Raw genomic sequence first — 144,179 nt, 5'->3', positions numbered from 1 at the left:
GTAGTCACGTAAAGTGTGCCTTTTAATATAATTAGTAAGATCTATGTTAGAAATATTTATTGGAAACTTCTGGAATGGCTAGGACAGGGGTAGGCAACCTTGGCTCATTTATGACTCGTGGACTTCAACTCCCAGAATTCCTGAGCCAGCCATGCTGAGGGGAAAGGGAGAAGTTTCCAAGCTGAGCCATGCTGGCTCAGGAATTCTGGGAGTTGAAGTCCACGAGTCATAAAAGAGCCGAGGTTGCCTACCCCTGCCCTAGAAGATGAAAAACTGATAGCTAAGGAACAGGAATGGTTCAGAGGGGGTCACTCTATACAGGTAGCCCTCGACTGACAATCACAATTGAGCCCAACATTTATGTTGCTAAGGGAAACAGTTGTTAAGAGAATTTTGCCCCATTTTATGACCTTTCTTGCTACAGTTGTTAATCACTGAATCACTGCAGTGGTTAAGTTAGGAACACAGTTGTTAAGTGGCTTCCCCCATTGATTTCTGCTTGTCAGAAGGTCGTAAAAGGTGATCATATGATCCCGGGACCCTGCAACCATCATAAATACAAACCAGTTTGCCAAAAATCCAAATTTTGATCACATGACCGTGGGGATGCTACAATGGTTGTGAATGTGAAAACGAGTCATAAGTCACTTTTTTGTAACTTTGAATGGTCACTAAATGAACTGTTGTAAATTGAGGACTATCTGTACTAGATTGGGATTCGATATCATTTTGCTCAGGCTCCTATAAATCAGTTCCACTCGTTCTTCTTGGAAGTCTCAAGTAGGCCTTTGATCAATTGCCAGGGGGAAAGTTTGACATAACCCTTGAATCTTCTGCAATAGATGGCTTCTTACCCTTTGTATATGAATTGCAATACCAAACTAAGGGGGAGATGAAGTGCCGTGGGTCATCATTTAGATGTAAACAACAAGGAAGATAAGCAATGGTATATCCTGGCTTTATTAATTTTTTTTTAATTTAATTATTACCTTAATGCAATCATGGAATATTAAAATAAAGAAGAGCATTATCCTCCAAAGTTGGCAAATAGATCAATAGCTGTACTTTTACATGCAGATAACATATCAATGTTATCACCAACACTTACTTGGATAAGAAGAACCATGGGGCGATTATCTGTTTTCTGCAAGGATCATTGACAGCAAATCAATTATGAGTTAACTAATGTCATGCACTTTGGAAGGGTTTATAAAAAATGCTTTGGTGACATAATGGGAATCTAATCAGACAGGCTTTCTTAAAAAAATTGGGATCAGTGAAATGACTATACTATACAAATTTCATTGGATGCCCTGAGAAGCTCAGCAACAATTATTTCCTAGAATTTATCCCGATTCCAATGCATTTGTACATGGCCAAATAGTGGCCAGCTTCCATACAGGGCTCTGCTAAATCCAGTTATCAATTACATCAATGTTTTTCAACCTTAACAGTTTTAAGATGTGTGGACTCCAACTCCCAGAATTCACCAGGGCATCAACCACCAGAATTCCTCAATCAAAATGTCTTTTATGTAGTTCTACTTTTGGAGGCAGGTCTGTTGATGGTTGAGATAAGGGCATGGCTAAACATTTTCCAATACTGGGTAAAAATTAACCTTCCACCCAGTGGTGTTCAAATATGTGAACAACCGGTTCTCTGTGTGGATGCTGCTTCCAGAAATCCATTCTGGGCCTGGGAAACACAAAATTAGCTACTGGTTCTGCCGAAGTGGTGCGGACTGGCTGAATCCCACCACTGCTTCTACCCAAAGTTTAACATCTCTTATCTCGCTAGTCTGATTTCAGTCCAGCTAGAAACATCAAATGGGAGACATGAATTCAGAAAATGGGCTTTGCACCAAAGGCACTGCTGATTACAAATACAGTGTGAGACAAAAACAGATAATGGCAATTTTGAGTCCAAGGATCTTAGCTATAGAATAGCAAACCAAACATAGGAAAGTGTCAGCTGGAATACAATTGGAACACAGTACGTTCCACTTAAAAGCAGTCTGGTATCTTAACCAGCTTATAGTTAATAAACCACATGGGGCCTTTACTCTTCTGAGCTTTGGCACCTGGTTGTCAACTACATTTGAGTGCAAGTTTTAGAAAAATGCCCATGCTAAAAGGATTTGTCACTCTCAGTCATGGAACACTGAATCGCTGGTCCATATGTTTCTGTGCTGTAGAGATAAAGCCTGCAAGCTCTTAACATCCGTTAAGCCATTCCCTGGATGACCATATGTAAATCTCCTTTTGGTAGGCCAAGCTCTCAAGAGAACCCAAGCCATTGCTAAGTTTGCATTTGCAGCCTGCTAAATGCATGCTTTATTAATAGCAAATTAATTTGGGGTTAATTTTAGGTTGTATAATGTAGAGCGGGTATTGTGTAGCATTTCCTTTTGCTCCTTTCCTCTTATTCTACTGTATGTTGTTCATGTCTTTCTGATCATTTTCTTATTTTACCATATGTTATTGTATTGTTTTAATTCTGATACATTTGGTGTGCTTATGACCTGTAATAATGCCAAATGGTTATCAGTGTGTGCACTGTCATAATAAACAGAAACTTCACTATTGTATAATTTAGTGCACTGAACATATAGTGCTGTGGTGGTGAACCTATGGCAGGGGGGCCACAGGTGGCACGCAGAGCCCTCTCTGTGGGAACGCACGCCATCGCCCCAGTCCTAGGCCTTCATCTGGGTTTTATAAAACCTTTTCGCTTTAGGCCTCCGACACCGTGTGCAAAAAAAAAAGATTCAATCAATCAATTTCAACTTCTCGTGGGGAAAAAAAAGATCTCGCAAAGTTGGAATTGATTGATTGAACTTTTTAGTCCCAGCCAGTCTGCTGTTACCACTGCGGCCATGCCCACCCAATAGGCCACACCCACCCAATGGGCCACACCCACCCAATGGGTCACACCCACCCGGCACCCGACAATACATAAGTGGGTTTTGAGTTGCAGTTTGGGCACTCGTCTCTAAAAGGTTTGCCATCACTGATATAGTGAATGTCCTGGTAGAACTACAAATCCTGTATGTACTTGATAAATATTTTTCTGATTTGTAATTCCATTCACAATCTAGATGCTGCTGCCATAATTGGTTTGTATATTTATGATTTAACCTAACTGTGCTATTCCTAGATCCAATAACAACAATAACAACAATAATTTTAAAAGCTGTTAAGAGGAGCTATGACACTGCCCATCCAGAATTAGTCCCTAGATGGCTAGTTGGTTAGTTGGTTAGTCACATATAATAATGCATTTTCTATTTCAATTATAGCAATCTATAAATTTGTGTTAATATTTGCAATCTAGCATATAACATTTCAGGAAAACCATGGTGTCTATTTTTGGAAATATAAAGGCATCAAGGTTTTATTCATTGTATTTTTTTTAAAAAAATAGGCACTGGCAGGGCTTTTTTTGTCATAGAATGCCCAGAATGGAGTTCTGGCACCTTTTTGGGATGGAACCTTGTAGGGTAGGCAAGGCGGGTTGTATGACATATGTGAGTTCCGGCACCAGTGCAAAAAAAGCACTGGGCACTGGTATATTTTTTTATTTATTCGTCCATTTGTTCAGTTATTCATTCATTCATTCACTCACTCACTCATTCATTCAGTCAGTCACTTATTGAATTTCTATTGCCATCCAACTCAAACAAATAACTCTGAGCAGCTATAATATAATATAAGTCAATTTATGACAGAGAAGACAAAGGTTCAACTAAACTCAGCATTTTGAGATGAAAAACATGCTCCTCAATCTTGTTTCTGTACTTGGTGTATAAAATTAGACATTTTTAAATTTTGTTGGGGTTTAGAAAAGAACAAGGAAACATAAAGATTTGCCATACTACTGTTAGAATGCTTAAACATGCTACAGCGAAGAGAATCAAACTCATGCTCTTTTCAGCTATTGGAACAAATATATAATTGTAAAAAGTAATAAGCTAATAATAATGGTAAATGTTTGAAGATGGCATCAGCTCTTTACACCTATGGTCACTTGGGTGAATGGTGGAGATAGATGAGAAGCAGGAACATTAATTATCATTTCTGTATCTGTTTCTTACCTGTACTAAATAAATCTCTGTGCTTAAAAGGATAAAAGGAAGATTCCTCCTTCCTTCTCTCCTTGTCAACATGCCTTAGGTAGGCTTGTCTGTCCTAGTCTATTTCTTAATAAATCTACATTTCAAATATCAGGACCATCTGTTAGCATTCAGTGATAGCTGGGCTAATACCAACTTCTGCATACAACACAACTATATTATGAGTCTATTCTTTCCAATTTAATTAGCATTCCTTCCTTTTATTCAGGAAATGAGCTGTCATAGTCTATGGAAGCCAAAAATTAGAAAATACTTGGTAACAGATTCCTGAACGCTTAGACCTTTAAACCTTTGTTAATCTAGAAAGGTACAGCCAGGCTCCTAATTTTCAATATTCTTTCAATACTCTGCATATGATCTGGAGCACATACTCTGACAAGGACTCTTGCTGAATTCAAATCCCCAATGAGTAGTAGTAGTAGTAGTAGTAGTAGTAGTAGTAGTAGTAGCAGCAGCAGCTATTGTAGTAACACTATTTATGAGTTTTCATGCTTTCATAAACTTTTAGCCTCATAAAAAAGCAGGATTAAACTAAAGTTGTTGTGATGTCACATTTAATGAATCATATTTTAAAAAGCCCCTTCATGGATTACTGCCTTGTCGTGGCGAAGGGGCTTGCATAATTCAATGAAGCTATGAGCTATGCCGTGCAGGGCCACCCAAGACAGACAGGTCATAGCAGAGAGTTCTGACAAAATGTGATCCACAGGAGAAGGAAATGGCAACCCACTCCAGTATGCCATGAAAACCCTATGGACAGTACCAAAAGGCAAAACGATATGATGCTGGAAGATGAGCCCCTCAGGTCAGAAGGTGTCCAATATGCTACTGGGGAAGACCAGAGGGCTAGTACTAGTAGCACCAGAAAGAATGAAGCGACTGGGCCAAAGCCGAAAGGACGCTCAGCTGTGGATGTGTCTGGTGGTGAAAGGAAAGTCCGATGCTGTAAAGATTTTTTCTCCATAGGAACCTGGAATGTAAGATCCATGAATCAAGGAAAGCTGGATGTAGTCAAACAAGAGATGACAAGAATGAACATCGACATCTTAGGAATCAGTGAACTAAAATGGACAGGAATGGGTGAATTTAATTCAGATGACCATCAGGTATACTACTGCGGGCAAGAATCCCTCAGAAGAAATGGAGTAGACTTCATAGTCAATAAAAGAGTAGGAAAAGCAATACTGGGATACAATCCCCAAAATGACAGAATGATCTCAGTTCGAATCCAAGGCAAACCATTCAATATCACAGTAGTCCAAGTCTATGCCCCAACCACCGGTGCTGAAGAAGATGAAATTTACTGGTTCTATGAAGCCCTACAGCACCTTATAGAACTAACACCAAAAAATGATGTCCTTATCATCGTGGGGGATTGGAATGCTAAAGTAGGAAGCCAAAAGATAACTGGAATAACAGGCAAGTTTGGCCTTGGAGTACAAAATGAAGCAGGGCACAGGCTGATAGAATTTTGTCAAGAGAATACGATGGTCATAGCAAACACTCTTTTCCAACAACCCAAGAGACGGCTCGACACATGGACATCACCAGACAGTCAACACAGAAATCAGATTGACTATGTGCTCTGCAGCCAAAGATAGAGAAGACTGAAGAAGCTCTATACAGTCAGTAAAAACAAGACCAGGAGCTGACTGTGGCTCTGACCATGAGCTTCTCATTGCAAAGTTTAGGCTTAAACTGAAGAAAGTAGGGAAAAGCACTAGGCCAGTCAGGTATGAATTAAATCATATCCCTGTTGAATATACAGTAGAGGTGACAAATAAATTTAAGGAATTACATCTGATAGACAGAGTGCCTGAAGAACTATGGACAGAGGTTTGCAACATTGTACAACAGGTAGCAACCAAAACCATCCCAAAGAAAAAGAAATGCAAGAAAGCAAAATGGCTGTCTGAGGAAGCTTTGCAAATAGCTGAGAAAAGGAGGGAAGTGAAAGGCAAGGGAGAAAAAGAAAGATATGCCCAATTGAATGCAGAATTCCAGAGAATAGCTAGAAGAGATAAGAATGCCTTCTTAAATGAACAATGCAAAGAAATAGAAGAAAACAATAGAATAAAGAGGACCAGAGATCTCTTCAGGAAACTTGGAGAGATGAAGGGAATGTTTCATGCAAAAATGGGCAAGATAAAGGACTAAAATGGCAGGGACCTAACAGAGGCAGAATCGATTAAGAAGAAGTGGAAAAATTACACAGAACTATACAAGAATGAGCTCAACGTCCCTGATAACCACAATGAGGTGATCACTGACCTCGAGCCAGACATCCTAGATTGGGAAGTGAAGTGGGCCTTAGAAAAGCTGAGCAACAACAAAGCTAGTGGAGGTGACAGTATTCCAGCTGAGCTATTCAAAATCTTAAAAGACAATGCAGTAAAAGTGCTACACTCAATTTGCCAGCAAATTTGGAAAACTCAACAGTGGCCACAGGATTGGAAAAGATCAGTTTACATTCCGATTCCAAAGAAAGGCAGTGCCAAAGAATGTTCAAACTATCACACCATTGCACTCATTTCTCATGCTAGTAAAGTTATGTTTAAAATCCTACAAGCTAGACTCCAGCAGTATGTGGATCGAGAACTACCAGAAGTACAGGCAGGATTTCGAACAGGCAGGGGAACTAGAGATCAAATTGCCAACATACGCTGGATCATGGGAGTTCCAGAAAAACATCTACTTCTGCTTCATTGACTGTGCCAAAGCCTTTGATTGTGTGGATCAGAACAAACTGTGGCAAGTTCTTAAAGAGATGGGAGTACCAGACCATCTTATTTGTCTCTTGAGAAACCTATATGCAGATCAAGAAGCAACAGTGAGAACTGGACATGGAACCCCTGATTGGTTCAAAATTGGGAAAGGAGTCCGGCAAGGCTGTATGCTGTCGCCCTGCCTATTTAACTTATATGCAAAGCACATCATGAGAAAGGCAGGGCTAGATGAATCAAAAGTTAGAATTAAGATTGCCGGGAGAAATATCAACAACCTAAGATATGCAGATGATACCACTCTAATGGCAGAAAGTGAAGAAGAACTAAAGAGCCTCTTGTTGCGGGTGAAGGAGAGTGCAAAAGTTGGCTTGAAACTTAACATTAAGAAAACCAAGATCATGGCATCCGGCCCTCTCAATTTCCGGCAAATAGATGGGGAAGAAATGGAGGTAGTGAAAGATTTTATTTTCCTGGGCTCCAAGATCACTGCAGATGGGGACTGTAGCCAAGAAATTAAAAGACGCTTGCTCCTCGGGAGGAAAGCCATGGCAAATCTAGACAGCACACTAAAAAGCAGAGACATCACCCTGTCAACAAAAGTGCGTATAGTCAAGGCTATGGTCTTCCCAGTTGCAATGTATGGTAGTGAAAGTTGGACCATAAGAAAGGCTGAGTGCCAAAGAATTGAGGCCTTTGAACTATGGTGCTGGAGAAGACTCCTGCGAGTCTCTTGGACTGCAAGGCGATCAGACCGGTCAGTCCTAGTGGAGATCAACCCTGACTGCTCTTTAGAAGGCCAGATCCTGAAGTTGAAACTCAAATACTTTGGCCACCTAATGAGAAGGAAGGACTCACTGGAGAAGAGCCTTATGCTGGGAAAGGTTGAGGGCAAGAGAAGAAGGGGACAACAGAGAATGAGGTGGCTGGGTGGAGTCACTGAAGCAGTAGGCATGAGCTTAAATGGACTCCAGAAGATGGTAGAGGACAGGAAGGCCTGGAGGAATGTTGTCCATAGGGTCGCGATGGGTCGGACACGACTTCACAGCTAACAACAACAACATTTTAAAAAGGTTTCTCATTTTATGAAATAATTTAAAAAATGAATAAATGACCAATATGCTAGCCAGCTTTCAGCAGATGAATTATATTGAATTCTGTATTCATCAAGCAAACCTATTTCTAAGTGTCCCACCACCAACAGACCAGCAAGATGAAATAAGTCATGAATAGTGTTTATTGTTCTTCCTAGGTTTGGGTTTTGTTTCTAGTAAAACAGTAACACAACAATTCCTCTATTGTGCGTAATGAAAGGAAATAAATCTTGAGCTGTTTTGATCTAATATGGACTAGTACAGAAAGCTAGAGGAATTTAAGATATAAGAATCCTTTAGCCCTGTACAAAATGCATCCTATTAAATCCCCCTTTGACAGAAAATTCAGTTTTCTTGGCTTCAAAAACCTATGGGAATGGGAGAAAAATGTGGGATAGAATCAACCTAGTTTCCACCATCCAATGTTGGAGGATACCACCCAACACTAGAATGAGAACTATAATATTGGTTTGTACCCTTGGATGCTTTTTGCACTCAGAATTTTATACAGAAAGGGACTGACTGAACCACCTAGGTGTAACAGATGCTTTAGCCTAAAGGCTTCATCATTGATTTGAACATCAGTTTTGTCACCAAATGTCTGACACATAATCAGTGTGGGAGAAGAATCACTTAAATAATGAGTGAAGAGCTGAGTACTATAGAAGACCACCAGGTTCATCATGAAATGTGGAGTGTGATTATTACTAGCTTCAGATTTTCACTTAACAAAACATGAGACACAAAATTTGTGACTGAATAATAATACAAAGGGAGGCTTAGGCTTAGGCTTAGGGAGGGAAGAGAAGGAATTTCCAGGTGAGGGAATGAAGGACCAACCATATAAATCCTAAAATCTCAAATGATTTCAAATGCACCTGTTACAATGAGGTTATCCACATGAACCAAGGGATTCATTATTTACTGAATCTCAGTATTAGAAAATGTTGAACAAACTAATAGCTGAACAAACTAATTGGAAGTAAATTCCATTGGAATATGATCCAACTTCCAAATGGCATGTTTTAAGAACACAGGATTTTTTTTATGGTGAAATATAATGGCCAACATATCATAATAAATACATAATAATAATAGGTCTATATTGATTATCAAATGTCTGGAAACAATTGGAAAAATGTTTATAGAAAAATAATGAAGCAGACGAATACAGAATTGGTGGTTGGAAATGAAAACTATGGGCTTGTCAACATTAGAAGGGGCATCTTCCAGGGTTACCCATTATCACCCTTATTATTTGTCATTGCTAGGATACACTTTCAATGATTTTGAAGAAAACAAATCTTGACTATCAAACAGCAAAAAATGCTAATGAAATCTCATATTTGCTTTACAGGGATGATCTGAAACTTTATGGAAAACCAGACATTGAAATCCAATAATAGACAAACACTGTAAGAATTTTTAGCACAGATGTAGCAATGGAATTTGACCTAGAGAAATGTGCCATTGTAATAATAAATCTGGGTGGAATCATGAACAGTTGGATAAAAATCAAGCAGGAATAAATTAAAAATGTAAAGAGTACATCCAAAGACTGAGAAAACTGAATGGCTGAAACATCATGAAAACCATCAATATCTGGGCTATACCAGTGATACGATATATTACTGGAATTATTAACTGGACACAAGCTGAAATGGACAATTTGGACTGAAAGGGGGAAAAATGATCACCATTCAGTGTACATTACACCCCAATAGTGAAATTGATAGATTATACCTGCCTGAAGAAATGGAGGCAGAGATTTACTTCAAGTCAAATTGTTGAAAAAGAAAAAAACTTGCATTGTCTGATTATGTAAAAGCCAATCAAGAGCAAGTATTAATGCAAATTAAAAATTAGAACTTACTGAATGTATAGAAAACAATACATGAAGATCAAAATAACATAATTAAAATCATGAACAGAATGCTGCAAATAAAAGCATTATATGATCAATTTTTATAAAAGGTGAAGGGAAAGTGGATGAAGACAAATATCTAGCAATGGGTTACAACTGGAACACTAATAAATGAAGCTCAAAGATTTGATTTTGGCTGCTCAAAAGCAAGCTATCTGAACTAATGCAATCAAGGCCAAAACTGAGTAATCATCACATGATTCAAAATACAGATTGTGCAAAGAAGCAGAAGAAAAAGTAAGATCATAGACTCAGCTTGTGCAGGAAGATTTCACTAACTGACTATGAACAATGATAAAACACAGTCACCGAAATGATTAACTGAAACACCTTAAAAATATCATGTACCAATAATGAAAAATTGATGGGAACTTAGAGCTCCCATCCCCCTTTGGGATTTCCAAATGCAAACAGATAAAGTCTTGGTGCATAACACACCAGATTTAACTTTGGTTGAAAAGAAAAAAAGTATAGTTAATGCATGTGGCAACACTAGGGGGGTAGTGGAATTCAAATCAAAGAATTTGAGAAGATCACATAGTATCAAGATCTGAAAATCGAAGTTGAAAGATTTATGGCATAAATTGGACATGGTGGTTCCAATTGTTATTGGACAAAAAGTCTTGGAATGGCACTTAGAAAACCTGCCCATCGTCAGAATTACCATATGTTAATACAAAAGGCCACATGGCTTGGATCCACATATATACTATGCCAGTGCACTACAACAACTTAAAACTCATTCATTTATATATTATAATAATCAGCAACAAAAGCTTAAGCATTAATTATGACGTTATTTGAAGCTGTGGAGCTCAAAAGTGTCTATATTCAAATCAATATGAATTGGACTGTATTGTAAAAGTACAACACTAATCATGTTTAATGAAAAGAATGTTTGTTGAAGTCAAGAATGCATACTTAGGATCATAGGTTGAAGTATAAAATGAAGGAAATGTCAGAATCCATTTATATCATATTCATAAATGGAATGTTTCAAACATTATTCCATGGATTCTGCCATCTCCCGAAGAGAAGAGAATGGATGTGTATTGAACCGGTATTAGGCATTTCAAAGGAAAGGAGAAGCCTTTTGAAGCAGTATAAATCAGTTTAAATTTTCTTTCCATTATATGCCCTTATCTTCCAGAAAAAGTCAATATAAGCAAGGAAATTCTAATGGAAATTTAAAATGGAAAGAAAAGAATGGCATTATTCAAGAACATTTCTGCCATTACAAATCCTTAAAAGGAGCTTATATATACAAAGTCATATAAAGAAATACAGTCTGTCCAATATATAAGGGTTTATTATACCTCTTAAAGAAGCACAGAAGCCAAGGAAAGGAAGAAAAATCCTTCCATCATTATCCCTTTAATATATTTCTACTTTCTCTTTTAGTTATGACAGAGGGCAAGTAAATTAAAATGCATTTTAGGCCATCTAACATGAAATAAAATATGAAGCAATAAAAGTCTCTGTTATATTAAACTCATAAAACATAATGACCACGCGTAGCAGGGCAAGTCCATTTCGAGATGTCCTACTATGGCAAATTAGATGCATTTATCGGCTGTTTCTGTAAGTTGCAGTGCAACTAAACCAAAATGAGTCTTTCAGATGTTGCTGAAATATAACTCACAACAAACACAGCTAGCATGGCCATAAAAGATAAGGATCCTGGGAATAGTGGTTAAAAAAGTTTTTCAGAAATAGTAGTTCAAAGACATCTGCAGAGAAACCAGAGATGAGAAACATTTTCCACATCTCTGCACTAACGTGTGGCAGTTGCAGCTGCCTAGCAGCAGCCTAACACATTAGTCACGTGGAATGAATAAATTTCATCTCTGTATCTCTGTGTAATAAAAAAGATATCTACAACAGTTAAAAGCAGCACTTGTGAGAGGAGAAAAATGAGGGACTTAGGTGAAGAATTTTGGCACAGCATGCCAGATTTTGTACATTTTCAATAACTTCCGACAAAACTTTCTGAAAAGCGGACATAAAATAAAAAGAAGAACATATTTACAAATGAGTATGAATGGGAAAGTATTCTTAAGTGGCATATTATGCAGTGAGCAAACACTGACACTTATAATCCACTGAAGCACTGAACACCAACGTTCAGACAATATTGATATATCATAGAATCAGTGGAAGTCTATGCTCCACATTGTAATTTTACTGTGAGTTCTATTAAGCAATATTTTCTATTAGCTTTTTAAAAGATCCTACTATATAAATCACTATATTATGCATTACGGTTTTTGAATAACACAATATGGCATACTATCTGTGTTGCACTAACAGTACAAGTGTAACTGACCATCCATATATTTATTTCACCATTACTAGGGGCTGATTATGCATGTTGCAAGAAAAAACAATGACCAGAATAGATAAAAAATGGCAACTTAATATGCTTTTGGACCATGTATACTGCAGAGATTTAGAGTATGGCTCAGTGAATGCTGTTACTGTTAAAAACCTATTTGTTTCTTGCTAGCTCTTCCTAAAAGATAAATGTCTTGATTTCCCTAAGGAAATATTATTCATAAATACAAAGATCAGATTTTGAAAACTTCCAAAAATTTCGTTTGAAGCAACAAGACTTAATGAGTTGAGTAAATGGTACATCTACTGAAGTACAGCACCAATATACATAACAAAAATTCGAAGAATTAAAGGAAAATTGAAAACATCCAGAGCAACATCTTTCAGACAATATTGTGCAATCCATAACCTTTTCCTCTCAAGGTAGGTAAGCTTAGATTGCAGCTAACTGGGGAAAAATATCTAACATGTTTTTCTTTTCATAATTATATATTTGATCTGCACAGTTATTCCTTCTTTTCAAAATAGCCTTATCATATACAAATAAGTAAATCCTGTTGATTTCAATGAAGGCTACCAGGTATAGATGTCCAGAATTTTACCATCAGCACCTTTCTGAAATTGCTCTTCTAATTTTTCCAGATGGATCATCCTTTCCCTTTCTCATCAGTATTGTCCTCCCTGTCTTAACACATGCACGAGAGGGTTATTAAACTTTGAAGTAAGTGCTACCTCTTATCTCCAGCCCCTTGCATTATTTCACATGCACACAAAAGTTCCTGTGAATATTTCTTTAATGCATAGCACAGAACCTGGCTAAAAACACATGGCTTTCCACACATCAACTAGGATCAGCAGAGTTCAGTTCTTCCTAGAGAATAATTCATACATCGCGTAGTCCCAGGATGCTCAGAGGTTAAAAAACAGTAGCACAAATAAAAGGCATAGTTTTTACCTGGTGACTGCCTACAAATTAAGCACAGCATTTTTAGTTCCACGGCTTCAAGGATATGACACTTAACAGGTCAAAGTGCTATTTATAATCAACAAGGGAAAAGCTGGCCATAAAACAAGAACTTCCATGTTGATCTAGGATTCAGTCCCGGCGGGAAAAGAAAAAGAGGCAATAAAATAAGAAATTCCACTTTGATCTAGGGTTTAATCCCAAGGGGTTTCATTGGCCATAAATGGAATGTCAGCTGTGTCAGGGAGTTGCCTGTGTCACATTCCCAGGAATCTGCTAGAGGCTGTTAATGACATCGGTGCTAATCTGAAAAAAAGTATCTACAACACCTTGTACAGGGACCTCACCTCAACCCAACCCTTAAGTCTGAAGTATTGGAATAAAGCTGTCTTATACAATAAAATATAAGGTGGAATTGGAAAAACCTGCTTTTTCTCCGGCCCCCACCATCCTGATTATCTTCAGTGACAAGAGGAAAAGCTTTCTTCATTTAATAGGGACCTTACGGTTACTTTACTACATAGACATATTTTGTCAGCAGTGCATGCAAAACAGGTATCTGGCAACCGCTTACTTAAAAAACAACAACAACAACAACAACGTACAAGAGCAGGTTTTATACAACACTGTGCCGGGATACCAATTCCACTCAGATCAAAAGAAAGAGAAAGACAAATCAGTATGGAAACTAACCTTACAGACATGCTCCAGCTTTCCTTGTTTGCTTTAGCTGGTGAAAGTATCAGTCCGTGCATTTGCGGTGTGCTTCATCCTGGAATCTGACGGGCCCGTTTCTAGCAGACAGATTGTAATTTGGAGTGTTGGAGGGGGGTTTTTTGGTTTTTTGGGTTGGTTTTTTTGGTTGGGACGTTTTGCCATTTACCTCATTTCGTAATTTTGAAAAAATCAATTCAAAAGGTCCACTCCATCCCTGACTGCTCCAGATGCTATATTTTTTATCCTCCAAATAGTTGAGAGGGTGATTCGGCAAGCCAGTCTGAGAACGCATTGAGAGGAGAGAAGAAAAGGAGGAAAAAGATCAGGAAGGGCTGGGAATCAAATGTGCAGGGTTTGTTTCCCCCCCCCCCGTTTGGTTTTTTTGTTTTTTAAAGGAAAAATCTGCTCACCATGCACACAGTCTGACAAGGAAGAACCAGGCCAGGTTAACTAAGGAAGGAGCTATAAGGGAATTTTCACAAGAAGGTTGCGGTAGCCCGGTGATGCCCCCCCCCCACCCTGCAATCCTTGCTTTTTCTTCCTCCTGGGAAAATGAGCTCATTGTAAGCATCCGAGCCCCAGCCCCTCAGCCATTGCAGTGACACTGCAGCTAGGCAGCAGCCTCTAGGCACGTCATCGGAGGAGCTCACTTCGAAAAAGTCAGCCCTCCCTTTTGGGAGCAAAACGCCACTTTGAAGGAGGGCATTGCGCACCGAGCAACAAGCTCTGGGCAACCAGGCAGTTCAGTTCGCTGGGTGGTTTGCTGAGAGAAAAGAAAGAAAAAGGCAGGATTATTCTTCTCAAGCATCCTGGGCAGGGTGTGAATTCTTGCTTTCACTCTGGGCGTTGCCAAGGCTACCAAGATCTCTCTTCCCCCCTCCCTCTTCCCTGCTGCCAAGCAGATATGCAGGCTGGAAGGATGCTGATACTGAGAGAGCTCCACAGCTCCTTTGGCACTTGCCTCAGCCCAGGAGGGATGACAGGCCTGTTGGGGGAGAAATCCTCAGGCCGAGCCCATCTGGGACCCCGGGCTATTAAAAGACTGACCTTATTCAATAAAAACAAAAGAAAAGTCAGGGTTAAATTTTGTTTGGCTTCGCTCACAAAGGGAAATTTGCTTGCCAAAACAAGAAAAAGAATGGGTTGTGGCTTCAGGCACCAGCCTAGAAACCAGGAGACTGTGAGTTCAGGTCTTGCCTTAGCCATGAAAGCTGGCTGGGCGGCGTTGGGCTGGTCACTCTGTCTCTTATCAGCCCAACCCACTTTACAGGGTTGTTGTGGGGAAAGTAGGAGGAGAAAGGAGTATTAGGTCTGTTTGCCCCCTTGAATTATTAAGGTGGGATTAAAAAAAAATTAAAAAGGAAAAGTCAACCATTTGCTTGCCCAAAGGGGAGGGGGGAGAAAGAAAAAGAACAAATTAGCAGCTGGTTGTTTTTTTTGCAAAGCTCAGGGCTTTTTTTCCTCATAGAACGCTCAGAACGGAGTTCCGGCACCTTTTTTGGATGAAACCTTGTAGGGTAGGCAAGGCGGGTTGTATGACATGTGTGAGTTCCAGCACCTTTTTCTTTTACAAAAAAAGCACTGGCAAAGCTTAAAACTGTGGAATAAAAGAAAATACCAATGATCCCTCCCCCCCCCCCCCAATGCAGGGATTCCGTACTTTGTCTGAGAAATCATTATTATCATTATTACCTCTGGTGTAAATTAACTCTGAGAGAAACAGGACATGAGCAAAATGTGGCAGGGTAGAATGTAACATTAGATTCTAAGATATTCCATTCTGTTTCTGTTTCTCTTTCCCTCCCCACATATTTCTAGACATATTTAATTATCAGAATACCACAACGTCTCTCCCCAAAATTGTACTGCTGAAAAAAATGTGATTTCCATTCTTTCTGCTGTCAGTGATTGTGTCATTTGGATTATATAAGGACTTGGCAGAACAGGAAGTTTATATTCAGTAACACATAGGTAAAAAAATCGCTTATTCTATTGGCTCAAGAAGCACAGGTCAAACAATTCCAAATAGGCAGCATGAAAATCAGACCACCACAGAAGAGTAAGCAAGCAGAATAAATCTTGTAACTACTGGTTCTTCCACCAGTTTGAAGGCATCAAGTAAAAGTACAATCACCAGGCAATCAAGCACCCAAATAGTAATAATAATAATAATAATAACTTTATTGTCACTTTGAATGTACACCAATCGGCATACATCAAAATGAAATTTCGTTGCATACAGCTCTCAAAGGGTCACCACCTCCGATATATACTCCTTGTTCGGGGCCCGCTCAAATTTCACATTCTCCATTTTAGTCTCTAGGGAGTGAACGATGGCACACAGGACAGATGGAAATGGGGCTCCATGTGGATTAGCCCTCAAATTCGCTTGTATTCTGACAACCTCGCCTTCTTTCCTTTTTCTGATCCTGACTCTTCCACCTTTTCCTTAAAGAGGCCTTGCTTCTTTTCGCCCCTGGAGCACGCTGCCACCGCCACCAACTCCTCCAAAAGCCTCTCTCTCTTCCTCTGGGCCTGCCAACAGCCTCATCCAGATCATTCAAGAAATATTAGGGTTTACAAGAATGGCCTGATTACTAAAGAAACAAATTGTGTGTTTACTTAATTGCTAGATGGCTAAGACTCTCTCACAATCCACTATTGCTGATCAGTTCTGGGCTGGTGCCTGTTAGGTCTATAGATGTGCAAAATGCTCCGAGATAGAATATGTGATTTTCTCTCTGAATGTTCCATTTTTCTTCTACCATGTGCTGGTCCAGACTTCGGGAATCCAGCAAACCATTTCTTGTAGAAAATCCATTTCTAGAAAAAGATCATGTTAGAATGTAGAATTATGAATTTGGTACACAACTCATTCTTCCCACAGAACCCAGCCCTGCAGTCTGCACTATGACACACTCAGATTGCTAACACTTCTAACATTGGCACTGTCGTTTTTTCAGGATTGGTGGTCCACAACTGACCAAGTCTTTCCCGATTCTTCCGGGGAGTTACTGAAAATGCCAAAAGAGAATAATGGTATGGTCCTCTGTTCTTTAAGTTTATCCTCACAGTGATAACCCTGTGACATTGGGTTGGGTTTGAAAATGTTAATTGGCTGAATGTCACTTAGTACATTTACACTTTCAGGGGCACTCCATTCCCTTAACCAGCAAACTAACTATGTGTCCTCTTTGAAAAAGGGACATACTTGTAGTAATAATATAATGCAAATAATTACTATGGATAAACACAGATGTGTATGGCTCATTCAACACCTCCTGTATTCCCCAGTTCCCCACCCTCAATGCTGTTTGCTGTCCATACGAATCTGCTAAAATAACATATCCAGAGATTTGGTCTTTGATAACATTAGTATGTAGATGGCACCCAACGTTCTGGAGATAAAACTGCAATTTTCTGGAGTTGTTGTTGGATGTTGCAATGGACCCGATGAGAGTGAATAAATAAGACTTTCAAGCAAGATGGAAATTGTCAGTGGTGGATTTCCTATTCAGTCAATATTTACTGTAACTCAGTTTCAGTAGGTCATGTGCCTATTCAGGAAGCAGGCCTGCAAACTTTATATTGTTTTAATTACGTTTTGGTACATTCCCATTTAGACTATTGCAATAGGTTATATATAGGTCTAGGGACGCGGTGGCTCAGTGGGTTAGGACGCTGAGCTTGTCGATCAGAAGGTCGGCAGTTTGGCGGGTCAAATCCCGAGTGCCGCGTAGCAGAGTGAGCGCCTGTTACTCGTCCCAGCTTCTGCCAACCTAGCAGTTCGAAAGCACGTAAAAATGCAAGTAGAAAAATAGGGACCACTACGGTGGGAAGGTAACAGCGTTCCGTGCGCCTTTGGCGTCTAGTCATGCCAGCCACATGACCACGGAGACGTCCTCGGACAAGTGCTGGCTCTTCGGCTTTGAAACGGAGATGAGCACCGGACCCTAGAGTCGGAAACGACTAGCATGCATGTGCGGGGGAACCTTTACCTTTACCTTTATATATAGGTCTGCATTTAATGAACTAGAAATAGCAACTGGTCAAAATTATTTGCTTGGATTGGCTGACTCATTCACATTATTCAATAATATATTCATATATTCATATTATGCCAATGATTTATTAATGCATGGGACTGCTCTATTTTGAGCCCTTAGTTAAAAGTATTGGTTTTGCTCCTGAAAACTCTGAAAGCTTGAGAATCTTGAAAAATCACCTTTCCCCATTAATATCTACCTAATCTTTAAATTATTTCTAGAAATGCTGTTGTTCCTAGCTAGCAATTAATTATAAAACAAATTCTCCAGAGAGGATCAATATTCACTGAGTTTATAACTTTTCAGAAGGAGTCTAATATGTTTTTATTAGCTAATGTCTTTTCAACTATTATTTTATTCCATGGATTTCATACCCAGCATCTCTTCCAAGAGCACAAGATCACTTCCATGGAGATCCCTCTTTCTGGTAATCCCACATTATTACTCCCAGGGCTTTTTTTCTCATAGAACGCTCAGAACGGAGTTCCGGCACCTTTTTTGGATGGAACCTTGTAGGTTAGGCAATGCCGGTTCTATGACGTGTGTGTGTTCCGGCACCTTTTTTTTTTTAACAAAAAAAGCACTGATTACTCCTATGAAAAATGGTTTGAGAGTGACTGACCAAAATTCACCCAGTTAATTTTCACAGCTAAAGGTACACTTGGATCTGGATCTCCCCAATCCTAGGTGCTTTCTAAGCTTGTTTTTTTTTTCTTGCAGACATTTCATTACCCCAACTAAGTAATAGTAAGTAAGTGCTAGTAAGGAGTGGGTTTGCTCTCAGATAATCAAATCACTGCAAGAAAACAACCAAGCTCAGAAAGCACCAGGGACCCCTCATTACAACTCTGAGCCAGAAATATTCTCCTTTATTTGTCCCCAGTCCTAGTCCAATACCATAACTACTGGACCACAACATCTCCTGAAAACAAGTTTTCCTTGTTCTAACAGTTAAACCTGAGTTTTCACTGGGTAATTTTTTTTTAAAAAAAGCAGCTAAATGACTGCTTGGAAGTTGACCAGAAGGAAACTGCATTTTAAATATATTCGTAAATTGTTATCTTGTGTTTTAATAGTACACTTTATTTTGTGCTATGTAAACTTCCCAAAATCTATGATGGTTAGTCATATCAATATAATGATGATGATGATGACAGAAATAATATCACAATAATATACACCTTAGTTTGGGGATATTGTCCAGGTGTGACAGTAAATATAGACCTTATATTTAAGACCCTACAACAGACATGTCAAACACAAGGCCCGGGGCCCAGATCCAGCCCGCGAAGTGGTTTCATGCGGCCCGTGAAGCCATCCTGGAAATAGTGAGGGAACGGCCCCCACTGCCTTGGCCCTGGCCCAGAGACCCTCCTCCTGCCAGAGACCCTCAGATCTGTCCCACTCCTGCCCAGGCCCCCATAGGCACCCTTGATGCGAACGATGCAGAGCTGGCCACGCCCAGCCAGTAGGCCACACCCACTCTAGCCATGCCCACCCAGTAGGCCACGCCCACCCTGGCCATACCCACCCGGCCCCTTGAGGGCAACCGCAATGCTGATGCGGCCCTCAATGAAATTGAGTTTGACACCCCTGCCCTACAAGATCTTATAAGACATCGAATAGAACGCTTAATTGTATAAGGTTAAGAAAAATAGAAGTGTTGAGATTTAGCTGTGCTTATGGAGATTTGATAGGAAGCAGTATCGTTTATTAACTTTAGTTGAGATGACAGCTGTGGCTCCTTCTTAGAAGACATATTCTGCCTGTCTGTTATGTGTGGCACTCTCTATAAAAACTGTTTCAACTGATTCAGAATACGTTTGCTGAAAAGGCCAGTTTTAAAGATCATAATGGAAGACCAGTGATGGTTCCTAAATCAATTCAAGGCACATTTCAAAGAGTTTGGCTTTCACTTTCAATCAAGTCCTAAACAGACTGGGATCAGTTTTGAAAACAAATATTTTCCTCAGTTATAGTGGGAGTCCTGGGCCCTTCTGTGGAATGATCTGAATCTATTGAGCAAGAAAAAAAATATGGATAAATGCTACTTCGTTTGGACCACTTTTACTCTGCTAACTTTGGCAAGCATATGTAATGGTGAAGGATTCTTGGTGGCCCCTCAATTTGAAGCTGGAGTGCTTCAAATAGAGAAGAACTGAGAAGGGAACAAAGGAAAACAAAGCTCGCTGCAAAATTCTGACACAGAATGTTCGAAAGAGAGACATTCTGTTTCAGAATGTTGAAGCATTCTGACTTTAAAACTATGTAGAGCCTGTATAGATTCAACTGGCATTATCACTATTATCACTGAAGCCAGGCCAAGTGAAGCTAAGCTCATTTATCTTCTCTGAGCTACTTGCAATTAGCACTATTCTTTTTTTTTCTCTTTCTCTTCTGTTGTTGTTGTTAGCTGCGAAGTCGTGTCCAACCCATCGCGACCCTATGGACAACGTTCCTCCAGGCCTTCCTGTCCTCTACCATCTTCTGGAGACCATTTAAGCTCATGCCTACTGCTTCAGTGACTCCATCCAGCCACCTCATTCTCTGTCGTCCCCTTCTTCTATTGCCCTCAATCTTTCCCAGCATTAGGCTCTTCTCCAGTGAGTCTTTCCTTCTCATTAGGTGGCCAAAGTATTTCAGTTTTAGCTTCAGGATCTGGCCTTCTAAAGAGCAGTCAGGGTTGATCTCCTCTAGGACTGACCGGTTTGATCGCCTTGCAGTCCAAGGGACTCGCAGGAGTCTTCTCCAGCACCACAGTTCAAAGGCCTCAATTCTTTGGCGCTCGGCCTTTCTTATGGTCCAGCTTTCACTGCCATACATTGCAACTGGGAAGACCATAGCCTTGACTATACGCACTTTTGTTGGCAGGGTGATGTCTCTGCTTTTTAGTGTGCTGTCTAGATTTGCCATGGCTTTCCTCCCAAGGAGCAAGCGTCTTTTAATTCCTTGGCTACAGTCCCCATCTGCAGTGATCTTGGAGCCCAGGAAAATAAAATCTGTCACTACCTCCATTTCTTCCCATCTATTTGCCAGGAATTGAGAGGGCTGGATGCCATCTCTTCTCTTCCTGCTATTTCTACTGGATTATTTTGTATTACGCATTTTAGGGATATTTTGTGTATTTGTTCTCCCAAAGATGTCTATAGATAGTTTAAAATTCAGCATAAGCTTGAATAAACAATAAATCAATGCAACATCATGAGTTGTTCAGGTTTTTTTTATTTTTCAGTTAATGACCAAAATGAAACAATTTATTCCAGTACAGCAAAAACACCCAAACTAATATTGCATTATCAAATGTAAATGTAATAACTCCTGAATTGAAATAAATGAATGCCAGAAACAAATTGCACGGCTCCTGCACTATAATGTTCTTCAGGTTTTACAGAACTTTTTACGTGAGTAGATAATTGAGTTAAAATATAATAGAGTTGAAGCACAATTACATTACTGTGAGATCAGGTCAGTAAATTTTTATTCAGTCAACATCTGATCCTATGCAGAGGGAAATTCATTTGCACAACAGTTTTAATTTATGCTTCCTATTTTTATTTTGTGGTCTCTATTTAACTGTGGCTTATAACCTTGAGGATTCAAGTGAGTAGAAATGTAGGTAGTCAAACAAATAAGCCTATATCTTATACAAATCATACGGGTGTGAGAGCTGCTTGTATTTCAGCCTTATCCAATCAGGAAATGAATGACAGAACCAATTGGCTGCACAGATTTGTGATAGAGTTCTCACCAATCAAATGTACACTTCATTAATGAAATGGTAGATTCAATAGAAAAAAGCCACTGCCTACTCCCACCCTACTCATTTCCTCCCCCCATTCAGGAATTCAATTAAATATGTGGCAGCCTTATAAGGAAGCAATTCCTATGTTCTGGCTTTTATGTTTGAAAAGTGGAATGGTTTTGATCTGCAACTGAATGAAGAAATAAGTTAAGGCAAAGGCCCTTAAGGACTAGGAAAAGTAGTTCTAATAAATTAAGTTAAACAAAGAAAACCAGTGAACAAATTACAATAATATAATTAATTACAATTAATTACAACTAGAAACTTTGCTAAGCACATTGATTTGTGCTTAGAGTGTAAGCCGCCCTGAGTCTTCGGAGAAGGGCGGGATATAAATGGGATTAAAATAAAAAAAATATAAAAAAAATAAAACTTATAAAATTGGAAACATTTAAAGCAAAATCTTCAGAGTTTCATCCAAAGCAGACCTGCATGCCCTCAGAGATGATCTTTGAATGTTTCTACTATGTTAGGTGGTCCTTACTCAGGAGTTATCCACTATAGATGAAAGTGGCTGCTATCTACCTTGAAAAAAGAGAACCATTATATGACAGCAAAGAGGTACAGAAAAGTGTAATTTTTGCTGCCATCTAGTGGTTATTTAAGGGACGCGGTGGCTCAGTGGGTTAGGACGCTGAGCTTGTCGATCAGAAGATCGGCAGTTTGGCGGATCAAATCCCGAGTGCCGCGTAACAGAGTGAGCGCCTGTTACTCGTCCCAGCTTCTGCCAACCTAGTAGTTTGAAAGCACGTAAAAATGCAAGTAGAAAAATAGGGACCACTCCGGTGGGAAGGTAACAGCGTTCCGTGCCCCTTTGGCGTCTAGTCATGCCGGCCACATGACCACGGAGATGTCCTCGGACAAGCGCTGGCTCTTTGGCTTTGAAATGGAGATGAGCACCGGCCCCTAGAGTTGGAAACGACTAGCACGCAAGTGCGGGGGAACCTTTACCTTTACCTTTAGTGGTTATTTGGAACTTCACAACATGTTTCATGGTTTCTTCTAGTCCAGTGGTCCCCAAACTTTTTGGCTTTGTGGACTGGTGGCAGCAGCCGGGGGGGGGGGGGGCAGGAGAGGAAGAGGGGATGGTTCCATGCAAGCAGTGGGTGAGTGCACATATGTGTGTGCAGCACCATTATGCAAACAGCAGGTGAATGAATGGCAGGCGCGCACGCATGCCACTGACAGAAATGGAGCTTCACACGTGCACTTTCATCCACTGCTTGTATGGCCCAGTTCCACAGCCTGGTGGTTGGGGACCCCTGTTGTAGTCAATTTCAACTCCAGGTGACTGCTCAGACAAATCCCTGTAGGTTTTTTGGCAAGATTTTCAGAAGTGGTTTACCATTGCCTCGTTCCTAGAGTTGAGAGAGTGTGGCTGGCCCAAGGCCCTGCAGAGGGCTTTGAGCATTGGGCAGGACTAGAACTCATCATTTTTTCTAGCTGAGTGCCTTAATGACTGCATCAAACTGGTGCCTTCACAACATTAGATACGGTTATAATTGGGCGGGAATCCACAACAAATAATTTAGTTAGACTCGAATATTAGAAGAAGAAAAAATATATACCTGAAGCTGACAGCGGCAATCCAGGAATCTGTGCTGGTGCGGCCAAGAAAACTAAAATAAAATAACCTTTATTGTCATTTTTTACTGAGAACATAGTGGCCTACATTAAAAAGGAAATTCTGTTGCCTGCTCTCAAAAGAAAGTACATATCTACCCATACACATACATAGCACACATATACACATTCTCTCTCTCTCTCTCTGTGTGTGGGTGTGTGCATGTGTGTAGGTATAGGAGTATATGTATGTAGCATGTGTATATGTGTGTTATATTTACATCCATACAAATATATATATATATACACATTAAATATTAATCACTGTCCACTTTGAATACATAGCGGAAAGAGGACATTTGAGTTCACAAGGTTGATGCTATATGGAACAAAACTGTGGCTGAATCTGGATGTTCTGCTTCGGATAGCAAAACATCCAGATTCAGCCACAGTTTTGTTCCATATAGCATCAACCTTGTGAACTCTCATCTTGAAGGAGGCTTTACCCAGAAGCAAGAGACCGCCGAACCAGATCATTTTTCCATCTTCTATTTTTCACTCAGCTTTCTGTTTCCTCCTAATGGCATGCGTAGGGAACACCTTGGGGGTTAGGAGTTGGTAAGAAAAATGATAAGTTTCCCTTCTACATCTCCTCCTCTGACTTTGCTGCGGTTGGGCCCGAAACCAAATACGAAACATAATAATACTTCCAAGTGATGTTCTTTCTTTTTTCACATTTATTAGACACAACCCTGCCAGACTGAGGACTCTACTATTGGCATCTACAATATACTATGTAAACTATTAGGTATGGGGGGGGTGTCTTTACTTTCTTTCTCTCACACATAATATTTGGGCTAAGTTGCCTCTTAATCATTGCCTCTCACTCCTTAACTGGGCCACACAAGTGGTGGATGCATGTGTGAAGCTCCATTTCTGTGAGTGGCATGCGTGTGCGCCTGCCATTCATTCGCCTGCTGTTTGCATAATTGTGCCTGCTGTTTGCATAATGGTGCTGCACACACATATGTGCACTCAACTGCTGGTTGCATGGGACCATCCCCTGTTCCTCCCCTGCCACCACCACCACCCCCGGCTGCTGCCACCAGTCCACAAAGCCAAAAAGTTTGGGGACCACTGGACTAGAAGAAACCAAGAAACATGTTGTGAAGTTCCAAATAACCACTAGATGGCAGCAGAAGTTACACTTTTCTGTACCTCTTTGCTGTCATATAATGGTTCTCTTTTTTCAAGGTAGATAGCAGCCACTTTCATCTATAGTGGATAACTCCTGAGTAAGGACCACCTAACATAGTAGGAACATTCAAAGATCATCTCTGAGGGCATGCAGGTTACGAAGAACATTTGCAGGAACTGGGTATACCTAGTCTAGTGAAAAGAAGGACCAGGGGTGACATGATAGCAGTCTTCCGATACTTGTAGGGCTGCCCTAAGGAAGAGGGGGTCAACCTATTTTCCAACGGACCTGTAGGTAGGACAAGAAACAATAGATGGAAACTAACAAAGGAGAGATGCAACCTAGAACTAAGGAGAAAAATCCTAACAGTGAGAACAATTAACCAGTGGAACAAATTGCCTTTGGAAGTGTGGGTGCCCAATCACTGGAGGCTTTTAAAAAGAGACTGGGCAGCCATTTATCAGAAATGGTATAGGTCTCCTGCGAAAACAGGGGATTGGACTAGAAGACCTCCAAGGTCCCTTCCAACTCTGTTACTGTACTCTCCTGAGAAGCCACCTCCTCACAGCTGCTAATGATGCAGAGATCTTGAGAGGCCCAGGATTCTCTGAGGTAGATTCATTAGTATTGGTAGGAACACTCAAGCTTTTCTCTCTCTTCATCCAGGACGGCTATGCCTAATGTATGCTCGTATCTCCTCATGTTTACAGTTAGAGAAGGCAAAAGACACTGTTGAATAAATAGTGTAAAAAGAGGCTGGATCATTTCCCCAAGAAGCTTTCAACCTTAATATTGCTATTTTGGCACTCTAAAGTGTGAAATATATATATATATTCCCAATCGGACTACACTGTATGTTCCCTGCTGTATTTCCTGAAGGCAATTTCAACTTCTGATTTGTGAAATAACATCACAGCTAGAGAGAGAAAAAAGAAGAAACCACTTAGGGCCTTATTTGTGTTTATACAAAAATGAGGATTTGCTAAGATCACTTAACAATGCTGTCATCACTTCTTCCACTTAGTAGAGCTGATTGGACTACAAAGATCCCTGTTGAGGGATCTGCCTTCTAACATGAATTATGAACTGAGTGTGCCAGTTTCTAGTTTACGCAATATCTCATTATAGAGTAAGCTGCGATGCACCTTTGGAAAAATATCTTCCTTCCTTCCCTTCCTTTTTGAAGAATGAGCAGCTCACCCATCTTCTTTTCATCACATTTTTCCTTTCCCAAAAGATGAAAGAGGACAAAGATGAATGAAGCTGCTACTGCAACTTTAGACTCAGAATTTGTCAAATGTGAAAAAGAAGTACCTCTGCCGTTGTTTTTTGATAGTCATTTTATTAAAGATTATAATTCCAATAGTAAAAAAAACCTAAAAGACTAAAAACTAAAAGAAATTTAGGAGAATAAAAAAAATGGAAGGTGCAGCAAGGAAAAGAAAAATAGAAAAGAAAAGAATAGAACGCAGAAAAAGAAAAGAAATATGTGCAGAAGTGACCTCCCACCTTCATCACAAATATAAACCATTTTAGTAACTTATCACCTCCTCTTAAAATAGAAGATTTTTTTTTTATTAAAAAGTTTTAAAATACAGTTTTCCTTTAAAAAAACCCCCCTTCCCCCTCCCTGCTCCCCCCCTACCTCCCCCCAACCTCCCTCCCTCCCCCCCTCCCTCCCCCCCCCTCCCCCCCCGACTTCCCAGAGCTAAATACAAGGTATATATATATAAAAAGGCAATCATAAACAACCATATACTAACAACTATAAATTCTAAAATCCATCACTCTCTAGCTTATATAGGATAAGACACACCTTAACAATATTAAATATATATAAAAAACTAGAATAACAAAAAGAAAAAAAAACGAAAGAAGACTTATTCGAATGCTACATAAAACTTCTTAACCCTATACTTGTTCTGGATAAACTCAATCCATTTTCTCCATTCCATAATATAACGTTCTTGCGAATGATCTTTCAAATAGGCCGAAATCTTCGCCATCTCTGCCAGGTCGGAAACCTTTAAAGTCCACTCTTCTATGGTCGGCAGTTCCTCTTTCTTCCAATACTGACCTATCAAAAGTCTTGCTGCCGTAATTAAGTTCAACATCAGCTTGGTGTCCACAACTGTAGCGTCTGCAATTATTCCCAACAAAAAAAGTTGCGGACAAAACTTTATCCTCTGTTTAAAAATCTTCTGCATATTCCACCAGACTTTTATCCAAAAAGCCTTAACCTTCTTGCATGTCCACCATATGTGAAAATATGTTGCATCTTCATCACCACACCTCCAACATTTAGGCTGATAATTCGGATACATACTTGCAAGCTTTTTAGGATCTAGATGCCATCTATAAAACATTTTGTAAAAGTTCTCTCTTAGATTTTGAGCTTGAGTAAATTTTACGTTCCTCACCCAAATCTTTTCCCACGTGTCCATTGTAATAACTTCCTGGATATTTTGGGCCCATTTTATCATACAATACTTAACAAGCTCTGTTTCCGAGTCAATCTCTATCAATGCAAGATATATCCGTTTAATATGTGCTGATCCCTGATTTCTAATCTGCTTTATCAAATTTTCATCAGTCATTGTAAATCCATTTTTCTGGTCTTCTTTCCACCTGGCCCGTAATTGGATATATTGAAACCAAGTTTGAACAACCTTCTCTTCTCGCAAGAGGCTATATGATTTCAAACACCAAACATTCCTTTCCAGGCTTAAAATTTCCTTGTACATAGTCACATCATGTTTGAAACCAGCATGTATATTTTCTATTGCGTGTTTTGGAATTGCCCACAATGGTATCTTGCTGCTTAGCTTATGTCTATACTTCTTCCAAACTCTCAGCAATGCCTGTCTTAAAATATGCATCCTAAACACAGTATCTACCTTCTTATCATACAACAAATATGCATGCCAGCCAAACAACAAATCATGGCCCTCAAGATTTAATAACCTCAATTGCGTCAAATTAATCCAATCGCTTATTCCTACTAATGCAGCAGCTTCATAATATAATTTAAAATTAGGCAATTTAAGGCCACCTCTCTCACGAGTATCCTGCATAATCTTAAGTTTAACTCGTGGCTTTTTCCCTGCCCACACAAATTTATTGATACCACGCTGCCATTCCTCCAAGTTAGAATCTTTCTTGAGAATCGGTATCATTTGAAACAAAAATAAAAATTTGGGCAGGACATTCATTTTCACTGCTGCAATCCGTCCCAACAAAGACAATTGCAATTTTTGCCAACTCTCCAATTCTTTTTGAATTTTCCCCCATAGTTTTTCATAATTATTTTTATATAGCTTTGTATTAGAGGGCGACAAAATCACCCCCAGATATTTAACCCTTTTAACAATCTCAAATCCAGTTAATCCTTCTAAGAGAGCCTTCTGTGAAACTGTCATATTTCTAGCCAAAATTTTAGTTTTCTGTGTATTTACTTTAAATCCAGAAACCTTCCCATATTGTGTTATTATCTCCATCAGGTCCACAACAGAGTTCTCTGGCTGGGTCACTGTAACAACCAGATCATCTGCAAATGCTCTCAATCTGTAGTCCTGATCTCCAACTTGTATCCCCTTAATTTTTTCCGAGTTCCGAATCTTAACCAATAGTATCTCTAATGTTAACACAAATAACAAGGGCGATAATGGACACCCTTGCCTTGTGCCCTTCTCAATATTACATGCTGCTGTCAGGCTATTGTTAACTATGATTCGGGCAGTTTGTTTTTGATATAATGCCCTAATCGGCTGTAAAAAATTTTCCCCAAAATCCATTTTATCTAAAACTTTCAACAAAAATTGCCAATTCAATTGATCAAAGGCCTTTTCAGCATCTAAAAAGATTAGCGCTGCAGAGATCTGGTTGTGCCTTTCCAAAAACTCTAACACATCAACTATATGTCTCACATTATTTTTCATTTGCCTACCACTAATAAACCCCGTTTGATCCCCATGAATCACCTGTTGCAGAACCCTCATCAGTCTATTAGCCAAAACCTTCGCAAATATCTTATAATCTGTATTTAAAAGCGATATCGGTCTGTAATTTTTAACTTGAGTAGCATCCTGGTCTTCTTTCGGAATCAAAGAGATAAAAGCTGTTCTCCAAGACGGTGGCACCTTTCCCTCCCTCTGAATTGTCTGAAACAGTTCCTTTAACGGCTTTATCATCTCAAATTGTAAATTTTTATAATAGGCCGCAGTCAAGCCATCCGTGCCTGGCGCTTTATCCACCTTCAGTTCCTTAATTGCTGTAAGAATTTCTTCTTCTGTAATCAGTTGATTAATCCCCTCTTTTTGTACTTGCGTAAGAACCGGGATGCTAGCATTCTCCAAGTATATATCAATATCTTTTACATTAATTTCCTCTTTAGTATATAATTTCGAATAAAAATCCACAAAAGCATCCTTAATAAGATTCTGTTGAAACACAACCCTTCCTTTATACTCAATCTTATCTATATTAGAGGCCCTTTGTTTTTTCCTCAGTCTATAAGCTAACCATCTGCCTGGTTTATTAGCGTTGCAAAAAGTATTGTGCCTAGCAAACCGCAGATTGGTTGCCACTTGATCTGCCATTAATTTATCAAATTGTCCTCTTAGCAGTCTAATAGCCTCCTTGATCTTCACATCCTCTGGATTCAAAATCAAAGCCTTTTCTTTTTCCTTTATTTCATTCTCCAGTTCTTTCCTTCTAGTTTCCACTGCACGTCTATGTCTATTATTCATATATATCAACACCCCTCTCATATAGGCCTTGCTAGCATCCCAAACCATGTCCATAGAGGTACCCTTATTCATATTAATCTCAAAAAAATCCTTCATCCGTTGTTTACATTCTTCCACATTTCTCTGATTTCTAAACAAATTCTCATTTACGCGCCACGAGCGCCTATCTCTTTTCTCCTTATCAATCTCCAACCAAACTGGACTGTGGTCAGAAATAGTTCTTGCACAAATCTTCACCTTTTTAGTCCTCAAAAAAAAATCATTAGTCAACAAAATAAAATCAATCCTCGAAAAAGATTGGTGTCTGTCAGAATAAAAAGTATAATCCTTCTCCTGCAAGTGTCTCTCACGCCAAATATCTCGCAATTCCAGGTCATCCTTCATTTCAAAAAAAGATTTAGGCAGTCTAGCATGACTTGGAATGCGCTTAAAAGCTCCAGCCTTGTCCAACTGTACATCCAAAACACCATTCCAGTCTCCCATAAAAATAAAAGATTTATAATCCAACTGGGTAAGCTTTGTGTGGAGTAAGCTAAAAAAATCAGCTTGTTGTTGGTTAGGTGCATATAATCCAACTAGAAGCGTCTTTTTACCTTCTAACAACAGCTCAATCATAACATATCTTCCATGCTTATCTGCTTCAATTAAGTCTGCTGTTAAGGCACTTTTAACATAAACAACCACTCCATTTTTCTTATTCTCTGCAGAGGCAACAAATTGCGTACCCAGTCTCGAGTTCAATAAATGCTTTTGATCCAAAACTCTAATATGCGTTTCTTGCAAACATATAACATCTATCTTAAATTGTTTTAAATATTGAAAAACTTTCTTCCTCTTCTGCGGTGAATTTAGTCCATTAACATTCCAGGTTAGGAATTTAGTTGCCATGCATATCCTCCAAAAGCTCTTGGACCACAGCTTTGATAGGACTAATTTCTTTAGGCCGTGCTCCTCCCACAGCTTGACTATATGTACGTTGTGAAGAATCTGAAGACTTTTGCTGATCTTGTTCTTTTATTTTCTTTGCTCGTTTTAAAGCTGCACGCGTTACTCTTTGCTCTCTAGGATCATCCAAAGAAGTTGTAGCTTGATCTCCTCCAGCACCACTTTCCTCTGTTTCATCCTCTTGATGTTCTCCTTCTCCAGCTCCCTTTCCAGCTTCCAGAAGTGTTAATGGGGTTGCTTTTAAGACATTATTGTAGAAATCACGCGCTTGCTTCACAGTAATCAGCCGATACCTTTTACCTTCATGCATCACCATCAGCCCATCTGGAATCTCCCATCTGAACCTTATATCTCTTTGCTTAAGCTCATGCACGAGAAATGTATAGTCCTTCCTTCCCCTTAAAATCCTTGGAGGAATTTCTTTTAAAACCAAGACTTCTTGTTCAGCAATCACCACTTTAGCATCATAGGCAGCTTGTATAACTTGATCTCTAATCTCTCTTTTTGCAAAATAAACCACCACATCTCTAGGCAACTTTCTCTGTCTGGCAATCCATGAATTCACCCGAAACACTTTATCCATAGCTGCTCTTATTTCAGATGCTGGCTGGTTTAATACCACTTCAAGAGCCTCAGAAATCAGCTGCTTTAAATCTTCTTTAATATTCTCTTTTAAACCTCTGATTCTGACAGCAAACTGCATCTGGTAATATTGGGCTAGGCTTAACTCCCTTTCCACTTTGTCTCTTGCATTTTCATTCTCCCGTGCTTTTACTTCTAATATAGCATTCCTTTGAGCCAGATCATCCATTTTTTCATCTAATTCTTCCACACATTCCGCCACTTTATGCACTGAAGACAAAATGTCTACCTTCATCACGCTGAACTTCTGTTCCATCCTCTCTTCCATTCTCTCCTCCAATTTCTCCAATTTCTCCTCCATCTGTGCAAATTTATCACCCATTGATTGATTGATTGATTCCAAAAGTTTATCCAGAGCATCTCGTAAGTCCTTCGATGTCAGCGCTTCAGGAGGGTGCAACGCCTGTAGTGATGATTGTTGCACCGGCGAGGATCCACCGCTCCGAAGAGTTTTAGGGGGAGGTTTCGCCGCCATCTTTTAGTCCTCAATTATGACGCACTTTCACTTAAAGTTTAAAAAGTCCAACAAGCTAGAGAGTATAGTAAAATAATCCTCTTCACCTTTGCCTCTTGTACCGCTCTGCCTGCTCCTTTAAATCATAGTCCTTTCTTCAGGCAGGGATGGTTCGCAGACGCCTGGCTCTGCTCCAAGAAGTTCGGAGCAGAGACGCCGGCCAGCTGGGAGCAACCCAGGCTTCGGGGGAGTTCAATCCTTCAGCCGCCCAAGCTCCAAGCTCAGGCGGCCCCGGAGAATTCTACCCCTACCTGGGGCCTCACCCCCTCCTCTTCTCCCGAGGAGGGGGCTTCAATTTCGCCCGAACAGCTGATCGGCGCTGTTTCGGGCGAAAAAACAAACAGCTGAGCCGCGGGCAGCCCGGGAAGGCTGTCTTCGGCGCCGCGCCGCCACCGGAAGTCCCAATAGAAGATTTCTTAAAATGATCTAATCTTCCAACCATCTTTTATCTACAAGAGATCTAGAAACAAACCCATAAAGTATTGTCATTTCAGTCCTGGTGTCAGCAAAAATCCATGAAAGATTACCAGAAACAACAATATATCTATTTTAACCACAATTAAATAAACCAATTTTATCTTCTTTCCTTTTACTAATCATAATCATAATAATCATAATCCTTAGTTCATTCAAAATAATGTTGTAGTACTTTTATTTGTTTTCATTTTTTCTTTGTCTCTTCTCATGAGATTCTTCAAAACATTCTTAACAAGCCCCTTTGGTAAATTTATTTATTTATTTATTTATTTTATTATTGGGACTTATATTCCGCCCTATCTCCTGAAGGACTCAGGGCGGCTAACAACAATAACATACAATAATACAGAAGTTAAAATAAAATTAAATTAATGGCCCCTGTAGAATAAATTAACATTAAAATTAAAATAAGTTAAAAATTACAGTTAAAAATTATAAACATACCGTAATTAAAATCCCTGTCAGTCCAGGTCAGCCAGGTGGAAAAGGATTGTTTTGAGGCTGCGGCGAAAGGACTGGAGATCTGGGATCTATAAATCCTATAGGAAAATTATCCAACTCACTCTCTTGGTTTGTTATTTGCATATCCCTTTTAATTATTAAGAAATCATCTAGTTTCTTTTGTATGTTCAGTGTAACACCATTTTCCATGTCATTCTTGTAGCCTGTCATTTGTAAATCCATCCAACATAGTCTCAAACTTGGCAGGCAAAATCCATTATTCTTCTATAATATATTTTAGATATAGTCTCTCTGTAGAGCCAGATGTCTCTGTTGATGTTATTAATATTAACTTCTGAATCCATTTTTTAAAAATATCCTTGTTAGCAATGTTAGAATATTTTGCTCCTGCACAGAGATGGAAAGACTTACAGATTCCCACAATGGAAGAATGGATGGTGAAATGAACGGAACTGGCTGAGATGACAAAATTATCTATCAAGATTAAAGATAAGCCTTTGTGATAGGGGTGAATATCTGTAGTTTGGGTGCAGGAGGAGGGTGGAGGATTGTTCTCTAAGCTTGCGGGTTGGTTTCCGAATGTTTCATTACCAGGCTAGGTAACATCTTCAGTGGAGCTTTAAGGGATGCCAGTCACAGTCACTGACATTCCCTAAATTCCGCTGAAGATGTTACCTAGCCTGGAAATGAAACATTCGGAAACCAATCCATAAGCTTGGAGAACAAACCTCCACCTTCAGATAAGCCTTTGTCTAGCTTTATTTCTATAAGGATGCCACTTCTGGTCTTTTTACTAGAAACCAAAAGAAATGCTATATTAATTTTGGGATTTGACAATTAGAATGGTTTATGATTATAGAGACTCCTTATCTTGTGGTCTCCTCATGAGGAGCAACTGTCTGGAGTACTTATGAGCGATCTCAACTCCTATCCTTGTCCGAAGAGGTTTGAAGAATAGGTTTAATCACTGGCTCTTCATTTTTTTCCATAGTCATTGGCTTTTCTTTTTACACAACCAACTTCTGTCCACCATTTGTTCCTCTGTCATGCTGTTATTTCTGATATGGTATTTTATAAGAGGTATTATATTGCTTATCATACAAAAGAATGATGGGTGCTTGTGTTTAACACATACACCCCCCCGCTTGCTGAAGATCCTAAGTATTTTCTACATATGTAGGATTCATTGATATTTCAGTATGACTTCCAGAAGGAAGAGATGCTCACTATACCGTATGGTGAATTCTGCATTAGCCTGAATGGCTAAATCAAAAGATGTTTGCATTATTCATAACTGTGCAGTTATGCAATTATATTATGGTGCAGTTCATATAGCTTTGGGACAGACAGCTATTAAGAGAAGCCGTGTAGCTCAAACACCCTTGGACACACATTTGGAATTTAACTGAAGGCCAAAAAGATAATGCAACTAAAGGATATAGGTGTTACTGCCACCAGTGTTTTGTAAAATTTATTCTCATTAAAACAAACAGTTTTCAAGTTGAGCTCCGTTCCTGATGTCCATGTAATTTCCTTGGCAGCAGTTCCCATTTTTTCTGAGAGCCCCCCCCCTCTCTCTTCCCCCTCCCTCTCTTTTAGTCTAGCCCAGGGATAGGCAACCTTGGCTCTTTTATGACTCGTGGACTTCAACTCCCAGAATTCCTGAGCCAGCTGTGCTGGCTCAGGAATTCTGGGAGTTGAAGTCCACGAGTCATAAAAGAGCCAAGGTTGCCTACCCCTGGTCTAGCCTATGGCTGTGGAAGTCTTTCATTCAGCTCAATGCTTTTTTAGCTTCTTAAAGTTGTCAGATAGTACTTTTTCTTAGCCTCCTTAAAAAGGCGCATTACCTTTTTAGAATAAATTTAGGAGCCACTTGGCAGAGTTTTTCCTACTCCAGGAACTGAATCTGGATAACAACTGATATAAAACTAGAATAAGCAAGTCAGTAATTAATTGATCAATATAGCCTGACATTTGCTGGTCAAGCAGATGCTCATCCATATTTTAGCGCATGCCATTTTTATGCAATAAAAGGGGAAACGTAGAATTGGAACTGATATATCAGTTCTAAATCCACGTGGCACACAAATATTTGAGGGAATTTCCTCAGCTCCCAGGCTTTAGGTTTCCAGTGTGAGCTTGACATTTTAATGGAGAGGCTAATTTCACAAGTATCTTGATCTAACTGAAATCCCCAAAGCAAAAGGTCCGTTGAGACATCTTTCAAAAATAACATGTGCTTTTCCAAGATTACTTCTTGAAGTATCTGAACAGAGGAGGGAAGGGACTCTACTTAATATGAACAGCCTACAGATTAACCATTACAGAAGGTGATCCCTGACTGAAAAAGGAAGATACTCCATCCCTGTTTTCTTATTTTGATGATATCACTATCACATGTAACACCCTAATGCATTTCTATATTCACAAATATGAAAGACAAAACTTTGCCAGAGCCAAACTTTGGATCATGTTCCATCATCTACTCCATCTGGATACATTTTACCTACTTTCCCCCCCACCCCTATTTTAATGGCAATTTAACAAATGATCCAATTAAGGCTCTTGCTGAGATATGTCTACCATCGATGTCTTCTACCAACCTGAAAAAGCAAAATGTCTCCTTATATTTGTTTTCAAGCCAATTACACCAATATGTGACTTTTTGGGGGGAGGAACACATCCTTCCCCAGAATCACTGTTTCTAAAACATCATTTCTAGCCTCCAAATTGTTAGTGGCCTAGCACACAGTTTTGCTCACATCCCCTTTTGTGGAACAGATCTCTTTTACTTCCTTTACTGAAATATCTGAGTGATCAGAGTTGTAAGACAGGAGCTCCATTTTGTCAGGCAATGCATTAATTCAAATTAGTTTGTTACAGATGGCTTCCTAGGAGGTTACTATACATTTAATCGGCAATCCAAATATCATCAGGCCTACTTTTCAGATTCACTGTAGCATATACATATTTTGAGAAAGGAATCATCTTTGTATTTATATGGGGACCAGCAGTGGTGAGATTCAAATATGTGAGCAACCGGGGATGCTACTCCCGGAAGTCCGTTCTGGGCCTGGGCAACAAAAAATTAGCTACCGGTTCTGCTGAACTAGTGTGAACTGGCTGAGTCCCACAACTGGGGACTAATACTGGCCCATTCTCCTGGAAAGCGAACATAAAAATCCAGCAAAACGCTTTTCAGAACTGATTGTGCCTTCCCATTTAAGCAGTCACATTTGTTTTAAGGCAGCAGAGGGCGATGGAGAGCTACTGAAAATTCCACTTATTTATATAGTCCCAAGAAAGAACAATCAGAAATTTTACAATTTCTCTTAAAATATCTGCAAGCTTAGTAACTTAGTAATTCAAAATACAGAATTACTAGGTTTTCTAGTAGATGCACATGTCCAGAAATGATAAAACGCCTTAGGAAATAGATCCCAGGCAGATGCCTCATTTTAAGAGAAAAACCAAATGTGCTTTGTTGAGGTACTAGGGATGCAACAGTGATGGTCCAGAGTTCAGTGGTAGATTACCTGCTTTGCATGTTCAAATCTCAGCTTCAGTTCCCACCATCTCTAACTAGAATTCAGTTTGAAATCACAGAGAGCATTGGGTCTCAGTGATGAGGGTCTGACGCAGAAGACCATTGCCAAGGGTCACTTCAGGAGAAAACAGGAAAGGAAAATGAAAAAAGGGGGAGTCTTGTGCTTGCTATCCCTACTCAGTGCCTTTGTTGGTTAATAAGATAAAAGAAGGAAAGAGGTATTGCTTCATCTTCAACAAAGGGTACACCAAGCTAAAGAGAAAGACATCAGAAAACAAAGTTGGTGAAAACCCACACTTTGCAGAAGTGCAACCATCATTTAGAAAATTTGTTTTGGAGGACCTGAGCCTAAGCAGGAGAATCCATGTTGTAACATTTTGCTCTACACCTTTTGGTGAGTAAAGCAGTTGTTGCACAACTTAAGAGGGCTAGGCTAATTTGTCAGGCTCCAGAAGAGGGGTTGCAGCGCCCTATCCACAACTCAAGAAACCCTCCCTTCTCAATTGTCACAATTTCGCAAGACCCTTCCTTTTTTTAATGACAACATTTCGTAAGATTGTTCCTGCAAGAATACTGGAGTCATATGGTCTTGCCCAAGACTAGTGCATGGATTTGGTGGGGAGAAATGCAAGCTATTATGGGTGATGCCTGGGGCCAGAAAAAGTGGCCTGACCTACAGGTTAGAGACATAATTGCACATGGGAATCAGTGCTCACCCCATGCTGATCCACAGGTTTCAAGACCTTCCTTGCCAGTTTCCCACAAAGCAAAACCAATGGGAAAGACAACAAGGAAGTAACTCTGGTATGTCTCCCTACAGTAGTCGTCCTATGAGTTGGGGGGAGGATGGTACAGGCTGCAAATGCAAGAGCATGGATGGATTGGGGAAGACTCACCAGAGCGACTTACAATCTTCCTTGCTGGCTTCCCCACTGACTTTGACCTACAACCTTCCCTGCTGGCTTACCCACTGATTTTGCTTGTGGGAAACTGGCTAGGAAAGTCACAAAGGGTGATCACGTGATTGTGGGCTGCTGCAAACAGCTGGAACTTTGAGGGCTGAATGAGTAAATGTCACTCATTCAGCACCAGCACAGTGTCAGTCACTGAAGAAGTGATCAGTAAGGGAAGGTCTACCCACACACACACACACAAAAGCAGATGCATCATTATAAAGAAATGCATTCACCCATGTTGTTCCAGAATGCAAGTTTCTTCTTTTTAGATAATCTACAGAAATCTAGTTATTAAAACATGCCATTTAAGTCAGCTGGGATTATTGGAGACTGAAAGACGAATACTATCTTCAACTGAGTTACTAATTGGATATTACTTCACGGTAGGAAGTAAGTGCCAGAAAATAAACTCGTTGCCCATACTTTGGCTATCCAGAGGGCTTGGAATTCAACTCCCAACATTCCCATTTGGAGAATTCCGACTTATTTGGGAGGCACTAAATTGAGGAAGTCTGCTATAAATTGTTTTATTCGTAGAGCTTGGCCTTAGTTTTAGTTACTGCAGAAATATGCTGTATGATTCTCTATTCCAGCTCATTTTCTTATCTCAAAATCTCACTTCCTCCTTCTGACAGTCAAATGATGAAGTGTATTAAAAAGGACTCCAGTAGCAGTCAGCGCTTCACTATAGCTTGATTGCCAATAGACAGGGCTATGTTTTTTCTTTCAAAGAAAAAAAAAGAGTTCTTCAATTTCACGCAATCTTCTGACATTAATTAAATTTAAAGCCTACCCTCCTAACGTTTCTGGAAGTCAATCTGCTGATTTCACAGACTGCATCAGATATGTACTTTTATAGTTCAAGGTCTCTTTTATTAGATAAAAAGGTAAAGGTTCCCCCGCACATGCGTGCTAATCGTTTCCAATTCTAGGGGCCGGTGCTCATCTCCGTTTCAAAGCCGAAGAGCCAGCGCTTGTCCAAGGATGTCTCTGTGGTCATGTGGCTGGCATGACTAGACGCCAAAGGCGCACAGAACGCTGTTACCTTCCCACCGTAGTGGTCCCTATTTTTCTACTTGCATTTTTACGTGCTTTCGAACTGCTAGGTTGGCAGAAGCTGGGACGAGTAACAGGCGCTCACTCTGTTACGCGGCACTCGGGATTCGACCCGCCAAACTGCCGACCTTCTGATCGACAGGCTCAGCGTCCTAACCCACTGAGCAAATCACAGTATCTGGCTCCTATCCCATCAGCAAGATAAAAACTTATCTTTCAGGATTACTGTATAATTGCAAGATGACAGAAGAAAAACTCCGTCTGAAGATATGTCTGTCTGTCTGTCTTGTCTGCCTGCCTGCCTATCATCTATCTATCTATCTATCTATCTATCTATCTATCTATCTATCTATCTATCTATCTATCTATCTATCATCTATCTATCTATCTATCTATCTATCTATCTATCTATCTATCTATCTCTTCTATCTACATCTATCTACAGTATCTATCTACAATTGAGCACAAAATTTCCATTGCTAAGCAAGGCAAGTTGAGTTTTATCCCATTTCATGACATTCTTGCTATGCTTGTTAAGCAAATAACTGCAGTTGCTAAGTGAATCACATTAAATTTATTTATTTATTTAATAATATTTATATACCGCCCTTCTCCCGAAGGACTCAGGGCGGTGAACAGGGCAAGAATAAAAATACAAAGTTACAAAAATTAAAAACGAATTAAATATATGCCACTAAAAACAGTCAATACAATTAAAACCCCAATAAAACAACAATAAAAAACCCTCCTCCCCCCTTGACTTTGTTGGAAGCTGGCTGGGAAGGTTACAAATGTTGATCACATGACCCCAGGAACTGAAGTTGTCATAAATACATACCATGGGGGTGCCGCAATGGTAGTTGTACATGTGAAACTGGTCAGAAGTCCCCTTTTCTCAGTACTGTTGTAACTTCGGTCACTAAATGGTTTACGTCAAAGACCACCTGCATCATTTACACATACACACAAATGTATGCACACACAATGCTAATGCTTATATGTAGGTACCATCTCATTATATATACCACATATAATGATGTCGACAATACTTCAGCTGCAGTTGCTGGCAAAGGAGTTGTTATTTCTTCATTTACGATAATTAAAATTGTAATTCTCTCCTTGTCTAGTTTTTCCCCCCAAGCTCTGTTCTTTCTAACCTTTTCCTAGAGAGATCTATAAGCCCTTCCTTGCTTAGAGGGTGTGTGTGTGTGTGTGTGATGAATTTGTGGCTTATCAAATGTTGCTGAATTATATTGCCAGCAAACTTAAGGCCAAGATGTGCTGAGTCCACAATTCAATAACACTGGCCGGCTATAACCATAGATCCTGTGAGCAGAAATACAATTGGAATGTAGCAATCATATTGTACTAAACTCCTAGTTGAGATCCTATACGCATTGCATAGAAACAAAACGCCCATATCAAAAAGCCATTTTTAAAAAAATTTGCATGTTTCATTAAATCGCTCTGGAAGCTTATTAACTCTTTTTTTGAAGGAATAAATTCATTCTGTGCTTTAGGAACGTAGGAAGTTGTCATATTTAGAATCAGCATGTTACAGTGATTTTTTACTTAACACCAAGTGGCTTTGATCAAATCTGGAGTTTGATCAAAACTGTCTCTTGAAGCAGCTTCGGGCTTTGTGTCACGCTTCTCTCTTCCTCTCTTGTAACAGGCTTCTGAGCATATGTGTATATTGTGAATATTTAAAATATTCTGGCCCAGTTTGCAAGAACCGAGGCTCTTTTGTCGAGGCAGATCCCTTCACCTCTTCATCTGTGTGAAGAGAAGACTCAAACCACTCCCCCTCCATCGTGACTGAACTTCAACGAAGAATAATAGCCAAAGCTCTTTATTTATGTTTGTTCAAGCCACCTCATCGCGCCCAACAATTACATTCAATCAATCTTCCATATTGTGGAATGGCTTTTACTAGTGACATTCATTCCTGTTATTGTCAGTCTGGTTACTCTTCCAGGACATCCTGACATTCAGAATGGCTGCTAACAATCAAAATAGCATTGCCCTACTTTGTAAGTGATGTGCAGATCTCCCCCGCAAAAACAGAGACTATTTTAGCCTCCAGCTATCCCCACCAGTTTTGAAAAGATTGGGCAATTTCCTTCTCGGTTGTTTGTGCAGCTGGTTTAAACAGGCCATTGGGAAATATTCAAGGCTACAGAGACAGTCGTTAGCAAGACTCACTCTTCGGTGCTAACGACTGACTGATTACGTTTATATGTGGTCAATCAATGAGTGTGGTTTTTTTTTATTTTTGCACGGGAAGAACTTTCTTAAAATTCAGCAAAAGTGTGAAAAAACAGAAGTACAAAACCCCAACATGCTAGGCAGTATTGTGGCATGGGGTTTGCCATAGGATATAGTTAGTCTTGTAGTTGCTAAGCTAACGCTGTATTTCTCCAGGGAAAATACACTAATCTTTATGCTATGCCAGGGGTTCCCAACCGGGGGTGCGAGACGATATTCCAGGAGGTGCGAAAAGTTGGGTTTTCAAAATTATAGTGTATATGCATAATTTGTTGCCGTTATTTCGAACTTTTGTAAGGGTTGCAAGAATATATCAGAAGTATTCTAGGTGGGCAGGGTATAGGAAAGGTTTGGAGCCACTGTGCTATGCTGATGGGTGACTTTCTGATACACATCTATTCTTGTATGAATTTCAGATGTTTTGAACTATTTCTCAACATACAGGTTGCTGTGAAGCACCCACACCTAGGAAAAAGCTACTTGTGGAGTCTAGCTGTTCTCTGTATGTTTTTTATTTTCATTTAATAACACCGAGTGCAGTGTAGTTTATTGGCTGAGATTATTATAAGGTAAAGGTTCCCCCGCACATGCATGCTAGTCGTTTCCGACTCTAGGGGCCGGTGCTCATCTCCGTTTCAAAGCCGAAGAGCCAGCGTTTGTCCGAGGACGTCTCCGTGGTCATGTGGCCGGCATGACTAGACGCCAAAGGCACACGGAACGCTGTTACCTTCCCACCGTAGTGGTCCCTATTTATCTACTTGCATTTTTACGTGCTTTCGAACTGCTAGGTTGGCAGAAGCTGGGATAATCACAGGGGATATCCTCATTATTCAATTATACCCACGTTATAGTCACGTGGTAAGCTGCCAAGATTTTAAGGACTTTCTTCTGAAACATACATAGTGCTGAACTGCACTATAGACATTCAGCATACAGCTGAGTCCTTCGGGAGATAGGGCGGGATATAAATCCCATTAATAAATAAATAAATAAATAAATAAATAAATAAATAAATAAATAAATAAATACAGGCAGTCCTCAATTTATGACCACTACTGAGCCCGAAATTTCTCTTGCTAAGTGAGACATTGGTTAAGTGAGTTTTGACCCATTGTATACTCCAGGGGTCTGCGAACGCAAGGTTGTGGCCCACTTATGGGTTGTGCCCTGTTCGAAACAGCCGTGGGAGAGATGGGCAAGAGCGCACTTGCACTCGTATGCAAAGCTCCACTCATGAGAATGGAGCTTCGGGCGCTTGCGCCCTCCGCTTGAGTGGACCTTCATATAAGAGCACGAAGGCCCTCTGCTCAAGTGTCCTGTACTCGTGCGGGTGGAGCTTTGCGCATTAGTGCAAGCACCCTCCACACACGTGCGGTGCTTGCACAAAAGGAGCTGTGCTTGTGTGTGTGCGCCTGCCACCCAAATGCATCCCCCCCCCCGCCGGGCCTGACTGCCAAACTAGAAAGGTTGGTACAACTTTTCTGGCCACAGTTAAGTGAATCACTGCAGCTGTTGTTAAGTTAATCTGGCTTCCCCCATTGACTTTGCTTGTCAGAAGATCCCGGGACACTGTGATCGTCACAAATAGGAACCAGTTGCCAAGAGTCAAAAATTTTAATCACATGACCCTGGGAATTCTGCCATGGCCGTGTGAAAAATGGCTTCATAAGTCACTTTTTTCAGTGTCGTAATGTTGAACCGTCACTAAATGAACTGTTGTAAGATGAGGACTAACTATTTATATCTCAGAATTTGGACTAATAGGATGGACATCCCAAAATTTAAGGCTGATAAACACTAACTTTTTAATCTTTCCTTCTGCTACTACTCTTTTGGTCACATCATGGAACATTAACTTGTATGATGCAAATCTTCAGGAAAACAAAGTGAAAGTGATAAATCTGCATTTTGGACGTCTGCTGACCTTTCCCTACAGCGTTGCATCCTGTTCCCAAACAGGAGAAGAAACTGAAGGAGAAACTGCAAGTCGTCCTCCACTTACGACTGGTCACTTAGCAGCAATTCAAAGTTATGACAGACTTCCCGAAAGCTACTCATGATCCGATTTCAAAGTTACGACAGCTGCATACACACACCCAACAATCACATGATCACATTCTGGGTGCTTGGGAACCAGCTCACCTTTATGGCCATTGCAGCATTCTGTGGTTTCAGGATGCAATTTTCCGCATTTTTTGCCTATTTCCAGAGTTTAGTTCCAGTTTTTGGCAAAACAAAATGCCCAGTTGGTAAAATGTACTCTCTTAATGACTGCCACCAAAAATGTTGTAAAATCGGATCCAGTCTCATGGTGATCTGCTTAACAACCGCACTGCTTACAATTATAATTCTGGGGTCAATTATGGCCATAGGTTGAGCACTACCCAGTGGTGGGATTCATACCTGAACAACCAGTTCTCTGCATGGACACCACTTCTGGAAGTCTGTTTGGGCCTGGGCCTTGGAGCCCAGAATGGACTTCTGGAAGTGGCATCCATGCACTTCTGGTGGGCAGTTCTGGGCCTGAGAGGCCTCCGTGGCCCAGAACGGACTTCCGGAAATGGTATCCATGCTCTTCTGGTGGTCTGTTCTGGGCCTTGTGAAAAAGGGCTAGGGCTTTAGCTGGTTCACCAAAGTCAACAAAAAATTAGCTACCGGTTCTCCTGAACCGGTGCAAACCGGCTGAATCCCACCATTGGCACTACCTGTATATCCATGAAGAGGCACTGGAATAGTCATGTCCTGTAGAGAACTGAAGGCACTGCTACACAATCATATCCAGAGTGGCTTTTCCAAGAGATCAATGAACTCCAGCACAACTATATTCCCTTATCTTTGGTCTTTGAAGGGCTGGAAAAGTCTATGTGCTTTATCAACTTTGCAGAATTGTAACTGCCAGGATAATGGAAAACCTCAGAATGTCTTTCAGACCTTTGAGTTTGCCAATTACTGGATCTGAATTGTTTTGTATCTCTTTGCAGAGCTGTTGTGGCTACTTGCAGTCCTGCGGCCCACTTCTAGTATAACTACTTTTAGTCTGGTGGTGAGCAACGTGCCACCTTGGGGACTGATTTCAAAACGCTACACAAAACCATCAGTCTTAAACCTCCGGCAGACGCGACTTCTCTTGCCTCTCAACCAACTGAGTAGAAATTAGAAGAGGTAGCAGCGGTGAGAAAACGCGCGACTGAAAGGAAAAAGGCCACAGAAAAAGAAAACGGGGCTTAGCCAGAAGGCAGTACCCCTTTTCTGGGTCTAGCAGAGGATTGGAAAGACGATCCATTTATGAATGGATTTGGCAGAATAGCCAAAACGGCATGACTTAAGAAACGCCGTCTCGACGTGGGCGTCGAAGAAATCATCGGTACGCCCTACCCCAGGGGTCAGCAACCTCAAACAGTGAAAGAGCCACTCGGAACCGGTTCCGTCACAAAAGGAAAAACTGGGAGCCACAAAAAATATGTGCGCATGCACGTACATGCGCAGAACAGGGTTTGACTGAAGAGTAGAGCCAAGGCGAGATATGCATCTACCCTGCATATTTGAATTGATTGGTTGAACTTTTTTAGTCCCACTTTTTTTTTTTTTTGGACTGCACATGGCAGAGGACCAGGAGCCGCAGGAGACGGCTGAAAGAGCCGCATGCGGCTCCGGAACCGCGGGTTGCAGACCTGTGCCCTACCCGCAAATAACGGCGATGGGCAACTAAGAGCCGACCCCATTTTTTGATACTGAAGGGCGGGAGGGGGCATCACGCAGCAAAAAGATCTCGGATCAGGCCAAAACGGTGCTTCTTATCCCTGTCCATCACCGCCTCCGCGAGGGGGAAGTAGGACCGCGGCTCCCAAAGAGTTAATGTTCCCTGAGAACCAAACGGGTAAACAACTCAGGCGGGGACGGCACGAGGACAGCAGCGCGCATGAGGTAAAAGATTGGAACACGAAGTCCTCAGCGCACCTAAAGTTTAACCAGAGCCGAGGCGGGATTCAAAGGCTTCGCCCAATCGAGAACGGCTACGCTACGCCCACCGACCAATCCCAGCCGCTTTGCCAGCCGCTTCGGCCAATCCGCTCCAAAGCAAGCAAGAAGCGGGCGGCGCTTCTTGGTTTAGAGATTCCCCCGTAGCGTAGCCTGAGAGTCCCCCCAAACCAGGGGTCGGCAACCTCGGCTCTTTTATGACTCGTGGACTTCAACTCCCAGAATTCCTGAGCCAGCATAGCTGGCTCAGGAATTCTGGGAGTTGAAGTCCACGAGTCATAAAAGAGCCGAGGTTGCCGACCCCTGCCCCAAACCAAATGACTGGGCGCGGGGTCGCCACGGGCTCAACCTGGGGAAAGTCCCGCTGCTTTCTAGAGACCCGGATCCTGATCGCGGCTCGATCGGGTAAGTCAAATCGATCCGAGCAACTGCTGATCCCCGCGGCGGCCCAGGCGCTCGTCTCCTCCGCAGCCGCTCAAGCGGGCTCCCGTTGGCTTCAGCGAAGCGGGGAGGGGAGGGGAGGAGAGGAGGGGGGGGGGCGTGCCGACGATCGGTTCCGGCAGCCAATCCGGGCGTTCTGTTCCTTTTTGACGTCACAATCCCTAGAACCTGCAGCGGCGACAACAATAACAATACCAGGCGGGGATCGTTCCCTGGAGCCGAGCGGCCGCGGAGCGCCTGACCGGAGCGCCTGACCGGAGCGAGCCGTGAAAAGAGCGCGTCCGGCGGTAGCGCTTGCTGCTGTCAGCGGAGTCGGAAAGGAGCAACCAACCCAGCAAGCAACTCGGGAGGGATCCCGAAATAGAAGCGCCTCTTTCCTGACCGCGATGGCCTCGAGCGAGCCCTCGGGGCTGCAAGAAGAGAATCTGCAGGGTAAGAAGAGAACCTTCCCTCCCTTAAAACAAAGCAAACTGTACAAAAAATAAAATAAACCAGATAGAAAACTTGGGACTTTTGAATAATGGGCCTCTAATAGAAGGGCCTCTTAAGTTAAGACTTTCCTGGCCTGATCAGAAACAGACTTCCTAGATCAGCGTTTCCCAACCTTAGGAACTTGAAGATGCGTGGACTTCAACTCCCAGAATTCCCCAGCCAGCTATGCTGGCTGGGGAATTCTGGGAGTTGAAGTCCACGCATCTTCAAGTTCCTAAGGTTGGGAAACACTGTCCTAGATCACCTTGTTTTGAAGCCCCCCCACCTCCCCCAGGCCTGTGACTGATTAATACAGGTAGTCCTCGACTTACAACAGTTCATGGTTCAAAGTTACAACGGCGCTGACAAAAGTGACTTAATGACCGTTTTTCACACTTACAACCTTTGAGGGCATCCCCACGATGGTGTGATCCAAATTCAGAGGCGCGGGCTTGGTAACTGGTTCAGACTTACGACCGTTGCTGGGTCCCAAAGTCATGGGATCACGTTTTGACAAGCAAAGTCAATGGGGAAGCCGGTTTTTCACTTAACAGCTTGGTTACTGGCTTAACAACTGCAGTGATTCACTTAACAACTGGGGCAAGGAAGGTCGTAAAATGGGGCAAAACTCACTTAATAAATTTCCCACTTGGCAACGGAAATTTTGGGCTCGGTTGTGCTTGTAAGTCAAGGGCTACTTGTATTAATATTCCCTCTAGTAATTAAAATTCCCTGAGAATCTTTCTTGAGGGCAGAAGAAACAAAGGATGAGGAAATACCAAATGGCCTGGGGTTATCTTTGCGTTATTCAGGGTTTCGTCTGTTTCTTGGGACTATAAAACTCTAGATTTTTCTCTACTTCGGACTTTTTCTTGCATCGAGTTGGTTTTTACCTTGGCAGGCTCAGAACCAGCAAGGGAGGATGCCTTTAAAATAGCCTATGTTTATTGGAAAGGGAAGATCTGTGGTTGTAACACAGTAGCTGTGTTCTCTTGGCTGTGCCATAGTACCCCTTGCCTATGTGACTCAGCCGTTTACTAATAGCTTTTGTCCGTTGTAAATAATTGGCCTTGGAACTTATTGACACATCGTGCTGGTTCAGAGCCGACATCATGGGATTTATAGCCCCATGTAGAAAAACCTGGAAGTAGATTGCAACATAAAGGGGCCTTTTCCCATTTTTAGATTATGTTTGTAATCAAACAGTATTAGAGGTTATCTTCTCCTGTGGTTTGGTCACGTAATGTGCCAAAGGGAAAGTGAGCACAGAATTATTGTTTTGATTTTTTTCTTGTTATTGTTTTTGAAGTATCAGTATTTTGTCCAAGCTGAGAGAAGTTCAGTAAACATTTCCTTGATCTTTCCAAATATTTGATGTTGCTTACTTTCAGTTGACACAAATACTTCCTTGGGAATCCGTCTAACTGAATGAATTTGGTTGAAACTTTTGAATAGATAGGTATGATTTGTTGGTTGGTTCATATACTGTATATTTCACAGGAAGGATACCTCATCCCTATATATGCACTCTAGTCTAGATACTCTTCCTTCCCACTCTCCAGTCACCAAAAGAAATTTAAATTGTATCTTTGCTACTGGATAGTTAGGACCATAAAAGCAAATTACAAATGTAAAATCTAGTACTTTTTGCACCACTTTGCATATTTTATATTTTGTGAAGTATGTAGTTTTACTTTTTAGCCCTTGTTTTTTCAGGGTACAGAATAGATAAGGCATGAATCTGGCTTTTAAGGATTATCTCTTTTTTAATGAATGCTCTTATACAAAGAGCATATGTTATCCTCTTTTCCAATTTCCTTATTCCATGTTAACTGGATATACTTGGTTTCCATTCTCTTCTCTTGCAGTTTTTGTTAGCTAATTCCTCATAAGACTCCCAAAAATAGAAAAGCCATCAACTGTGGCTTTTCTCAAAATGAAATTATGCCAGTGAAAAGCATTTGTTCATTTATTTGCAGCCTGCCACATTCAGATCAAAGTTCTGGAGAGCTTTTATTTGCATAAGACTTGTGAGCAAGAGCTACTATAGTTTTTTATAATGTCAGTTTAGTTTTGTGAGGGCATGTTTCACAAGGCTTTTGACTGTTTATTTTTCTGGTTGGTCTAGGGAAGAATTTTTTTTTGGGGGGGTTACATTCTGAAGCAATTAAATGGAATATGTTGGGGTAGATGCAATTTATATCTTAAGATCTGGTAACAAAGATGCTCCATATTGCCTACTTCCTGTCAACAGATTGCCCCTTCTCCTTTTTTTCTGCCCGTTTGACTTCCTGTTTTCGCCTTCTGTTCCTCAGCATCCTGAGAATTATAATCCATAGAAGTAGGCTAACGAATAGAATGATAAAATACACAGTTGGGACAGAAAGCTGTCCATTAAAAAAATAAGGGAAGACAGATGTTTGGATATAGGAATGTTTTCTGGTAGTTTGGTTCTCTTTTGCCATTTCATTATAGTGCCGTAAAACCTATTTTCCAGCACGATTTCACTCCACTAACTTTAAAGTTAGCTTCTTCTCATTTAAATCGTGTGTGGATTCTGGTTGGTTATGTTTCCAGCAATTAAAGACTGGCCTGTTTCCTACAATCTTTACTGCTATAGTGGTATAGCCAATTGCTGCCCACAGTGATAATACCAGTATGTTATTGTTACAAGTTTTTCTCTGTGGACGGCATCGTGTCTTCTTTTAAAATGCATAAAAACTTTAAAAGAAGATTAAAAACTAGAGCGGTTGCATCTTGGAAAATAAGCTTGCTGTACATTAAAATGAGCCCCTGTTTATTCTGCAGGGTCATATAGTTTGGTCTTCTGATTAAGGCACCAGGCTAGAAACCAGGGGATTCTGAGTTCTAATCCCACATGAAAGCCAGCTGAGTGACCTTGGACCAGACGGTCACTCTCAAGCCAACTCACCTCACAGGGTTTTTGTTGTGGGGAAAATAGAGGGAAAGAGCATTAGATATGTTCACCCCCCTTCGAGTTATTTATAAAAGTAATCAAGCAGGTTAAAAAAAAACCTTTTTAAAAAGCCTTTCATATCATATAGCCATTAGATTGCTTGTATTGTAAATACAGAAGCACAGCTTTTGTCCTGAGCAACACAGCATGTCACAAGATAGAGACAAAATGCTTATGCACTGCTGGCGGGAGTGGGGGGGGGAGAGAAACACCATAACACCATTGCCATTGCAACAGGGTTTTATTATTAACAGGCAATAAGCTGGGTATGCTTTGTACCTTCTAAAAACACAAGCAAAGGAGACCGTGAAGTCAGACGTGAAGTAGAATGTCAACAAATGTTAAGTGCTGGATTTCCTAATAAATCCTTGTGGTTTTTTTGTTCTTTCTAAATTTTTGCCAAGCAGGTTCCTGGGTAGAACTGCACTTTAGCAGCAATGGGAACGGTAACAGTGGCCAGCCAGCCGGCCAGGAACAAGTTCCTGCTTCAGTTTCTATTTATAATGGTGATATGGAGAAAATTCTTCTAGATGCCCAGCATGAGTCTGGAAGAAGTAGCTCGCGAGAGAGCTCACACTGCGACAGGTATTCTGACGTTAAGGCAGCATAGGCTGCTTCCACTGCATTTCTTCTTTATTTCAGCTGAATGTGCAGGTAGTCCTGGACTAACAACCACCTGTTCTGTACCAGCCTGCTACCGGCCCTGCAGAAAAGGCAGGGACAACCCCTTTTACAAGTAGGCAAGAGGCTGGAATTACGCCTGCCAAATTTATTACCACAAAAACAAACGGAACAAGACAAACCAAGAAACAGGAGCTTTAAGAAACATGAACTATCCAAGCGGTTGCCTTCAGCAAACCAGCCCTCCCACACATTCCCCTTATATAGAGTTCAGGGCGTGGCTTCTCTCTGCCTCCTTCTGAGGTGCCCCATTGCCTTCCTCTGTTTACTCCTAATTGACTGCCTCCTGCGTTGGGCGTCCTTGAACAGGGCCAGCTGTGGGTCATCTTCATCCACACTGTCAGGCTCACACAGCTGGGTCTCCGTGGTGACCAAGTGGGAGGGGCCTGGCTGAGGGCTCTCATCAGCAAGATCTTCAACCCCCTCAGCAAGGTCTTCAACACCCCCCTCCTCTTCTGAGTCGTCCGACCCAACTGCCGAACCCACAGGCTGACCCTGAATCACAACACCACCATTGAGCTATGATGCAGTTGCCCTGCATCTGAATTTTAGTCCTGTGACCGTGGGGATGATCGTGCAATGATCGTGAGTGTGAAAAATGATCATAAGTCACTTTTTTTTCAGTGCCCTTATAACTTTGAACGGTCACTAAATGAACAGTTGTAAGTTGAGGACTACTTATACCTACAAAACAGCCTCCTGGCTGACTTTCAGATATTTCAACTCTGTTTTTACCAGCCATAGGCAATGCTTCTCCATGGGTGTTATCAAGGATAATGGGAGTTGTAGTCTAAAAAATGGAAAGGTACCAGGCTGGGGAAGGTGAATATATGGCCTGATGTTATACTTGGCCTCTTTAGATTCTTGAAAGCAGTGGAGCCTAATTTAAGCAAGGCTAACCTAAATTTTGTTTTGTCTTGTCTGGGTGAAAATGTCCTAAATAGTTATGTTGCAAGTCTCCTCAGGATGATGCAATTGTCCCCTGGCCTTGCATCCTCTGCACTTTCTCATGATTGGAGACAAGGTCATCTTGGTCTCATGGTGTGATCCATTTTTTCCCCCCAGTTCAGCTTTTTATTTAAACAAAACTGGAATCATCTATTAAGTGAGACATTCCAAAGTTAACAAGAGGCATGGCTTGGGAGAACAAAGTGATCTTTCACAGTGAAACTAAGCAAATGCTAGATTAGGGCTGTATGCCACTTTGGGACCAGCTCCAGACCTGATTAACTTGGAGATGTTGTTGTTTTTTGAGAAAAAACTCTGGGGAAAGCTGCTTTGGGGGAAAACTGTGCTTTGAATTGTTGTACCTTGCAGGCCTTGTGAGTGGGCTATCTTTCCATTCATAGGAATTCTAGTCTTGCTCCATTTCCTGAGGTCCTACCATTTTTTACTCTCATCTGTTCCCCCATTAGGGAGGTTCAGCCTCATGTTCCTAGAACGCCTGTCTTCCTGTACAAATTGGTTGGAACTTATCTGCCTTCTCTCCAGTCCAGCCCATAGCAACATGCAACTATGGCCATAATTATTGGGGGAAATGCCAAGTTGCAAAACTGTCCTTCTGCTTCCATTTTGCCTTCACAACTGCTAGGGAAAGTTAACGATAACAGAAGAAGGATGATACAATGGTGAAGAAGCCTTTGGAGGTTTCCTGTGCTTTTCTTTACAGTCCATTTCCCTTGATAGAGGTCTTCATCATAGCAACTTTTCAAATTTATTTGGCAGATACACAGAAATACATGTTGTTGGAAATGCCAACAGGATGGGCATCCTTGCAATTTTATTTCTGTTTTGTATGGAGAATGCTAGGGATTTTTTTTTGTTCCAGGCAGTTCTCGTTTAGCGACTACCTTGTACAACCACCATTCAATAAAGACGGTGATGAAACTTTGTGGCCAATCCTCACATTTATGATCTTTGCAGCTCTACAAAACAAAAGAAAATAGAAGTAAAATCATAAACACAGTCATGTTAGTGACTGGTTTTCACTTAATGATTGAATTGCTGGTACCAATTTTGGTTGCTGAATGAGAATTACCTGTACTCATCAGGAATGGGGATAGAGGGACCCTAACTGGGAGAATGGATATTGATGGACTATAATTCTTTATAATCTGTCATTGGTCACCAGAGGGAAAGAGATGGAGGCTGATTGGCTTATAATATTTTCATTGTTTTAGGATTCAGTAGAAGATGATTGCAATCCATTGCATGTTGTTTGGTGAATGATTGAAAGGTTAGAGCAGGCATGTCAAACTTGCAATGTCACGTGACGTCACGCAACGTATTGCAACTTTCCCCCCATTGCCGGCAATGGGGTGGGCGCGGTTTCGGCATGACGCATCCAGCCCGCGGGCCACAGTTTGACATGCCTGGGTTAGAGAGACTGGAGTTATGGCAGGATCCTCATTTAGGACTTAGAGAGAAAGGTGAAAGCTGGGAAGTAGCATTATACCATTGGCTAAAGGTGTAGTCTTTGAAATATTTATCCATTGACTTTGTCCTGAACCTAGCCAGCTACATTTCCCTAGGCAAATGTTTCGGAATCTCAGCAACTTTAAGATGTATGAACTTCAAACATGGTGGTTGAGGAATTCTGGAATTTGAAGCCCACACATCTTAAAGTTGCTGAGGTTTAGAAACACTGCTCCAGGCTATTGGATTATTTTTTTAATCCCAGTTGATTGTGGTAAGAATACTGGTACTGTATTTCTTAATCATAGATTGCATTTCTTCCTTTCTCTGGAGTATCTAAATCCTGAAGACAGGGCCTGTCATTCATGAGTTATTTGGGGTGCCTTTTTGGTCACATCAAAATGCTTTAAATTAATTAACAGACAGAGGAAGCACAGATAAACAATTCTTTGCATTCCAAAGCGTGAGTAAAAGCATAGCTTATCACACAATCACTATATAGTGGTGATGTACCTGATCACTTATCTGCCATTGGACATGATACTTATCCGTGGTTAATTGAACTATGGTTTACTTAAGTTCATTGAGTGCAGTGGGATTGCTCAACACCTGAAACCATAAAGTAACCACAGGGATTGAATTTCCACATTGCATTAGGCTTAAAGGTGATTAGCTAGTTTGTGGTTCAGTGTGTTTTGCAAACACAGCTATGAAAAGATTGAGATATGCAGGATTAGAGAACTGGACCAGACTAAACTTAATAGAAGTGCCTCTTTATGTACCGGTATATGTTACATGTAAATTAAAATGCATTTCAAATCAAAACAGGATTATTTTGTAATGGGGCTGATAATTGTGAAGGGAAAGTTTAAGCCTTTTCTATGTAGTTATTAGTGCTGATGACATTAGGAACTACCTGCTCTTTATTGACACTATGAGGCATTCCAGGAAGAATTAAATACCAATTTTTTTTTGTTTTTTTGCATTTTGGATGACTTTGTTTGTGAAGGAAATAAACAAGTACTAAACAGCTTGTGGCATTTGCTCACACAGACTCCCTTAACATAGGTTAGACCCACTAAAATTTTTGGGGAGGAACTACTGCTTTTCCACAAAACCAGAATTGCTATCCATTTACCTTGGGAAGATGTCCCTTCTTTTTTTAAAAAATTCTGTCCTTTTTTAACCAAGGTGCTCCAGAATGCATAACATACGTTTTTCCTATTTCTTATCACAATAAAGAGGCAGGCTAGACTACAAGTTTGTAAGTAGCTTTGTGAACTTTATTGGGATTTGAAGTTAGCTTTCCATGGTCCTGATAAAACATGAATCAGTAAGTTGTTCTTGGTTGGTTATTCTCACGTTTTTTCCTCCAAAGCCCACCACGTTCCCAGACACCTCAGGATGTTCACAGAACTTCAGAAGTGGAGAGTCGTGCCAGCGGAGAAAAGAATAGTTCTCAGGTAAAGTCTTTATCTGTTCATAAAGACACTCAAAGACTGAATTTTTGTGTGCGTGTATGGTGTTTTTCTTTAAGAGAATAAAATCCAATCTTCTCAGGAGATTGTATATTCTGCAGAGCCTCATTTCTAGCTGGGAAATGTTCTTTGTAGTTTTTTTAGGAGACCCATTTCAGTTTTGGCACACAGTTTGGAAAATCACTGCATGAATGGCACAGTCATATTGGAAACTATCTAAACACTAATGCTACTTGAAGGAAAATGCAGCTGCTGGAGCTTTAATGTTCCAGGCATGTAACTCCGGCTCAGTAAAATTTTGTTTTTGATACTCTTGAGCTTCTCTGTAGTCTTTCTGTTGCTATCAGAGATCCAGTTAGCTAGCATGTAGGAAGCCAATTTTTTTTACTCTTTAACAAGGAATCTTACATGCTGGAAAAATTTTTCCATTTGTGGTTTCTCAGTTGTGATTAGTTTACCTTATTCAAACACCAGGGGATCTCTTTTGTCAAGATCCAGCCTCATCCAACCTCAGACTTGGCTGAGTTAGCTCGGCTTGATTTGGATATTATAGGCCAGTAGAGTATTGTTTGATTGTGAAACTTGGCTCCCAAATTCCTGATGAGTTAACATCAGATAGAAAATGTGAGCTCATTGATTCAAGGTGCTGGTAATGACCTATAAAGCCCTAAATGGCTTGGGTCCGGGATATCTGAGGGAACACCTGCTGCCAGCATCAAGCTCCCTTCGTCCAGTGCGCTCACACAGGGAGGGTCTTCTCAGGGTGCCGCCAGTAAAAGATTGCTGGCGGGTAACACCCAGGGGTAGGGCCTTCTCAGTGGGTGCGCCTGCCCTCTGGAACCAGCTGCCCGTGGAGCTTAGGACTGCCCCCGACCTCCGTTCATTCCGCCGGGACCTGAAGACCTGGCTCTTCGAGCTCTCTGGCCCAGGCTGAGAATTTTAATTTTAATTTTAATTGGGGGCTTTTACCTTTTCAAAAGGGACGCGGTGGCTCAGTGGGTTAGGATGCTGAGCTTGTCGATCGGAAGGTTGGCAGTTTGGCGGGTCGAATCCCGAGTGCCGCGTAACAGAGTGAGCGCCTGTTACGCGTCCCAGCTTCTGCCAACCTAGCAGTTCGAAAGCACGTAAAAATGCAAGTAGAAAAATAGGGACCACTACGGTGGGAAGGTAACAGCGTTCCGTGCGCCTTTGGCGTCTAGTCATGCCGGCCACATGACCACGGAGACGTCCTCGGACAAGCGCTGGCTCTTCGGCTTTGAAACGGAGATGAGCACCGGCCCCTAGAGTCGGAAACGACTAGCACACATGTGCGGGGGAACCTTTACCTTTACCTTTACCTTTTCAGGGACTGTTGTAATTTTTTAAATCGTTTTTAACTTTTGTATTTCTTGTTTTAATTACCCTGTAAACCGCCCTGAGTCCTTCGGGAAAGGGCGGTATACAAATCTAATTAAATAAATAAAATAAATAAATTGTATGGATGAGGGACAGTACGGAGGGATAGTACAAACAGCACACAGCCTCTCTGTGTGAAATGGGCAGGATAGATAGGTAGGTGGGTGGGTGGGTGGACGGACGGATGGACGGATGGGTGGATAGATGGATAGATGTACAGATGAATGGATAGACGGATGGATGGATAGATAGAAAGATGGATAGATAGACTGATGGATAGATGGTTGGATAGGCACTCTGTTATGTATTCACTACTTCTCAAGCCGCATCTCTTTTGAGACTGTGCTTCTTTAATACCTCCTTCACTCAACCTGCGAACTTGGACTTGTATAACTACTATGAAACTCCAGGAAAAGCCCCAACATCTTTAACAAATGATATAGCGCGTTTGCTTACCCTGGATCCAAAGTCCCCTTGTCCACTTCCATACCTCTATTCTGAGAATGGACCCGGGACACTTGATTGTACCTATCTTTCTTTTAGTCTGAAGAAGATTTTCTGGAAAGAAGGAAAGAAGTTGAACGGCTTCTGAAGAAAAATTCAGATTGGATGTGGGACTGGTCGAGCAGACCTGAGAATATCCCCCCCAAGTTAGTGATCTTGATCATGAGTAATGCCAATTTGTTTATTTCCATTATTTTAAATATATAAATGTGATCACAGACAATTATGGATGAAATGTTTTTTGCCTTCTCGTAAACCAGGGAATTTCTCTTTAAACACCCTAAGCGCACAGCTACGCTCAGCATGAGAAACACGAGTGTGATGAAGAAGGGGGGCATATTTTCAGCAGAATTCTTGAAGATTTTCTTACCCTCTCTGCTGCTCTCCCATCTGCTGGCCATTGGATTAGGGTAAGGATTCATTTAGATCAGGGGTGTCAAACTCAATTTCATTGAGGGCCGCATCAGCATTGCGGTTGCCCTCAGGGGGCCGGGTGGGTGTGGCCAGGGTGGGCGTGGCCTACTGGGTGGGCGTGGTTAGAGTGCGTATGGCCTACTGGGTAGGCGTGGCCAGCTCTACATCGTTCGTATCAAGGGTGCCTATGGGGGCCTGGGCAGGAGTGGGACAGATCTGAGGGTCTCTGGCAGAAGAAGGGTCTCTGGGCCAGGACCAAGGCAGTGGGGGCCGTCCCCTCACTGTTTCCAGGATGGCTTCGTGGGCTGCATGAAACCACTTCGCGGGCCGGATCTGGCCCCCGGGCCTTGTGTTTGACATGTCTGATTTAGATCATCTACTCTGACAGCCAGAAATCTAATGGGCTGCATCAACAAGGTCTTCTTGACTCCTAATAATACTATCAGAGAGAGGGGGAGACCGCTGCTCACTAGTACAACACATTCCTTAGATGCAAAAGGTGTCGTGTTCGCTCCCTGACCACTCCAGGTAGGATTGGAAAAAAACGCTGCTCACGATCTTGGAAAGCTTGAGGCTGGGTTCACATATGTTAAGAGGTAATTTGGGAGCTTGGTCCCTAACATTTCGTAATTTACAGAGAGCACCGAAAGAGAGGAATCCAGTTTAGGCCATTGGTGGTCATCCAGATGTTGCTGAAATGCAACTTCAAGCATCCACAGGAAGCCAAGTTAATGATGGAAGGCTGCTGGGAATTGTGCTCGGTATCTGAATGGCATCAGGTGCCTGCTTCTGAGAAGACCACATATTGGTCTTATAATTTTGTAGCATATGGACTTCTGGTTTATTTTTATTTTTTATTTTTAATAAAAACACCCTGCTTTTATAAATGTTAATGTTCAGAAAATATTTAGCTGGCAGGTTATCTGTACCCTAGTTTGCCTATGTCAGGGGTAGGCAATCTTGGCTCTTTTATGACTCGTGGACTTCAACTCCCAGAATTCCTGAGCCAGGAATTCTGGGAGTTGAAGTCCACGAGTCATAAAAGAGCCAAGGTTGCCTACCCCTGACCTATGTAGTCCATATGTACACATAGTCCAAAAAACTAACTACATTATGGCTTCAAGTATGGTGAGAATCCACTCAGTCTTCCTAGTGACTCCTCTCGGATATCAATAACATCATTTTCTGAATTGTACAACCTCACAATTATGCCTGCTGCTGTTTATAAGACCAATCATTGGGTTCCCCCCCCCCTCGTGTTATACACTGTTGGAGTTTTGCAAACAGGTCAAAAGTGGTTATCACTCATAAATTCGGAGGTTTATGAAACAATCTAATTCCTTTGTTCATAATTAAACTACAGGTTTATGGAATGAGGATAGAAGTGAATGTGAAATCAGTGGAAAACATTTTTCAGGACAGGTACAACTATGATTGAATTTGGAATTGTAGTTGTAAGTCCTGCTGGTCACTAAGTGGGTCACCATGTGATCATGCCCAATTTTATGATCTTTTTTTTGTTGTTGTGATTGTTCAACAAACATCACAGCTGCTAACAAATGCAATGGTCGTTAAGCAAATGTGGCAGTCGGTAAGCAAAGCCATTATAGCCAAGGGATATTTTTTTTGCTGAGAACCGAAAGACATGCTGGTTTCTGGCAAAAACCATAAATTGCAGTGATGTGACCACGAGGCACTACAGATAGCTGTAAATGCAGGCATGGTGCCAAGCATCCAAATGCGATCCTGTGAGTACAGGGGGAGGCAGCCATCAGTACTTGGAAACCGAGTCATATACTGTATACCTTTGGGGGCAGCTCTGTTGTATTTCTGAATAATCACTAAGTGATTGATCATATATATGTGTGTGTGTGTGTGTGTGTGTGTGTTTGTGTGAATTTTTTTTTTGGCTTGCTAACAAAGAATAAAGGGAGACCGATATGATCATTTCAAACTTATTTGTTCTCATCAGTCAGCCATACCCTTCTGAGATTCGAACCTGGGCCGACTGCGTCTTAAGCAGTTGTTTTAACCCCTAGGCCACAGGCCTGAAACAGGAAATAAGATTTGTCCCGTGTCTGGGACTAAGCAAGTGTATTCTGAATGCTTAACAAACAATATATATATATATTTATTTATTTATTTATTTTATTTATTTTGTTTTATATATATATCACCTGGACTGCTATGAATTTTTGTATTATGCTTCTAGTATACGTGAAGAAAGATTTTGAAAAATTACATTTGAAAATAAAATCTGGAATCGGGGGATACTGCCTGGACAATTCTAAGAGTTGAAGTCCACACGTCTTAAAAGCTACCAAAGTTGAAAAACACGGGTCTAGTCCATCTTTGAGTGACTTGTGTCTATAACTGTACCAATTCAGACTTGTATCCTGGAGAAAAGAGGTGAGGTTGAAAATGCAGCTCCAGCTCCAAATGCAGCCGAATTCTTACTGGTTGTTTTTGTGTTTCAGGATTTATATTGGGAAACGGTTGACAATCACAGCTTCCAGCAGCTCCTTGTAAAAAAGAAACGAATTTGTCTCTTTTGCAAATCATGACAAAATTCATCCAGACATATAAAGTGGTGAACAGAAGAAACTTCCAAATCTATAATCATAATGTGGCGATGTATGTTTTATTGTGTAAAGGGCTCTTGCAAAAGGAAAGGAAGAAAACCCAACTACCCAACTGCTTCTATATGTAAATTCCTATTTGCACGATTTAATAGAGTGTAGCTTAGATCAGGAGTGGGGAACCAGAACTACAACTTCCAGCAAGCTCCAACTTTGGGCCAGTAGCAAAGGATCTTGGGAAATGTTGTTCAGCACGTGCAATGGCCCACATTTCATTATCCCTGCTTGAAGATTTTTCTTTGTTGCTATTGCAAGAATGAGCACTGTAGCGGGGAAAAAAATTGACTGTGAACATCTGGGAAGGAATTAATATACAATTTGTTTTTATGTCGTAGTGAAAAGACTCGTAACGATTAGTTGTGAAAAAGACACAACTGTAATTTCAAAAAAAGAAAGCCGTGGTCAACAAAAGTCAAATGGCTTTACAGTTTTGCTACTTGACATGAAATGAATTAGTGATATGATTTGAAATGTAAACATGAATCAGTGTTCAGCGTCTTGGTATGTGTAAGTCTTAATATGGAATCTTTTCTTTCTGTTTCCAATGAAAGTTTGTGCGCAGCTGTTGGGACAATGATTTAGTAATAAATAATATGATTTTTCTCAAAGTCAGCCAAAATTTGTGTGGTCAGAAAACTTTTAAGAAGGAAAGCCCTGAGGAATTTCTTCCAAGAAGTTCATTGTGGGAAAATAACATTAGCCATTCCCTTTTCCCCTCTTGGCTGATAAACATAAACCTCTAATTTCTGATTTGCGAGGCACTGCTTTATGTCCTAAATCATCAACGAGTCATAGTGGGGTAGCTGGATCTGCCTTTTTAATCACAAATGCTGCAGCTGTTAGCCACTGGTCTGGTCTCTGTGAATACATAGGAATTTACTCGTGGTGAATGATGGCAGTTACAGAAGAAATATCCATTTGTCAGGTGGTGCTTTGCTGTCTACCTTTTCCATGTTGGTTTGCTTCTTTCTACTGTAGATGCACAAGGAGCTGGAAATAAGACTATGGCTTTTCCTCTCCTGCACATTGCTGTTTTTATTCTAAATAATAATAATGCCGCTTGGGGTGTGTGTGAAAGCCCTAATAAGCAGGCATATACATAGAATGAAGGCTACTGCTAAGCTTGTAAGCCGCCCTGAGTCTTCGGAGAAGGGCGGGATATAAATGGAATTAAAATAAAATAAAAAATATGCAAATAGGCCAGATCATTGCTATGTAGAACGGAAACACAATGAGCATAATGACAAGGCACAGCTGTGATGTTATCCACACGTTCTTTCCACGCTGACCCACAGTATTTGGCAGAAGTTAAGGAAGGTTTGTTCCTTGTCTGCAACATGTCATGAGTTCCGCGTTCTATTCTCAAGGAGGGTTTGCAGAATATGAGTGGTGGTGTGGGCCATTCAGGCTTCCCCACACCTTGCGGGCTACAAAGGTTGGGGACTAAATATACAGGGCTGGTGCTAGATTCTCAACATGTTTCAATAACCCCTAAAAGAAAATGATATTTTAAGAGAGGATATCCTTATGCTGAAAGCTATGAGCACAGGCCACAATTAAAGCTGCCAGCTCAGCACTGAGCTGACACTGTCGTAAGGCAGGGGTGTCAAACTGCTGGCTCGCGGGCCAGATGCGTCATGCCGAAACTGCGCCCACCCCATTGCCAGCAATGGAAAAAAAGTTGCGATACGTCGCAACGCGTCATGTGACGTTGCGAGTTTGACACCCCCTGTTTTAAGGCCTTATGATATATATTAGCTGCCTGGCATCGAATCTAGTAAGACTTGAGATTTACTTGTAAGTAAACAAAAACAATGCATTGTAGCCTCTGTTATTTTTGTATAAAGGTCTTACTGTTCATCAGTTACAATAAAGGATGAGAATTTGTTTAGGATTTAACATGTGTAAACCAGACAGTACAACTTGTTCAATAAAGTTTCATGTAAAAAAAAAAAGCCTTAGCTTTATGTGTGAAAGCAGCCTCTGGGTTACAGCATGCATAGCATTGCAAAAAGGCTGGCTTGATTACCGGTATGTATTTGCATAGCTATGCTCTCCAGAGGGCTTAATTTAAACCTTCTTGTGGCAAAGTGTGGGAAGGGGTAGAGTATCAGTTAAAATGTCAAGATGCAGTTGCACCCATGAAAATAAAAGTCCCAACCCTTTTACATGCACTGGGTTAGGAAAGCGGGATTTCAATCATGCAGTGTCAGCTTCTGTATTTATTTATTTTTTTGAGTCCTTGAATATTCTGCTAAAGGACCTTCTGATTAAAGTTTGTTTTGCTCTTCTGAGGGGAAGGGGCACAGGATGCCCGGAAGGGGCATGATTTCATGAAAGGTTCAAATATTTCATGGAATCCTGCTAAGACCACCTGCTTACAGTACTAGAAGTGTAATTGGATACGTTATATTTCATATAACCGGACCTGAACTACTGTGGTTTGGGAAGAGTAACTTAGGATCACCTGGTATACCTATGCTGCGTTTTTATAGTATCTGTAAATTTTTTTCCTTATACTAATTTTGATTTTATTTGGCACGTGACTTATTTTATGCTCGAGTTAGAACTGGAATTAATAATTGATACTGTGCCCTTCAGATCATCCTATTGAAATATTTCTTGACTTTGGCAAATGTGTGCGCTACAATTTCCAGAATGCCCCAGCCAGCATCAGCATGGCTGGCTGGAGCATTCTGAGAAATGAAGTCCGCGTATCTTTCACAAGCTTGCATCATTTGGAGTAATGCTATTTGATCAACTAACTTGGCTTTATTTCACTGTTAATATAGTTGATATATATTTATACAGGTGGAGGCACCACAGTTATTATAAGGTTTGTCTTGAACAGATTTATTTACTTCAATGGAAAAAAAGACACATAGGCTTAAATAGATAGTAGCTGTGTAGATGGGTTGACTTAATGGGTTCAGAGACCAGTTGGTTTTTTCCCCCCCAGACATAATAGAGACCATTATCTTGGCCATTGCAAATTAAACATACCATCATCTGAATAGGGAAACTTGGTTCTTTCAATTTTCATTGCCAAAAAAGCCAACACAGTGCTAGGCTGCATTAACAGAGGGATAGAATCAAGATCAAGTGAAGTACTAATAGCACTTTACAATGCTTTGGTAAGGCCACACCTGGAATACTGCATCCAGTTTTGGTCACCACAATGTAAAAAAGATGTCGAGACTCTAGAAAGAGTACAGAGAAGAGCAACAAAGATTATTGGGGGACTGGAGGCTAAAACATATGGGACAGTTGCTGGAATTGGGTATGTGTAGTTTAACGAAGAGAAGAGTGAGGGGTGACATGATAGCAGTGTTTCAATATCTCAGGGGCTGCCACAAAGAAGAGGGAGTCAAGCTATTCTCCAAAGCACCTGAAAGCAGGACAAGAAGCAATGGATGGAAACTAGTCAAGGAGAGAAGCAACCTAGAACTAAGGAGAAACTTCCTGACGGAACAATTAACCAGTGGTACAACCTGCCTCCAGAGGTGGTGAATGTTCCAACACTGAAGGTTTTTAAGAAGAGACTGGACAGCCATTTGCCTGAAATGGTATAGGGTTTCCTGCCTGGGCAGGGGGCTGGACTAGATGACCTCCAAGGTCCCTTCCAACTTATTATTTTTATTATTACTTCTGAAATGGGGATTTTTCTTGATCTAGTAAGCTAGCCAAGTATTCAAAACTTGCTTGTTTTTCAATTAGCTACTGTTTGATCACATTTGTACTGCATATTTCACCTTTTTAAAAAATGAATCACAAGTGTGTACAGTACTTGTATGACAATGTCACTACTGGCTATCATGTCAGATAAATGGTGAGAGTATAAAATGGTTATTTTCCAGCTTTTTATCAAATCAGTAAGCTGTGAAATAGTGTGTCAAATGTCCATGTGTTTGCTGCTAATGTGCTAAAGCAATAAAGGGAGTGAGTAAACTTGTATGTTGCTTTTTAATTCCATAGTGCAGTAGTGTATGATAAACCCAAATAAATGTTATTCTGGGGTTATTTTCGAATGCCCTCTTTGGAAATTGAAGTGAGATGTGCCCCCTTAGAAAATAAAGGGCTGAAGCATAAGCAAACAAATATAGCCACTTAGAATTTTTAGTTTTTTAATGAACTCATGATTGCCTGACAAGAGCCTGCCCAGTGTCAAAATAGTCAACAGTTAACTGCAGCCAGTAATAAAACCCTCCAAAGCACGGGTGTCAAACCTGCGACATCACGTATCGTGACTCCCCCCCCCCATTGCTGGCAATGGGGTGGGCGTGTTTTTGGTGTGATGCAATCCGGCCCATGGGCCGGCAGTTTGATAACCTGCTCTACAGAAACAGATGCTTTTTGCATCTCTCACCAGATTTTCTAGTAAGCTGAGTACACATCTGAAGTCCCAAATTTTCACTCTTAACATCTATAGCCTGATAGTTTTATTTGTATTTATTTATTAAATTTATATACCACTTATCTCATTGAAAAGGCAATTCTGGGGTTGATGATAAAGGTAAAGGTTCCCCCGCACATGCATGCTAGTCGTTTCCGACTCTAGGGGCCGGTGCTCATCTCCGTTTCAAAGCCGAAGAGCCAGCGCTTGTCCGAGGACGTCTCCGTGGTCATGTGGCCGGCATGACTAGACACCAAAGGCGCACGGAACGCTGTTACCTTCCCACTGCAGTGGTCCCTATTTTTCTACTTGCATTTTTACGTGCTTTCGAACTGCTAGGTTGGCAGAAGCTGGGAGGAGTAACAGGCGCTCACTCTGCTACACGGCACTCGGAATTCGACCCGCCAAACTGCCGACCTTCCGATCGACAAGCTCAGCGTCCTAACCCACTGAGCATGGTATTTTGCTTTATAGAGCATCCAATTCCTTATTTAATTTTTGGGAACAAATTGAAACTTACAACGAGGTGAAGCAATCATGAAGCAGGGCTCTCCATAGGCTATGAATACTCATGAGCAAAAACTGTGCCATAAATAATGAAGAGCCAAATAGTTAAAATTAATCTAATCAGACATGCAAGTCAGCAAAACCTGCTCAGTTTTATGCACAATGTGAAAAAAGACCTTTAAGAAAAATGGGGATTGTTGTAATACAATAATAAATGCTTAATTTTCATCCATTAACTCCTTAAATACTGATTATCTATAGAAGAAATTGATGGAGCCAGATTGAAAAATATTAACATCTCTGAATTTTTGATTTGCTAATTTATAATATAGGAAACAAACAAAGTCAACCTTGTAAATGAATGATCTTTGGTACGATGGAATACATTTCAGATGCATTAATCAGTTAAACATGTAAACATGTTAAAAAATGATTTAAAATCAAAAGAACAAGAGGAAAAAGTAGACCCTTTGTATTTCCATGCAATACAAATGAGAACCAGATCTAGTAAGAATTAAATTAACTTATTCTTGACTGCTACCTGCTATCAACTAGCACAATACTGCACAATGAATATTAAATATATTTCAAAGGCATTTAATGCAAATTTAGAAACAAAAAAAACATTGAAAAAGTTTAAAAGTACACAGTATAAATTCAGGTAAACATTTAAAATTTATTAAACTTTTTGATCAAAATAATAGAACAATTATATACAAACCCATTGTATTTGCTTTGCAGGAAGGCAGGGAGGGAACAAAGTCAATCTAATAGTTAAATGACCTATTGGTTCCACATTTCAAGATTTGCAAATAGTGTCACAACTGATATACAATATACGATTTTTATTTTTAGATCCACCAAATTGGTGTTAGATTCCGAGGACGAGTGGCACTCCATGAACATTGACAGGATAGGATCAGAGACACATTCCTCTTGCATACTCATACTTTTAATAATCATATTAAACCTTCATTTAATTTAGAGCATGAACAAATCACCCTATCTTTTCTTCAGGAAGCTTAAAGGGCCTGAATTTTAAGGGGGATTCCACAGGCACTTTCAGCAGTAAGTATACAGAAAGTGGAAGATACTTTTATCAAAACTGTGCCCATTGCTATTTCTGTTTTAGGTTTACTCCCAGAGATGTTTACAGTGAAATACCAGGAGTTATTCCCACTTCTAAGAAAAAAATATCATAAAAGTGATGTATTTTTCTTTGCCCCCATTTCTAGTGGAAACTTAGCATTCTGTCATTACATTTCCACATCAGCCTTAAGACAACCAGGTCCCCTGGTGTCACAAGCCCATATTAAAGAGTTGAAATATATCTAAATGTGCTCCTGTTTGGCATAATTATTTTTAATAACATACAAGGTTGAGCTTCAGGGGCAATATGCTTGCATCTGCTTATGCCTAGTTTAGTATTTAAAAAATATCTTCTTGAAAATAAAGAACTAAGGATAAAAAATGTAATGCGCATTAATGTATGCACATCAACATTAATTGTAAATCATATTTACTATTAACCAAAACAATGATTATTGAAAGTTCTGATGTACATGGCCCATTGTGTTTAAGGCTGCATGTAAGTAAATGGGCTGTTTTTTTACATCACCTCTTTTGTGCATACCGTATATCTTATTTTAAACATAGAAAAACAATACAAACTAGGGTAAAATAAAGACAACTGGATACAAATTTCAATTTAAGAGTTTGAAGCAGTAGGACAACATCCAACACTGCTCATTTTGTATAATAAATACTTTTTGGGGACAAACTATTTTCAAATCTTTCCATCAGGTATCTTGCACAATCTCAATACATGCAATAAAAAAGACTGAATACATACTTTCAGATTTAAAAACACTTTTTTTATAGTTTGTTATTTTTATTAAGTGGTTTACACCAGAAGGTGCGGTTATACAGTTGGTGAGTAAATATACATGAAAAACCTGTCTACACACCCAACTCTAGACTTGCCTATATGCTCAAAGGTAGAAACACCTAAAGCTTAGATGAAGGCCAGAGAAAGAATGTTTACAGGCATAAAGCACAAATATATGTTCTGAAAGGCCCAAATATTACAGCAGATAAAGAGCATGTGAGATAAAAATTACATTTTTATGACAATTTTGTTTCTTGGGTGTTAAGATTTTTGGTCTATCAACTGGAAAGGAAGGCTCAGACTTAAATAAATACATTTTGTTTAATATTGACTTTTATTAAGTATTGTCCATCAATTCTGCTTCCAGTGGGCTTTCCTTGTTTACAAAAATCAATTCCATGTTCCCCCCTCACTGAAGGCAGAAATACACCACGAAGTCAAGTCCAGGCCAGTTTCTCTCCTTTGCCTATAAAGGGGAAATAAGTGCATCCATGTTCTTTACTGGAAGGACAAGGCCATCTCTGACAGATAAACAACAGAGCTTAACTATTCAAGACGACAACTCTGTCCTCAAATAAGCCGTCTTTAATTAATTTTGTCTTGGAATATATACAAGTTATTGGTTGCAGCTACAGCAATGATGTTCTCCACAGGGTGCCACGCTGTATGGAGGATCTTCTTATTGAAGTCTAGACTGTCAACACTTATTTCATCTTTCTTTCTTTTGCCACCTGTACACACTTTCCGGGGTTTTAAGATGGCTCGAGGTTTGCTACTTTCTCTGGATGCCTCTAATGTAATATCTCGCCGTGTGTTCCGATCAAACATCCTAAAGAAGTTGTTATAGGAGCCAGTCATAATGGCACTGCATGAAAGAAAGAACAATGTTTTTATTCATTCGTTTCATCTGGATGAAAATAATTGCTATAAATGTCCACCTAAATAATCACCCAATTTCCCTCTCTTTGCTGTTCACTAGTCAGCAATAACAGAGCTACAGGACTGACACTTACTTTATCCATTTTTTAAATAGGAACTTAATTTAAAAAACATACATAATTAAATGAACTCTAAATTGTTAAAGCAATTACAAAGGAGAATTGCAAAAAAAATACAAACTAAGAGAAAAATAATATAGCTACCTTTTATTTCATACTTATCAATAGCCACTAATTTGCTAATGAATACAGTATAATATGATCAGTAAAAATTTTATTACAGACTATCACAAAATCCTGGGGTGACAAGGAAAATGTGCCAGACTATTATAACGGATTGTACTTTTTTGGCTCAATTATTCAGCTAAACATTATTCCACCTGTTCTAGAAGTAGATTGGTTAACTCAAAGATCAGACTTGTAGTTTGGTGTTATTCACTGATCGTTTGTGTCACCAACGGTATAGCTGATTTCTGTAGTTTAAATATATACTATCAACATAGCTAATTATGCAAATTACAACTTCTTCGAGCATTTTATGGATACAGATGTCAGGATTGGAAAAATTACCAACGTTTAACGGTGTCTTGAGATAGAATAAGATGAGGTTAGCCTTTCCCATGCCCGGCAAAATGCAGTTTTGGCGAGCAGCACCTTTCCCCTTATGGCAGGGGTAGGCAACCTTGGCTCTTTTATGACTCGTGGACTTCAACTCCCAGAATTCCTGAGCCAGCATGGCTCAGCTTGGAAACCTCTCCCCTTTCCCCTCAGCATGGCTGGCTCAGGAATTCTGGGAGTTGAAGTCCACGAGTCATAAAAGAACCAAGGTTGCCTACCCCTGCCCTATGGCCATAACTGTAGAATGCCACTTCCAGAGAGATCTAATGTAAACTGAACTCTAGTTAAATGTTTTATAATACAGTTCCTGGTGAAGACCACTTTTTATTCTCCCAGGCTTTATAAGCTTTATCATTAAACTGCGGTTCAGCACTACTGCAGCTGTCAGATTGGGTCCCTCTCAAAACTAGCTGTGTTGTCATACTGCTGTAATCTTTAAATATTCCGCTCTTGTTTTTAAAGCATGTTCAATTTTATGGCTGTGTTTTCTTAGATTTAAATTGAATTTTATGCAATTATGCCATTACCTAGATGCTGTCATCCCTTAATATATCATTGCCATATTTCATGCTCTCCTCAATTCATAGGCCATTTTATATGACAGCACTCTTTGATGATGCAGGCAAAAGAGCCAGGACTCAAAATTACAGTCGTCCATTCTCCGTTTTGAGTGGCTGGGGTAGGTTTTTATAAACTAAAATAATGTCCAGAATCCTTTTAAGGCTTAACACTATTTTCTTTATAAAACAGATCTGAGAAATCCTGCCACTGTTATTTAAGGGTCTGCTGTGGCATTTCTGTAGTGCCAGTTTGAGTGTTGAGGCATTAAATATATCTAGAACAGTGTGTTTAAAGTGGAATGCATTTAATAAATGGTTAAATAAGTGGTCTGCTGGATACACTGCTTTCAAATATAGATTTCTAAAAACATATTTATGGCTTATCTGGGACAGTACTGTACATTCTGGCTGCCAGCAGTTCTCTGGGTTAACAGAGAGAGGTTATTTCTGGCACAGTATTTTTCAAACAGTAGGTAGATGGAGAAATTTTATATGTGGTGACTATCATTTGCCATGTGTACATACTGTATTTAAAGCTGTTGCCTCTAAAACCCCATTCCATTAATACATACAATATTATTTGATCAGCTAACAGGAACTGACCCTGGCATTTATTTCATCCAATGTGAAGAAGATATCTCATCACTTAACAATAATTCTGCTTATGGCAACATTATTTGCTTGAATTATATTTATATTAGGCCCCTTAAGGCCATTATAAGATACCTTGCAGTAAAGCATTAAAAACATTTAAAGCTGCACAGATTTTGGATAGGACAATTTGATTTACTGAAAATTCATTAAAATCACTCTAGAGAAGTAGTTCACCTGTCAGAATCACTGAACCAATGCAACGTATAGAGGTGAACTGAACTCTCTGAAAAGGGTCAGTCATTCAATGAAATCCCTCCACGCTTCTGACTTTGGGAGGATCTGAAGCAATGCTGCAACTTTGTTCTCATTTATTTACAACACAGAGGAGGAGTTTAGTGGTGCAACAGATTCTCTCATACCAAAAATCTGACCAATTAATTTTATGATCTTGAAAAAATCTGCCTATTGGAATTCTTGGGGTGGGAAAGTATCCTGCTTTTTATTTCTGCTCTACTGTTTGTGTCTTGCTTTGCTGCTACAATCTGAACAGGTTTACGGAGGAGGGAGGAGGGAGGGAGGAGGGAGAAGAAATTTTGAAAAATGTCTTTTATTTCTTTGAATTCACCCAATCTTATTTAAATTTTCTGACATTTGCAAGTACAGCGTTCATCATATCAGCATTTTCAGTCTCTCTTTTCATTCTTTCCAGGAGGACAAACCTTGTTTTGTGTGTTTATTTCTGTTTTAAGCCTTGCACAATTGGATCTGAGATAGCTTTTAAGATATAGCACAAGCACTAGAAACTAACCTAGCATCTCTTTATATTACAATGGATCAAACATAGAACTGTGAAAGTGGATTCATAAACATATTGCAGAAGCACCAAACAGCTAACAGTTTCTGCTTTAATAAACATAAATATGTATAACAGCACGAAGTCGGACACTGGTTGCAGTGCAAGCATGAAATATATGAGTGGATTTTGGACACAGTAAAGGCGCTCCCTCTAGTTTCCAAATGTGTGGGAAATATTGTGGCATTCCTCTTCCATCCATAAGCAGAGAAAAAAGGTAGACGCACGATAGTTTACCCTGCGCCAACAGAAGCAAATATGGCTCTTCCTCAGCACAGAGAAAGGAAGAGATACTTTTTACTAGACAATAGTACATCATCATCCAATATTCTCTGAACAATTTCCTCTTCATCATGATCATCAGCACCACCCTTTCTAGTCAGTCTGCAGCATGAAACAGGAATCCACGTAACAACTGCACCCTCATCTCCTGGTACTTCCATAGACAGATAAGCGATAAAGGCAAACCAAAGAAGCTCTCTTAACAGCTCCAAATCTCATTTCTGGTGAGACTCAGCCCGAGGAATGGCAAATGGAAATCTGGTTGATCCTCAACTCTTTTCTTGACGTTACTAAGACCAGAAATCCTGCCACTACATTCTAAAATGAAAGAGTCTCCTTCTAAAATCTCTTTCGCCACAATCTCATTGGCTTCGGAATTGGAAAAGCCATTGGAATGCCAACTAGGTTTATCAGATGATAGCTATAGTTACGTTTTAAAGAGGGAGTCTATGCATTTGTCTAGCAGGTAAAACCCTTCATATGAGTTAAGAACTCCTCCTTGAAGCAGCAAGAGAGTAAACTGGTGAGGGGCGTCTGTTCAGTTCAGGGTGGAAAGGGAAGAGGCAGGCTCTCAGAAGTAGCTCTGATTTTGCCTTCCAGCCAGTATTATGATTGGCAGAAGTACTACGTAGACTGCCTTTTGGCAACAATTGACAAATTCTTGCCCCTATCATTATTGGGAATGGTTTCCATGTTTGAGTAGTACATACTTTGGCCAACATTTCTTTTAATTATATTTGCTTTGGGCTAATTTCACTCTCAACACTGAATAAACAGGGGTAAGCTTAAAAACAGTCCTCGTTCCTAAATGCTAACTGCTGTTAAGAGTAGATAGGCAAAGTCATGAATAGATGTTGGCTACAGATGTTTGGGACGCGGTGGCTCAGTGGGTTAGGACGCTGAGCTTGTCGATCAGAAGGTCGGCAGTTTGGCGGGTCGAATCCCGAGTGCCGTGTAACAGAGTGAGCGCCTGTTACTCGTCCCAGCTTCTGCCAACCTAGCAGTTCGAAAGCACGTAAAAATGCAAGTAGAAAACTAGGGACCACTACGGTGGGAAGGTAACAGCGTTCCGTGTGCCTTTGACGTCTAGTCATGCCGGCCACATGACCACAGAGACGTCCTCGGACAAGACGTCCTCTTCGGCTTTGAAACGGAGATGAGCACCGGCCCCTAGAGTCAGAAACGACTAGCACGCATGTGCGGGGGAACCTTTACCTTACAGATGTTTACTGCTTTTAAGAAGAAAAGCAGGAAATGGAGAACAGGGCTAACATTGGTTTGGGACACACTTTAAATATAGTTGTAACGCTCCAGTTCTTTAATAGGCCTTGGCCACAAATATTCATTTTAAAGATATTGCAAATCATAGGGCTAAAAGTAGGCTTTTTTAAAATAGACACAGCTGCAGTGTCCTCGACTCATCCCTATCTTTGACTTAAAAGAGATACAATAGAAGATTTTAAAAAAATATATTGTGCTGAATCCCTTAAAGTTGTTTGGTAGATATTCTGCAAACTTAGTAACTGCTAGAAGACCTCTTGGCAACCTACAACCAATGGACTGGATGTGGTTCACCACATAAAATCATCTAGCTCACATCCCCAAAAGAAATAGAGGGAGCAAGAGAGGGAGAGACACTCGCCGCTCCCTTAGGTTATTTTGGCAATGGCTTTACTAACTCCCAAGGATAAAGATGGGAATCATGTTCCTTGGTAATGGTGGCAGTAGTGGCACAGTCTCTGTTCTTTTCTCATAAGAAGTTTGCTGAAATTTAAAATGTCCACCATACTTCAATTTTCATTTCATTAAAAACAAAGTTTAAGACATCTTTATGCCTTCAAATTCAAAGGGTGAATTTAGATCCAATCAAACGATCTGCAGATCTCAAAATGGATCAGGGTTATATTCACTGAATACACATCTGGAGGCACCTTTATTAATTTATTATACATGCTATTGTGTCATCATTAGAGTCAGAGCAGAGTTTCCAAATGGTGGCCTTTTGAATGGATTAGCCAATTCTGGATAATCCACTATTATACTGTAAGTATGTTAAAGTGAACTGTATCTCTTCATTCTTGCTGCAGTTTGATTTGATTTGAACAATACAGCCATTTTCAATATTCAGGAAAACTTTGGAAGTATAAAAATCAGACTTACCTATCAGAACCATTCCAGCAGCATTCAAATTTGTCAAAGATGCAGTCGTTCTCATACAGGGAACAGAGCTTGCTGCGAAGATATTCATGAACCTTAAAATACACAAGTGCAGAGCAATATAAGGAGATTTTCCATTCCAATGTTATACATTTTTCCCTTTTTTTAAAGCATGGACACTATACCTGGTAGGTCTCTACTGGCCTGTTTTCCATATTCAGATCCCATACTTTAACTGAAAGATAGTCCCGGGTCATCATGTATCGACCGCTGTGACTGAATTTTACATCTGATATTGAAGATATTATTTCTGAAAAGAATGATCTGCTGCTGGGATCTTCAGGCTCCTCAAAGACTGAAAATTACAAGATAGGAATGAAAACTGTTAATAATTATGTAGTTGAACACTGTTACCTTTTCAATAAATTTAGGCTTAGCTAAAACTGCAATTTCCAGACAGTATGCCTTGAGAGTGACTGAAATATAACTTGAAGGCCAGAGCAGCTTGACAATGAGATAGGTGGCATATAAATTTAATAAATTAAAAGCCTGTTTGGGTACCAGAGTGATATATATATATATCCTGGGGGGCTCCCCTCAAGATCCTGTCAGGTTTTCATGAAATGAATATTAATTACCAACCTGTTGAAATCCAATCAAGTAATTGTCAGAAGGGGCAGAAGCAACTGTGTCAATTGTAATTTTTCATATAATAAACACAGATAAACATAACCTATAAAACAAAAACTCTTTTGGGTCCTAAGTGGAAAAGGGCCCAAAGATAAAAAAAATTATGGAACACAGCTCTATAGCAGAGGCCCCCAACCTTTCTGGCTTGGTGGACTAGCGGCATAACTTCTGAGTAGGATGGCACTCTTCCATATTTGTATTTTATAATAACATATATTAAGACAGAAAATACTCCAAAGATAAAAGATCTAGTAATAGTTTCCATTTACTGATTTTATTAATTTAAGTCAACCAAACAAACCAAATTGGATGGGGCACTATAGAATCTTTCTACAGGTACCAGGGTGATTGTGAACAAACTATTTGTGCTCAATTAAAAAAAAAGAGATTGAAGTTTTAATTTTCTCCTTGCTAATCCTAATGTGGCTTACCTGCCAAGTTTTACTGATATTTCCTTGGTCATACATTGCTTTTGCTAATCTCTGCTGGTCTCCAATTTATAAACATATTTATATTTAAATATTCAACAAACAATATTCTTCCCAATCAATGACTTCAGGCACTCGAACAATGTAAAACCAATCAACAGTAAAATATAATTCACCGATTAAAAGTACATAACAGTGATTTTAGCTTTTAAATTGCTGTTTGTCACCCTGAATCACAAGGTTGAGGTGGTAGCCATATAAATGGAAGCAAATAAAAATAAATAGAACATAAGAACAGGTCTAAATATCTTGGGTAAAATTAAAAATTTTAAATCCCCTTCTCGACTCTGCCTAGAAAAGGGCCATATTTAATTTAACACGTTGTTCCATATCCTAATACCCCATGATAAAGAAAATTAAAAGTTATCGATATTAAATATACTTAAGATGGGATCAGTAAGAATTGGTCTGCTAACAACCTAATAGCTCAGGATGGAGTTTATGGGAATAAACCATCTAGCAATCACTGTACGAGTCTTTGTACAATGTAAGCATCTGGGACCTGAAAATCAGCTAGCGCTATCAGGAAAACTGCACCACGTTAAGAGCTTCTCTTGTTTGCTCATATGGTTTATTTTAAACAGTTGTGATCAGAAAACAAATTACTTTCAAAAGGTGACTTCCTAAGCAAAGCGCTACTAAAATTATCGATGAAATATTTTATTTGCTGGAAACTGACATTGAACCACACGTTGAGAACTCTTTAACTTTTTATTTGCACTTAATTATGAAAGCAGTCACTTCAGGCTTTCATAAGCAGAGTTATCTAATAATAAGAAAACAATTTAAAAGGCTTCAAGATACTACCTGGCAAACCAATCCAATAAGGTGGGGAAAGAGAACCTTTCCCGGAGGATCCTCCACTTCCTGAGTTCTGCTGTGCTCATGCCAGCTAGGGCAGAAGAGAGGGTTGCAGCTTTTACCTTTGTAAAAATATACCTTGCCAATTGGTCTTTTTTTTTTAAACCCTCTTCCCACTACATTCCCCGAGGGAAAGCAAGCAATTTACATCGGCTCCAGGGGCTGACAATAGTTTCCCACTCACTGCAGATGTACGCCTGGGAAATGTAGGGAATTTGGATCAATTGGATCCAAAGCCTTCCCCAGTCAAGCCCTAACATTCCCCCCCCCCCCCCGGGAACCTTACTGCACAAGCAGTCACGGACATACCATTCACCACGGGATGATTTTCTGTTGAAGGTTAATGCAAAAATCTCCCTTTACCCATTCACGGAACCACTGAATTGTGGCCTAAATCATCCCAAAGATAAGATAACCTTCTCTGATTCCTCATGCTGTTCATATGTCAAACAATTATAATGGCTTTCTTATTTAATTTGCATTTTATTCCTAGCCACTCTGAGTACGGTTTCTGGGAGTGAGATGAATGCAAATTAAGTTATCATATATTTTTTTCTATACTGGTACAAGCTTCTCAGGAGCCTATGTCCTTTTTTTTTTAAAATAGCACCAGATTAGGAGCAACAATACTTACTGTGACTAAACATTAAGCTTACAAAAAAAAGATGATCCAACCCCCAAACTAATGGCTACCACAATTATTTTTTCTCTCAGTATCTAGCCTACAAATTGCAACCGAGTATTAGTATTTCTTTAACCTACTTACAACTGCAGCCTTTAACAAATGAATTATTTTTTAAAAAATAGGGAGTTTCCAATTGAATATTTAAAAACATTAGCACGCTCAAAACATTCCTTCAGGATGTGGGATGTTTTGAGTTTAGAAATGTTTACACACAAATCCAACACATTAAAACAGATTTGTAATGAAAGATTTTGTCTGTCAACTTAATTAGCTATAGTCATTACTAAAAGAGGCTATGTTCTACCAACCCAACTGATAAAGCAAAAATATACCGAAACTTCTCAAAACGGCTATTTCTGAAAAATACCAACTAGTTAAGATAGGACTGCCAAATATTGAACAGCTATATTTTATAAATGGGCAAACTAAATTATATTAGTCATGTCTCACACTTTAGCTTTGCTTAAGAATTATCTAAAACAATAGGTTGATTTCTACTCTTTAAAATGCAGTTCTTTCACTGTAGGGTTGATATTGAAAAGTTCTTTACTGGCTAGTATTTAGTAATTCACAAAAATGAACATACCCATTTAATTTCCGAATATGCTTTATAAAACCTAACTACTTACATTTTGAATGTCTATCACAAAGGGCTGAAGAACGCATATCACAGAGCCGAATAGTTCCTTTGCTACTGCTGTAGACAAACACATTACAATGATGAGGATGAAACTCTGCAGCAGTTATCACCTCTGTTAATTCCTCCATATTAGCAGGCTTTATATCTACAATATCTGAAAGTTGCTTGTAAAGGTTAATATTGATTTGGTTATCCCAAAATCCAATTTTACAGAAGAGAAACATTATGAAATCTTTAAATAAAATTCTGTTGCAACATTCAGAATTTTTATCTGTGGCATTTAATTTAGTTTCTAAAACAGTTAAATTTCAGAACAGCTTTATAAAAATGTTTATCATGTACTGACGTAAATTTTAACTGTTTAGCATTTCAGATATGTAGGATTCAAGGACCTCATAACAAAAGTATGCTGTTCTCTAATTTCACTTTCACTGTGCAATTATGTTAAATAAACCTAACACTTTATATGAGGCTTGTAATTTATGAACAAGTCAACAGACACTTTATATTCAAGGGGTCAGAACAATTCATACTGATCTTTGAGTGTAGCCAATCCATTGAATTTTCAGTAAACACATTTTCAAGTCATGATTATGTGCTGTCAAGTCAGTGTTGACTCCATTAGTAATCACAAAGGAAGGTTATCTCCACAATGATGTGCCTCTAATCTGGTTCTTCAGGTCTTCCAGTTTTTCACTTGTTGCTACTGTGAGTCCATCCATCTTGCTGCTGCCATCCTATTCTTTTTCCTTCCAACATTAGAGCTTTCTCAGAAAGCTAGGTCTTTACATAATATGGTCAAAGCATGATGATTCAATTCTGGTTGTGTGTGACATGCCCAAGTGAGAACTCTAGATTGATTAGTCTGATGATCCATTTGTTTTCTTGGCTCTCTGTGGTATCCATAGGAGTCTTCTCCAAAACCAGATTTCAAAACTGTCCATAACCTTTGTCTTTGAAGTCCAACTTTAGTTTCCATAGTGTCACAAGGAAAACCTGCCCAATTCTGATCTTTGTAAGTATAAAACATCACACCATCTAAGTAACTTTTCCAAGGCCTTCACGGTTGCTCTTCCAAGTGTCAGTCTGTGGCCCAATTAATTCTTCACTTTTTCCTTTACTAATTATCCTAAAAGGTAGAAGACTTTCTAACACTTTGATATCTTCATTGTCAACTCTAAGGTCAAATTAGGTCTTGTTTATATTTAATTTTAATCCCATCTTTTTCATTATTTTCCTGCACATTTATTACTAGAACTTATAGATCCCTTGCATTTTTAGCTATCAGGATAGGGCATCAGCACAATACAGGCTACTGATGTTTCTTCCTCCAAATTTAAAACCGCCTTATTCTTCTTTTAATTCAATTTTCTCTAATGGATATTCAGCCTATAGGTTGAAAAGATAAGGGCAAAGTATGAAGCCTTGCTTTACTCCTTTGCCAAACCTCAAGCTGTTTCAGTGTGCTCTGTTCATTCCATAGCTCCCTGACCTGTATAGTTTTTGCATGAGGACCGTAAGATATCCTGAGATTTCCATTCTTCTAACCACATTCCACAACTTGACATGACTGACACAACTAAAGGCTTTCTGTAATCAATGAGGCAGATACTGACTTCTTATTGGTATTCTTTGGCTTTCTCAGTGATCCAGTGTGCATCAGCAGTAAAGATACACAATATACCCAGTGAAGTCAATAAAAATGGTCACTTTTCTTGACAGTGCCATGAAAAAGGTATGCCACTGTCTCTTAGGGTGTCCTTCGATTTTCTGCTCTAGTCTACAAATGCTGATTCTTTGGTGATCTAATTTAATTTAAAATACTAACCAGTTCCCCTTAGATTCTGTGACAAGACAAGATCAGTCAGGTGCTGCCACCTGCTGAGACTTAACCGGGTATTAAACAATAACTATTTCACTCTATTACATTTATACATTTTTTCCTTACTTAAAAAGGATACTAAAACTTCTATCTGTGATTTCTAAATGCCACAGGTTGATTCTTAGGTCATCTGCAGAAAGGTATGTTTCATGATCACTATTTACTGAAATAGAGTTTATGTGATAGGTGTGTGCATTTGCAAATATCCTTCGGGGACTTGCTTCTACCATGAGATCCATGGGTTTCAATATTGGCACCTAAAAATTGAGAAAAAGGAATTAATTTATAACTTTAAATTAGTCTGACAGTATTTAAAGCAGAAACAATTTTAAAAATTTTAATTACAAGGTAGCTTGCTCAAACAGCACAATCTATGTCCTCATGGAAATAAATTCAATGGAATTATTTCCAGGGAAGTGAGTACACGGTCTTAACCTGGTTTGCAATTGGAAGGGTGATGCTGCCACAAACTACTATTGCCTTATTCATATTATAACTGTTACTTTTTTGCAAATACTTGCTGCCTAGTATAACACTGAGTTCTAGTACTAAATGCTGTCATTCCAGGGAAGTTTCAGATTAAAATGCCTTGTAATCACAAATTGATATTCAATCCATTAAAATTAGTAATAAGTGTCTAAGGTATCAATAGCATCTGGAAAGAAACAAGCACGCTAACACTCTGCTAAAAAGGTGCATCTGCTTCTGTGCTTTCTAAAAATTATAAATCAAGAGATAACACTGCACAATTACAACAATATACTTTGTAAAGCTATCATCTGGGCTTTTCGCATGCTCAGCATCTAGTATCCAACTTAGTGTAATATTACAAGCGTCCTCATCTCAAAAACAGATGGTTAAATATAATAGAAGACAATCTTGAATTTAAGATGATCCACCTCACCACCTCCTTGCTGCAATTTAAAAAACAACAACACCTGTCTGCCTCCTTCATCTTATTGTCAGGGAATCCAAAACATCCCTATCACTTTACAGGTAAATGATTGGGGGTGGGGGGGGGGAGAGGAGGAGGCTGGGAGTTGTCTTCTTTTCAGATAGAGACAATATTGATAGAGGGCGTATCTATGGGAGTGAGTATGGATATGGTTTCTTATAAGGAACTACTTAGATTGCAAGGGAATGGTTGGCAACTTAAACCAGTAGAGGAGTTAAGACAAGAAAACATAAGTTACTCTTGGTTTCAATATACCCAATTGAAAGCTAGGTGGAAGTCAGATCAAAAGGTTGGCATCACAACTACAGATCAAAATTTAGTAAAGCAAATTAGAGATTCAAATTGTGCACATATAAAGAGGATATATAATGCTTTAATTGAATTGGATTCGGAAACGGAACTGGTTAAAGACTGCATGATAAAGTGGGCACAAAATATTCAGGAACCAATTTCATTGGACACCTGGGGGATAATTTGGGTCAGAAATGTTAAATTTACCCAGGCTCAAAATCTAAGAGAAAATTTTTATAAAATGTTTTATAGATGGCATCTGGATCCCAAGAAGTTGTCCAACATGTATCCTAATTTACAGTCTAAATGTTGGAGGTGTGGTAGTTTAGAAGCTACCTATTTTCACATGTGGTGGACCTGTAGAAATATAAAAGCTTTTTGGATTAAAATTTGGTGGAACATTCAAAAGATTTTTAAGAGAAAGATAAAGTTTTCCCCGCAATTGTTTTTATTGGGCATTGCTGTAGATTGTGATGTTAAAGAAACTAACTTGATGTTGAACATGATAACGGCGGCACGGTTACTGGTGGGACAATATTGGAAGAAGGATAGTTTGCCCACTGTAGAAGAATGGGTGTTTAAAGTTTTGAATCTTGCAGAAATGTCTAAGATTTCTGCTTATCTGAAGGATCATTCACAGGAAAGATATATTTCAGTTTGGAGGAGATGGATAAATTATATTCAAAACAAATATGGGACTAAAAAGTACCATTTAGCTTATGAGTAGATTTTAGTGGGATATTGTTATTGGTATGTTGTTGGTAGTTATGTTAAAAGAGAGTTAAAGCGCATTATGAATTTGGTTAATTGTATATTATGCATAATTTTTATTTAGAATATGATTATTGTAACTATAATCCTGTATTTAGCTCTGGGAAGTGGGGGGGGGGAAGTGGGTGGGTTTGGGGTGGGAGGGATTTGGGGATATATTGTAAAATTTTGTTTTTGTAAAACTTTTTAATTAAAAAAAAAAGAATATTGCCTGTTGAGGACACAGAAAATAGATCCTGCAAATGAAAGCTGTCCAGAGTTGCCTTACAGGGGAGATGGGCTTCATAAAATAGGAAGGAAAGAAGGAAGGAAGGAAGGAAGGAAGGAAGGAAGGAAGGAAGGAAGGAAGGAAGGAAGGAAGGAAGGAAGGAAGGAAGGAAGGAAGGAAGGATCCTGCAAAAAGTACAGTGATAGCTTACTTCTTTATAATTCAAGAATTAGCAAACACAGTAAACAATCTTCAAAAATAATTGCATTAACTGACATGCACTACTCAAAACTAAAATGAAACCTAACTTTCATATAGCATTAAAATATTCTGCATCAAGCAGCGGATATTATTCAATATATTAGTTATTTCAAATACTATTTTTCTTTAGTCTTTTTATGGAGCAGGACAGTTTATTTCAGAAGTCTCATAGTAAAGGAATATAGGAAAACAAAAATCAGACCTTCCAGATTAAGCTTGTCTATACTAGGCAGTGGGTACACCTGTTAGTGGCCAACGGGCATATGTAATACAGGGATTGAGGGACAAATAAGGCATTATGAGAAGAAACTAGGTTTTTTCTTCTTCTCCTAGACTGGGGGAAGGGATGGTGGAATTTCCCTTTTAAACTATTAAATCTAATTTAGGGCTTATACTTTCATTTGTTTCCCACCTAAGAGAACAGAATTGCTGCCAATTTCTACTTGTGGTTGGAAAGGGGCCATATGATAGGATTTAAGGGCCAAATGTAACTCGGAGAGCTTAAAGTGCCTATGGCTGATTTTCTTGATAATGATTCTCTAAACAGCAGCTTTTCTTACATTTATGTTTGTTTGTGGACACTAATTTTGTGACCCTTTACATCCCCCCCCAAAAAAAATCCTCCTAAAATTACTTTGGTAATTGAGGTGGTACCCTGAATGATAAATAAATAAAATATACTTTAGCACTCTTGCTCAGAAATGAACACATTATGGCTTAAATGCAACATAACAGGTTCAGTCATTATTCAGATTTTATTACTAATTACTAAAGAAATACCCGTAACGCTGTGATTCTAAATGGATCCCGAAGTCGTCCATCTTCATCTTTCAAGTTATAACCTTCAGCTCTTTTATCCCTTTCACTGATTTTCCATAAATAGTTTTATCTGAAAGGAGAAAGATTTCAAGCTAATGCATTGTTTAAAATAACTGAATATATCATCTCTACTTACAAATAAAGACAGTATATCATCTCTACTTACAAATAAAGACAGTACTCTTTTAGAACTTGGGGTGGGGGCAGGGCTTTCTATTGAAAACTGGACAGACTGCTTGGATTCCAGTCCAGCATTTATTTTGGATTTGATAAAATTAAGAGGACATTGAAGTTTTGCTTACAATCTGTGCATAACTGTATTTCAACAGTGATTGGCAAGCACACGTTTCTAACCATACAAGTCATTTATTCGTTAAGTGAAATCTATAACTCTACTTTTGTGGAGGATTATAGCATATGATATTGGCTAAATAAAACAACTAAACCATTTGATAAATTAGGTAGGAACATACATAATGTAATATTTACAATATACATCCAATTTCATATGCAGAAGGGGACAGACAATTCCTGGAAGGTAGGGCTATCAATAGGCACTAATCTCTGCAGTTACAAACAATGTAACTTAAAAGGACAGCTGCCAGGGAACAACAGGGGAAAAGGGCTTCAGGTAATCCTTGACTTTCGACCAGTTGTTGCCCTGTGATGCATTATTTTATTCAAATGAAGATTATAGAGAGTTTTAGTAATATACAGCTATCATGGCATATATCATTTTCAAATTTTGGTTCCATTTGGTGGCTATTATGGAGGACAACGAGGGGGAGGAATGCCTCTAGCAGAGAAAAAGGAATAATGTGCAACTAAACCATACAGGCCAGGGCTAGAGTAACTGAGCACGTGGCAGCATAGTTGATAGTTAGAAACATCAAGCAAAGCTAGGTGGGCCTCTGGCCACAATGTGAGTGGAAATTACATTGATGAACTGGCAACCACAAACACTAGAAAGATGTCAGGGGTTCCAGAATAAGTTGGAGGTAATATGCAGCTAGAATATCCATCACCTCCAGTGCCACGTCAATTAAATGATAAAGATTCTGCAATAGTAGAAGGTGAAGGATTTTGATGCAGCAGAGAAGCATAACACAGCACTAGTTGTGACCATGAATGATCCTGCAAAAGAGGACTGGAACCCACGAGCACCAGAGAAAACACAGAAGCATTAAAGCAAGTTGCAAGTGGAATACATGACACACCCAACCTCATACTGGGCTGATCCAGTTAACAGCAGGATCAGAAACAACATCAGCATCAGTCAAAGATGCTCACATAAGATGAACAGAGGAGGCAAGTCATAGTCAAGGGACAGGGTGACCCCTAACTGCACCAACTCTCTGGTAACCTCCTCCTACCTAAGGCTGAAGGTGGCACAAACTGAACACTCTCTAACACCATACAACATTAGGGAGCCAGAGGTGAGGCCCCGGTAGTAAACCGTGCCCTCACAAAGTTTTTTTCCTTGCACCTACACATTACCGATGGAAGGGGTATTAGATCACCAAAAACATAAATAATAAAGGCTTGGTCAATCTCATCCTTTTTCCTGCAGTACTCAAATAACGTCCAAAATATACTAGCAACTACAAAGAATGCTTTGATTTGTATTATTTGTAAGAGTATGTATTCCCTTAATGCTGTGGTGCTTTCTTTAAGGGCAGAAGCTATTTAAAGATACACTTGTAACCTGTTTTAAAGTGGGGGATATGTTCCTAGATTTCTTTAATGATTTTTATACAATGTGACTTTTTTTGTGAAACATATTAATGGGTTTCCTCCTTAGATGTGGATTTGTGAATAAAGAGAACTCAGGAGAATTTTTATTACAGGGTATATACTTTGTCACTAAAATCTAATAAAACTTTTTTGTTGTGCTTTTCTACTAGCAAATATCTGATTTAGAATTTCAAATTTAGATATCCACCTCTGCTTTTCCTGAGGGGATGTTATTTGGTATGGAAATGAAATTGTTACAAGGGACAATGGGCTTCTGAGAAAAAGACAAAAACAGGTAGCTTAAAAGAATTTTTTAATTACTTTCTTTCAAATTCCATGGCTTGGGAAGAGCATAAAACCAAAACAATGTAGATATTATGGATTCATACCTAGTAAATTATATCAACTCTACTAAGTTTAAAGTTTAATAAATAAATAAACATAACCCAAGATTTTAAATCAGCTTCCTATCATAGCTTCATGCTATAGCTTACATTAGTGCATGGCTTAAAATAAGAGATAAAGGAAAGAATCAGAATAATTTAAGCACATGTGGAAATTTGACTGGGGGCAGGATACTTCATGGACCATTAATGAAAAAATAAACGCCTACAGTTAGGAACAGCTGACAAGAGATATGTTTATTTTCAACATAATATTATTCTGATGGTTAAGGACAGTAGAGAAATCTGGAATTCAAATTGATAAATCCATTGAACATTAACCTGATGTTCTATTTAGGCTTAGTCATTTATTGGGAAACGTGCTCTATTGAACGTTTATGAGCAGATACAAATTCATGTTAATTACAATTGCATTAAAAATTCAAAAATGAGGAAGTACTAATGTAGAAGTCACCACATTCAATTAAAGTATCCACAGCACTATTATGTAAATAAAATATAGTTACCATTTGTAGATAATAAGAAGTGAGCAGCATTCTGTTGTGGTAACCACCTAATTTTATTAATTTTTTCCTCAATTTCTAGACTTTTCAAGTAGTCAAACTCAGGTTCATGACTCTGAAAGGTACTGTAAACATTATATTCTCCCCTTGAATGAGGACGGCTTTTATTCTGCAAGGAAACAAATATGTGAACAGAAAAAATAGTATGTGTTCTAATGAGTTAAACATTATAAAGCATCAGATGAAGCAAGAACTAATACTTAATTTCCATGTTATAAACAAATAAATTGGGTATGGGGGCCCAGGTTTGTCTAGTCATTGCTGAACACAATATCACTGTTTAAAGCGATTGCAAATACTGCCAAAATAATACTGCAGTAACATCTAGATGACATATTTTAAAATCCTGTAATAAATATGTATGTTGAATTTTATTACACACCTCTGGCTCCAATGAGGTGCAAAGGGAAGTTTTCTTGTGTGACAAAGGCAAATGCATGCATAGTAAATGCCACAATCATATGACATTATAGAAAGTCTATACATATGCTTATCCTTTTAATATATTTTTAATTACTCTGTTGTGTTCTTGTTAAGGAAATATAAGCAAGATAAAGTTTCCCAGTCTTCTATTTGCAAATAAACACGAATTTTATGTATGCAATATCTGTTTAAAAAGAATAATCTGATGTTGTAACATCATTACACTGTAAAAAAGTTTGAAACACCACTTTTCACTGACCTCTGGTTCTCTTTGAAATATAACCACTCTGCCACCTTTGTCTCCTGTTGCCAGAAGATCTCCAGAGTAATTAAATTCAACCGTTGAGATAATGTCAGCTGTAAAAGTAAAATATAGATCATTTTATAATTTATAACTAAGGACAAATTAATATATTACAACCATTCTACATTGTTATGAAAGAAAATCAATGGTTTTCTTAACTTCCCCCCCCCCCCAAACTCTGATCTTCCTGTTATTACTAGCCCTTTGTCATGGACAGACTATTTCTTGGTGATTCTGGAGTTTCCATAGTTCTCCACATTTTTGTTTAGTCACTCCCAATTGGGGTTAAATATCTTTTGTCAGTGAGTTTTGCTATTGTTGCCTAATAGTTGCCTCTGTAGCTTTTGACTGTGAGGGATGCAATATCCAGTTCAGTCGCTGTGTTTATTGGCTTTTAGTTGCTCTGTTAAGATGGGCAAATTTTAATAACCACAACCAAACAGATCATGCAGATCCAACAAAACCACTGTCATTTTGTGGTTTTTCATAAAGTTGTTCCAACAAAACCACTTTCCTTTTTAGCTGCCCTGAAAAATATGGAGCTACCTGAATAGAATCAAACAGGCCATACCAGAACTAAGGCAAAGTTCTTTAAGTGGAAAATGGCCGAGACCCGCAATGTGATTGTGGTGCTCAGGAACAAACTATATGACACATATAGTTCAAGAATGTTTCCTCAGGAAATGTCAAGGAACCTGGGATGATCTCATTGCAGCCACACTAGAAGCAGTTTGATGGTAAGCTTCCTTAGATATCAAATTATAACATCTATCCTTACACGGCATGGGTCCGGAATACCTCGGGGACCACCTGCTGCCGGCGTCAACTCCCCTCCGCCCTGTGCGTTCCCACAGAGAGGGCCTCCTCAGGGTGCCTCCGGTCAGAGAATGCCGGCTGGTGGCCCCCAGGGGGAGGGCCTTCTCTGTGGGCGCCCCGGCTTTGTGGAATCAACTGCCGGTTGAGCTCCGGATGGCACCGGATCTCCGCTCCTTCCGGCGCGGGTTAAAGACCCACTTATTCGAACAAGCTGGCCTGGCCTGATGGGGAGTTAATTTAGGGTTTTAAATATTTGTATATTTTATTGTTTTATTTTGGGCATTAATTTAATTCTATTTTAACTTTTGTATTTTTATTATATGCCCTGTTCACCGCCCTGAGTCCTTCGGGAGAAGGGCGGTATAAAAATTTAATAAAAACTAACGAAAAACTAAAAACTAACGAAAACTATCCCACTGTAATTCTATGGTCCCTTATTATGGTGATTTTATTATGGTTTTAATTTAATATTTTATCTCCTATATTATATTGCCCACATGCTTTTACATTTATATTATAATTTGTATATCAGTGATTGCATGACTTCTGCAGATGCCATACGCTAAATAAATAAGACTCTCCAATGGAACATTGGAGTGACTCTACATGGGGGCTGCCTGGAACACCAGCTATATTTGGTCCAGATTACAGGAATGCTGATAGTTATAGTACTTCTTGCTATGCTCACATAATACCACTTCCCAACATGCTGTATTGGCTAGCAGCTTCTGGGTACAAATCGAGATGCTAGTTATCATCTTTAAAGCGCTACTTGAGGGACCACTTTCTCTTCAGAATATCTGCTTCTCTCACATACTCTGACAGGAAAGCTATTATCTGGAACAATTTTTGTTTCAACATATGATTGGTCTCAATTCTGCCAGCTATTAGAAAAGTTGTGAGGATCTGACTTTTTCCCTGATGTATCGGAAATGTGTTATTGTGTGTTGGGGGCCCTACTGGATGATGGTCCTATTTGTGTCTGGATTCCTGTTTTATTACTATTTGTCTGTTTATGAAATGTGGTTCACTTTGTGTTGATCACTTATTCAGGTCTTATTCTTATATGAGAGTAACAGCATATAATAAAGTTGCTTTTCATTAAAAAATTAAAAGTATTCAAGAACTTTTAACCTAAAAAACTATTCACTTGTAGATTTTATAAAGTTGAAAGCACATATTTAACTATATTTTCAGTATGTGCTTTCTATTTTACAAAATCTATGTCATCAGGGGGGGGAGGTGTTTTAAAATAAAGCTACTTAATGCTATAGAAGAATGGATTTAAGAATTGACAGTTACACTAGAATTGTAATGTTGTTACACATTGAGTGTTTGGAAAAATAGTCTTTCATGTTCATTGAAAAAGAACTGTAGCAGAAAAGACCACAATGAACCTAATGCTTTGACTGAGATAGTGTGAACAAAATGAAGCGGGGGGGGGGGAGACACCTACATAGACACACAGAGGGCAGCATCACAAAGATGCTTAAATTATTTTTACAATTTAGGCAGAGGGCACATACAATCAGATTAAGAGAACTAAAAGAAATGATAATGTGAGATTATTTTCTTTTACCACTATAAGGGGAAAAAAATTAAAAGCACTACAAATTTCTTCCTTGTTTGACTGGTGCTTTGTCCAAATCCTCTAAATTCTTCATGTATGAAGATTTTTAAGGAAAAAGAAAAAACATCATTCTTATTGTCTAATCAGTTCTGCTGCTGCCCTTGTTGATTATTATTACTCCACTATTGTTGAATATTATTAGCCAAAAGGCTAATAATATTAGAACTTCCAATATGACAGTGATCCTACTTATCTAACAGAATATAGTAAAGAAATAGGGTGAGAGGTAGAGGAAGGGATTATACACAGAGATTATATAATATTCAAGGATTTTATAGTTATGATTTTGCTTCCTGATTGGCCTTGAATTTTTTTCTTCCCCATAATCAATTTCCAGATCTAAACCTTAACATAGCAACTCCTTAATCTATGGTTTATTACCTCTCAGATAAAATAAGGTCAAAACTAGCACAGTCAAAATGCAAAATCTTTTACTTGACAGTAATGCTATGCTTTATTTTCGCAAAGAAAAGCACAACAAAAAGAAAAGCATTTTCCAATGACAATTCAATCCAATAAAGATATACTATCAAAAATACTTAAATTCTACACAGGATTTGTGAAATAAATTCTTGATTGTTTCAGAAAGGACAGCAATATTAACTGCAGATACATTAATAGTTACTGCCAAGCATAAATCATCATGTTGAAACTATAGCAAGGATCTAGAGACAGCTACTTCTTAGATACACTAAACAGAAGGCTCATATTGAATGAATATGGAAATATAAAGGGTTGCAAGAAAAAAAAGAAAATATCTTTCCCTCCTCTCAGGGTTTCTATCTCTAGATATCTGATTTTCTTTTAAATAGCAACAGATACACCCAATACAACACCTGGGTTGCAAAACTGTGACAATCTCAGGTTTAATGATAAAGTAGCCCTTTAATTAAGGGGAAAAATATACCACTGTGGGGGTATCATCATTACAGAACCCGTTACCCCAGTTCACCCAGCAAATGCTAAACATATGAAAAATATTTCTCCACTGGTTCTGTGTTTCCCCTAACAGGCTCTCAGATTTGATTCAGATGATGCTATCGTGTTTGAACAATTCCCATCTTTGCTGTTTTGCTAATTGCGGTCAATGACTAGCGCTTACCATTTGACAGCTTATCCAGACACATTATTTCTCTTTTCTTACCCATCTTATCAAAATGTTTAGATAACAGCATTTAAAAAACTGCCCAGACCATGTGACTCTGGATAACAAATAAACAGCAAACCAAAATAGAATCAGTATCTTCTATGCTTTAAAAAACCCAACCACTAAAAATTATGGCAAGAAATCAAGAGTTTTTGTACTTCTGGGGATGTTTAGATCAGTGTTTCCCAACTGTGTCAATTTAACATCTGTGGACTTTAACCCCCACCCAGAATTTCCGGGCCAAAATGGGAAATACTGATTAAGGTTTGGATAGATCAGAAACACTGAGAGAGAGAGAAGAGAGAAAGAGAGAAAAGAGAAAGAGAGGGGGGGGGGGAGAGAACTCTCTCCTTTAGTTTTAACTTCTGTGGACATATTTCTGTAAGTATCCAACCTAATCAGTAAATATGTCGATATGTCAAAATTAGCTCAACTTTCCGAGCAGATCAACTATCCCAAATATTGTTGACTATAAGATCTTGCTTTTTTTCTTGCCCTTTCTTTCTCCCAATACAAAACAATGCAATGGAAATTACACCTTTTTCAGCCACTTTAAAATTTCAGCTATTTGCTTTTAACCTTTTTTTAAGCATTAAAAGTATGTGGGGGGGGGTTTGTGGCAAATCATCTAAGTATCTGCAATTATCTTTATAATTTTTGTTTATCATATAATATTTTCTTTTTTGCATCCTCATGATAAACCTCTATTTCTACCTCCTTGCTCCACATTTGTGGTCTGTATGTTACAAAGACTTCAGGAAGTGAAAGTATGTGCCCTAGGTAAAAAAAAAAGTATTGATAGATCACTCTCGCAATAGAATAAATGATTCTTAAATGTAAGAAGTTGGAGAAATTGCCAAGAACAAAATAACACTGGTCAATTTTCAAACTCCTGTATATAACAAACTTAAAAGATAAAACGAATGTCTTAGGCATCTGCAAACTGAAATGGACTTGAATAGGACATCTTGAATAAGAAGATCATACTAGTTATTCCTCAGGGTACAGTAAAAGTATACAAAAGTAAATTTTGTTGTGAGTTACACAACGACAATATATTCTATTCTATTCTGTTCTGTTTTATTCTATTCTAAAAAAAAAAATAGAAAGTAAGGAAAAAGTAGGAAATAAAGAGAAAACATACAATTATACCTTCCACCCTTCTATTAAGTAACTACAATCTTAATCTTTTTCCTTTTCTCACCTTTTAACTTTGAAATCATCCAAATTGATCTATTCCGATATCAACAAAGATACATGTAATGTTTCCAGTTTTTCAAGTCTTTGTTTTTTTTCTGATCAAATTGATTAGAGTGCAGGTAGTCCTTGACTTACAACAGTTGGTTTAGTGACCATTCAAAGTTACAACGGCACTGAGAAAAGTGATCTATGACCATTTTTCACACAACTATTGCAGCATCCCCATGGTCACGTTTTACATTCAGATGCTTGAAAACTGGTTCATATTTACGACGGTTGCCGTGTCCCAGACTCATATGATCACCTTTTGTGACCTTCTGACAAGCAAAGTCAATGGGGAAGCCAGATAAAGCAGAGGCTCTTTATCTGCCCTCGTGGCTCTTCTTGCTCCCCCGGGGGCATAGGATTGCAGGACCCTGGGCTCAGGTTGGTTTATTTCAACGCCAGGTCCGTGATGAACAAGGCTCCCCTCATACATGAGCTTACTGAGGAGGAGAACGTGGACCTGGCCTGCATCATGGAGACCTGGTTGGACCAAGAGGGCGGTGTCCCCCTCTTGGAACTATGCCCACCGGGCTTCCGGGTGCTTCACCAGCCGCGGGCCCAGGGCAGGGATGGGGGTGGCGGCGGTTATTATTAGGGAGTCTTTGTCCACGAGTGGCCACTGTCCCTCAGATAGGCGGGTGTGAGTCTCTCCTTTTGAAGTGGGGTTTTGGAGTTCAGTTGGGCCTATTGATTACGTACCTGTCTCCCAGCTGCGTGTCATCGGCCCTGCCCAAGCTCCTCGACGTCCTGCCTGGGTTGGCGATTGAGTTCCCAAGGCTTATAGTTCTGGGGGATTTCAATCTGCCTTCCGCGGGTGAGGCGTCTGAGTTGGCTCGGGAGTTCATGGCTTCCATGACAGCCATGGACCTGACTTAAGTAATTCAAGACCCGACACATAATGGAGGGCACACACTCGACCTGGTTTTTATCTCTGGACAGTGGATTAATGTTCTGGGTAGGGGGGATTTAACCATCCAACCCTTGTCATGGTCCGATCATTTTCTTCTCCGGCTAGACTTCCAATACGCCACCCCCCGCCGCTGGGAGGCGGAACCGACCAGGTGGTTCCGCCCCAGGCGCCTGATGGACCCCGAGAGGTTCCAGACAGAGCTTGGGACATTTCCTGCTTCCCTTGCCCACGACTCTGCTAAGGCCCTAGTGGTAGCCTGGGAGAGGGCTGCTGCTGGGGCCTTGAATCGAGTTGTGCCTTTGCGGCCTCTGACCCAGCGCTGATCCCAGGTGGCCCCCTGGTTTACCGAGGAGCTCTGGGAGATGAAGCGCCGGAAGACGCCTAGAGAGCTGTTGGAGGTCCAGCAGATCCTAATCTGATTGAACACGGCTAAGAACTTGTCTTAAGTCTTACCTAGTGGCGATGGAAGCGGCGAAGTGTGTTTACTTTTCTGCTCTCATTGTGTCCGCAGATAACCGCCCAGCTGCCCTGTTTAGAGTGACCCGCTCACTGTTAAATCAGCGACCGAGGGATGACCCCTTGCAGGGTAGGGCTGAGGAATTTGTACAGTATCTACAGGACAAAATCGCTCAGATCCGGACTGGTTTGGACTCTGACTGGGTGGAATCCGGCGGAGTGAAGAGGACAGGTCTTGGTTATACTATTTGGGGTGAGTTTGACTGTTTCTTTGGATGATGTGGACAGGATTATGCGTAGACAGAGCGCTACAACTTGTCTATTGGACCCATGTCCCTCCTGGCTGGTTTTGGCCGCTGGGGAGGTGACAGGGGGCTGGCTCCAGGCAGTTGTCAACACTTCACTGATGGAGGGTGTCTTCCCCTCTGCCTTAAAAGAGGCGGTGGTGAGGCCCCTTCTCAAGAAGCCTGCTCTGGACCTGGCCTCCTTGAATAACTATCGTCCTGTCTCCAACCTTCGCTTTGTAGCGAAGGTTGTTGAGAGTGTTGTGGTGCATCAGCTTCCGCAATTCCTGGATGAAGCAGACTATCTGGACCCGTACCAGTCCGGTTTCAGCACGGAAACGGCATTGGTCGCACTGGTAGATGATCTCTGGCGGGCCCGGGACAGGGGTTGTTCCTCTGTCCTGGTCCTACTTGACCTCTCAGCGGCTTTTGATACCATCGACCATGGTATCCTGCTGCGGCAGCTTGAGGGGTTGGGAGTGGGAGGCACTGTTTTACAGTGGTTCTCCTCCTATCTCTCGGGCTGCTCACAGTTTGTATTGGCAGGGGGGCAGAGATCTACCCCGAGGCCCCTCACTTGTGGGGTGCCTCAGGGGTCGGTTCTCTCCCCCCTCCTGTTTAACATTTATATGAAGCCGCTGGGTGAGATCATCCGTGGCTTTGGGGTGAGGTATCACCAATATGCAGATGATACCCAGTTGTTCATCTCCACCCCAAACCAACCCAGTGATGCCCTTGATGTGATGTCCCGGTGCCTGGAGGCGGTGCAGGTCTGGATGGGAAGGAACAGGCTGAACCCCTCCAAGACCGAGTGGCTGTGGATACCGGCATCTCGTATTGTTCAACATGTTCCACCTCTTTTGATGGGGGGAGGTATTGCCCCCCTCTGAAAGGGCTCGCAACTTGGGTGTCCTCTTGGATTCACGGCTTAACTTGGAGGATCATCTAACTGCTGTGACCAGGGGGACCTTCGTATAGGTTTGCCTGGTGCGCCAGTTGCGCCCCTTTTTGGACCGAGATGCCCTATGCACGGTCACCCACACCCTTGTCACTTCTCGCCTGGATTACTGCAACACTCTCTACATGGGGCTGCCCTTGAAGTGCACCCGGAGGCTTCAGCTGGTGCAAAATGCGGCTGCGCGAGTGCTTATGGGAGTTTCTCGATACTCCCATGTTACACCACTCCTGCGCAAGCTGCACTGGCTTCCGGTTGTCCTCCGGGTGCGATTCAAGGTGATGGTAATCACTTTTAAAGCCCTACATGGCTTAGGCCTGGGGTACTTGCGAGACCACCTGCTGCCATTATCAACCTCCCATCGCCTGGCTCACTCCCACAGAGTTGGCCTCCTCAGGGTGCCGTCAGCTAAGCAATGCCGGCTGGCGACCCCCAGGGGGAGAGCCTTCTCTGTGGGCGCACCGACCCTCTGGAATGAACTGCCCCCGGAGCTGAGGATGGCCCCTGACCTTCGGTCCTTCCGCCGTGACCTGAAGACATGGATGTTCCAACAATCGGGCCTGGACTGACTGTAGTTTTAAATTTGGTTTTATTGGGTCTGTTGTTATGTATTTACTTCATTGTTTAATTCTTTTTTAAATTTTGTATTTTATGTTTTTAACTTTTTATTGTTGTGAGCCGCCCTGAGTTCTTAGGGAGAAGGGCGGCATATAAATTTAATAAATTCAATTCAATTCAATTCAACAACTGTGTTGTTAATTTAACTACTGCTGTGATTCACTTAACAAATGTGGCAAGAAAAGTCGTAAAATGGGGCAAAACTTAACAAATTTCTCACTAAGCAAGATAAATGTTGGGCCTGATTGTGATCGTAAGCAAGGACTACCTGTAATGTGTACTTTAAAAAAAAAAAGGATGGCTGTTCTAAACTCATACCTGTCATCTCATTGCTTGAAACATGAGACCCAGCTTCTCTACTCAAGAGAGCTGATTACTGTACAGGCCTTACATTTTTTTTCCAACGAAAGCAGTAAGTGTTGAATCAATGTATAAATGACTCATATTTTTTTCATTATTGTCCATTTAATCAGCATTTCATTTAAACGAAACTCTGGTCATATTGTAAGTTGTAGACTTTTAAAGGATTTATATCTATTTTACTGCATGTTGATATTTAAGAGAGATGTAATTTATGCTACTGATATATGAACAACTATGATACCAAAAATGCAACATTATTTTTTTTGAAGTGCATTTGGGCTCATGTTATGTGGTTAGATGAATTGTTTAAGGTGAATTGTGCAATAATAATCTCCATGTCAAAATAGAACAAGGATACAAGCAGGTCAAATTACACATTTTGTCCATTATTAAACATTTCTAAAAACCAGAATGCTTGCATTTTTGCCCACCCACATTACTAATTCTAAAATAACTGTACTGAATCATTGTTTTCCTCATTTCCGGTTACCATTTTGGTAGGTTTTTTTTTAATTGAGATATTAATATGTGACCTATATACCTATTGCATATGCTATTTATATACATATTAGTAAAAAGTAACAATGGTCCATCCTTCACCTTGTTGATAGCCAGCAAAAGGACTCATGCCACCCATAAGCGGATGGATGGTAGTTAGCAAATCAATTTAAGGAACTACTAGACAGTCTTAGCACAGAATAACAGGACAAGGCTTGAGTTTAGGTTAGATTCCCGCTTAGTTTATAGAGGTTAACTTTTAGCTCGAGACTTCTGGTGTGTATATAATTGTTTCTGTCTTTGCTGCTATAAGCTAGCCTGCCTTCCGTAGCAAGGGTCCCCAACCCGACCCGTGGCCCATTACCAGGCCGCATGAGCAGTGGATGAGTGCACATGTGCATACAGCCCCACTTGCGCTCACAGCCTCATAGGCACGAGCAGGAGTTGCATGTCTGCTACTCACACAAATAAAGCTATGCACATGCAAAACTATCCCTCCCCCCCCCCCGCGCAGAGCCACCAACCCAGAAAGGTCGTGGACTGCTGTTCTATAAGATAAGATCCTGAATTCTGGTGCTAGTACTCTTTAGGATTCTTATTTTTTGGCTGACAGTCTGTGTATTCTTACTCTATGTCAAGTGTGGCATTAGAAATTTTCCTTCTGGCAAAATTTACACTGTTAAATATCGTAAGAATACAATGTATTTCTAGCATAGAAGGAAGAAGAGATGGTTTAAATGGGGGTGGGGGGTTATGAGTCAAAGGAGACAGAATAGGAGACAGAATATAAACTGCTCAAAGAGAAAGGAGAATGTCACATTGTGGCGATTCCTTCATCTGTTCCCCTCCTGACTGATTTGTTACTAGTCATTGCAAATTGAAAATACTTCCTATTTCAAGTAATATTTGATCAACTACAATCTAATCCTGAATGAGTTTGCCAAAGAACTGCTTACATGAAACAGGCGTGCACCTCTACCTTAATTTTGACTCCAGGTTTCAAAACGTTCCAGCGGTGTTAGAGGAAACCCTGGAGAAGCACAGCTGCAATAGCGTTTCATTTGTCCACTTATCTGCTTTGTGATTATTATTTTTTACTGCTAAAGGCATGTAGGTTAGATAAGAAATCCTACTAGTGTACCTGCTGCCTTACTACCCAACCCACTAAATCAGGGTTCTTCAAACTTGGCCCTTTTATGACTTGTGGACTTCAACTCCCAGAATTCCTGAGCCAGGCACGCTGGCTGAGAAATTCTGGGAGTTGAAGTCCACAAGTCATAAAAGGGCCAGGTTTGAAGACCCCTGCACTAAATGGTTTGGGATTTCCTCCATGGCTAATAGACCCACAAGATGTCAGTATGTATGCTGAAGTGGCTATCTCATGGCCTTTGTAGCAACTTTGGGTTTGTCTCAGTTAATAACTGTCCTATCCCTGTAGAAGCCATACGTCTGATCTGACATCCACTATTGGCTTGTAGGATAATGGGAGACAGGAGACCAATTATAGTCAAACTAGTCTACCTTGGAGATAATGGTTTTGGGGATATTATTGGCAATATATCAGATGATTCAATCAAGGCTTGTGCAGATCTTTGGAATTTGGAGATAACAGCAAATGAGTCTGCTTCAATGTAAGTGTCCTCTGCCAAGACACTGAGATGGCTACATGTTTTCTAGAGAATTTTTAACTAGATGTAATGCTGAAAGGCTTAAACCTGAGTTTGACTGAAATAATATTTCGTTTAATATTTTCATTAATATTGTAGCAAATAAAACAGTATTTTTCTGCCAGCAGAAATCATCTTGCAGAACTCCAGAACTCATAACTCTGGAATTAAAGTGTTAAAAATGCATAAGCATTTTGCAGCATAAAATTATGATAAAACATTTTATGACAAAATAACAAACTATCGTAAAACATTTCCTTTGGTTAATTCCTGATGTCTGATTGTGCCATATAATTCAACATGGGCTATTTTCAAGGCAGATACTTCTCTGAGTATCTCCCAGAATTTTTAAAGAACTTTTTCAGTCTGTGCATTAGAAGCTCTGCCATTGTTGAAGGCACTGAGTAATCTGGCAAGAAATAGCTCTCAAACGATGACCCCAACGAGTCACAGGTTGTCCCATTGAGTTTTAAATCTCACTTTCAGCCTGTGTGGCTCTGGATGTTGTGTACTGGGGAAGCTGCAATGTTGTAGATGGGGATTAGTAAGATGATTCAGCTAAAACAATCATGATCTTGGTAAAAGGTAAAGGTGATCAATATTTGACTGATTTAAATGTCTCTGGATTGGACTGTATTCCCTGTAAAAGATCTCTATTTAGAGTTATTCCTTGATTCAGTTTTGTTACCCGATACACACAGATAGCTATAGTATCGGAAACATTTTTCTAGCTTCAGTAGGTACACAGTCTCTGACTATTTCTGAGTTTGCCCTGTTCTTGCTGCCTCTAAAATTTCTTTTTATATGGGAATGCCCATGAAGACCTTGACGACCCTATGCAAGCTATAGCAACTTCAAAAATATGATATTTACAGTCAAGTCTGCTTTCTAAAAACCCAGAAAATATAACATCATTTTAATGACTGATGTTCTGGTTCACAATTCATTTCCAGGTGAAATTCTAGATGCTAGCTATGACCTTTAAAGCTGTAATACCGCTGTTCCCAAAGTACACGATGGGGCTCTCATCCTTTTAACTGGTATGTTAAACATATATATTGCATTTTAACTGTGGTGTTAAATGTTACATTTTTGATTTTACTATTTCTTAGTTGGCTTGAGTACTTTTAAGTAGAAAAACAGGACAGAAGTCTTTTTAGTATATATTTATCAAATACCGAATACTGCTTGTCACCAAAATTTCTATATCAAACCTTGGACACTTATGAATTGATATTTGATATTTTATTTTAATGTGTATAAATGAATTTGCTTCTAGGATATTTGTAAGAAAATATAGAATGTGCCAAGGAATTGTAAAAATAAATGATGTAGATGATGGGCAGGCAGATAAGATTTGCCCCTGTAGTGTTGTCTTAACATGGTACTTGAAAGCTGACCAACAGTGTATTTTATACTAAGTATACTTCAAACCCTATCCAAAAGTACTAACTAAAAAAATCATTAGATATAGTACTAAAGATACCACTGTTTATATTACTTTTATTATTAAATATCTTCAAATCATTTCTAAATTAGACCAAAAGTAGGTTATAATTAGGAAACATGCTTTACGAAATATATTTTTAAACTGTATCGTTAAGTACTCTGTCAGAATCCATTTATATCACATTTCATAATTGTATAGGTAGAACAATGTGCTTATTCTGGGGATTCTGCCATCTCTCCGAGGGGGGGGGGGAGAGGATGGTTACATAAGGTGATCTTCAAACAACAGGGAACGTTTGAACTGGGGGAGGGAGGGGGACAGACAGATCTGGATTGCATCTTCATTTACAACTGAAAAGGAAAGCAATAACCATAAAACCAAGGAGACTTCCCTTTCCCATGGAATGGCCTGACACCTAAGCAAATGATGAGAGCCTGACCAAATGGATGAGGGGAGGGGCTGAAATGGGAATGCTTTATATAGGATTGAAATGTAACTTTGTTAGATTCCGTCTTGTATTCCCACAATCGATTCCATCCTAGTAAACATTTTCCTTTTGGACTAAACTTGCATCCAAGAGTTCTTATTTCCTAAGATGTGGATTGAGGTGGGTCCTGACATACTCAAGGAATTGCAGGCTATGCAAACTACCTATAGACAAAACCCAGTGAGCCGCTACTATTTAGATCAGTCAAGGAAAATAGGTAGTTCCCAAATGGCAAACTAATCACCAGGTAGTCCTGGCTTAACAATCATTTAGTGACCATTTGAAGTTACGGTGCTTAACAAATGGCACTGACACCCTACCATTACAGGGCAGTTGCGGGGCCCTCATGATCACATGCTCAAAATTTGGGTGCTTGGCAGCCTGCTTGCACTTACAACCGCTTCAACTGGCTACACCTACCCACCCACCCCTTTTGGTGCCCTGCTTACTGGCTCTCTTCAGCGGCAGTGGTGCTCAACAAGAGGCCCAGGATCTTCAGCAGTGTCAGCCGCTTGCCATGGCTCCCAGACCTCAACGTCTTGCCTCAGTGCCACCACACAGTATCACCTGTGTGGTGATACAGTGTAAAGCTCCAGCTGCCCTGCAACATCACAGGCCCTGCTATGCCCAGCTGACCTTGACTGTCTTCATCGCACTGATAAGGTGCCCCCCGCCTGGCCCTATGTGAGCCAACTGTTGGCCATGTTAGCTGTTCTTCTCGGGGCTGTTCACATTGTTCTCCAAATACAGCCCTTCGTTTTCGCGACATTTCATAAGATTTCTGAGGCCTTCTAAAATTTTGCAAGAAGGCTACGCCCACCATTTCCAAACTGTACACCGTTCTCAAAATGCTTTGGAAAGCCTAAGAAATGCCTGTAAATAGTAGGATTTAGAAGCTTCAGAAGACTAACAACTGGCAGAATTTGGTTAATAGCAACAATGGGCACTACTACTAAGACTGTGGTTGCTAAGCGATGTGATGATGTATTGCCATGCTTTATGACTGCATCACTTACCAATGGAAATTCTAGTTCCAATTATCATTTTTAATTGTGGACTATCTGTATGCTCTTCAAATACAGTTCTTTTCAATTTGTGGAGTCCTCGGTGCTCTCTGGGCTTGGTTGTTTTCTTGCAGACCTTTCACTACCAAACTAGGTAACGCGCAATCTTCTTGTTGAGTTTACTTAGTTTGCTTATATTTAAGATTTATTCTATGAATAATCTGAGATGCTGAACTTGCAGGGGAGAAATGGTAAACTGGAGAAGGCTTGGCTAAAAGCAGAGCTGATTTGTGGCAGAATGAAAGAGTAGAATGGCGCTTCGTAATTCCTTTCCAGACAAGGAGAAGGCTTGTGATCACCCACAAGTGCTCCAGGCAGTTGGTCCTCGTGAAGAGACCACCAAACAGTGGTCCTCGGCAGGTTTAGAAATCTTAAGAGATTAGGGAAAAACCATCTCCCTGAAATCGTGGTTGGCACCTTTAAAAAGGACACTGGGTTCAACCCATTTCCTTCACTAATTACTTTTGGAGATTACTTAAATGATTTCAGCTACCGTGTTCCCCTGGAAATAAGACCTAGTCTTTTTTTTGGGGGGGGGGCTCCAAAAGAGGCACTGGGTCTTATTTTCGGGGTGTGTGTGTCTTTTCTACTCACCTCATGGTGGCGGAACAGACAGTCCTGCCCAGCCAGCCCACTTCTTCTGTGGCCAAAGAAGCAGCTTCACTCTGCGACTGAGAATAGAGCTGCTCTTTTGGCCACAAAAGAAGTGGGCCGGCCAGGCAAGTGTCGATCCATGGGAGGCCTGGCTGCAATGGTAAGCTCAATCCTTCCCACTCTAGCTTGATTTTTAGGTGTGCGCCTCGGCCCAAAACTGGGGCTTAGGCTCACCCTAAAAATCAAGCTAGGGCTTATTTTCAGGGTAGGTCTCACTTTCAGGGGAACACAGTATTAACAACCTTTGGATTGACAAGTAAGTCTGAAAAAAACTAGGTGAGCTTTTGTCAATCTTTGGCCAAAAAAAAAAGTTGTAAATACAAGTGTAAGGACTTATAAATTTCTTTTTCTGGAATAAACAGCCAAAGGGTGATTTACAACATTGTGTTTGGAAAGTTTATAAATGGATCAAAGGTCTAAATGGATATGAAATAAGGTTTGGAAATTAATTGTAAAAATTCTTTTGTGTGAGAAAACACTGTTTTGAATTCTAAAAAAACCCTAAAGGGACTTGGAAGGTTCACAGAGGAAACCAAAAAGAACCAAATATTTCAATTAAAGATTTAATTTAATTTCAATTAAAAACTAACATACTTTACCTTTTAGCTTGTATTGGTTTTTATCCTTTTAACTGTAATATTTAATAACCTTAAATAATCTGAAATGCCAAATTGATACCTTACCATTTCATAGTAAAAAGGTAAAGGTTCCCCCGCACATGCGTGCTAGTCGTTTCCAACTATAGGATACTTTTATTAACTTTGTAAGCAAGAGATGAAGATGAAAACAGTGGATTTATGATTTATGCTCAGTTTAGACTTTGATGGATAGTATTGCTGGTCTGGAATTCTCTGGGATGGTACCAGTAAAAGGCGGAAAGGAGACTGAAGCTTCCCCTAGTTTCCCTGAAAATTACTTGATTTTATATCAATTTTTAAAATATTTTTTATATTTTATATGCCTGAGCCTGAGGGGGTTGGACTAGATGACCTCCAAGGTCCCTTCCAACTTTACTATTATGAATCTGTATTTGTCCACTATGGGGAGACCTGGTAAGACAGTGGTGCTGATAATAGTGTGGCTTTTGTTAGATGGATGAAGAAGGCTTGGGCACTAACTGGTAGTTGAAGGGCCCAAAGAAAACTGACCTATTAGGATGGTGGGGAGCCCTTTCATCTGGATGAGGGATACTATAGGTTGGAGAGGGCTAGCAACAGAAGCGTAGAGGCAGGTAATAACATTACAGTGGTGTTGGGAAGAGGGCAGTAATCAAGGGATGGGCTGCTCTTGGAGTCACACCCTAAGGATTTCTGTAGAAATTTGAAGAGAATTGAAGATAGCATACATCTTCTCTTAATGCATCATTCTCAATGAAAACAATTCAACAGTGTTGAATGTCTGTTATCTATTTCATTGCCATCTGTGTAAATCCCTTAAGTCAGGCATGTCAAACTCGCAATGTCACATGACGTTGCGCAACATATCGGATCCTTTTCGTCATTGCTGGCTATGGGGTGGGTGTGGCTTCCGGCTGACAAGTCCGGCCCGTGGGCCGGCAGTTTGACACCCCTGCCTTAAGTGAAGTTTTTAAAATGCATTTGTGTGTGGACTTCCTCAATTTTGGGCCCTCTATCACAGGGTTCCCAACCCCCCTGGGACTGTGGCCTGCTCGGAACCGGGCTGTACAGGCAGTAGGCAAGCACGTGAGTACACACGAAGCTTTCCTTGTGAGAGTGGTGGCTTCTTGCACATGGAGCTTCCCTCCCACGAGCAGCAGCCACCTTGCGCTCCTGCACAAGGCTCCCCCCATGCAAGCGGTGGGCATGTGTGCCTACCACTCACATCAATGGAGCTACACGTGCTCATGAGTGCCCACCTACCACTCACAAGGAACTATCCCCTCTTCCCCCACCACCGGGCCACCAAGCCAGAAAGGCTGGGGACCAGTGCTCTACCAGAGGCCTGGGATTAGCTGTTCCTAGCACTGCACTCTTCTGGACAGTGCTCTGATGTTGTTTCCGGGATCCGTTGGAGCCACTCTTCCAGCTTAGGAGCCACAGATCCAAGTGCTCCTATCATCACTGGGACCACTTTGGTCTTAATTTTTCACATCTTTTCCACTTCCTCCTTCAGGCTCTGCTACTCCTCCAATTTCTCTTACCCCTTCTTCCTGATGTTGCCATCATTTGGCACTGCTACATCTAGCACCCACACTATATTTTGGTCGTCAACTGCTACAATGCCTGGCTGTACCTACTTGTCTGCCTGTACCTGGAAGTTCCACAGGATCTTAGCTTTCTTATTCTCCACAACCTTCTATGGGACCTCCTATCTGATGCAGAAGGATCTAGCACATATTCTGTGCAGATGTTCCTATGAACAATGCCAGCTACTTGGTTGTATCTTTTAGTATATGTGGCTCCTGCCTGCATCTTACACCCTGCCACTATGCGTTGGACTGTCTCCGAGGCCTGCAGTCTGCATCTTGGCTCAGACTAATGTGGTAGAACTCTGCTTCTATGGATCTGGTACTTAGTACCTGTTCTTGTGCTGCTATGATCAGTGCCTCAGTGCTATCTTTTAGTCCAAATCTTCTTCCCTTTCTTCCCCTCTTCCGTTTAAATGGAACACCTACCACTATGCTGAATAGTAAATAGCTTAGGCCATCGGTACTAGCCTTATTTTTTATCATTTCTTGCAAATGTTTTAACATTGTGGCTGCTTAGCTTCGCAGAGGATATTTTATTACTGTTGATGGTTTTTACTGATGTTATGTACTGTTTTTATTGTTATTCTGTGAGTCTGAGAGATTCATACCCTAAATAATTAGCAATCTTTTATTTATCAGTATAAAATAATGTGCAGGCTGCCTAGTCATCAGTTTTCAATTGCTATGTCCTAAATTGCAGATGGATAAGCTGCTTGGGCTTGTGGGCACACTTGAAATATTGAGGAAATATTGAGAATACTGTCATATCAAGATTATTATAGGAGTGACATATTCACAAGTCGGTTAACACCTGCATGATGGTGGTAACTAAGCACAATATGTAAAATCACCAGAAAGCAGAGTTTAACTTACTCCCTGACATCTTTCCCTAAATTCATAGGATACTTTCAAACAGTTTTATCTATGTCTTTCCTGGCAAGTAAGCACACTTTGTTTTATTTTTTATCAGTCTGCTTGGGGGTTTATATAGGACCCAGGGGCATTCCTGAGATGGCACTTTAGAGCATTTTAATTTAATTATTAGAATTTTTAATTTCAGATAAAGTTAAGTGTGTGAGACAGCACAATAGGTACTTAAAAAAACACACCCAGCTATTGGTACTTACAGAGACATACAATAAAATCTATTTTGAATGTGTATGTTGAAATCAATTAATACATTAGATAAGTAGGCCCTAGATGAGCAAGGTATGTGGCAAAATAAAAATTCCCTCCCCAAAGCATTCAATTATTCTGCAGCTTGAGAAACAAAAGCAGCTTTCTCCTAGATGCTTGTTTGTCCAGAGGAAAATATAATGCTTAGAATGAACAATGTCTTACTAGTAAGTCATTTCTGTTCAAAACATGGGCAGACAATCCATACAATCCATTCCCCAAAGCACCTAACCACCCCCATTCCGACATTGTACTAGAATGCACGCAGCAACCCTTCTCTACGAGTATGTGGAGGGAGCAAATGTAGCCTTCAGCATTAAAAATTTGCTGGATTGTAAACTAGATAATGGATTGACAAGAAATTGGAAAACCTCTTTATAATGGAATAGAAGATGCATAATTTTTATAAACTATAAACTATAGAACTTGTGTTACCAAAGGACTGAGATTTCTTGGTCTGAATATAGTGGGACAAAAAAGTATTTAGTCAGCCACCAATTGTGCAAGTTCTCCCACTTAAAAAGATGAGAGAGGCCTGTAATTTTCATCATAGGTATACCTCAACTATGAGAGACAAAATGGGGGGAAAGAATCCAGGAAATCACATTGTAGGATTTCTAATGAATTAATTCGTACATTCCTCGGTAAAATAAGTACCGTATATACTTGAGTATAAGCCGACTCGAGTATAAGCCGAGACCCCTAATTTTACCCAAAAAACTGGGAAAAGTTATTGACTCGAGTATAAGCCGAGTATAAGTATAAGCTTGGCCCCTTCTTAGCAACATATCTATATTCTGTGCCACGACGAGCCGCTCGTTGACTCTGGCAGAATCCCGGAGCTGGCTCAGCCGCGGTTTGCAGGGTCCGCTCATCAGGCTGCCAGGCTTCCTGGCAGCACATCCCGCAGGGAAGGTCTGCTAGGGAGGCGGCAGTCAAGCGTTGTTTCCCTCCTCGTGCGTGTGTGTGTGTGTGTGTGTGAGAGAGAGAGAGAGAGACCTGCGGGAACGGCTGGTAGAGGTGGCGGCAGTCCGGCGTTTCCCCCCCTCATGCATGCGTGCGTGTGTCAGACCCGCGGGAATGGCTGGTAAGGAAGCGGCGTTCCCCCCCCTCCTGTGTGTCGGGCCCACGGGGCTTGACACACAGAGAAACACAAATGCCGGACTGCCGCCACCTTTACTAGCCATTCCTGCGGGTCTCACACACACACACACACACACAAGGGGGAGAAACAACGCTGGACTGCCGCCACCTCTGCCAGCCCTGCAAGCCTCTGCCGCACAGGCTTGCAGGGCTGGCAGAGGTGGCGGCAGTCCAGCGTTTCTCCCCCTCGTGCGTGCGTGTGTGTGTCAGACCCACGGGAATGGCTGGTAGGGAAGCGGCATTCTGGCATTCCCCCCCTTCCTGTGTGTCGAGCCCACGGGGCTTGACACACAGAGAAACGCAAATGCCGGACTGCCGCCACCTTTACTAGCCATTCCTGCGGGTCTGACACACACACACACACACACACGCACGAGGGGGAGAAACAACGCTGGACTGCCGCCACCTCTGCCAGCCCTGCAAGCCTCTGCCGCCCCGGCGTTGGTGGTCGAGCTCTTCGGAGCCGGCAGAGAATCTCCCGCAGGAGGAGGTCGCGGCTTTCTCTCTTGCTTCGGACTGCAAGAATTTAAACTCCAGGGACAAATCCCGATGGAAGTTTTTTTAAAAAAATACTCCTCCGGGTCGGACAGGGGACCCAGGCTGAGGTCTAGGGGTAGTGGGGGGGGGCTCGCGGACATAGATGGGCTCAAGTGGAAGCCAAGCAGCCCTCCCGAATCTGGGCTTCTGGACGGAGCGGCCGGTGGTGCGTTTCAAAAAGCAGAAAAGTTGGATTTTGAACATTTCAGCAGCGCATCTGCACCCGCTGCTTTTAGAAAGTACGAGGACCGGCAACTCCACTTCTCGGCTGATGCAGCGGGAGGCCCAGCCTCTCTTCAAACTCAGCGCCCGTGGCGGGGCTGGATCCGCCACCCGAAAGACTCTCGGGTGGCGCTTCCACGACGCAGTCGAAGCGCTTCGCTCCGCACACGGAAGGAAAAAGGTCGGCCCTCTGCCGCCTGTCCCTGTTCCGAATGAAGGGACAGTTCTTTTTTTTTGTTCACTGGAGTATAAGCCGAAGTGGAGTTTTTCAGCCCAAAAAGTGGGCTGAAAAATTCGGCTTATACTCAAGTATATATGGTATTTGGTCACCTACAAACAAGCAAGATTTCTGGCTCTCACAGACCTGTAACTTCTTCTTCAAGAGGCTCCTCTGTCCTCCACTCGTTACCTGTATGAATGGCACCTGGTTGAACTTGTTATCAGTATAAAAGACACCAGTCCACAACCTCAAACAGTCACACTCCAAACTCCACCATGGCCAAGACCAAAGACCTTCGAAGGACACCAGAAACAAAATTGTAGACCTGCACCATGCTGGGAAGACTGAATTTGCAATAGGCAAGCAGCTTGGTGTGAAGAAATCAACTGTGGGAGCAATTATTAGAAAATGGAAGACATACAAGACCACTGATAATTCCCTCGTTCTGGGGCTCCATGCAAGATCTCACCCCGTGGGGTCAAAATGATCACAAGAACAGTGAGCAAAAATCCCAGAACCACACAGGGGGGACCTAGTGAATGACCTGCAGAGAGCTGGGACCAAAGTAACAAAGGCTACCATCAGTAACACACTACGCCACCAGGGACTCAAATCCTGCAGTGCCAGACATGTCCCCCTGCTTAAGCCAGTACATGTCCGGGCCCATCTGAAGTTTGCCAGAGAGCATTTGGATGATCCAGAACAGGACTGGGAGAATGTCATATGGTCAGATGAAACCAAAGTAGAACTTTTTGGTAAAAACTCAACTCGTCGTGTTTGGAGGAGAAAGAATGCTGAGTTGCATCCAAAGAAGCATGTGTGTGGAAGCATGGGGGTGGAAACATCATGCTTTGGGGCTGTTTTTCTGCAAAGGAACCAGGACGACTGATCCGTGTAAAGGAAAGAATGAATGGGGCCATGTATCGTGAGATTTTGAGTTAAAATCTCCTTCCATCAGCAAGGGCATTAAAGATGAAACGTGGCTGGGTCTTTCAGCATGACAATGATCCCAAACACACTGCCTGGGCAACGAAGGAGTGGCTTCGTAAGAAGCAATTTCAAGGTCCTGGAGTGGCCTAGCCAGTCTCCAGATCTTAACCCCATAGAAAACCTTTGGAGGGAGTTGAAAGTCCGTGTTGCCCAGTGACAGCCCCAAAACATCACTGCTCTAGAGGAGATCTGCATGGAGGAATGGGCCAAAATACCAGCAACAGTGTGTGCAAACCTTGTGAAGACTTACAGAAAACGTTTGACCTCTGTCATTGCCAACAAAGGGTATATAACAAAGTATTGAGATGAACTTTTGTTATTGACCAAATATTTATTTTCCACCATAATTTGCAAATAAATTCGTTAGAAATCCTACAATGTGATTTCCTGGATTCTTTCCCCCCATTTTGTCTCTCATAGTTGAGGTATACCTATGATGAAAATTACAGGCCTCTCTCATCTTTTTAAGTGGGAGAACTTGCACAATTGGTGGCTGACTAAATACTTTTTTGTCCCACTGTATACTGCTAAAAAAAAATAAAGGGATCACTTAAACAACACAATGTACTGTATTTAATAGTAGGATGTCTTATCTTGTGTTCCCTTTATTTTTTTAAGCAGTATATTTTATACTGGGACATTTTTATATAAAAGATGATATATAATTATTAGACCTGTTGTTTGCTTAGAATAAGTTGCATCTTTCCTTTCTATTGGTAGATATACAAAAGCAAGCTTTACATTTATAGAATGTAAAGTGACAGAGGAATGGGCACATAACTGAGCTGACTAAAATATCTTACTATGTTATCCTGTATATTTATCAAAATGATAGTTCCATACGTGACAGGAAGGTTTATGGATTATGTTAAAACAATATTTTCACAATACATAAGATACAAACATGAACATGTGGCCATTATTTACTAACATATGTACACTGGCACAGCCACCATTCTCATTCCACCTGCAGGTCACAATATAGCGTCATTAGTGTATATAGGGCAATGGTTCTTAAAACTCTGCAGCTCTGCAATTCCCTAAAATGGAAAGTGAGTTTTGACCATCTCAATAAATGAAAGCATTGATCATACTGGTATTGGGCAAAAATATTTTTAAAATTTTAGTCTATACACCATATGATTATCATACTCTGAAAAAACAACTGTTCCTTGCAGGCTTGCACAAACAAAATGACAGCCAAAGATCAAAGTGACTTTTGACAATGCTCTTGCTTTGCTTGCCCTGGCAAAGGAGCATTGTCAAAACTTGTTCCTGTTCTTGTTGGGCAAACATGCAGCTGAATTGCAAAGGCAAAGCCCAAAGGGAGTTTTAACAGCACTTGAACTTTACCTGCACAAGTCTGAACAGGTAATGAACATTCTGACTTCTAAGTTGCTTTTGACCTGTTGGAGTAACAGTCTGAGAATCCCTGGTATAGGATACAACAGGACTTCTCTGCACTAACAATTGTTGCATGCCTTCAAATAATAGAACAGCAAGAAGGCAATCTGTCTTAGTTTGGCAGAACCAAAATAATCCTGGAAGACATCCTGAAACCTGCCTTTGTGGTCACTGTCCTCTCTCTCCCACACTAGTAGAACATCTACATGGAGTTTGAATCAGATACACACAGATGCAAACTGACTTTATGGGAAAAACAAATTAAAAAAATTCAAAACTTAATACAGATGGAAGATTGCATTCTTGGAAAACTAAAGGTAAAGGTAAAGGTTCCCCCGCACATGCGTGCTAGTCGTTTCTGACTCTAGGGGCCGGTGCTCATCTCCGTTTCAAAGCCGAAGAGCCAGCGCTTGTCCAAGGACGTCTCCGTGGTCATGTGGCTGGCATGACTAGACGCCAAAGGCGCACGGAACGCTGTTACCTTCCCACCGTAGTGGTCCCTATTTTTCTACTTGCATTTTTACGTGCTTTCGAACTGCTAGGTGGGCAGAAGCTGGGACGAGTAACAGGCGCTCACTCTGCTACGCGGCACTCGGGATTCGACCCGCCAAACTGCCGACCTTCTGATCGACAAGCTCAGCGTCCTAACCCACTACACGTAAATAAAGGTAAAGGGTAAAGGTTCCCCCGCACATGCGTGCTAGTCGTTTCCAACTCTAGGGGCCGGTGCTCATCTCCGTTTCAAAACCGAAGAGCCAGCGCTTGTCCGAGGGCGTCTCCGTGGTCATGTGGCTGGCATGACTAGACGCCAAAGGCGCACGGAACGCTGTTACCTTCCCACCGTAGTGGTCCCTATTTTTCTACTTGCATTTTTACATGCTTTAGAACTGCTAGGTTGGCAGAAGCTGGGACGAGTAACAGGCGCTCACTCTGTTACGCGGCACTCGGGATTCGACCCGCCAAACTGCCGACCTTCTGATCGACAAGCTCAGCGTCTAAATGTACATAATACTTTCTATGACTAGAGCAAGACTTAGCAAGCTGGCAATTTGCAATATACCATGCATTTATGGCAGAGATAGCACTGTAGGCTATTTAGCAGAAATAATATTTCATGAAAAAGTTAATAAAGTTAATAAACTATTTTGTAAAGAATTGCTTTAAAACACTTGAAAAGAAGTTTATATTTTCTAAGGGTAATATTCCATATTCTTATTGTAATTTCACTTTGAACTCATTTGAATTTATTGCAGACTGAACATGCATAATGTTTTTACATTTCTATGGCCCAATATTAACTTCAGTTTAACATTATTACTTAAGCTCCTTTAAGATGCACAGTATTTCAGTATGAGTAAGGAAGCTTAGGATGTGATCCACCAATCGGAAAGAAACATAATGAGAGTAATTTCATAAACATCCATATATAATTTAACCTTGAATAGTCACGATGTGATGTACTTGATCTTAAAAATCCTGGTTCTTAAACAGAATACTTGCATTGTAATGTCATTTTTCATACCTACGGTTCTCATGCTGAAAATAATATACTTCTTGCAGGATTTCTTATATTGGCTTAAGTAACAGAAAACAAGATGAAACTGTAACCGCTTATGAATATATCATGCATGGAACCAAACATACCTTCCTTATGAAGCCCCAATGAATAAACATTTCAATTTTTAACAAAAAATTCTGTACAGGTAATCCTTGACTTACAACCACAATTGAGCCCAAAATTTCTATTGTTAAGTGAGATAGTTGTTAAGTGAATTTTGCCACATTTTATGAGCTTTCTTGCCACACTGCAGTTGGTAAGTTAGTAATCCAGTTGTTAAGTGAATCTGGCTTCCCCATTGACTTTGTCAAAAGGTTGCAAAACATGATCACGTCCTTGGGACACAGCAATGGTCATAAGTATTAACCAGTTGCCAAGCATCTGAATTTTAATCACATGACCATAGGGAGGTTACAAAAGTTGTAACTGTGAAAAATGGTCATGTCATTTTTTTCAGTGCCACTGTAAGTTTGAATGGTCACTAAATGAACTGTTGTAAGTCAAGGACTACCTGTACTGTATATTTTCAAATATGAACATTTTAGGATCAAAGCATCATTCGATTAAATGCACAACAGACCATTTTTGTTCAAATGGCATGTCTTACTGCAAGTTGCAGCTTGCCTCTTTTAACTGCACCTCTGTAAATTCTGAAAGCAGGTCTATTGCTCCACAGATGTGTAAGCAAATGTCACCACACAGGAACCTAAGTTTAATATAGTATATAGTAGCACCAATCGCTTTTAATATATTCCCTCAAAATTACATAATCATCACCAAAAGCAACGTGCAAGTTACATTTTCAAATACCATAAAGACAGTCTACATTACAACATATTATCATTTAATGCATAGTTGGTGCCCATAAATCAAAAATATATGTAAACTTTTGGGGGGAACAAAAAAGCTTCAAAATTCTGACCCAGTATCTTTCAGTAGGTTAGACCCCTGGTCCGTGGACCGGCACCAGTCCGCAACATGCCAGCAACCAGTCCGCACAAACAAGCAATGCCCCATTTCCGGGATGCAGGCAGCATGCGAACCCACACCCCCTCTGGAACATGGAAAAACCTTTCACCACAGCACTGCTCCTTGGTGCTCAAAAGGTTGGGGGCCTCTGGGCTAGACTGTTCCTTTAAATGCTAGGAACAAGTAGAGAACAAGTTCTGTGGCCCCAGTATTACAGAAAAGGCAACAGCACTTAACCTTCTTAATAGTACGGATTCCTACTACAATGATAAGACTAGGTGCTTATACATATAATTCCAACTTCTTATGCAACATAGCGGGAAATGAACAAATATGAGTGGGGCTATTTTTCCCCTCTATAAATAGAACTCCAAATACTACTCTCTACATAAGTATTAGCTATGCTCAATAGGAAAGCATGTAGACAGCTTGTTACTAGCATTACATGGCTGTCTGCCATTCAATTACAGAACTGTGTGAAGGCTATCAAACGTCATTGTGGTGTCTAAAAACAATACATGTATAAGAATGCAGTATTACTTTCTTTCCTATGAAGCTCTCAGTTCTTCTACACTTACCATCATGTTACAAACTGCAATATGCACACCCTAATGATTCATAGAAAAGGGCTTTTAAATTATGCATAAATAGTGAGAAAAGAAGCATTGCTCAAATAAACTGTTTCTTGGATTACTTGTCACTTTTGCAAAACATACCGGTAAGTGTTCAACAAAGTATGAAAACCCCTTATCTACAGACTTGTTTATAAAATACAAAAGAATTCAATTCTATTTGAAAAAATCAGATATAGTATTCTGAAAAGGACACTATTTTCATTGTTAGTATTTAAAGCTGTTTCAGTACTTCATCTAGACCACACCCTATATTATTCTCTCCCCTCTTTTCCTGGAATAGTTCTAAACTTCAGCAAAGCACAAGTAAATTAAAATTAACATCTTTTAGATAGTATAAAGATACCTGTTTTCAAAAGTACATTTGAGTATATCAAAGATAACTTGAACAATCATAGTTCCAAGAAGTGATGCAAAGAAAGATAATCAGCAGTTGAGAACCTGAAGCAGTAATTTTGCCTGCTACTCTAAGTAAATTTGCCAGGTAATAAATCTCAATGAATTTAGTTAATTATGTCTCTCACATATGTTAGAGGCTAAATTAATAATGCAGGTAAAGGTTATTGTTGCTACAAAATGATTCAGCTTAATCAACATACTAAGAGTAAAAATTTTGCATTGCCAGAAAGAGTCTCATGTTTTAATCATTACATTAAAACCAAAGAGCTGCATTATCAATTAAAACCAGGAAATACTGACAGCTATTCTAATCACTCCTGCATTCTTCTTTCTTTCCAATACTAGTGTCATTTCTCCAGAACATAAAAAAGCTTTTTTGTAGAGAGATGGCAGCAACTCGTCAGACCCTGCATCCATCCCCATTCTTTTCCCATGGACCGGAGGTATGGGGAAAGAATTATACAAAAATAAGCAGGCACTCCTGTATTGACAGATTGATAAAAAGTTTTCAAAGGCTTCAAGTGGCCTTTAAGCCTTTGAAAACTTCATGGCCTCCAACTTGGTCCCGAGGCTACTGGGCAGCATCTCTCATAATCCCTCCCCGTTTAGGCTCTTCAGAAAAATGGGAGTTCCAAAAACCCTGCAAATCTCTCTGGACATAGTTCTTATTGCAGCTACGATTGTATAAATCAGGGGTCTTCAAACTCGGCCCTTTTCCGACTTACGGACTTCAACTCCCAGAATTCCTCAGCCAGGCACGCTGGCTGAGGAATTCTGGGAGTTGATGTCCGCAAGTCGTAAAAGGGCCAAGTTTGAAGACCCCTGGTATAAATCATGCTGCACTCACCATGAAGGCACCCACTCAGAAAAGGCTACGACTTCCTACAGCTCCGCACCCAACACTGGCTGCCACCGCCAAGCAGCATAGTAATAATAAAGGAGAATATTCATAGTTCAAGGTTGACACCAGGGGATCCTTGATGCTCTCTTGAGCTTTTCTTGCAGACGTTTCATTACCCCAACTAGGTAACATCAGTGCTAGCGAAGGGGCACCGTCTCTTTGCTTGCTGAAGAAATAAGGAACATTCCCACCCACCCCATCATGTGGTCCTGGACTTAAACCATCTCCGAAGGTTGAAGTATCGCCTGGGAATGGGGGAGAAAAAAACAAGCATTCTACTCGGAAAGAAACGGAGGCAAAAAAAAAATTAACCTATTTCAGCCACCTGCCGGAAAACCCAAAGGGCCGCCCCGAAGACGCCACCTGCGGGAGGTGGAGAAGAGCCTGGGACGGAGGGAGGAGAAGGGAGAGAGAGAAACCAAAGGCCTGCCTGGGACGGCCTGGCAGGCGCCAGGGGTTATTCGCCACGCCGCATTTACCTTCCGCCACGTCCTCGTCGATCGCTCCCTTCACCTGGGAGAAGCACCACTGGAAATCGTTGCCGCCTCCGCCGCCGCCGCCTCCGGCCACCCCTGCTGGAGATGGAAAGCGCCGTGAGCACGGACCGAGCCTGCCCAAGCCTCTCAGCCTCTCCGGCCGCCGAAGAGGCCCGCAAGCCGGCCAGGCCCAGGCCATCACCGCGGGGGTCGCCCAGACTCCGCTTGACCCTCCCAAGGCCACCTGAGAGCCCCGGGCCTGCCTCCGCCCGCCCGAGGCAAGGACGGCCGCCAATGCCGCCACCACGCGTGCCCCTTACCTGCCATGTTGCGCGGCGTGTGCCTGGCGGAGACCGCCGGCTGCAAAAGCCCGCAAAACGGAAGAAGAATCAACCGGGACGGGTGGAAAAGCCGCTACAAGCGCCTCCGCCGCTGCTGGAGCTGCTGCTGCTGCTGCGGCTGCCGCCACAGCCAGCGCCGACGCCGCCGGAGGTTCGGGGGTTTCAAAATGGCGCCCATTGCCGGTCAGCCTGATCCGGTGACGTCATCCTCCTGCCAGCCTCCGCCGGCCGGGAAAAGACCACACGGGCCGCGGGATGAAGCTCCGGAAGTTTCACGCCGGCCTGGCTGGCTGGCTGGCTGGCTGGCGGACGGGCGGGCAGGCAGGCGAAAGAGAGGTCAGGGCTTTGAGGCCGAGGCTGCCAGCGTCGCCGTGGCGCGGGGTGAGGCGGCTTCCCGCGGAGCCACAGAAGGGGAGTTCGGGCGGGCGCCTTTCCGCGAACCTGGAGGACGCCGACTTCACGCGCCCAGCAAATCTCGCCCGCCAGAGTCCACGGGACTTGGGGTGGGCGGGGCTAACCTTTGGCCCCGCCCCCTAGAGCTCAAACAATTTTCAATTGCCGTCGGAACCGTGGAGGCTTTTCTGCTGTTGCGGATGGCCCGCGCTTCCCACCACCCCCGCCCCCTCTTTCCTATTGCACGTTCAACCCGGGGCTTCGGCTTTTAAAACTGCGGGACTCGACTCCGAGTACCTCCATGAGCCTCTCTCCTGGTAACGCTTCTTTGCCATCGCTGCCTTCCTGGATGCTTCCTTCCCCAACTTCCCAGCCTAGCCTAGAGCCTTGTGATTCCCTGGACCTCTTCCAGCATCCAAGCTTAAGCAGCTCTGATTTTGCTCAGTTTCGGAGACTAAAAGTTTGCCAGGTGCTGCCATCTGCTGAGGCTGCCTTTTTTTTTTTTTTTTTTTTAGCAACAAGCAAAATACAAGATCTTTTTCAGGCTTGAAAAAAAGGTGCTCCTTTAAACCCAAATGCCACTGCTCTTGGGGATTACATGGCTGCATCCGTGTGGTTTTTCTGGGCAATAATATGAAACGGCTTTGCAGCATTTTTTTTTTACATTACTTACAAATCTTTTGCGTGTGTCTTCAAATTAGTCTTTTGTCTTTTGCGGATGAGTCCATGCGGTTTCTTGGTGACATTGTTCAGAAGTGCTTTGCCATTGTATTTTAGGATCCAAGTGCTTAGACATTTCAATCGGTCTTGCTTGAGGGTTTGAGCAGCATAAGCTGGAAATAGAAAAAAATAATCAGAAAGTTATATTTCTGTATTATAAATACACATTCTAAATAACCCGGTATGCATTTGTTATAAGGTATCTGAGGTTAACAAAAGTGCGTATAGTCAAGGCTATGGTCTTCTCAGTTGCAATGTATGGCAGTGAAAGTTGGACCATAAGAAAGGCTGAGCGCCAAAGAATTGAAGCCTTTGAACTGTGGTGCTGGAGAAGACTCCTGCGAGTCCCTTGGACTGCAAGGCGATCAAACCGGTCAGTCCTAGTGGAGATCAACCCTGACTGCTCTTTAGAAGGCCAGATCCTGAAGCTGAAACTCAAATACTTTGGCCACCTAATGAGAAGGAAGGACTCACTGGAGAAGAGCCTAATGCTGGGAAAGATTGAGGGCAAGAGAAGAAGGGGACGACAGAGAATGAGGTGGCTGGATGGAGTCACTGAAGCAGTAGGCGTGAGCTTAAATGGACTCCAGAAGATGGTAGAGGACAGGAAGGCCTGGAGGAACGTTGTCCATAGGGTCGCGATGGGTCGGACACAACTTCGCAACTAACAACAACATCTGAGGTTAAGATTTGTGAAGTAACTACAAGAATCTACATAATGTCTTTACCAGAAATATCTTGAGATTAAGATCTGTAACTAAAAATTAATTAGTATTGACTGTTCATAGACTTATTAAATTTATATTTTACTATAAAATAGCCATGTGCTTAAAGCTGATAAAACTTACAACTAGGTAGGTCTATAGCTGTATAAAACTAAGAACTATATATAAATAGGTCTGTAACTCTAAAATATATGTTACTCCTTCGGGTTTGAAGGACACACGTTGTGCAGTTCCTATGTGGAGAAAGGAGGTCCCTTTGCAGGCCCAGTCTGGAAAGGCAGAGACTAGCATAGTGGGCACACTGAAAGTCCATTGTTGTAGTAATTGTGAGTATTATACTGTTATGCCCCTCATGGGTTTCTATCAATATTTTTAATTAGAATAGAATAAAATAGAGCTGCAAGAGACCTTGGAGGTCTTTTAGTCCAGTCCCCCGCTCAAGGAGGAGAACCTATAATATCTCAGACAAGTAACTGTCCAGTCTCTTCTTTAAAACCTCCAGTGATGGAGCACCCACGATTTCTGAAGGCAAGCTGTTCCACAGGTTAATTGTCTTCACTGTTAGGAATTTGGTACTGCCTGTCTTCAAAGCCAATGAAGATAGCATAGGGCTCACCAGAGGTTTGTCACACTGGCTTAGGGTTTCTTTCATAGCATCGTTGTAGCGCTTCCGTGGTCAGTCTTGAGGTTTCTTCCCAGACTCCAGTACACTATAGAACAGTGATGGAGAACCTTTTAGAGGCCAAGTGTCCAAACTGCAACCCAAAACCCACTTATGTATCATTGGGTGCCGGGTGGGTGTGGCCAATTGGGTGGGCATGGCCCATTGGGTGGGCGTGGCTGTGGTGGTAACGGAAGACTGGGTGGGACTAAAAAGTTCAATCAATTCCAACTTTTTGAGATCTTTTTTTTCCCATGAGAAGTTGAAACTGATTGATTGAACCTTTTTTTTTTCCACACGGCAGTGGAGGCCTAAAGTGAAAAGGTTTTATAAAACCCAGCTGAAGCCTAGGACTGGAGCAATAGCACGTGTGCCCACAGAGAGGGCTCTGTGTGCCACCTGTGGCACACATGTCATAGGTTCACCACTACGGCTATAGAATGTACTGGCAGGTCATACAGTGGTTATCCATTCTGATAACATCCTGACCATCTGATCTGGGCTCATAACATTTAGCCCTAATCTAATATTTAAACAGGTTAAAGTAATAGCTACACCTTACTTAGGTTTTAAACTATAAATCCAAATATCCAGGAACTATCAAAATTGAAATATCAAGCATTTCTGGCCCAATTCATGCTTCTTGGCTATCAGATTTCCAGTGTATTTTATCTGCTCCTTCAAAGAACATAGCTGCACTGTGGGTAATGGAACAGTCCTTGTTCAGAAGTAGGCATTAAAATGCATTGATGTTCAGGCCCCTTTGCAGCCAGTTTGGTGTAGTGTTTATAGGAAACAATAATTCTAATCCTGCCTTAAGCACAAAACCAGATGGTTGACTTTCAGCCTGTCGCTCTCTCTCACCCTAGAAAGAAGGCAAGGGTTAACGGCTTGTGAAAAATGCTGCTAAAAAAACTGTATGGGCAATTGTATCTGGAGTCAAGACTGACTCGTTTCCCCACCACTCCCCCAAAAAAAATGTTAGGTAGAAAGCAGATACTATTATAAACTTTCAGTCTTAAAAAAATTTGGGCCTCTGAGCAGTCTCTGTTCATTTTGCATCCCTTTATGGCAGTTTTAATCTGACTATATCCTATTATCCTAAAGTCAATAGGCAGGAGATAATCCATTTAAAGATTTTTTTCCTCTGAAGTTTTCTTTCATGTTGATGATGTCCACTAGCAATTAGTGGGGCTAATTCTATTGGTAAAGAGATAATCAGAAGCTAAGTATGGATTTCCAGACCCCAGCCTCCACCACCTTCAGTATGCCCGCCTCCTTATTTCAACATTTGAACTGTTGCAAGGTATTTAGAAAACAACCCTTAAGATGATGATTATACCTTAGCTTTTTCAAGGTCAACTAAGTTCTATCACCAATGAAAAGAAAAGTAGACCAGATGTTATGCCAATAAGCTCTGCAGTTTGGGATCAAGATAAAATAGTATTTTTAATAAATTAGTCATTGGTGTGGGATGACATCTTGAATAAAAAAGCAAAGGGACGAAGATTAGCGTTATTCCTCATTTTAAAAACACGTCCCAGGTATAACTTAGACCTGCTTTTTACTTGTATAACGCTTGATGGTTCCTGATTAAGAGAGAACAAAGCAAAGCTGAAGAACTAAGTCCATCTTGATATGGCTGATATAACACCCATTAGTCCCAGCTAGTATTGAGTGATGCTGTGAGGAAGATCACAATTCCCACCCCCCTCTTTACAGTCTTTATAGTTGCAAAATCAGCAATTAATTTTGGGTAGAGGGAAGTGCATTAGGCAAAAGCAAAATTGTAAAGTACAGTAGAAGAGACACTTGGAACTCTAGAGTTCTAATCCCACCATGAAAGCCCCTTTGGGTGACTGGGTTAGTCTCTCTCAGCCCAACCTACCACACAGGATTGTTGTTGTGGAGAAAATAGGAGGCAGAAGTATTAGGTATGTTAGCTGCCTTGAGTTATTTGTTTAAAAAAGTGGGAGGTAGTTTCCTGTTTGAATTAATACTCTATTTTCCAGGATGCCATCTGAAATGGCACTCATAGGTACATTAGGAACATGTTTCTATACCACACCCAAGGTTTAAGCAACCTAATTTTCTGGTTTTGCACAACATGTTGAACCATAAATGAACCTCATGGACTAAATGTGCACAATGCTACTAGGCTAAAACATGAGTTCCTTTACTGTGCTTCAGTATGTCCTGAAAATATATTTTCGGTGCCCTAAGAACTATAGGAAAAGGGACGCAGTGGGTTAGGACGCTGAACTTGTCGATCAGATGGTCAACAGTTTGGCGGGTCGAATCCCGAGTGCCGCGTAACAGAGTGAGCACCTGTTACTTGTTCCAGCTTCTGCCAACCTAGCAGTTCGAAAGCACGTAAAAATGCAAGTAGAAAAATAGGGACCACTACGGTGGGAAGGTAAAAGCGTTCCGTGCGCCTTTGGTGTCTAGTCATGTCGGCCACATGACCACAGAGACGTCCTCAGACAAGCGCTGGCTCTTCGGCTTTGAAACGGAGATGAGCACCGGCCCCTAGAGTCGGAAACGACTAGCACGCATGTGCGGGGGAACCTTTACCTTTACCTTTTATAGATGCTCAAATATAGTATACAAGGAAGGTCAGATTATCCAGACAAGAAGAGCCAGACTCAGTCCGCCCATTGACGATTCAGCGCACCCAGGGGTGGATGTTTTCTTTAGAAGCTACTGATGCACTGAAGAGAGAGAGCAGCACAGCCAGTGGAGAAATCAGTCACTTTACCTATAATGACTGCCTCATTTGGAAATCCAGATACAATAATGCAATTTGGCAATAATTCAAAACATAGGCAATAGGGATAGGATAGGGATTGGCAAGTTTTAGCCATGGCATTGTTCGGTGCTGACTCAAAGATGGGTGGATAGGGAGAAACCCAAAGGAAAGAGAGCTGAAATCTAATAAGAAATCAGGACTCTGGAACTATAATAATAGTTTTGACCACTGAACTAGTAAGGTGACATAGGCAGAACAACAACAGCAACAAAAGCGGCTGATAAATTTAGAAACTGAAAATTTCTGTGAGTGATTTGATCTATCATTTCTAAAGGAGGTGGGTGATATTTGGAAAGGTTTAATAACCTTTTTGGCAAAGTTGAGGTGAATCAGCTTTTGGCAAGGTTATTGACCTCATGAGTTGTTTATTTGGAGGGCCACACCTTCTCTGAGATTTACCAAGTACTTGACTTGTTTTCTAGCTGATGACCTAATTCCAATATGCCGAAAAGGCAGAGTCCCAAGTATGTTGTATTTCAGATAAATGTATTTCCACAATTGGTTACAGTTGCTTCGTAATGATCTTTGTCTAATTCAGGGGTGTCAAACTCAATTTCATTGAGGGCCGCATCAGCATTGCGGTTGCCCTCAGGGGGCTGGGTGGGTGTGGCCTGGGTGGGTGTGGCCTGGGTGGGCGTGGCTAGAGTGTGTATGGCCTACTGGGTGGGCGTGGCCAGCTCTACATCGTTCGCATCAAGGGTGCCTATGGGGGCCTGGGCAGGAGTGGGACAGATCTGGGGGTGTCTGGCAGAAGGAGGGTCTCTGGGCCAGGGCCAAGGCAGTGGGGGCCGTTCCCTCACTGTTTCCAGGATGGCTTCGCGGGCCACATGAAACCAGTTCGCGGGCCGGATCCGGCCCCCGGGCCTTGTGTTTGACATGTCTGGTCTAATTCCTACATACTCTTAGTTCACAGCTGGAGTGGGCTCACATATGGTTACTCATTTTGCTGATTCTGCACAGTGCTTTGTAAGCTTACTATTGCATTTTGTTTTTTCGTTTATTATTGCTCATTCTATTAGTATCAGACTTCCCAAGTTCTGAGTCAGTATGAAAGTGTACATTTGCTGAGCTCAAGAATGATTTAATTAAAAATCAATCATCACTAATAATTAGAGTCTTTCTGTTTCACCTGTGGAAGCTTTACTGGGGAAAAAAATGATTCCTGTATTTATTTAGTGATTTACAGCCTCCATGGGGAGATTTCACAAAGAAATTCATTGGATTTGTTTTTCAAGATAATGGAAGCAGGGGACACTGAAGGTGCCGCAAAATGATACAAGAGTAATGCAGAAGAGTAAAACTGCAGCTTTTGACCATTCTATAGCAAAACTAACACCAACAGAAGGTTAAAGAAAATACAAAGAACTTTAAAATGAGGTAGAAAAACAGAAATCACTTTGCAGAGCAATTACAAGAGGAAAGACACGAAAATAGTAATTGGGTTTGTTCCCCCATAAAGAAGTAAATTTTGGGGAAATTAGAGCTTATTTCAATTCAGTATCGATCACAGATTTTAAACTAATGTGGAACATTCGTGGTATAATGCTATATACCTGTGGTGGCGAACCTATGCCACGCGTGCCACAGGTGGCATGCAGAGCCCTCTCTGTGGGCACATGCACTGTTGCCACAGTCCTAGGCCTTCAGCTGGGTTTTATAAAACCTTTTCGCTTTAGGTCTCCACTGCCATGTGGAGAAAAAAAGTTTCAATCAATCAATTTCAACTTATTGCGGGGGGGGGGGGAAAGATTCACAAATTTGGAATTGATTGATTGAACTTTAGTCCTACCCAGTCTGCCCTTACCACTGCAGCCATGCCCACCCAATGGGCCACCCCCACCCAATGGGCCACCCCCACCCAATGGGCCATGCCCCCTGGCACCTGACAATACATAAGTGGGTTTTGGGTTGCAGTTTGGGCACTCAATCTCTAAAAGGTTCGCCATCACTGCTATATACTAATTAAGTTGTACTTGCCGAATGAAGAAGTTTCTGCCATATTTCTTTCACTGAGGATAGAAGAAGAACAAAAATCACTGCTAATCCCAAAACAAGAAAAGAAGAGATGGATTGTGAGGTACTCAAGTGGCAGGTCTATTAGTGATGATTACATGTCTTGTATCCCACCAACTTCCTTCACATTCTAGCACAAAAGTGAAAGCCTTTTGGCCCCAAGGCCATATATTTATTTTTTTAATTTCATTTCTATAGCTGCCCATCTGGACAAATTACTCTCATGAGTATATTTGCATTTACTTGTTTTTAGGATTCCTTAGTTGCACTTTGGCCTAATTATTTTTTAAATATAGTCGGCTATGTCTAGGTTTTACATGTTGGGAAGCCTTAATGAAAACCTATCATTTACTTTGGGATTTGTAAAGAGGTTGAAGGTAGCTCTCCCTTGAGGCATGATCAGGCTCAAATTAATGCTGCTTTGCACACATCATGCCAAGATCTAGCTCTCTGAGAAAGTCTCTAATTCTGGGAAAAGTGGAAGAAAAGAGAAGAGGATCAGTAGAAAGGTGAATGGACTCAGGTTAGAGAGTCATCATGGAGAAAATCTACGTGGTCACTAAGACTCTACAATTACTTAATGGTACATAATTCTTACAGAAGGGACGCGGTGGCTCAGTGGGTTAGGACGCTGAGCTTGTCGATCAGAAGGTCGGCAGTTTAGCGGGTCGAATCCCAAGTGCCGCGTAACAGAGTGAGCGCCTGTTACTCGTCCCAGCTTCTGCCAACCTAGCAGTTCGAAAGCACGTAAAAATGCAAGTAGAAAAATAGGGACCACTCTGGTGGGAAGGTAACAACGTTCCATGCGCCTTTGGTGTCTAGTCATGCCGGCCACATGACCACGGAGACGTCCTCGGACAAGTGCTGGCTCTTCGGCTTTGAAACGGAGATGAGCACCGACCCCTAGAGTCGGAAACGACTAGCACGCATGTGCGGGGGAACCTTTACCTTTACCTAATTCTTACAGCTATCAAAGTAAAAAAATAAACCTAGTAAGTACACATATGGACACATACAGTAGTTATCTGATGTGCTTCTCCCTTTGCTAAATTTGCTAAATAACACCCCCCCACACACACAAACACTCGTTTGGCTCAATGTTTGATTTGATTTAGTAAGATAATGGCAAACTACATAAAAGGATATTTACATTAGGCATGCTTGGCAAGTCTTTTGATAGTTAAATAAGTAAGCAAATACCTCCATTTTTTAATCAATATCCTTTGTTTCCATCTGGTAGAAAAACCACTGATCAAACCGGACAGTGAACTTTATTAATTTTATCTCCAGATCCTCTATAACCAACCTTCCTTCCTTCCTTCCTTCCTTCCTTCCTTCCTTCCTTCCTTCCTTCCTTCCTTCCTTCCTCCCTCCCTCCCTCCCTCCCTCCCTCCCTCCCTTCCTCCCTCCCTCCCTCCCTCCCTCTTTCTTTTTTTGAAGGGGACATTCTACTTAGTTTTAGTCAAGAAACCCTATTTATACAGCCTTTCTCTATTGTGCCAGTATTCCTTAATTCACTGTCCACTTAAACATCTTCCTTAAGGCAAGAATTATTTAAACGAACAGTACCTGATGCTTTTTGATGAAAAACACTTGGCCTTTTGCTCTGGCCATTAAATTGATGATGGGGAAAGTTTTGGATTATTGGATCAACAAGAGAACCACCAAGGAATATTCAAACATGCTGAATAAAGATCTCTGCAGTTGGCCAAAGCACCAGAGAAGTCTTTCCATTATTAAAATGCAGTTAGGACAATTTGCAACACATGTATGAAGTTCTGCAAGCATGTCCATACTACTGAATTAGGTCCTGCTTAGGAAGAGCTTGTTCCCTAAGCAAGGGTGAAATTAGGACATATGTGCAATGTTACCAAGTCAAATCATGGCAAAAGGTCTGCTGGGTTACTCATTGTAAGAAAATAGTTGAATGTTCATAAATTTATTTGTACAACTACTCTGGACAGAAACATGAAATTTCTTCATAAAATTTATCCAAAATGCCAAGTTTCAACAGAAGCTGGAGGATCTGAAGATAACATTGCACGCTCTAAAGAGCCAAGATTAAAAATAGCTTAATTTAAACTTCGAATAGATGTGAAGGATCATCCGAATAAGAGAGAGCCGGCCTATGTAGGCTTTTGGAAATAATCAGTTGACTGGTTGATAATGAAAGTTCAGATTCTTTGCTTGACTGCCAGAGATTCTTTTTTGACTTCATCAGATTCAAGATTTATTTTGTATATGTAATACAGTTAACATCTGAAGAAGTACATCTCCTATTATTATTAAGTTTGCAAGAGGGGCCGTCATGAGTCGATGTTAAGAAAAGCATGGAATTAGAGCAGACATGTCAAACTCGCAACGTCATGTGACATTGTGCGACGTATCGGAACTTTTTCCCATTGCCGGCAATGGGATGGGCGTGGTTTCTCCGTGACGCTCTGGCCCGCGGGCCGGCAGTTTGACACCCCTGAATTAGAGGAGGACAGCTTCCCAAGCTTCCCAGATACAGTAGTCCTCTAACTCACGACAGTCAGAAATTGAGGTAATCACGTTACTTGACCCATTTTACAACCATTAAGTGAATCGTGTTGTAAGTCTGAATCACACATTTGTTAAGGAAATCACATACAGGTAGTCCTCGAATTATGGCCACAAGTGAGCCCAGAATTTATGTTGCTAAGTGAGAAATACGTTAAGTGAGTCTTGCCCCATTTAACAATGTTTCTTGCCACGTTGGTTAAGTGAATCACTGCAGTTGTTAAATTAGCAACATGGTGGTTAAGTGAATCCACATGAGCCCAGGACACTGAAACCATTATAAATATGAACCAGTTGCCAAGCCTCTGAATGTAAATCATGTGACCATTGGCATGCTGCAACGGTCGTAAGTATGAAAAATGGTCATAAGTCACTTTTTTCAGTGCTGTTGTAACTGAACGGTCTCTAAATGAACTGTTGTAAGTCGAGGACTACCTGAATTCATAAATCCAACTCCAATTTCCTAAGTGGGCATATTTTGCTGGAAACTAACACAAAATACCAGAAACGAGTAAAAAAAGTTGCAAATCACAGTTATGTGATCCTGGGATGCTGCAACCAGTGGTAAATGTGACCAGTTGCCAAGCAACTCAAATGCAGTCATGTGACCACAGGAGGGTGTGGTGTGACATTTTACAAAGTCTGAAAGTGCTTTATGGTATGTAAAACAACCCATCCAAGACTGTCATAACACCAAATGGTCATTAAACAATGGTCATAAGTTGAAGACTACTTATATACTATCTTCAGTGATGTCTTCAAGTAAACAGTTGATTCAGCAGGTATTTTAGCAAAAGAGAAATCTGTTAAGTTTGCTGCTGTTGTTCATTTCTTGCAGTTTTTTGCTTAAAATTTCTGGCTAGAAATTTTATAGCCCTGAAAATGCTCTAGAATGTCCTGGTATTTAATGTGGGGGAAAAAACCCCTACCCAAAATAATTCTAAATCTGAGATACTGAATAACTGGTAAGTCTAGTTTTCAAGTTACATCCTGCTGCTGTCAATCTCTTCAGCAGGGCCTTTTTTCACGGTGATTGACAGCAGCTTGACTATCTCTGATTATTATGCTAAAAAAAACCTCTCACACACTCCTTCCTTTGATTGAGAAAGAGAAGGAATAAGCAGGCCTGATTTGACTGCTCAGATCCTGAAATGAAGAAGAATAGAATGAGTAACTTCTTATTATCGAAATGAAAACATATTCTGTCATACTAAGCCAGCAAACAGTCCAGAGTGCAAAAGGAATGTTTCTAGAAATCTTGGTTTCTCCCAAAAAACTTAACATTCTTTCTGTTTTATTCTCGCTTCAAAATAAAAGGGTGCTTACCCAAAAAAGATTTAGCATATATCTATATGAATACATTTTTCACCTCTGCTGTAGCGAGAAGCTTTTATGTTACAGCTCTTATCTCTGGCCTTGGGTGTAGTAAGACTCTTTTGCTTTTATGTTTATGTTTTCTCTATTATTATTTATGCTTTATTAAAGTGAATCATTTTCAAAATTCCTAGTTTCCTACATATTACTTCGACTATGGACCAATCACTCACTCTCTGAACATAATTTACCTCATGTTATGGGAAAAAAAATTTCCTGTAATCTTTACTGAATATAATTTGACTTTATGTGTATGAGAATCAAAATACTCACTGTCCCAAGTAGTCCCTTTGATTAAGACATAGACCAGGGGTAGGCAACCTTGGCTCTTTTAAGTCTCATGGACTTCAACTCCCAGAATTCCTGAGCCAGCATGGCTGGCTTGGCTGGCTTAGGAATTCTGGGAGTTGAAGTCCATGAGTCATAAAAGAACCAAGTTTGCCTACCCCTGGCATAGACAGACAAGACAGATAATCTTTTAGTTCTTGACTTAGCAGCTTCCTTTGGATTTTATATTCTGAAGATAGGTTGGGTATTAGCAGATTCAAGCTAGAGAGGTTTAGGATTTTGAAGAGGTAATACTAACAGAAAACACAGATCTTGGAAAGCTTACTAAGAAAATTTAATTATAGGAAGAAAAGATGTGGAGAAAATAATGAGGAAAGGCATGGGAAGGACTTAATGTACGACCTTAAAGTGAAAGAATGAATATCAGCTGGAAGGAAAATGGGAGGCATTTGAAGATTTGACACAATGATTCACTCACTTCTAGAATCATCTGGTTGTTATTAGAATTCACAGGTGTATGTATAAGATGCCTATAGTAGAGAGAGAAAAAATCCTCTTTGAAGGTCAAAACGGGTAGCCTACAAAAGCTTAAAAAACTAGGTAAAGAATCTGGAAACATAATCTTATTGGCTTCCTTTTGGTGATGACAGCTTTGGAAATTACTGACTTTAAGGGGTGTTCTACTTGGCAGCAAAATAGCTAGTTTTTCTCCTTTAATTTGTAAGTTTCTTTCCCCTCACCCCCAACTAATGGTGGGAATGGAAATAGGAGGTCTCTAAAAGGCAAGTTTCTCCCAGCTTCATACTTAACCCACACAAATGCGCCCCAAATCACCTTGAATGATTCTATATCACAAGAGATGCCAAACCTGGCAACTGTAAGACTTGTGGATTTCAACTTCCAGAATACCCCAGCCAGCTATCCACAAGTCTTACAGTTGCCAAGTTTGGAGACCTCTGCTATATCAGAAGAGGCAGCCCACAGGGCTTTCCTCTGTGCCATATTTCATCTGCACTGAATTACTCTACCAACACACTAGAAGGAAAAAGTCAGAACTGTCACTAGTGCACACTGAACAAATTGCCCTGCTTGGTGGCGCAGTGGTTAGAATGCGGTACAACCAGTCCTCGACTTACAAGAGTTCATTTAGTAACCATTTGAAGTTACAACGGCTCTGAAAAAAGGGACTTATGACCATTTTTCACACCTGTGACCTTTGCAGTATCCCTGTGTCCACACGATCAGAATTCAGATGCTTGGCAACTTACTCACACTTATGACATTTTCAGTGTCCCGGAGTCATATGATCAGCTTCGGCAACTTTCTGAGCAGCAAAGTCAATGGGGAAACCAGATTCTTTTAACGACCGTGTTATTAGCAAGAAAGGTCGTGAAATGGGGGAAAATTCACTCAACAAACATTTCACTTAGCAACAGAAATTTTGGGGTCAATTCTGGCCGTAAGTCGAGGTCTAGCTGTATGGTAGGCTAACTGCCTACAGCCTGCAGTCTGATCCTGATGGGGCTCAAGATTGACTCAGCCTTCTATCCTTCCAAGGTCAGTATTGTGATGTAGTGGGTCCAATGCAAGGAAGAGACACCAGCCAGAGTACGTGTTCAGCTCTTTATTGGGGGGGGGGGGTAGCGTATTGCCAGAACAAGAGCTACCTGGCCTCCTTAAATATCCAGCCAGGTAGGTGACCAGCCAATGTGGTTGGCCCTAGGTTTCCCGCCAAAACTAGGTTTCCCACCAAAACCGTCCAGGCCAACGCCCCCTGGTGGCTGTTGCTATGCAGATGACTTGGATACATAACACCCCTCCCCCCTTAAAGAAGAACCACATTACCACTGTATGCATGCACAACTATATACAATGTGCCGATACCCATTCAACTACTGAAAGGTCACTTGCACACATAGTCCGCTAAATAGGCAGGTGTTCTGTAGGGCCTGGTGGACTGTCTGGGTGTGGCTTGGCCCTGGACTTGGACAGACAGCTCATGAAGCCTCTGTGCTGGGTTGAGCAGAGCCAGTTGCAGGATGCCCTCCTCGTCTGGTTCCGGTTCTGAGTTGTTTCCGGTTGGGCTGACCTCCCCTGGGGTGTGGCTCTCCTGTTGGGCGTGTGTGGTGCACTCAGGAACTGTTCCTCTGAGCTGGTCGATGTGTTGCCTTATGTGTCTGTCCCCCTCCACCCTCACGATGTAAGAGAGGGGTCCAGTTTTCTCAACCACTGTCCCTGGAATCCATGGATGCCCTGCCCCGTAGGGCATCCATGGATGCCCTGCCCCGTAGGGCATCCATGGATGCCCTGCCCAGACCAGGTCCCCCATGTTGAGAACCCTGTGTGTTGGTGATGATGATGATGATGGTGGCCTATCCGTCTCTGCTGCTACTCGGTCCGGGTGTAAACGGTCCAGCTTGGTGATGAGACGCCGTCCCCATCGAAGTTCTGCTGGGCTCTTTCTGGTAGCAACGCATGGTGTAGTGTGTTGGGCAAGTAGAAATTTCGCCAGTCTGTGATGCCAGTCCCCGCTGATGATGCGCCGGAGTGCGTCCTTGGTCGTCCTTACCATCCGTTCAGCTTGCCCGTTAGTCGATGGATGAAAGGGAACAGAGGTGGCGTGCCTAATCCAATTCGCCTTCAAGAACGCCTGGAAATCAGTAGCGGTAAACTGAGGCCCGTTATCAGACACAATTACGTTGGGGAGACCGTGTGTGGCAAAGAGGGCTCTGAGCACCTGGATTGTCCTTGCTGAGGTCGTGTTGGGGACAGGGACTACCTCCAACCACTTTGAGTGGCTGTCCACTACCACTAAGAACAGTTGGCCCTGGAACGGCCCCGCATAGTCGATGTGAATGCGGGACCAGGGTGTGTGTGTGGCTTCCCACCTGTGCACTGGGGCGTGAGGCATCTCTGGCCTGGATCTCTGGCATGTAAAACAGGCCTTGACCCATTACTCAATGTCCTTGTCTAGCCCTGGCCACCAGAGGTAGCTTCTGGCCAGTGCCTTCATCCTGACCACCCCCAGATGTCCCTCGTGTAAGGATTCCAATACCCTGCCCCTGACTGCGGTGGGAATGATGACCCTGCTTCCCCAAAGTAGACAACCCCGGTGCGTGGAGAGCTCGTGTCGCCTGGTGAAATAGGCCTGGAAATCAGGCCCGGAGACTTGTCCTGCCACCCCGTGCAAACCCATGAGAGTACCCTGCTCATGATATTGTCAGCAGCTGTGCTGGTTGCAATGTCCTTGACATGTACTGGGCATTCTGATAGTTCCTGCAGGGCTAGGATTTGTGTTGCTGGTGCTGGGTCTGGCTCAGTGGTGTCTATGGGTAGCCTACTTAGGCCGTCTGCGTGGCCCATCTCCTTCCCTGGCTTGTGCACCAGCTTGCAATTGTAAGCTGCAAGGAAGATGGACCACCGGAGCATTCTGGGGGACAGTATTTGGGGGGTCTGCTTGTCCGTGGTGAATAGGCCTAGCAGGGGCTTGTGGTCTGTGTAGACAGTGAACTCCCTGCCATACAGCTAATCATGGAACTTCTTGATTCCAGCCACAATTGCCAGGGCTTCCCTGTCAATTTGGGCATAGTTCCTCTCTGCTCCAGACAGCGTCCTGGAATAGTAGGCTATGGGGATTTTAGGCTCGAGGTGACTGAGTACTGCGCCCACACCATAAGGGGATGCATCACATGCGACGCATATGCGCTTTGTCTCGATGAAGTGGGTTACTGTGGACTTATCCGACAATAGTGCTTTTAAAACTCTGAAGCTTTGGTCGTGGACGGAAGTCCAGACCCATGCTGCCTGCTTGTCCAGTAACCTGTGAAGTGGCTCTGCAATGGCTGCCTTGTGTGGAAGGAATGCGTGATAGAAGTTAAGCAGGCCCAGGAATGCCTGTAGCTCCACCTTGTTCTTGGGTGTGGATGCCAGTTTGATTGCCCTCACCTTGGACTCTGTGGGGTGGATTCCCTTGGCATCTACCCTGAATCCCAGAAATTTTGTGGACTGGACCCCTATGCTGCACTTCTCCCTCTTCAATTTGAGCCCAGCAGTGCGCAGCCTGGTTAGTACCTTCCTCAGCCTACCTGCCAGTTCCTCCGTTGATGCTCCTGTGATCAGGATGTCATCAAAATAGGGACAAACCCCCGGGATGCCCCTGAGCGTCTTCTCCATGATCTCCTGGAAAATGCCAGGAGCTACACTGATCCCAAACTGCAGCCTATTCACCCTGAACGCTCCCCTGTGAGTCACTATCGTCTGGGCATCAGCTGTTGCTCGGGTAACCGTGAGTTGCTGGTACGCCTGCACAAGATCGAGCCTTGCAAATATGGCGCTGCCTTGGCGGGAAGCGAGAACGTGGCTGACTGTGGGGACCGGGTAAGCGTGCGGGTTTAGGGCACGGTTCACCAAGCATTTGTAGTCGGCGCAGATCCTTACCTCCCCATTGGGTTTGAGTGGGGTCTCCCATTCCCTCCACTCTATGGGCTCTAAGATTCCCTGGACCACCAGCTTATCCAGTTCGCACTCGATCTTGTGCTTGAGTGCGAAGGGAACTCGCCGCGGCCTGACCCTAATGGGGGGAACGTTCAGGTTTAGTTTGAATGAGATGGGAGGCCCTGTGTACCTGCCCAGCATCCCATCGAAGATGTCTGCGAACTCTTTGCAGATGGCCTCGATGTATTCTCCCTGAATCCGGTGGATCCCGGAGACGGCGATTCCCAGGGCCTGAAACCAGTCTAGGCCGACTAGGCTGGCTCTCCGGCCCTCTACCACTACTACCTCCAGGTGCTCTTCACGATTCTTAAACCCCACGGAAACGGTGGCCTCCCCCTTTACCTTGACTGGTGAGTTCTGGAAGTCAGTCAGGGCTAAATTTGAAGGCCGTAATTTAATCCGCTGCTTGCTTCGGCCATTAATGTAGTTAAGGGTCTCGTCCGAAATGATGGAGACCGTGGATCCAGGGTCAAGCTCCATGCTGCAAGGAACGCCTTGCAAGCGGATTGTTAATCTAATTTTAGGTTTGAGCAGCCGGCGGCTACCCGTGTGGTGGATGGCCAGCCGACTCTCAACATAGCCAATTCGCGTTTTGGTCGGGGCCCCAGTACCTTCGAACGGTGATTCCTCCGGTTGCAGCTCGTGGATCTCCTCTCGGGGGTGGCGGCTACGACAGACCGCGGCTATGTGGCCTGTTTTCTTGCAGGCCCGACACGTGGCCGACCAGAACTTGCAGAGGCTGCGCACGTGGTTTGCACCACACCCTGCGCACTTCTGCGGGTTGGTAGCATTGCTGGAGGGCCTGGGCTTGTCTGGGCGTCCGCCTCGATGGTCGGGGGTCGACCTCTGCTGGAGGAGGTCGATGCTCTGTCCGCCCTCGTCTGAGGCAACCTGCTGGTGGACGCTGGCTGCCAGGCCGCTGGGGTTGGCTTCCTGGACGGCCTGGACGGCCCCGCAGGCTGCCTCGTGGGCCAGGATGGTGTCCTGGGCTTCCTGGAGCGAAACCTCCTCCCTCTCGAACAGGCGCTTCTGCAGCCTTGTGTCCTGTAGGCCGCAAACCAGCCTGTCTCGTAGCCGCTCCTCCAAATTTGAGAACTTGCAGGCGACGGCGGCTTCTCTTAAGGCGGCGATGAAATCGGCCCCAGACTCATCGGGCCGCTGGTTCCTCCTCTCGAACTGGGCTCGGGCAGCCAGCTTGGATCTGGGGGGCCGGAAATTAGCATTCAGCTTAGCTATGAGGTCCAGGTACGAGACGGTATCGATGGCCTCTGGAGCGAACAGGTTTGCGGCGACCTCGATGAGTGCTGGTCCTGTAATTTTGGCTTTCTTTTCAGCTTTCATATTTCAAAGGTATAGGTGGTGTACGATTAGAAGTGTATTCAAGTCTTGCTTTCCTGCCTGATTAAATCAGCCTCACACTAACTACAGCAAAGGAGGAGAGTGTTTGGAGCCACATCTTTTTAAAGTTTTTTGAATTTTAGTTCCCTCAAAGATGCTGCCCACAAAATACAAGAAGTGTGTGTGTGTGTGTGTGTGTGTGTGTGTGTGTGTGTAGAGATTGGAGCTTTGTAAGACAGTCTAAAAGTTATGGAAGAGATTTTCATGTGTGTATAAATTAAGACTCAAGTGATTGGAAATACTCCGATTCTAAAGGGATGAGCACTTGGGATGAAGTCCTGCTTTAAGGAGTTGATAATAGAGAGAATAAGCGGGAGAACTGGGGAAGCTTGCAAACTTCTCCAGGTGTCAATAAAGGAGAATATTTGTAGCTCAGAGTTAAAATGAAGGGGTGCTTGGTGCTAGCACAGTTTGGGTAATGAGACATCTGCAAGAAAACAACCAAACGGACCCCCTTCTCCAGGGGTACTGAATGAGATTGTTAAGGGAGCAGAAAGAAGGAAACCAGTGCGGTTGGGCTTTAAAGAGACTGGTTCTGCTTTTTTGTGTTAAAGGAGCCTGTACAGATTTAGTGGGTTCTGATATTGCAAACATGGGAGGAGTGGAAGATGAAAAGGTGTGAGGGTTTATTTATTTATTTAGCATGTGGCATCTATAGAGGTCACGCAATCACATATACAAATTTAGTTTAAATAAAGCATCAAAACACACACACACACACACACACACACACACACACACACACACACGATATGTGGACAATGCAATCCAGGAGATAAACTATTAAATTAAAATAAAAACCATAATAAAATCACCATAATATGGAGCCATAGAATTGCAATGGGATAGATGTTATAATTCGGGATCTAAGGAAGCTAACCATCTAGTTCAGTGATGGCGAACCTTTTAGAGACTGAGTGACCAAAAAACACACCCGCCCCCGCTCTGCCCCCCACCCTGCCCCCAAAGAGCCCCCCACCGTCCCCATGGCCCACCGATTGACCAGGCAGCCCAGCAGCACCATGGTGGCCACGCCTTCTGCCCGTGCCCTGCATCATCTGCATGCAATGGGGCACGAGGGCGGAGTCTTGTTCCTGCTACCCGGCTGCCACGTCCTTGGCTGCGCTGGTTCGCATGGGCTGCGCCTGGGGGCGAATCTCCTCCAAGGGGCTGCTGGTGAGGAGGGGGCCGTGGGGGGAGGCGGGGCTGGGGCAATGGCCCCCGTGCCCACAGAGAGAGCTCTGAGTGCACCCTCTGTCATGCGTACTATAGGTTCGCCACCACTGATCTAGTTGCTTCTGGTGTGGCAGGTGATGTCAACCCTGATGCCTTGAAATTTCCTGAGGGGACATTCTGGAACTAAAAGGGCCTTGACCAGGCCTTTCTAGCCCACATTGTAAAATGTTGAAAATCAACTGCATACATGGAGGTGATTGTAGAGACAGCATTTATCTAAAATGTATAATAGTGCCATCTTCTGTCTGCCGATGCACACACTAGAAGCTTTTAGATGTTGATTTAATCTATGATTGCTAAAAAAAATTTCCGAGACCACAAAGCAGTTTATATGCTCACTTGCCAGATGACACTTCTTATTATAGATATGACATGGAATACTTTGTATTTCCAGTCACCTTAACAGAGTAATAATATTACAACAGTTGGCATGCCAGCATGTTTCCACAATATCTTAGGATAATGACCTAATGCTTCCTTGTCAGGTTAATATCTAGAAAGAAGGAGGGTGAACATAAATAGCTACAGTTACATAGCTGTACAGTAAAAGGCACTTGGAAACTCTCTGCTGTTTCTTTTAGTTTTGATTGCCTTCGTTGTTAGCAATCTTATTTTGGGGAAAAAATCTTGCCAGATCCATGATTTAATATAAGATAGTCCTCGACTTAATGACCACAATTCAGCTCAGAGGACAAGGAGTTATATCTAAATAATAGTGCAAAGCAACTATCAAGCTTTTTGTTTAAAACTACAAGAAAACAAAGGGAAATTTTAAGTATGATAGTCATGTCCAAAAAGACAAATATACTATGCTTACATGAACCCAAGACAGCCATAACTGGCGGACAGTTCTGAGGAAATAGTATCCCTGATGCTTCTTGTATACAAGGAGTGTCGGAAGTGACTAAATGACTAAAATGGGAATGATTAAAGAGGACAATGATGATTTTGGGACCTTTGGAGAAGGTGTACATCAGTGTAAGTGCATTTTGGATCATTGTAGAGAGTTGGAATTTGAACTCGGGTGAAGTAATTATGCAAATTTCCTTATACAAAAATTGCATTCGTGTGAGACTTGGGTATCTGTCGTGCAACACTTTTACAAAGGCAATTTCTTGCTGGGCGAGTTTTGTTAGTGACTAATTGATTACAGAGTTCACATCTTGAGAAGATGCAATATATGTAGTGCTATGCTTTCTTATCTCTCTTTGCAGTAGACTTCTTGTTAGAATATCAGTTAGAGGCTCGGCACAAGCTGTATATCAAAGCTACTACACTGTGTTGCCTTTCTAGGAATGTGTCTGTGTTGTGTTCACACCTTCCCTCCGTCCAGTGCGCTCCCACAGAGAGGGCCTCCTCAGGGTGCCTCCGATCAAAGAATGCCGATTGGTGGCCCCCAGGGGGAGAGTGTTCTCTGTGGGCGCGCCAGACCTTTGGAACCGCTTACCGGTCGAGCTCCGGATGGCCCCCGACCTTCGCTCCTTCTGGCGCGATCTCAAAACTTTCTTTTTTGAACAAGCTGGCCTGGTCTGACGGGATGGGGTTGGGTTTTTATAATTAGTTTTAATTTTTAATATGTATTAATTATTACGGGCATAATGGTTTAATCACTTTTTAATTTTTGTATTCTGTTTTTTATTATGTATTGCCCTGTTCACCGCCCTGAGTCCTTCGGGAGAAGGGCGGTATACAAATTAAATTATTATTATTATTATTATTATTATTATTATTATTATTATTATTATTATTATTATTATTATTATTATTATTATTATTATTATTATTATTATTATTATTATTATTATTACCTTGAAGGATTCTTCTATTTTGCCTGTGTGGCTATCTTGCTTTCTTATCAGCTGTAAAGAAATTCCTTCTCTACTAAATCCTTTGCTAATGTATAACATGGTCTACATATTTGATCAACTTTCTATATTACTGTATGTACCCAGTAGCTCTTGCTTTATCTCAGTGCAAAAGACCAATGACTCACTATAATCTGATATCAAGAGGAATAAACAATGCTCGATTTCTCTCCAGAGGTTTGTGTTTATCAGGTGAGTTTTCTACTACAGAGGCTATCACATAGACCCATAAATTATTTCACTCCAGGAATCCTTTTCAGCAAATCATTAAAAAAAAAGAATTTCTTCTACATCCATCTCTTACACTCTAGTCCCTAACCCATCACTAGAATGTATTGGTGTGAATGCATAAAATCAGTTACAAATGCATCCACAGTGGATGGGTTTCTATTTTAGGTTCTATTAAGAAAAGCTAATTAACATTGCCTATGATAATTAATCATATCTATTATTCTTATCAATTATATCTATTACTGTTATTTACATAACAGAGAAGGTAGAAGGGCGGTATACAAATTAAATTATTAAATTATTGAATATGTACCCAGACAATATCCTGTTTGCCAAATATTGAAAATGTTGCTGTGGAAACCACAGCCCTAACCCCAACCTTGACCCCAACCTCTCCTTGACCCCAACACTAACCCCAACCCTAACCCTGATCCCATTTTATCTCCAACCCTATAAAAACTAATAAAACTTTCAAAAGAAAAGAAAAGCTAAAAACTAAAATTTGATGGGACCAGTGGCCTAGTGAGCACTAAGAGAACATGGAAATCTTAATATCAGTGAACATCAGGTTTCCTGCATCTTTAACAGAAGTAGGGTAGAATGTTTAGACCTTTTCCTATGTGCATAATTATCACTACTTAATTGATTGATTAATTGATCCATATATAGCCACTTACTATCCTTTAAAATGCAGCAAAGGGTTAGATTTCTCTTTGCTTACTTTCACTATATCTTACTCCTTATCTTAAGGTTGCAAATGTTTCACAGGTCAAGCTTTTCTTTCTACTTTTTCTACCTTTACACTTTTCCATTGACATATGATGTCTCCTATAAACCAAACTTTCTACCTGGCCAAGGTATGGACCAATGCAGAGGTCTCCAACCTTTCCGGGCTCGAGGATCGGAGGGAAGGAGAGCAGCTTCAAAACTGGTGTGTGCGCATGCACACTGGTGCAGCACTAGCAGCTCCGCTTGCGCATGTGGCATGCGCTGGTGCCATGCACATGCGGGAATAGCCGCTCAAACCACCCGGGCTGTGGACACCTGCCCCGCGCTAGCATCCCCGTTCCTGCCTGTGTGCAGGCACAAATGGGGCCACGGGTGCTAGCGCGAGTGGGGGGAATGTGTGCCCACGCGTGCGCGTACCCGCCAGCCGTTTCCGCAGCCCACTAGCCAAGAGCCCACAGCCCAATCCTTGGCTGCAGACCATAGATTGGTGACCCCTGGACTAATGTTTAGGGCAAAGAGGGAACCTATGTATGAAATTCTGCCCCTAAGAAGAAACGTTTGAGGTAAAATGCAAAAGAAACAGATATTATTGTTCTTGCTCTGTGAACAACCTTGGGTGTTTCTTCTGTCTCTTACACACACACACACACACACACACACACTCCACGATAGAATTATTATGGTTGGTAAAACACTCAGATGTTTGGCAATAGCATTAGCATTTAGACTTATGTACTGCTTCATAGTGCTTTACAGCCCTCTCTAAGTGGTTTACAGGGTCACCATATGGCCCCCAATAATCTGGGTCCTCATTTTACCCACTTTGGAAGGTTGGAAGGATTGAACTCTTGACAAGTCAGCTGAATTAGCCTGCAATACTGCATTCTAACCACTGCACCACCACAGCTTAGAATGGATTAGACATTTTTCTCCACCTATTGAGTCCTCCAAAGGACCTGGGATAGGTAGATATTGATTGATAGTTGCAAAGTATCATTGCAGGATGTAAGCTGTTCAAGGAAAGCTGCTTTTTGCAATTGACTGATGGTGATTTTGTCAGCGTTGATGGTGTTTAAGTGATGCTCCAGATGTTTTAGAATTGCATCCAAGACATACATTACTATTGTTATTATTATTATGGTTGGTCACACAGTCATTATTACACAATTATTATTATTTCCACATATACATATACATATATACATACAGGGCTTTTTTTCTCATAGAACACTCAGAACGGCGTTCCGGCAGCTTTTTTTCTGCAAAACAAAAAAAGCTCCCTTTATTGGCTTTCATAACCCTATTGCAGGGGTAGGCAATCTTGGCTCTTTTTTATGACTCATGGACTTCAACTCCCAGAAATCCTGAGCCAGCCACACTGAGCAGAAAGAGAGAGGTTTCCAAGCTGAGCCATGCTGGCTCAGGAATTCTGGGAGTTGAAGTCATTGAGTAATAAAAGAGCCAAGGTTGCCTACCCTGCACTAGAGGAGGACATTAAAATTATTTACAAGGTTACTTCTTTAGGAGCTAAACTTTTAGAATCTAAAACAGCTAATTCAAAAAAGCCAACAGGAAAGAACCTCACATTTTTCATCTGCTTTTGTCTTTTGGAAGGTAAAATTAGATAACAAAATAATCTATTTCCTATGTTAACATCTCTGCAATGAAATCAATAAAGGTAACAGGAAAAAAATGAGAAACATTTTTCTCAATGTAATATGTCTAATTTAGCTGATGCTAGAAAAAAGTAGTATCTTTTGTACATTCTTGAAAACTATTTTGAATCTATAACTATCTATTACAACTAAACCACTTTAAATTAAACAATTCTTAAGAATGAAATATTCTTAATTTGGACTTTACTTTTACTGTTTGGACTCTTGTGTGTTTTGAAAAATAGATTATTTAGAATCTAGTTATGTTGCACTTCAGTCTTTGAATAATTAACCTACAGTAGTATATACATAAAAGGGACGCGGTGGCTCAGTGGGTTAGGACGCTGAACTTGTCGATCGGAAGGTCGGCAGTTTGGCGGGTCGAATCCCGAGTGCCGTGTAGCAGAGTGAGCGCCTGTTACTCGTCCCAGCTTCTGCCCACCTAGCAGTTCGAAAGCACGTAAAAATGCAAGTAGAAAAATAGGGACCACTACGGTGGGAAGGTAACAGCGTTCCGTGTGCCTTTGGCGTCTAGTCATGCCGGCCACATGACCACGGAGACGTCCTCGGACAAGCGCTGGCTCTTCGGCTTTGAAACGGAGATGAGCACTGGCCCCTAGAGTCGGAAACGACTAGCACGCATGTGCGGGGGAACCTTTACCTTTTTAGTATATACATAACAATATATGATGTTTTCCATTATGAGCTTAACATCAATAACAACATTTATTTAAAAGGCTAAAATAATTTCTGGTGGTATTATCTGTACATTAAAATTTTGTTTAGTCACAATCTTTCACTTTTCACATTCTGGACAAACAGTGGTCATGTATCCTAGCAAAAGATGTTACATATGTGCTTAAGCGTAGTCAGTAGTATATGCCTTTTTAAAAATATCAAACATGCAAAGAAACAAAAATAAGTCCAAAATATCTGTATTAGATTCAGAAATGCCAACTTTGCAACCAATACTTTTCATCCATAACTATGGCACCCTAAGGATACATGCAAATACTTCTCTGGGATCAATAACGTAGCAGGGATTGCTTTTTCCTTCCAGTAACAGATTGCTGGGAAATACCAAACATGGCCTTGAGAATTTCAATGTTTGTTACAAATTATTCTGGATGTGGTTGGAAAGAGGCCTAGAAATGCCAGCACAAATACATCACACTTGCTGAACGTGCACACGCAACTAATTGCAATCTTCAATTATATGTGATATATCTAAAATGAGATGGGCTGTCTCAACTGCAACTTGCAAACCGTTCCGTTTTGCGGCAAAACAATCTAGGACAAGCTGATTAACAGAGCTTAGAGAGGACTCATTAACACAATTTTTGGGAAGGAAAGAAATAGGACATTTTAACATCTTCCAGTTGATGTTATGTTATGTAGCATCTTCTGGGAGTTGAAGTCCATGAGTCATAAAAGAGCCAAGGCTGCCTATGCCGGGCCTATTGGCTTTCGAAAGCCAATAGGAATTGCTGCTGAGCACGCCAAAAGACCCGGCCAGCAAACGTTGCACATGCAAGTTGTCTTCAGCGAAGGCAGGAACTTTGCATCCCTCCCTGTTGCTCAACTACACCATCTCAATTAGGTAAGTAAGATATTATTTGCAAATAGGATGGCAATAAACAATTTAGGCTGCATTTACATCAGGGCTTTTCAACCTTTTCAGAAATTGTACCACTTTTAGGACGTGACAGTAGTCAAGCACCACCAGTGCTTAACAAGGTGTCAAAAACTTGATGACTAAAAAAAAGGGGGGGTATTTTGGGTTTCATTGGTTAGATTCATTTATTGTTATAGAAATGGCTAATTTATAATATTATAGAAAAGCAAAAAGTTGAGTTTCAATGTTAATGCTTCCTTCTACTCCTGTAACAGAGGAAGTCAGAAGTCAGTGCCTTTTCTTTTTCTCTTCTTCCCCTCACTTTTCCCTTTTTCTCTCACTCTTTGCTCGCAAAAGCCCCCCCACTCACTCACACTTTGCTCACAAAAGCCTCCAGTCGCTCTCACTCACTCCTCCGTCTCTTTCAAAGGCACCTTGTTCAGTCTCTCCTCCACTCACTCCGTCTCTTTCAAAGGCCTCTTGCTCGCTCGCTCACTCACTGCCCTGTCGCTTCCAAACACCATTTGCTTGTTCACTCACTCACTTACTGCTCCATTGCTTCCAAATGCTTCCAAACGCCACTTGCTCGCTTGCTCACTTACTGCATTTGGAAGCGACAGGGCAGTAAGTGAACGAGTGCCGGTGCCAGAGGCCATCAGCTGTTTGGCACTGGAGACCACTGCCATGAGGAACACAGCTCTGGGTCGGGGTTCGGAGCAGCTCTGGGTGGGGGCTCAGCACGGGCCATGGCATGGCAACTGCGGGGAGTCATTATTACACAATTATTATTATTTCATATGTGTGTGGGTGTGTGTGTGTGTGTTCAGATGAAGCTCACATTACTACATGTGATATTAATGACCCACAAAGCTTCCTGTATCCTGGGAGGGCAGTTGTGGCACTTTTAGATGTCATGAGAGGTAGGCATAGAAAACCATCTGAATGCAATAGAAGAACACCTGCATGACATAATCAGTCTCCAAACTGGTAAAGACGGAGAGCATAATGCACTAAAGCCGAGAAACAGGCACTTAATTAACAACCAGAAGCAGCCATATCTGCTATTTATTCTTAACATTCCAGATAGATTTTATCAACTCCCATGCATTTGGGGTATCTAAAAGGTCAACATTCCCAGTATATACTGTATTTCTCTTATCCAGAAGAACCCAAACCACTTGTAGAAGAGTTGAGAAGGGAGAAGGAAGCGGAGATTCTATGATTCATAGGAAGAGCTGACAGGTTTATCTACTACAGGTTAAAGGCATTGCTTTTCATAGGATTTTCCTTTGATTTAGAAGCCACAGTTAGTTTGTGAAGTGAAGATGGTCTGTTTTTTTTTTCTTTTTGAAGAAAAGCAATTTCTATTGTACAGTATTAAGAAATTATGAGAAAAATGAAAATTTAACATTACTGTATTTACCTAGAAATAATTCAGGTTAACCTCAGTGGCTCTTCTAAATAAAATAGGATAGGACTGCACTGTGAAAATAATAGGTACAGCCAAATGCTTGTCTTTGAAAAGAGGCTTGGTATCTATCCAAAAATGGAAGTGCAGCAGCAGGAGAATCCATGGCTGTAGATCTGTGTGTGTGCAAATCTCCTCCCAGTAGAAGATAACTTTAATGTTACAGTTGTAACCACCATCTTGACTTTTTTGTTGCTCCTATAGATATGATTGTGTGTGTGTGTGTGTGTACTATATGTGTATGAAGGAAATTAAACTCCTTTTTGATTAAAACCCATTGCACCATGTGCCTATTCTAGGTATTTTTTTACGAAAAGACTGCAATCTTCATCTTGTTTATTTAGGAATAATTCTTTGGGTATTTGATAGTATGTATCCCTCTTTATAATGCTGGTACAGGTAGTCCTCAACCTACGAGCACAATTGAACCCAAATTTTCTGTTGCTAAGCGAGACACTTTTTAAGTGAACGTTGCCCCATTGCAAGACCTTTCTTGCCACATTTATTAAGTGGATCGCTGCAATTTAAGTAACACAGTTGTTAAATGAATAGGGCTTCCTCACTGACTTTGCTTGTCAGAAGGTCACAAAAGTGGATCACATGACCCCGGGACACTGCAACAGTCATAAATATGAGTCAGTTGCCAAGTATCTGAATTTTGATCATGTGGCCGTGAGGATGCTGCAATAGTCATAAGTGTGAAACATGGTGATATGATACTTTTCCCAATGCTGTTGTAACTTTGAATGATCACTAAACGAACTGTTGTAAATTGAGGACTATCTAGTTTTATTGGGAGACTAATGTGAAGAAATTAGATGGTGGTATGTACCTGTTTTCCTTTGATGCATAGGACATAGAACTTCATATTCTCTAAGCAAGCATTTATTTAAGACACTAAAGGGTTATTCCTGGATTACTTTTTTTTTTGCTCCGTCCTTGATGGGACATCTGTACAGAATAGGACAATCTTTCTTACTATCAGTTCCAAAACCTTGGGAAACAGACACCTCTTAACCTTGAAATGGTTTCATTGCCATCTGACCTAAAAAAAAAAAATTCCTAACTTTGACTTTCTTGCACTCTCTCTCTCTCTCTCTTTTGGTAGAACAGGATAAAGCATTCCAAGCACATGATAAGATTAACTTGTCCTTGGCAAACTCCAGTGAGATGAGGCCTTCAAATAGAGCTGTGAGTAATGGTGGTTTGGAGCCTGTGCACGTTAGTCCCCCCCAAAAACCCCCATGGTAGGGAATTTCAGTGCAGACCTAATCTGGAGGGTAAGGCATGTTTCTTGACCTGGAAGGTTTCCACTTGCTACCATCTCTTCAGAATTCTCTGACAGAATGGACCTAAAGCCTTTCTTTTTTATCTTATTGCATTCTTCAGTATTGAATATTCTTTGATTTCTGTCTCTTTGCTTTGTCAAGTGACAGGGAAGTGATCAGGTGCTCAGGTACTTGGTCCTTTTGGTTTGGATCCAGAAACAATGAGCGCTCCAGTGAATAAATAAATTCTAAGTTCTGTTATTAACTGTAGCAAGCAGTTTGAAAAGCATGACGTAACAAGCATACATACCAAGCAAGACGATACCCAAATTGTTTATGAGCTGCCAGGAGCTCCTTAACAACATCAGAGATAACCCAAGGATGGCCAGTTTCCATAATGCAATGCAATGCAATGCAATGCAATGCAATGCAATGCAATGCAATGCAATGCAATGCAATCCCATGCAATGCAATGCAATGCAATGCAATGCAATGCAATCAAAATAGAGCTGTAAGGGACCTTGGAGGTCTTCTAGTCCACCTCACTGCTCAAGCTAGAGACCCTATACCAGGGGTAGGCAACCTTGGCTCTTTTATGACTTGTGGATTTCAACTCTCAGTTGAAGTCCACGAGTCATAAAAGAGCCAAGGTTGCTTACCCCTGCTATACCATTTCAGACAAATGGCTGTCCAGTCTCTTCTTAAAAACCTCGAGTGATAAAGCATCCACAACTTCTTAAGGCAAGCTGTTCCACTGGTTATATATTACGTATATAATATATATACTATATATTAGTGTATAGTATTAGTATACTAGATATTAATATATATATATATATATATATATATATATATATATATATATATATATATATATATATATATATATATATATATATATATATATATATATATATGGATCCTTGGTTTTTCGGGTTTTTCCCCGCGTAGAACTAAAGGTGTAGGCGCAACGTTTCGACGGAATCCCATCCGTCATCATCAGGCTGGTGGCTTTAGCTTCCTTCTTCTGGGAAGGCTGGGAAGGCTAAAGCCACCAGCCTGATGATGACGGATGGGATTCCGTCGAAACGTTGCGCCTACACCTTTAGTTCTACACGGGGAAAAACCCGAAAAAACCAAGGATCCACATACAGGCACCCGCGAAAACCTCAGAAAACATATATATATATATATATATATATATTATATACCCAGAGATAGGTTTGCCTAACAATAACAACTCCAGAGTGTTTATCAAAACCTGGCACCATGACTTCATGGCCCTGCTATGGTCAGGAGGATCTAAGATGGGAATTGAAAGTATGAGACTTTTACAGTAAGGGAAGCTTTGAAGCTTCGTGAAATCTCCCCCCCCTTCTCCTTTATCAGGTAACAAGAATACAAAAACAATCAGGTTAGCTCAGAATGAGCTCTAAATTTCTTTTCTTAATATGGACAAGAAATCAAAATATGTCACGATAGTCCTCAAAAACGGTTTTCTGCATTGCCACAACATTCACGTTATGCCACTTTGTTATTTTGTTATACTGTCTTGGAATAAAGTCTTAAATATAGTACTCATATACTGGGGAGGGGGTCATTGCCTCCAGATCCAAAAGGACCCCGTAACCCAATCTTGCAGGGCTGTGGGCAGAGGAATACAATTCAAGAAAATTCATTCACAAGGGTATTACTTCTGGATTTGCAAAACTTGTATAGGGGCAATTAGCATGTCTTCTGTAAATTAGGTAAATAATGTTATACAGAGTCAACGTATGAATCCATAAATTGTTGCCCTTATTTTCTGTCTTATCCAGGAGAAGTCCATGCAGTTTTCTGGGCAACATTATCCAGGAGTGCCTTTTTCATAGGGCTGAGAGAGAGGGACTGACTCAAAGTCACCTGGCTGGCTTTGTGCCTAAGGCAGGATTAGAACTCACAGTCTCCTGCTTTTCTATTCTGAAGCTTTAGCCATTACACCAAACTGGCTTTTATCCAGCACAACCCCCCCCCCTCATTTTTTCCATTCATTAGTAGGAACAAAGAGAAAGCTTGTTTGCCTACTTGTCTCACTTGTGGTTTGCTTACCTAAAACTTGTTTAGTTTATAGTGTGTTAATCTCCAGTAGTAGGAAAGATAGTTCATTTTTATATCAAGCATGATACCTAAGCATATAAACGTCTGTGATAGAATTGTAAATTGGAAGGGGCCTCTCTTCAATATAGGAATACAAAAATATTGTCTTAAAAAGAAATGCTAAAATCCATTAAAAATCAGATTTCATTCCACCAATGAGATAAATGGTTAGTAAGAAAAACGAGTTATCAGATAGAAACAAAACATAACTGTTTTTTTAAAGTTACCCAAGAATTATACTTGCTGTTAATTTTTTTTTACTATAAACAGCCACTGGGTGGTGCTCTTGTTCCTTCCTTGCATTCTCCTGAAGGGAAAGCTGCTTTGGCATTAGATAATGTATAAAACGTATATTTGAACTTTTTAGAGAATCACTGTCGAATCAACACACAGACATGAAATAACATAAATGCTTAAAATATTGGAGAGATTCACCATTCCAGTCTAGATTCTTTTCACTGGTCTTTTTTTTTCTTCCCTACTTCTTCCTTTAAAAGAGTGGTTTGTGTGTGTGTGTGTGTGTGTGTGTGTGTGTGTGTGTGTGTGTGTGTGTACAACATCTGTAAAACACAAGGAAACATCACTGCATCTATTTTTACACAGTCACAGGTTCTGGCCAGCGAGCTGAATACTAATATTGCACACCTCTGCTTTGAATGGAAAGACTCTGCTGACCTGTTAAAAGGTTAAGGATTCGTTTTTACTCTCAGTGAGAGAAGGCAGACTTAATTGCTACCTGCTAATTTGGAAAACTCAGCGATGGACTAGTAACTACAAGCCCAAGAGGTCTGTGATAAAGAATACAGATAAGCAACTTGGTGCAAAATGGGTTTTGAAGAACGTCTTTGATTAGCATTCCTTTTTCAATATCGAATCAAGGGCAGCTCAGATAGAGGATTGTCAGTTGTCAGGGCTAAACCTGAGCCAGCATTTAACTCCAGAATTGCTCTTGGAACCAGTCTCAGACCTAATGCATATAATTAAGGCTTGAAAAACATGGGACCTATTAGAGTGCTTGCAATCCTCCAGAGGCTCAAGAAATTGCTGTTATCACCTGTCTGGTAGGACAGGACCAGGGCTGTGTCATAGTAGTGGAGCAGGGGTCCCCAACCCCTGGTCCACCGCTTGTGCCGAGCCACAGCCCATTCAGAACTGGGCTGTGGAAATGGTGGGGGAGCATGCGTGTGTGCATGAAGCTGCATTTTTGAAAGCGGCATGCACACACGTGAAACCTTCCCCTTGTTGTGGACCCACTCCCGGACCCCTCAGCATTAGCCTGTGGTTCCGGCAGCTGAGTCGGATGATTCTGAAGAGGAGGAGGAGGAGGGGTTTGGAGAGCCTTTGGTGTCAGAGGGAGGTTCTGATGCACTGCAGGACTCTCAGCCTGGCCCCTCCCGTCTTGTTCAGACTCAGCCGTGTGAGCACAAGGGATTGGAAGAAGACGATCGACAGCTGGCTCTGTTCAGGGACGCTAGGAGCAGGAGGCAATCTAGCAGAGTAGAACAGAAGAAGGCAATGAGGCAACTCGGGAGAAGGCAATGAGAAGCCACGCCTTGGGACTGCTGATAAAAGGGGAAGGTGTGGGAGGTGCTGGTTGCTGAAGGCAACTGTTTGAAGATCTTCTGCTAGAGTCCTGGTCTGTTATTCTTGTTTAACTCATGTTTAACCTTTTGGTTTAAGTCTTGTTTGAACTTTTCATTTAACTTTTGTTTGAACTCTTTGTAAATAAATTTGGTTGGGTTTTTCCCAGCCTGTTGATTATAAAAAGGGGTTGTCCCTGACATTCAAACAGGGCCGGTCGTAGGCTGGAATAGAACATCCTCTCCAGATGGGAGGTTAGAGGAGGAGGGTGAGTTTGAGTCTGCAGAGGAAAGTGCGGAGCTGAGTTTTGGTAAGGATCGGAGAGTTCTAGCCTGATGGAGCAGCCTCAGCTGAGTCGATCGGATGAACCACAGGCTGAGGCTGAGGGAGGCGAGCCGCAGCTGCAGCAAGGAGGTTCCAGGTGAGGACTGGGATCATCTGCTGCTCTTTAGCAGTGAGGAGGAGGTGGAGTCCAGACCTCCTCCTGATCCAAGAGCAGAGAGGAGACTGGTACAATGCTGGTCAGCTACACAGTTCATGAGGAGGCAACCTCGCCTCTCATGAAGGGCTGCACCGGCATTGCCTACTTAACCCCATCCTAAGGACTTGAGTGTTGCTGGAGCAACGTGCCCAGTTCTGTGCCTTGGGTCCGTGTGCCTTGTATCCTGGCTTGTTTGACTCCCGGACTGCTTTCCTGGACTTCAGTTATCCAGTGACTTTTGCTATACTGAGTTTGGAATCTGGACCTGCACCACAGGGGTGCTTTCCGAGGACCTGTTTGGGGGGGGTTAGAATAAACACCTGTAGAATTCTTGCCATACGTGAGTGTGGGGGGTGGGAGCGGGGCAGCATACCCCTCTCCCTCCCCCCCGCCACTGCCTCCGCTGGTCCACCGAGCCGGAAGGGTTGGACACCGCTGTTGTAGAGCAGTGTCTCTCAGCCTTGTCAACTTTAAGATGTGTGGATCAAACATGCTGGGAGGGGAATTCTGAGAGTTGAAGTCCACACATCTTAAAATTGCCAAGGTTAAGAATCACTAATGTATACATTTTTTGTTTTATGTGGTGCTACCTTTACAATCCCCTTCATGGATTACTGCCTTGTCGTGGCGAAGGGGCTTGCGTAATTCAATGAAGCTATGAGCTATGCCGTGCAGGGCCACCCAAGACGGAAAGGTCATAGCAGAGAGTTCTGACAAAACGTGATCCACTGGAGAAGGAAATGGCAAACCACTCCAGTATCTTTGCCATGAAAACCCTATGGACAGTACCAAAAGGCAAAACGATATGACGCTGGAAGATGAGCCCCTCAGGTCGGAAGGCGTCCAATATGCTACTGGGGAAGAGCAGAGGGCTAGTACTAGTAGCGCCAGAAAGAATGAAGCGACTGGGCCAAAGCCGAAAGGACGCTCAGCTGTGGATATGTCTGGTGGTGAAAGGAAAGTCCGATGCTGTAAAGATTCTTTCTCCATAGGAACCTGGAATGTAAGATCCATGAATCAAGGAAAGCTGGACGTGGTCAAACAAGAGATGACAAGACTAGACATCGACATCTTAGGTATCAGCGAACTAAAATGGACAGGAATGGGTGAATTTAATTCAGATAACCATCAGGTATACTACTGCGGGCAAGAATCCCTCAGAAGAAATGGAGTAGCCTTCATAGTCAATAAAAAAGTAGGAAAAGCAATACTGGGATACAACCCTCAAAATGACAGAATGATCTCAGTTCGAATCCAAGGCAAACCATTCAATATCACAATAGTCCAAGTCTATGCCCCAACCACCAGTGCTGAAGAGGATGAAATTGACCGGTTCTATGAAGCCCTACAGCACCTTATAGAACTAACACCCAAAAATGATGTCCTTATCATCATGGGAGATTGGAATGCTAAAGTAGGAAGCCAAAAGATAACTGGAATAACAGGCAAGTTTGGCCTTGGAGTACAAAATGAAGCTGGGCACAGGCTGATAGAATTTTGTCAAGAGAATACGATGGTCATAGCAAACACTCTTTTCCAACAACCCAAGAGACGGCTTTACACATGGACATCACCAGACGGTCAACACAGAAATCAGATTGACTATATGCTCTGCAGCCAAAGATGGAGAAGCTCTATACAGTCAGTAAAAACAAGACCAGGAGCTGACTGTGGCTCAGACCATGAGCTTCTTGTTGCAAAGTTTAGGCTTAAATTAAAGAAAGTAGGGAAAAGCGCTAGGCCAGTCAGGTATGAATTAAATCATATCCCTGTTGAATATACAGTAGAGGTGACAAATAGATTTAAAGAATTAGATCTGATAGACAGAGTGCCTGAAGAACTATGGACAGAGGTTCGCAACATTGTACAACAGGTAGCAACCAAAACCATCCCAAAGAAAAAGAAATGCAAGAAAGCAAAATGGCTGTCTGAGGAAGCTTTGCAAATAGCTGAGGAAAGGAGGGAAGCGAAAGGCAAGGGAGAAAAAGAAAGATATGCCCAATTAAATGCAGAATTCCAAAGAATAGCTAGAAGAGATAAGAATGCCTTCTTAAATGAACAATGCAAAGAAATAGAAGAAAACAATAGAATAGGGAGGACCAGAGATCTTTTCAAGAAAATTGGAGAGATGAAGGGAACGTTTCATGCAAAAATGGGCATGATAAAGGACTAAAATGGCAGGGACCTAACAGAGGCAGAAGAGATTAAGAAGAGGTGGCAAAATTACACAGAAGAACTATACAAGAATGAGCTTAATGTCCCTGATAATCACAGTGAGGTGGTCACTGACCTCGAGCCAGACATCCTAGAATGTGAAGTGAAGTGGGCCTTAGAAAAGCTGAGCAACAACAAAGCTAGTGGAGGTGACAGTATTCCAGCTGAGCTATTCAAAATCTTAAAAGACGATGCAGTAAAAGTGCTACACTCAATTTGCCAGAAAATTTGGAAAACTCAGCAGTGGCCACAGGATTGGAAAAGATCAGTTTACATTCCAATTCCAAAGAAAGGCAGTGCCAAAGAATGTTCAAACTATCGCACCATTGCACTCATTTCTCATGCTAGTAAAGTTATGCTTAAAATTCTACAAGCTAGACTCCAGCAGTATGTGGATCGAGAATTACCAGAAGTACAGGCAGGATTTCGAAGAGGCAGAGGAACTAGAGATCAAATTGCTAACATACGCTGGATCATGGAGAAAGCTAGAGAGTTCCAGAAAAACATCTACTTCTGCTTCATTGACTATGCTAAAGCCTTTGATTGTGTGGATCATAACAAACTGTGGCAAGTCCTTAAAGAGATGGGC

At 41.2% G+C, this 144,179-nt stretch overlaps 2 protein-coding genes across 10 annotated transcripts; one reads left to right on the top strand and one right to left on the bottom strand.

Moving 5' to 3' along the window:
- The first annotated feature begins 44,377 nt into the window (after positions 1-44,377).
- On the top strand, positions 44,378-61,457 carry BNIP3 (BCL2 interacting protein 3). 9 transcript variants are annotated; one of them, XR_014026598.1, is made up of 9 exons: positions 44,379-44,495; positions 44,697-44,963; positions 48,387-48,564; positions 52,454-52,538; positions 54,492-54,598; positions 54,713-54,862; positions 55,255-55,394; positions 57,079-57,275; positions 57,344-61,457. XR_014026598.1 is itself a non-coding variant. In XM_081329034.1 (7 exons), the coding sequence occupies exons 2-7, from the start codon at positions 44,918-44,920 to the stop codon at positions 57,085-57,087; spliced, it is 570 nt and encodes a 189-aa protein (XP_081185160.1). In that variant the 5' UTR covers positions 44,378-44,495; positions 44,697-44,917; the 3' UTR covers positions 57,088-61,457. The 9 variants fall into 9 exon arrangements, 4 of the variants coding, with proteins under 4 accessions (XP_081185160.1, XP_081185159.1, XP_081185157.1 ...); XR_014026596.1 differs by lacking the exon at positions 55,255-55,394 and having other exon boundaries at positions 44,378-44,495; positions 54,492-54,618; positions 54,738-54,862; XR_014026597.1 differs by lacking the exon at positions 55,255-55,394.
- A 1,604-nt stretch (positions 61,458-63,061) lies between these two features.
- On the bottom strand, positions 63,062-110,611 carry PPP2R2D (protein phosphatase 2 regulatory subunit Bdelta). Its single transcript, XM_081328332.1, is given in 11 exon segments — positions 63,062-65,158; positions 70,299-70,390; positions 70,481-70,650; positions 73,649-73,813; positions 75,621-75,798; positions 78,808-78,908; positions 78,911-78,916; positions 81,491-81,656; positions 82,230-82,327; positions 109,358-109,453; positions 109,675-110,611. Coding segments are annotated over 11 exon segments (1,359 nt in total). The 5' UTR covers positions 109,682-110,611; the 3' UTR covers positions 63,062-64,878.
- Positions 110,612-144,179: the final 33,568 nt, after the last annotated feature.

The sequence above is a fragment of the Vipera berus genome (genome assembly GCF_964194415.1).
Source record: "Vipera berus genome assembly, chromosome: 5".
NCBI classification, from domain to species: Eukaryota; Metazoa; Chordata; class Lepidosauria; order Squamata; family Viperidae; genus Vipera; species Vipera berus.
Note: the sequence above shows the minus strand (reverse complement) of the source record. Positions and strands in the feature narration are given on the sequence as shown.

What these genes read in the sequence shown, in the direction of transcription:
- BNIP3 (XM_081329031.1), top strand. Translation starts at nt 44,918, where the DNA reads ATGGCCTCGAGCGAGCCCTCGGGGCTGCAAGAAGAGAATCTGCAGG. An exon ending in GCAAGAAGAGAATCTGCAGG is followed by an intron (nt 44,964 to 48,386) that starts GTAAGAAGAGAA and finishes TTTGCCAAGCAG; the next exon opens with GTTCCTGGGTAGAACTGCAC. An exon ending in GAGAAAAGAATAGTTCTCAG is followed by an intron (nt 52,539 to 54,491) that starts GTAAAGTCTTTA and finishes TCTTTCTTTTAG; the next exon opens with TCTGAAGAAGATTTTCTGGA.